General features: G+C 36.5%; 19 protein-coding genes, 1 long non-coding RNA gene, 1 other non-coding gene and 2 pseudogenes across 41 annotated transcripts; 13 read left to right on the top strand and 10 right to left on the bottom strand.

Moving 5' to 3' along the window:
• Positions 1–297: 297 nt before the first annotated feature.
• LOC111795244 (Golgi transport complex protein-like protein) lies at positions 298–5,231 on the top strand. 2 transcript variants are annotated; one of them, XR_015421204.1, is made up of 4 exons: positions 298–1,499; positions 2,465–2,934; positions 3,465–4,538; positions 4,885–5,231. XR_015421204.1 is itself a non-coding variant. In XM_087124293.1 (3 exons), the coding sequence occupies exons 1-3, from the start codon at positions 371–373 to the stop codon at positions 4,398–4,400; spliced, it is 2,535 nt and encodes an 844-aa protein (XP_086980419.1). In that variant the 5' UTR covers positions 298–370; the 3' UTR covers positions 4,401–4,781. The 2 variants fall into 2 exon arrangements, 1 of the variants encoding a protein (XP_086980419.1); XM_087124293.1 differs by lacking the exon at positions 4,885–5,231 and having other exon boundaries at positions 3,465–4,781.
• Positions 5,232–7,009: 1,778 nt separating this feature from the next.
• Positions 7,010–8,450, top strand: LOC111794364 (putative BOI-related E3 ubiquitin-protein ligase 2). 2 transcript variants are annotated; one of them, XM_023676333.2, is made up of 2 exons: positions 7,010–7,575; positions 7,717–8,450. In XM_023676333.2, exons 1-2 carry the CDS (start codon positions 7,237–7,239, stop codon positions 8,347–8,349), a joined length of 972 nt encoding a protein of 323 aa, XP_023532101.2. In that variant the 5' UTR covers positions 7,010–7,236; the 3' UTR covers positions 8,350–8,450. The 2 variants fall into 2 exon arrangements, with proteins under 2 accessions (XP_023532101.2, XP_023532102.2); XM_023676334.2 differs by having other exon boundaries at positions 7,012–7,575; positions 7,720–8,450.
• Positions 8,451–14,088: 5,638 nt separating this feature from the next.
• REV7 (DNA-binding HORMA family protein) lies at positions 14,089–17,335 on the bottom strand. Of its 6 annotated transcripts, none has more exons than XM_023676330.2 (6): positions 17,220–17,335; positions 16,191–16,329; positions 16,010–16,090; positions 15,299–15,411; positions 14,566–14,755; positions 14,089–14,422 (listed from the first exon to the last, which is right to left on the bottom strand). In XM_023676330.2, the coding sequence occupies exons 2-6, from the start codon at positions 16,222–16,224 to the stop codon at positions 14,217–14,219; spliced, it is 624 nt and encodes a 207-aa protein (XP_023532098.1). In that variant the 5' UTR covers positions 16,225–16,329; positions 17,220–17,335; the 3' UTR covers positions 14,089–14,216. The 6 variants fall into 6 exon arrangements, with proteins under 6 accessions (XP_023532098.1, XP_023532099.1, XP_023532097.1 ...); XM_023676331.2 differs by having other exon boundaries at positions 16,191–16,334; positions 17,220–17,330; XM_023676329.2 differs by having other exon boundaries at positions 17,129–17,324.
• Positions 17,336–17,826: 491 nt separating this feature from the next.
• LOC111796158 (UDP-Glycosyltransferase superfamily protein) lies at positions 17,827–22,871 on the top strand. 2 transcript variants are annotated; one of them, XM_023678878.2, is made up of 17 exons: positions 17,827–17,969; positions 18,060–18,157; positions 18,375–18,408; positions 18,492–18,547; positions 18,647–18,787; positions 19,655–19,803; positions 19,896–19,985; positions 20,109–20,175; positions 20,255–20,318; positions 20,407–20,521; positions 21,111–21,277; positions 21,357–21,467; positions 21,556–21,617; positions 21,746–21,798; positions 21,886–21,961; positions 22,243–22,368; positions 22,594–22,871. In XM_023678878.2, exons 2-17 carry the CDS (start codon positions 18,068–18,070, stop codon positions 22,609–22,611), a joined length of 1,419 nt encoding a protein of 472 aa, XP_023534646.2. In that variant the 5' UTR covers positions 17,827–17,969; positions 18,060–18,067; the 3' UTR covers positions 22,612–22,871. The 2 variants fall into 2 exon arrangements, with proteins under 2 accessions (XP_023534646.2, XP_023534647.2); XM_023678879.2 differs by having other exon boundaries at positions 20,410–20,521.
• A 369-nt stretch (positions 22,872–23,240) lies between these two features.
• Positions 23,241–26,663, bottom strand: LOC111794649 (Per1-like family protein). Its single transcript, XM_023676743.2, has 6 exons — positions 26,504–26,663; positions 25,871–25,965; positions 25,060–25,321; positions 24,766–24,962; positions 24,382–24,569; positions 23,241–23,753 (listed from the first exon to the last, which is right to left on the bottom strand). Exons 2-6 carry the CDS (start codon positions 25,963–25,965, stop codon positions 23,467–23,469), a joined length of 1,029 nt encoding a protein of 342 aa, XP_023532511.2. The 5' UTR covers positions 26,504–26,663; the 3' UTR covers positions 23,241–23,466.
• A 1,775-nt stretch (positions 26,664–28,438) lies between these two features.
• On the bottom strand, positions 28,439–29,160 carry LOC111794650 (auxin-responsive protein SAUR71 pseudogene; annotated as a pseudogene).
• Positions 29,161–34,833: 5,673 nt separating this feature from the next.
• LOC147792753 (small nucleolar RNA Z247) lies at positions 34,834–34,969 on the bottom strand. The gene has a single exon (XR_015421270.1). It is a non-coding gene; the product is annotated as a small nucleolar RNA Z247 (small nucleolar RNA).
• Positions 34,970–39,447: 4,478 nt separating this feature from the next.
• Positions 39,448–41,621, top strand: LOC111794653 (uncharacterized). The gene is made up of 3 exons (XM_023676749.2): positions 39,448–39,787; positions 40,003–40,191; positions 40,583–41,621. The coding sequence occupies exons 1-3, from the start codon at positions 39,602–39,604 to the stop codon at positions 41,078–41,080; spliced, it is 873 nt and encodes a 290-aa protein (XP_023532517.2). The 5' UTR covers positions 39,448–39,601; the 3' UTR covers positions 41,081–41,621.
• A 758-nt stretch (positions 41,622–42,379) lies between these two features.
• Positions 42,380–49,439, top strand: LOC111794651 (cyclin-T1-3). Of its 2 annotated transcripts, XM_087123857.1 has the most exons (8): positions 42,380–42,674; positions 43,422–43,656; positions 44,697–44,778; positions 46,807–46,941; positions 47,398–47,573; positions 47,677–47,828; positions 48,126–48,287; positions 48,360–49,439. In XM_087123857.1, the coding sequence occupies exons 2-8, from the start codon at positions 43,424–43,426 to the stop codon at positions 49,097–49,099; spliced, it is 1,680 nt and encodes a 559-aa protein (XP_086979983.1). In that variant the 5' UTR covers positions 42,380–42,674; positions 43,422–43,423; the 3' UTR covers positions 49,100–49,439. The 2 variants fall into 2 exon arrangements, with proteins under 2 accessions (XP_086979983.1, XP_023532514.2); XM_023676746.2 differs by having other exon boundaries at positions 42,384–42,674; positions 48,126–49,439.
• A 140-nt stretch (positions 49,440–49,579) lies between these two features.
• LOC111794652 (uncharacterized protein At4g15545) lies at positions 49,580–52,881 on the top strand. Its single transcript, XM_023676748.2, has 9 exons — positions 49,580–50,239; positions 50,790–50,858; positions 51,298–51,348; positions 51,450–51,516; positions 51,619–51,690; positions 51,888–52,139; positions 52,256–52,301; positions 52,381–52,459; positions 52,559–52,881. Exons 1-9 carry the CDS (start codon positions 49,967–49,969, stop codon positions 52,649–52,651), a joined length of 1,002 nt encoding a protein of 333 aa, XP_023532516.1. The 5' UTR covers positions 49,580–49,966; the 3' UTR covers positions 52,652–52,881.
• LOC147792754 (uncharacterized) lies at positions 52,595–53,059 on the bottom strand. The gene is made up of 2 exons (XR_015421073.1): positions 52,922–53,059; positions 52,595–52,847 (listed from the first exon to the last, which is right to left on the bottom strand). It is a non-coding gene; the product is annotated as an uncharacterized LOC147792754 (long non-coding RNA).
• Positions 53,060–54,964: 1,905 nt separating this feature from the next.
• Positions 54,965–56,778, top strand: LOC111795062 (uncharacterized). 2 transcript variants are annotated; one of them, XM_023677303.2, is made up of 3 exons: positions 54,965–56,251; positions 56,355–56,486; positions 56,621–56,778. In XM_023677303.2, the coding sequence occupies exons 1-3, from the start codon at positions 55,745–55,747 to the stop codon at positions 56,714–56,716; spliced, it is 735 nt and encodes a 244-aa protein (XP_023533071.1). In that variant the 5' UTR covers positions 54,965–55,744; the 3' UTR covers positions 56,717–56,778. The 2 variants fall into 2 exon arrangements, with proteins under 2 accessions (XP_023533071.1, XP_023533070.1); XM_023677302.2 differs by having other exon boundaries at positions 54,971–56,251; positions 56,618–56,778.
• Positions 56,779–60,127: 3,349 nt separating this feature from the next.
• ASL9 (ASYMMETRIC LEAVES 2-like 9) lies at positions 60,128–61,667 on the bottom strand. The gene is made up of 2 exons (XM_023677304.2): positions 61,329–61,667; positions 60,128–60,729 (listed from the first exon to the last, which is right to left on the bottom strand). The coding sequence occupies exons 1-2, from the start codon at positions 61,503–61,505 to the stop codon at positions 60,406–60,408; spliced, it is 501 nt and encodes a 166-aa protein (XP_023533072.1). The 5' UTR covers positions 61,506–61,667; the 3' UTR covers positions 60,128–60,405.
• A 2,911-nt stretch (positions 61,668–64,578) lies between these two features.
• Positions 64,579–78,871, top strand: ABA3 (molybdenum cofactor sulfurase (LOS5) (ABA3)). 10 transcript variants are annotated; one of them, XM_023677299.2, is made up of 22 exons: positions 64,589–64,971; positions 65,180–65,278; positions 66,802–66,860; positions 67,091–67,251; positions 67,596–67,747; positions 68,230–68,356; positions 68,725–68,827; positions 68,929–68,974; positions 69,511–69,549; positions 69,918–70,074; positions 70,739–70,841; positions 72,759–72,875; positions 73,539–73,616; positions 73,732–73,833; positions 74,059–74,158; positions 74,829–74,939; positions 75,260–75,324; positions 76,656–76,807; positions 76,956–77,188; positions 77,385–77,524; positions 78,115–78,225; positions 78,298–78,435. In XM_023677299.2, exons 1-22 carry the CDS (start codon positions 64,860–64,862, stop codon positions 78,307–78,309), a joined length of 2,379 nt encoding a protein of 792 aa, XP_023533067.2. In that variant the 5' UTR covers positions 64,589–64,859; the 3' UTR covers positions 78,310–78,435. The 10 variants fall into 10 exon arrangements, with proteins under 10 accessions (XP_086979844.1, XP_086979843.1, XP_086979842.1 ...); XM_087123714.1 differs by having other exon boundaries at positions 64,596–64,971; positions 66,798–66,860; positions 78,315–78,871; XM_023677295.2 differs by having other exon boundaries at positions 64,596–64,971; positions 78,315–78,871.
• Positions 78,872–82,527: 3,656 nt separating this feature from the next.
• On the top strand, positions 82,528–84,490 carry LOC111795169 (transcription factor JUNGBRUNNEN 1-like). The gene is made up of 3 exons (XM_023677445.2): positions 82,528–82,744; positions 83,272–83,591; positions 83,670–84,490. Exons 1-3 carry the CDS (start codon positions 82,567–82,569, stop codon positions 84,042–84,044), a joined length of 873 nt encoding a protein of 290 aa, XP_023533213.2. The 5' UTR covers positions 82,528–82,566; the 3' UTR covers positions 84,045–84,490.
• Positions 84,491–85,902: 1,412 nt separating this feature from the next.
• On the top strand, positions 85,903–86,931 carry LOC111795170 (transcription factor JUNGBRUNNEN 1 pseudogene; annotated as a pseudogene).
• A 1,580-nt stretch (positions 86,932–88,511) lies between these two features.
• Positions 88,512–90,004, top strand: LOC111796088 (putative NAC domain-containing protein 94). Its single transcript, XM_023678778.2, has 3 exons — positions 88,512–88,841; positions 88,930–89,282; positions 89,390–90,004. Exons 1-3 carry the CDS (start codon positions 88,655–88,657, stop codon positions 89,843–89,845), a joined length of 996 nt encoding a protein of 331 aa, XP_023534546.2. The 5' UTR covers positions 88,512–88,654; the 3' UTR covers positions 89,846–90,004.
• A 4,919-nt stretch (positions 90,005–94,923) lies between these two features.
• On the top strand, positions 94,924–97,928 carry LOC111794624 (calcium-dependent protein kinase SK5). 2 transcript variants are annotated; one of them, XM_023676706.2, is made up of 7 exons: positions 94,927–95,681; positions 96,187–96,330; positions 96,436–96,588; positions 96,696–96,811; positions 96,998–97,165; positions 97,249–97,473; positions 97,583–97,928. In XM_023676706.2, the coding sequence occupies exons 1-7, from the start codon at positions 95,129–95,131 to the stop codon at positions 97,733–97,735; spliced, it is 1,512 nt and encodes a 503-aa protein (XP_023532474.1). In that variant the 5' UTR covers positions 94,927–95,128; the 3' UTR covers positions 97,736–97,928. The 2 variants fall into 2 exon arrangements, with proteins under 2 accessions (XP_086980021.1, XP_023532474.1); XM_087123895.1 differs by having other exon boundaries at positions 94,924–95,681; positions 96,187–96,588.
• A 94-nt stretch (positions 97,929–98,022) lies between these two features.
• On the bottom strand, positions 98,023–99,120 carry LOC111794628 (uncharacterized). Its single transcript, XM_023676709.2, has 3 exons — positions 98,800–99,120; positions 98,513–98,656; positions 98,023–98,340 (listed from the first exon to the last, which is right to left on the bottom strand). Exons 1-3 carry the CDS (start codon positions 98,974–98,976, stop codon positions 98,197–98,199), a joined length of 465 nt encoding a protein of 154 aa, XP_023532477.1. The 5' UTR covers positions 98,977–99,120; the 3' UTR covers positions 98,023–98,196.
• Positions 99,121–99,345: 225 nt separating this feature from the next.
• Positions 99,346–101,520, bottom strand: LOC111794627 (uncharacterized). Its single transcript, XM_023676708.2, has 3 exons — positions 101,200–101,520; positions 100,863–101,006; positions 99,346–99,611 (listed from the first exon to the last, which is right to left on the bottom strand). Exons 1-3 carry the CDS (start codon positions 101,374–101,376, stop codon positions 99,468–99,470), a joined length of 465 nt encoding a protein of 154 aa, XP_023532476.1. The 5' UTR covers positions 101,377–101,520; the 3' UTR covers positions 99,346–99,467.
• A 295-nt stretch (positions 101,521–101,815) lies between these two features.
• On the bottom strand, positions 101,816–105,601 carry LOC111794623 (protein SUPPRESSOR OF GENE SILENCING 3). The gene is made up of 6 exons (XM_087123894.1): positions 105,425–105,601; positions 103,713–104,755; positions 103,268–103,565; positions 102,880–103,124; positions 102,475–102,635; positions 101,816–102,346 (listed from the first exon to the last, which is right to left on the bottom strand). The coding sequence occupies exons 2-6, from the start codon at positions 104,742–104,744 to the stop codon at positions 102,106–102,108; spliced, it is 1,977 nt and encodes a 658-aa protein (XP_086980020.1). The 5' UTR covers positions 104,745–104,755; positions 105,425–105,601; the 3' UTR covers positions 101,816–102,105.
• A 321-nt stretch (positions 105,602–105,922) lies between these two features.
• LOC111794622 (uncharacterized) lies at positions 105,923–114,179 on the top strand. The gene is made up of 12 exons (XM_087123896.1): positions 105,923–106,247; positions 106,376–107,827; positions 108,030–108,067; positions 108,657–108,832; positions 110,092–110,152; positions 110,239–110,337; positions 111,245–111,339; positions 111,519–111,632; positions 112,154–112,221; positions 113,040–113,150; positions 113,497–113,728; positions 113,918–114,179. The coding sequence occupies exons 2-12, from the start codon at positions 106,479–106,481 to the stop codon at positions 114,026–114,028; spliced, it is 2,454 nt and encodes an 817-aa protein (XP_086980022.1). The 5' UTR covers positions 105,923–106,247; positions 106,376–106,478; the 3' UTR covers positions 114,029–114,179.
• A 243-nt stretch (positions 114,180–114,422) lies between these two features.
• LOC111794626 (transcription factor MYB63) lies at positions 114,423–117,057 on the bottom strand. The gene is made up of 3 exons (XM_023676707.2): positions 116,771–117,057; positions 115,581–115,710; positions 114,423–115,280 (listed from the first exon to the last, which is right to left on the bottom strand). The coding sequence occupies exons 1-3, from the start codon at positions 116,907–116,909 to the stop codon at positions 114,578–114,580; spliced, it is 972 nt and encodes a 323-aa protein (XP_023532475.1). The 5' UTR covers positions 116,910–117,057; the 3' UTR covers positions 114,423–114,577.
• Positions 117,058–119,034: the final 1,977 nt, after the last annotated feature.

The following is a 119,034-nucleotide window of genomic DNA, read 5'->3' on the forward strand; positions in this document are numbered from 1 at the left end:
AATGACCGAGCTTGTTGATTAATTTGATTTGTCTTTTGAAATACGGGATTATTTGTATTTTTAGATTTAGTTCATTTTTATCTCTACGTTATTAAAACGTCAATTTTAACTATTTACTTTTAAAACATTTAATTTAAAAAATCAAAAGATCCAAATAGATGGTTGAGTTGAGTAACTAGATTAATGAAGTATTTTTTAAAAGTTCTAATTTTTTTTTAAATAAATATTAATTATAAATATATACAAATAATAAGAGAGTAAGGTTAAGCAATATTTTTATTTATTTATTTTATTTATTTTATAATGCTCTAAATTGAAGAAAACGAGAAAAGCCACTTCCGTCTGACGACTGAAAATTCGCCCCACCGATATGGCGTCTCCAGCCGCAGCGCCACCGTCACCCTTCCAGTCTCAGAGATCTCCCCTTTCTTCCTCTCAGGCCGGCGCCGCCGCCTCACCTATTCATCGTCTTTCTACCTTCACTTCCCCTCATCCCACCAACACTACCACTGCCACATCTCCCTTGGATTCCTTTGCTTCCGATCCTGTTTTCTCTGCCTTCCTCTCTCCTTCATTCTCCTCCAGTTCCTTCTCCTCTGCCGCTCTCTCATCCGGTTCCCCGGCCTCCACTGCTGAGAAGCTTCAAAAGGCCATCCGTCTCCTCGAATCGCAGCTCCGGAGTGAGGTTCTCTCTCGTCACAATGACCTGCTCTCTCAACTCTCCTCTCTAAAGCACGCTGAGAATGCCCTCTCCACTATTCGATCCGGTGTTTCCTCCCTCCAATCCTCCGTTCGCCGTGTCCGATCCGAGCTATCTGAACCCAGAAATGTCGTTTCTACCAAGACCGTTCAGTTCTCCAATCTTCACGAAACTACCGAGCTTCTCCAGCATACGATCCGTGCCCTTCGTTTGTCGAAGAAGCTTCGCGACCTTGCTTCTGCCTCTGCTGATGAGCCTGAGAAGCTGGATCTTGCTAAGGCCGCTCAGCTGCACTGCGAGATCTTGAGCCTTTGCAATGAGTATGACCTTGCGGGCATTGACGTTGTCGACGAAGAATTGAAATGGGTTAATGAAATTGGGGATAAATTGAGAAGTGAGGCTATGAAGGTTTTGGAGAGAGGAATGGAGGGTCTGAATCAAGCTGAGGTGGGGACTGGCTTGCAGGTATTTTACAATCTTGGTGAATTGAAGGCGACCATTGAGCAATTGATGATCAAGTATAAGGGTATGGGTGTGAAGAGCATAAGTGTGGCATTGGATATGAAGTCGATTTCGGGAACGGCTGGAAGTGGATATGGACCGGGAGGAATTAGGGGAAGTGGGACGCCACAGATTGGTGGAGGTGCCAAGGCAAGGGAGGCGCTCTGGCAGAGATTGGGAACTTGTTTGGATCAGTTGCATTCGATTGTTATAGCTGTTTGGCATTTACAGAGGGTCTTATCGAAGAAACGTGACCCTTTTACTCATGTTTTGCTGCTTGACGATGTTATTCAGGCAAGTGGTATTCAAAATATGTTCTGTTATGTAGTTAATCAAGACTCTTTTCATATCTGACTTGCGAGTGATAAGCCTAAGATACGTTTTGCTGCTTAACGTTTTGGTGGATTGATATCTGTCTCTAATTGACAAATTTCGTGTATAAAATAGAGAAGCTTGAGACATTTGAATCCAATGATCACCCCTGGTGACATTGGTTGAATATAGTCAAGGAGTAAAAGCAGAGAAACTGGACACATTTGAATTTAGTGACCACCCAGTGACATTGGTTGAATATAGTCTAGGAGTGAAAGATATAGTAAAGGGTTTGTTAAATTCTCAGGCTGGTGAACTTTCCTGTTGTTAAATTTGACTATAATATAGCATATACTGTTAAAATTTGATAAAATGGATGAGTCGTTAATTGATCATCTTGAGAATTCTTCTTCTAGCTGAGAGTTGGAAAGAAGACCAGGACAGGTTTCCATCTCAAAATTTTTCCGGGCTTGATTTAAAACGTACCCAAGTTGTCATCATTTCCTTTCCACCCCTCATTTGATACTTCTTTTCTTTGAGAAACATCTTGATTATTACCATTGTAACTAGTTTTTTTTGGGAGGGGGATCTGTCTTCCCCTAAACCCGTAGGCTATTCTCGTTTTCTGAGCTACCATGAGAATGTTTCTTATTAAAAAAAAAAAAAAAAAAAAAGAGAGATCAAAATATGCCTCATGTTGAAAATTGTGAGATTTCAGTGCAAAATGTTGTTTGTAGGTCATCGTTTGTGCAATGCAAATTACAGTGCAGATTCTTTCGTTGAAATTTTGTTCTAATATTAACTTCTTTCACACTTAATGCGAAACAAAATCTTTCTACACTCACACAAGTCCTTGTTCTGCTTAATTTTCCCCAATTTGTCTATAGTTGTCTTAAAACTTTCTCCATTTGGGTTTCAGTTTCTTATATTACTAATGCATTGTTTAGGAAGGTGATTCCATGCTAACAGATCGAGTTTGGGAGGCTCTTGTGAAGGCTTTTGCTACCCAAATGAAGTCTGCTTTTACTGCATCAAGCTTTGTGAAAGAAATATTTACTATGGGGTATCCAAAACTGTTCTCAATGATAGAGAATCTTCTTGAAAGAATTTCACGTGATACTGACGTCAAAGGGGTTGTGCCTGCAATAAGTTCAGGTGGAAAAGATCAGATGGTTGCAGCCATTGAAATATTCCAGAACGCATTCCTGGGTTTCTGCTTGAGTCGCTTATCTGATCTTGTTAGCTCTGTATTTCCAGTCTCAAGTCGTGGTAGTGTTCCTTCGAAAGAACAGATCTCAAAAATCATATCACGTATTCAGGAAGAAATTGAATCTGTTCAGATGGATGGACACTTAACTCTACTTGTGCTACGTCAAGTTGGCAAGGCTCTTCTCCTGCTGGCTGAAAGAGCTGAATGTCAGGTAGTTAGTTTCCTTGGTGACATTGGCATACTCTAATTTCTAATATCGAAAGCAAGGGTATATAATCCTAAGTTACATGCCCCTACTGTTTTTTCATGCAAGACTTCACCACTTAGCATTTTGCCAAGTATGCTCCATATATAAAATACTTCAAGTGACCTGGGAAACATGTGTAGCAGCATGATATTTATTTATAGGACTAGACAAATTTTCTTCCTGGTGCTACCTACTGCTTTACTAGACCAATTATTTGCACTTAATGTAGTTAAAGTTCTTAAACTGTCACTGTTCTCTGTGAATCATCGCCTTACATCCTTCAGCAAAAATGAAATGGATGTACTTTGTGTGATATCCGGAGGATGGTGTGATGTCCATGAAAACTAATCAGAGACGGACTTCTAAAAGAGAAGAATTTTTTTCTTTTGTAATGATTTTTGTTTAAACTTGAGTTTAGATAAGGAACATGTATGTTTGGATTTTATCTTTACACTATGAGTTGACTGTATCATATTATGAAAATTTGATGGCAGATATCTACTGGCCCTGAAGCGCGCCAAGTAAGTGGTCCAGCAACTCCAGCCCAACTTAAGAATTTCACATTATGTCAGCATCTGCAAGAAATTCATTCTCGGGTATCATCTATGATCACTGGGCTACCCATCATTGCTTCTGATGTTCTGTCTCCCGCATTAGGTTCAATATATGGGGTTGCCTGTGATTCTGTGACTTCGTTATTCCAAGCTATGCTTGACAGTCTGGAGTCATGTATATTGCAAATTCATGACCAGAACTTCGGTGCACTGGGTATGAATGCTGCAATAGACAATACTGCATCACCTTACATGGAGGAACTGCAGAACTACATTCTTCATTTCCGCAGTGAGTTTTTATCAAGGCTGTTGCCTTCATCAAAAAATGCAACCATCTCTGGATTGGAAAACATTTGCACTCAGCTTGTAAGAAGCATGACTTCCAGAGTGTTAATTTTCTTTATCAGGCATGCTTCTCTGGTCAGACCTCTTTCTGAATCAGGAAAGTTACGAATGGCTAGGGACATGGCTGAACTGGAGTTAGCCGTGGGCCAAAATTTGTACCCCGTAGAACAACTCGGTGCACCATATCGAGCACTTCGAGCATTTCGTCCTCTTATATTCCTGGAAACATCTCAACTGGAGGCATCTCCTCTACTCCACGATCTGCCAGCAAGCGTCATACTTCACCATCTATATTCTCGAGGTCCTGAGGAATTGCAGTCACCAATGCAAAGGAACAAACTTACTCCTCAGCAGTATTCATTGTGGTTGGATTCTCAAGGTGAGGATCAAGTTTGGAAAGGTATCAAAGCAACTCTAGATGACTATGCTGCCAAGGTAAGGGCCAGAGGAGACAAGGAATTCACCGCAGTATACCCTCTCATGCTTCAAGTAGGATCATCATTGACAGAGAATTCTCGGGCTACTACATAACGTGCTTCATGCCCACAACTGTATTCTTTTTTTCTTAAAAGTGAGCCTGGACCGTGTTCCAATGTTGAATCCTTGACAATGATGCTGTGGGATAATAGCAGAGATACCGTGCTCAATCAATCACGACACAAAATTTAGGTACCGAGTCATTTGCTCAATTATTTCATTTGCCTTATACTACATGGAAGTAGCAAAGATGCCATCTTTGAGTTTCATTTACCAGGTGATAAATGCAGGACCAAATTTATTTTCTATGATAATATCGTTACTCCACTTTGTATGTGCTCAAATACATAATTTCTGTAATAGTCATATCAGCATGGTGTAAACATTTTTGTGGATGATGAGTATGAATTATTGATTTTGATAGGATTTACAGTACGATGGTTGACCCATGTTTGATAGTATCAGGCGTCTGCTAAATGCAAATAATAATAATGCCAATGGGCCACTGCCTTTAATTATTTCCTTTCCCTTATTGTAGTGAGTACTGATGGCATTGCATCTGCGAGAATCTGTGCAATGAAAACAACTGCTCTTCTCTCTCTTCCAGAACTCATCAAAGCCTTTCCTTTCCTAATCAGATTATATCAAAGTATGTTGGAAGTTAGTGATATTTGCTTTCAGATTCAATTATTTAAACTTGTTATTCGTTGCGTAGTTTAGGCACCCAATTATGTTGATGTCTAAGGTCTAGGATGCGATTGAAGAACTACTTCTACTTTTCTCTTTTTGAATACAAAGCATATCCATCCTAAGATGATTATTGTAATGTTATGCATATTGCAACATCTGGTAATCAAAGTGAAGCATGAGTCACGTTCATAGTCACATGACAGAGACGGTTTCTGTTTCTAACTAAACATCTCTATAATCCTCAAGAATCTACTAAAATTCTCAATATAACAAAACTTTTACTTCATACCGATCTAAGGGTGTTTATGTACTCTACTCGTACCACTAAACGACAAAACCTTAAGCGAAAGGAGGGATTTGAACCTTCAACCCTCCACCTTCAACTTTAGCCTTGGCAAGGCTATGTTCTATCATTAAGCTATTTCCACCAGATACTACTTAGCTATTTACGTATCACGTCGAGACGGTCAATTTATGTTTTTCCACTAGACTACACTCGTCGACCTTCGATCGTGGTCGTAGCATGAGTAGTTACCGGAGAGCATGAGAAAGAAAGAAAGGTGTATAGGGTGGTAGTAAATGTGTGGGGAGGGCAGAAGCAGGAGGACATTGATGGTGGGGAGGGCAGGCTGAGCACCAAACAAACAACAGAAATGTACAAAACAGTCCTTGGCCATTAAAAAACTGACACACAAACATAAAATCAAACCCATCTTATGAAGAAATGAATACCCATTACCCAATATTACCCAATATTACCCAATATTACCCAATACCCATTTGATTGAATGTGAAAAGACTCGTCCCCACCCCACCCCACCACACCACACCACACCACTTACCCTCATTTGCACAATGCAACCCCGAAGCTTAAGGTTTCAAAAACACTACACACATTCAAACCAACCCTTGACGCAAAAACTTTCCACTCTTTTCTTTGTCCAAAAACAACACAAAGGCCAAAGCATTGATTGCAAGGGCGAAAATTAGGCACCCCTTGTCTGCCCTCTTCAGCTTTCTGTGTTAGGGTACCCTACATCGCATTACTCAAAGCCCCAACCCAAAAAATCAGCGTACGGTCCCTCCCTCTTTTTTCACTTCCTTTTCACTCTTTCCAACACACATAAAAAAATCTCTCATAGCTTTAGAGCCAAAGCAATGTATTATTACTTGTCCTTACACACAATCATGATTTCTAAGAAGAAAAACAAAGAATGGGTTGCTTCACATTTGGGAACCTTATTCATTGAATATGATTGAGAGCTAGCTCAACACATATCCAAACCTTCATCAATGGGATTCAAATTATATAATCAAGATTACATGCTAATCAAATTTTTAAATTTATTTCTCTACAATTATTTACACCACTTTCAAATTTCAAAAGAGAAAAATAAGTATTTAACGCAAAGTATTAAACTTGGTAATTTATCCTAAATTCAAGAAAATGGACGGCTAGGATTTGGGGATCGCTTCTGAGGCGCGTTTTAATTATGGGGTTAATTAAACCGAGTCAAGATAATTAATTAAGAGTTAAAATGGAGTTAATTCATAATTATTGGTGAAAATAAAATAATGGAGAAAGGTTCACACGCAAACTCGGGCGAATTTATTTTTCTTTTTAATTTTTTTTTATATTAAAATAGGGAAAGGTGACAAGTCGGTTACGCCGTACCCGCAAACCCCCCACTTTCCTTACGTGCGTCCACTGGACCGATACGACACGTGGCAGATACGCACAATGTCAGTCATTTGAATCTAATAACTCCTCGGTTATTATTATTATTATTATTTTTTTTTTTTATTTTTGGGCCTCGGGAAATTAATATATAAATATCTAAAACCAATCCAATATTCTGCTGGAAAGGGTGCTGAATCTCGGAAATGCCCTTGTATGTTTCTTGAAATTACGGGATTGACCAGATCTCTGTTTGTTTTGCTTTTACCTATAAATACAACGCTCAGATTAGTCGGTTAAGTTTCTTTATCTCTTTTTAAGGGAATTGTTTTTTTATTGTTTGTTTTGAAGCCTCTGCAGATAGAACCTAAGATTTCAAGTTCCCAGAAGAGCAAGTCATTTCGTTTCGATTCGCAGAGATTGAAGGAAAGAACGCACGAAGAAGAGAGATCGGCTTCTTTTTTTTTTTTTGTGTGATTGACTGTTCTGATTATGTGAAATAGGCTTCTTCTGAGAGAGATTATGGGATACGGTGCTCCATTAACAGGTTTCAGTGCTAATGCTGCAGCGGCGGAGACGACTCTGCTTCCGCCGTACAATTATATTGCGATTGATTCGTTTCCTAAGGCTGCGGCGGCGTCGACGGCTGCTGGTTTGAAGTCCGATAGCGGTATTACCTATAACCTTCCGATTCCGAGGAAGCGCGCTAGAGATCATTCCACCATTAATCGATTTGTTTCGCATCCTTCGCCTGCTCATTTTCAGAAGAATTGTGGATGCAATCACGATTTTCTTGGCGAAGATATCTCCAACCAATTTCAACAGCAGCAATTCGATCTCGATCGGTTGATATCGCAACATGTACGGTACTAAACGCTCTTTAATTTCTCTCTGTCGACGGAGATTTAATTTATTAATGTGTGAAGAAGTGCTGGTTGATTAATTGGTTTAGAAAAACTTGCGGTTGTTAATTTTATATGTTTCTGTCGTAATTTTGGGAAGCAGATGGAGAAGGTGAGGATGGAAATGGAGGAAAAACGGAAGAGGCAAGCGAGGAGGATTTTGGAGGCGATAGAGTTAGGAATGATGAGGATATTGAGGAGCAAAGAGGAGGAAATCGAGAAGATCGGGAAATTAAATTGGGAACTAGAAGAGCGAGTGAATTCTCTTTGCATGGAGACTCAAATATGGCGCGATGTGGCTCAGACGAACGAAGCCACCGCGAATGCCCTCCGTAGCAACCTGGAACAAGTCCTTTCACAGGTAAAAAACAACGATCACCAAGGCGCAGGATTCGAAGATCCTACCACAACTGCTGCCGTCGCCGCCGACGACGCAGAGTCCTGCTGCGGAAGCAACTACAACGACGACGACGACAGAAAACAAGCCAATCACGGGCGGTGGCGAAACCTGAATGAAGAAGTTGAAGAATCAGAAGAGAGGAACAGAAGAGGTAGGAAGGCGAGAAAAGGAAATGAGGACAGATGGTGCAAAAACTGTTGGAAAGAAGAGTCGTGCGTGTTGCTATTACCATGCAGGCATCTGTGTTTGTGTACTGTTTGTGGGTCATCTCTTCACACTTGTCCCATCTGCAACTCTACGAATAATGCCAGTGTTCGTGTAATCATGCCTTAGAAATTATATTCAGAGGAATCACCAAATCATATTACAACCCAAATTCTTCTCTTCAATTCTTCGCCCCTTTCATTTTCAATTTAGATCAAGATTGTTTTCCACTTCGAGTTTCTCTTCCATAACTTTCATTTTTCTTCAAAAACATCAAACTCTGAACTAAATTATAAAAACAGAATTAGGAGATTAGGGAAGTTCACGCAAGTAATTTTGGATATTTGGGTTTTTGTGCACGTACGGAGGCGATGTGACGTGGCTAGTGGGCGTAATTTAGTTACATGTGGGCGTAAGTTAGTGGAGTAGCGTTGGAAGGGGGTATGTGGGGCCTACTGACTGTTCCGACAGGTCATGGGTGTAATAAATAAAGGAAGAGAGTAATATTTAAAAAAGGAAAAAGAGGTGGAGGTTTAAAAGCTGACACGTTTGGACTCCCGCAAATATCGGTGTGATAGAGCAGTGCTATCCTAATTCTTTTGTTTTCTTTTTTACAATTTTATGATTTATTTAGTAATTAATTATGGGAATCTAATTCTTTAATAATTTAAAACCAAAATAAAAAGACATAAAAATTGGCATCCCTCGTTCTTGTTTGGCGTTATCTTTAGAGATAACGCATCCTTGAATTCAAGGTTGGCGTTACTTTGGTAAAATAAATTATTAATAAAAAGGGGTTTTCAAGATAATCCATATATAGAGTGTGTGTTGTTAGCATAGGAATCTTCATTATAACACCACCAAAAATTAGCGGGGATAGATTTGTTAGGTAAAACCAAACCTCATGATTTCATGGGTCGTCCTTAATGTCTGTAATGTGAAAGTTTGATTTTTGAAGTTAAGTTGGAAAAGGAATAAAGATAAAGCGAGAATAAAACGTGAAGGGTTTTTATGATATGTGACAAAAACGCGAAAATAAAGAATATATTTATATACCTTTATCTTAAGAAACTCCAAAATAGGTGTGGAAAAAAAGAAAGGGAGTTGAGGAAAAAGGGGAAAAGGATAAGAAAAAGTTATGGGTTGGTTGAGGTGTGGTGCTTGGGAGATGTGATGGGGTGAATTTGATATTTTTATAAGTTTAAAATGGGGGATTTGTGTAAAAAGGAAAGAATTGTGGGGCACAAATGAAAATATATAAGCACCATCTTAGGTTTTATAATTGTAATGGAGGGAAAAAGATGAAATGATAAGGAGATGATGTGGAGAATTGGAGATTTTTGGTCTGTTGTTTTTTTTTTGTTAGGGGTAGGGATGTTAGGTCTTCATAAGGTGGGCCACCACCACCATTTGTCTCTTTTTATATAACTCCCTCCCATTCTTTTCATTGCATTTTCCCCACTCTTACTCCTTTTTTATTAAGGGTCCCACCCTTATTTATAAGGTTCCAACCGAGGGACTAGATAAGAGTTGACTTGGATTTAGCTCAAATGGGTTTTAGCTATAGCTCCTCCTTACTAATCCATTAGTTGACCTTAGCTATAGCTCAAATGAGTATTTTGTTTGGTATGTCTGTAATAGCAGCACGACTTAAGTATTAAAGTTGCTAGGAACCTACCCTACGCTAACCTCTTTATAAATAGGGGGGGAAAAAAAGCCATGTACTAGGTATTCTATATCATTTCTACATTTCTACTTTTGCTAAGTTCAACTCAAACCTTTGTTTCATCAATTATGCATCGTCATAAGTTGAGGCCCACTGTATTTTGTGCAACCAATACTTTACCTCTTCATTAACTCCCAAATTGCTCTGTTTTGTTGGATACATACCTAAGGCTAAGCAATTCCAATAAAATTTTGACACGTGGCTTCACTTAAATATTTTGTTTTTAATATCAAAAAAAAAAAAAAAATAAAAAAAAAATAAAAATTCTTTTAGAAAATCATTAATTTATAAAATCATTGACTTTGTTCATCTATGTAATTAAATATCTATAAATCTATGGCCCATTTGGTAAATATTTTTCTTATTGAATTATTAATTTATTTTTAGAAAATATGATTGGATTTCTAAAAATATAATTCTCATTAATTCTTTTACTATTTTTTCTTTTGTCTTTTTGAAATTATGTCAACCACAAACATGCTGAATGATGACGAATGTAGACATATTTTTTAATAAAGAAATTATTATATATATAAAAAATTCTTTTAGGATATTTTAATTAATATAAGATTTATCCACTTTTGTTTCTAGAAAATGTATGGCCACTCTTTATAAATAAATCATATCTTGATGGCCAAACGAAATCTCTTCTTTTTAATTTTTTTTTTATTACCATTTTCTCTATATTATAATAATTATTTTATATCAAGAGATAAATTCAGAACCTTATCCTATACTTAATTTATTAATACAATTTTATCTATTTGAGGAAACTATATCTTAAAAATTTGATGTATTTTAAAATTTTCGATCGTTGAAATAGAGAAATTTCAAAGTCAAGGGCGCCTAAGTTAAAAACAATTTCTGGATAACGGTTAGAAAATTTTAAATATATCTAAAAAATTCATATTTTTCTAGAGGAATGGTATTATTATTAATAAGAACTTTATAGGTAAAAGAGGGCGATATTATGTTATAAAGTATTGGAAAAACAGTGCAAAAAGGAGAAGAGGAAGCGTAGAAGTAAAGTTGGGGCTCTCCACTATGTTGATGTCAACCAAATGATGCATTTCCCAATAACCAACACTATGTGTATGCCCATCGCCTATCATATCTGTCTATCTATCATCATTTTTATGATTTAGTCATGCCTCGTAGACATTTATTCACTCGAAACCTCATCTTTAAGTATTCTCGTTAAACTGAAAAAAAAAAAAAAATGAACTTATCTTGGTTTAAATTTGATTTAACGTTATATGATCGGGGTAATCCTTGCAATCGAATAAAACTTTTCTCTTGATTTTTCATCAATAATCCTCTCATTTACGTTCTTTGTAAAGTTTCGCCGTTAGCCTCAATGTTTTAAAACCGTCTATTAGGGAGAAGTTTTCACACTCTTATAAAAAAATGTTTCGTTCCCTTTTCAACTAATGTGGGATCTCACAATCCACCCTTGTAGACCTAGACCCAACGACTTCACTGGCACATTGCCCAATGTCAATAAGATATTGTCCTCTTTGAATTTTCCCTTTTGGACTCTCCTTCAAAGTTTTAAAACATATCTACAAGGGAGAAGACCCTTATCTAGAATGTTTCATTCCTCTCTCCAACTGAGGTGAGATCTCACACTTTTATTTGTGATAGTCAACACGTTGTCTCTAAATCACCTTTTATAAAAGTTAAGCGCGTTTAAAATTATAGGACGGGTCAGATTGAAACTATCCACAAACGATAGGATCAAATTCGAAATGGAAAAAGAAGAAAGAAGAAAAAAAAAAAAAGATGTAGTTATGTGGTGGGGGCAGTAGTGGTGAAGCATAGCCAGTTCCAGTTCTAGTTGAATTGATTGTGTTGGCTCTTTTTTCCTTTGTTTGATTTCTTTCTTTACAGAGGCCCCACTCCCCACCCATACACACACACACACATCACTCAACAACTCAACCCTCTTTTTGGAGCAAAATGTGAGCCTTTTCCCCCTCTCACATCACTATCACTCACTACTCATGAATTCAATATCAGTATCAATTTGAAGATCATGACCAACTGTATCAGCTTAATGCTCATTACACACCCTTCAACCCCACTACCCCACATGACTTCAACCATTTCTTCCATAAAATCAAAATGAGCTTGACCCTGCTACACGCGGTTGATTTGATTGAGCGAGTTTGATCGCATCTCGGATATGCCAGATTTCTTCCTTTCATCCAAATTCAAAACAAAAAGACAAACAAACAAGTCATTGTACCTCATATAGGAAGTTGGGTGTCGTGTGGGGATCGATTTATTAATGTCATTTAACGCGTGATCTTAATGATTATCTCGTATGTATTTCTTGTTCAACGTTATTTAGTAAAGAGTATGGTCCTCAATACATTATATCTTATCTCATAAACCCTGTCATATAAGCTTATGACTTCTTGACTTTGTTCTATGGATAGATTCGTTTGTGATTGTTCTTGAATTATAAGACTCGTTATTCGGGAATGATCAGAGGCTAATAATTATTTAACATGGTAGATGTTAAGTGTGGGAGATGGTGGGTTTGAGCTTTTTAGAAAGACAATAATAATGGTGGGTGAGGATAAGAATCCCACCATCTGTGCTCCAAAAGCATAACCCCCGCACGAACCACCACTCGCCTAGGAATCATATCTTAAACCATTTTGATTTTCTTTTCTTTGGCCTTCTTTTCTTTTTTGTATAATGTGGGAATTTCAATGCTCTTCCAATCACTCTCTACTTTTACATGAAATCTCAGCAGCACCAACGTCTCCTCTCATGTCTGATATTGGGTGGAGTAAGTCTAAAGTTTTAAAGAACACATAATTCTTTATACCCCCGAGATCCAAATCAAACTCTTCAATCATGTCATTGAAACATATCCCCTTCACACACAAAAGGAAAAGTAAACGATTACTGCTTGGAAATTGTTTCGAAAAAGCAACTAGCTAGCTAGCTATCTACTTTTGCTAACGAGCGAAAGCTTGTTTAGCCTTAAGAAACGTTTCACGTTCATCTTCATCATAGCTCTAGATTTGCTGAAAATGTGTTTTGATGTAGAGAAATGGGAATCTTAAACTACATGTCTCCTACCAATACATAAACCAAAAGAAGAAGAAGAAGAAAAAAGAGCCATTTTGAGGCATTTGAAACTTTGCTTTAGATACAATGGTCCACTCAAAAGGAAATGTGAAGAAGAATACAAAGCATAATGGAGATGGGTGAAAGTTGAAAGTGACAGAACAAGAAAATCACAAAAAAAAAAAAAAAAAAAAAACAGAGAAAATTAATGGAGGAACAAATTTTGGTACAATCAATCAATGTACAAATGCATTGTATTGGTTGTGGACAATTGGGTCATCATTTGGGTGAAGAGATTGGTCCCATTGCTCAAGAACCCTAATTATTTGTCATTTGAATCCACAACCCACTTGTAATTCTATTCTATAATACTCAACAAAGAGACAACTCCTCCTAAAAACATGCTTGGACAGCCAGTAAAGTTAGGTTAATAGGAATGAACACAGAAGAATTACTACAATTAAGCATCAGTCAAAGTAAAAAGGACTCCGGATCTGATAGAAATCTACCATTCCAGTTTGGCAGTGGTAAGGGTTGGATAGGTAGGTGGCATCTAGTTTTGTGGTGGGGTTTCAGAGAATTCATATTCATCTCTGATTTTCACTCATTACGTCTCAGTTAAAGAAAAAAGGGGAGTGGGAAGCTATGGCATTGCCATCATGAATGAGGACAGCCACAGTAGCAGGCCTGACAACCTGGGATCCACCCCTCAAACCTTCAACTATGATGTCTCTCATTACTATACAAAACCAAACCCCATCCCTTTTCCTGTTCCTTTTTCTGCTTCAGATCTATCCCAAACTTCTGCCTAATAATGGACCCAACCTTGTCAACCATTCATACATGATACCTTATTTCTGTGTTCTTTCTGACATATGTTTTTAAATCTTCAAATCGATATCTCTGACTTGGAATACAAGTTCATATCATGTTACAAAAGATGAATACAGAATCACTCAACAGTAGCAGACTAGCAGTATTTGCTACCATACCCTTTATCCAAACCTAAAAAGAAAAGAGTATTTTAGCTGCAAAATCGAAACTTGACAATGAGCTAGTATCAGAACGCTTTGAGGCTTCTAAACATTTTTGGTAGAGGAATAATTGTTGTATGAGTTCATACATATTATGTAGTGTACAGAAGAGCTAGAATACAAGCTCAAAAACTTTTCACAATAATGCACATTTATTCACATGGTTTTGGCTCAGATAAGCTAGGATGTTCTAGATATAACTGCAAACTCAGAGGTTGGCTGTTCATGGACTTGATGGGGGTGATTATTGGTGGTTGTTGCCATTGTTTGGTATCCGTTGGGATCCATAACTCTGCATCTTTACTTGTACCAGAACTTGGGAGGGTTTGGAAGTAGGCAGTTATTTCCCATTTGCAGTCTGTTTATACAAAGATTAAGCTATAGAAATCCTTCAATCTTTTATGACAGGAAAAACCAAAATGCAGAAGAAGATGGACATTTCTAATGATTGAAGTACGAACAGCTAAGATTGGTGAACCAAAAGAAAAAAAAATGTCTCACCAGGCGGAAGAGTCTTGGTTAGAGGCTCCGTGACAGATAGCTTGATCAAGAATGACCTTAAGGCGAACTCCAGGTCGGAATTTTCGACCTTTGATTCATAAGACTGGTTCACTATGAGCTTGAAAACAAATCTTTCGACTTGGATATTTTCCCCGTTGAAAAATATAACTGCCACTCTCTCCACCAGTCCCTAGTTGAGGAGGAAACCCATGTTCAGACTACTAGTAAATTGCACTAAGGAAGAAGTGGTTAATTAATCGAAGTTCTATAACTATTAAAAACGCTACTATTTCTCTGATCAATCAGGTTGGACATGACATATTGCAACTGCTTCACCCAGACACCTACTTTACGTTTTCGATGAACTTTTCTCGGTTCAAGATTCATTGAATAGATTTACAATTGCAAACACAGATTGTCTTATATTGTGAGAATACCAGTAAATAATCAACCCGTTCATAGCTTGTAGCCTTAACAACAAGCATGCCAAATCTAATCTTCACATCTAATACTTACAACCACAGAACCCATTAGTTTCCTTCACCGATTCCAACCATAAACAACTCCCACTCTTCCAAAAACCAAGCAAGTAGTCATGTGAAAGAAATTATCCACTATTCAAGATTGTCCTTGAAAAAGGACCTGGTTTCAATTCTACAAGGCACATGGGTAGACAAGAAATTTAGGACCATTTTTAGCACATAGAGGACAAGAATACAAGTGAATGGTCAACCTTTTGGATGAAAGGAAGTAGCCCTGAAACAGTTGAGTGGATGTAATCCTGCAGCTCAGGATGACGAGCCCTCTGCACAACCGCATTCATGTACCTTCTTCTTTCAAAAGCACCTTCACAAAAACCCCACCAATAATTAGTCATAATTCCCATCGTTTTCTTTTTCTGTTCTTCAATCCATTAATATTGACTAATATCATTTTTCCCCTGTGATTAAGGGGTGGGGGTGTAAAGGACCAATCTAACAGGTGACCAAATAAATTTCAAGTTATTTAGGTTTCCTTCGTAAAAGTAACACACCCATTGTGAGATCCCACATCGATTGGAGAGAGAAACGAATGTCAATGAGGACGCTGGGTCCTGAAGGGGGTGGATTGTGAGATCCCACATCCATTGGAGAGGGGAACGAGTGCCAACAAGAACGCCGGGCCATGAAGGAGGTGGATTGTGAGATCCCACATCGGTTGGAGAGGAACTGAGCATCCTTTATAAGGGTGTGGAAATCTCAAATTAGCAGAGGCGTTTTAAAAACCTTGAGGAGAAACTCGAAACGGAAAGTCCAATGAGTAAAGTATTTATTAGCAGTGGGTTTGGGTTGAAACTACTTGGTAGAAATACAATAAAGAAAACTTTTCATGCAATCACCATCCTCTGTAACAAATAAAGCAGATAATAGGATCTTAAACAAACAAATTAAAGAAAGAATTGCACCCGATGGATAAATGCCTTTGAGGAAGACAATTGATGTAATGGCCACCTCCAAGAACTCAACTAGAATCTTAACCGTCTCACCTGCATAAATAATTAGTTCAATAACAGTGTTACATTTACTCTTATCATCAGGAAACTGAAGTAACTGGGGGCTGGAACAAATAAATATAAAATGGAGAACCTTGGGGTGCTACTTTATTGTCTCTCGAGTCCATCGGCTAAATAAAGTGAATCGATATGGTCCTTGTACTAGACGTTCGAATTGTCAACATAAACATCTAAGCCAATTACATTAACGGTCTTGAGCACGCTCCATTTGACTGCACTAAATAACAAAGGGAACCATTATCTTCAAGCAAGTTACATGAATATCAAATATGGTATAACATTTCAGATGCTTAGATAACAAGTAAACTGGTTTCATTATCTAATTGGTTTGTCTTGTAAAAGTTTAGCTCTGAACAGTGCGTGAGGGTACCCATCAGTGTTCGATATTATCGATCCACGTCGGCCTACTAATGGGATGCCCTAACACGTTACAAAATTTCGCTAATGTGAGATACACAATGTCTTTCCAGTGTCAACAGGTTAACTCAAACTCAAATCACTTTGACAAATGTTGTCATTGCATTTTCTATTTCAGAAAAATCCAATCGTTAACACAATTATCGTAAGAGCAACTGTTTGCTGCAGCACCAGAGAGCTCATTAGGATGCTTTTGATGACTATGAAGCGTACCAAAATGAACGTTCCCAAAGGAAACAACAACTCATATACTGATTCCATTGTTCATCATAATTCCAGCGATTCTTAATTCTTTCATTGCATCTTCCATTTAACAGCTTGTAAATTCACAGAGAGTAAACCACATAAACGTCCTGAAAGCTAAATCCTCTTCCAATTTTGGAAAACAGACAGACGAGCCCCAGCGAATTAAACTCCAAAAACAAAAATGACCTAACAAAATCGAACAAATAATTTTCGGGAAGAACCAACTAACACAAAATAAAAAATGAAACAATGGCGCCAAAGACGATAATCGACGATTTCTTTCCCATTTTTCACATTTTCTTTGTCCTTTTGGGGTGTATAAGGAAACAGGCAAGTGTTGAAACTTACAAAACATGGATCGTGCTCCATTAAGCTCCTGCTCTGATATCTTAAGATGGAAACTTGGGGGAGTAAAGCGATTGGTAGAAGCGATTCATACCCGTAAATGTTGCCGCCTTTTCTGTGTTGCAGTCGTCGAGTTCCAATTGCAGCGCCGTAGAATAATTTCGTGTTTAAGCCCAGCCCAATTTATTTATTGAAACAACAAAACCCATCAAATTACAATTATTTCGTGTTTAATGGACTTATAAATACACACACCAAAAAAAAAAAAAAAAATATATATATATATATATATATATATATATATATATATATATATATTTTTTTTCAATTATTTAATCATTTTTTACTCAAAATTTTACCCACTATTAAATTTTTTGATAATTCACAAAGCTATTTTTATTTATTACAAAAAATTTGCTAATTTAAAAAATATAAAGATTAACCCAAAATAAAATTTGATTAATGTTCAAATTAACACAAACAAAGCTATTTATTTATAATATTATTAAATATATAATATTTATATGTTTTAGAATTTATTAAATGAATATGCAAAAAAAAAAAAAAACAATTTTTTATGTGGAAACTTATAAAAAGGTTTAAATTGTAATAATTTAATAATCTAAAATTAAAATATAATAGGATGAAATTGGAATTTTAAGATTTTCAATTTTAATTTTAAAGGAGAAAATCGAACCTTTTTTTTTTTTTTTTTTTTTTTAATTTTATTGGTGATTTTGAATATAATGAATCTTAAAAATTGCAGTACATCAAATTGGCAACGCGCGACGACCAGCAATCGGAGAGACTCAGAGCGGGAAGAGCAGAGAGTGAGTGTTCCAAGGTAAGATTTTTTTCCTCGAACGAATTTGCATTAGAATTTCAGCATCATTTGGATTTGGTATAGTAACTAACTGATCCTGGAAATTTGAAGAGGAAATTATGGAGAGACGCCGGGCTTGTGTGGTCGTTCTCGGTGATCTTGGTCGAAGTCCTCGTATGCAGTACCAAGCTCTTTCTCTTGCCCGCCAGGTATCATCGAATCGTTTTCTCAATTCAGCCTTGATCGTTGTTACTAAATTCGTTGTCCTTTAGGTGTATGAGAATGTTCGATTTAGCTGCTTATTGTTGGTTTCAATGATTTCAGTGTAGAACTTGAAGATTTTCTTGATTTGGTTTGTTTCTGTGTTTTTGCTGTTTTATATTCAACTCTTTAATTGATATTTGGGCTTTTCGATTGATATTACAGGCAAATCTGGAGGTGGACATTGTTGCTTATGGAGGTTGAACCACACTGTATCTTGAGAGTCTTATTATTCAATCATGTTTATAGCAAGCTAACATTGAAACTTTGGGTGCTAAATAGGCTCTCAGCCCCACTCGGCACTTCTAGAGCACAAATCTATCCATGTTCATACCATGGTACTTATGTAGAAGCTTTTTTTTCCTTCTTTCCCCTTTTTCAAATAAAATAGTGTCGTCTACTAGTTTTTCTCAAATCTCTTTTGTTGTTTATCACAGACACAGTGGCCAAAATTCCTTCAAAATTTGCCATGGATATTCCGGCCTGTAACACTACTGCTCAAGCCGCTTATTCAGTTTCTTATGCTTCTTTGGTTCCTTATTGTTAGAATTCATTCACCTGCCTTCTTCATTGTGCAGGTAAATAAATGGTTTCAAAATTATGATATATCCAACTTCTTGATTAAATCATATTTAAACAAACATATATGTAGTTTCTGGACATTGAGTTATCCTTTGTTCTCTTTTGAACGATCTGTACTCCTCTCTCAAGGAAAGAGAGAGAGTTTCTTGATGGTAAAAGTATATGATTGTGCTTCATTTCAATATTTACCAAAAATTGAAAATTTAGTGAGCATATATTAAGCCATTCATGAAATGTTATATGATTGATTTCCTCTTTTTTCCCTAGCAGAACTTGCTTCGAGTTGTATCAAAGTAATGATTGTTGCTAAAATTCCAAAATAATTTGGCTGGGTTCATTTGCCTGCAAATAAACAGATGATTATTTGCCTGGTTTCCTCTTTTATTGTCTTTTGGCGTATTTTTATGGGACATTGACTAACTGTGTTTGCTGGGATGCACGTGCATATTTTGCTAGTATTACTGCACGTTACAGAAGTTGTACCTTCAGGTTCAGTGATGGGATGTTTGATGTATGTACTTAAGAATAAGAATTGGGTATCTCACTCCTCCTGCAATAAATTATTCTTGTATATTACTAGCATTTATCGCTCATTTCCCTTTTTGATTATTTGGGTCTGGATGGAGTATGGAAAGTGGTGGTCAAATTTTCAGTCTGCTGTTTGGCCCCTTTTCCTGTAACTGGCTGATGTTTTGCACAAACTCATTATCTTGATGTAGTTTTCATTCATATGAGACTTGGTTAAAGAAATTTATGTTAACTTCTGTTTTTATATTGTACTTTTTAAGATTTCCGGTTTATTTTGATTTTTATATGAACCATACACTTTTTACAATAATCCCTTATGAGTATTTCTTCTGCAGAATCCTCCTTCTGTTCCAACGTTAATTGCTGTAAAATGGGCTAGCATACTAAAGCGATCTGCATTTATCATTGATTGGCATAATTTTGGTCATACTTTGCTTGCCCTGTCCCTGGGAAGAAATAGCAGTTTTGTTGCTGTTTACCGCTGGTACTGAATATGTATTTCCCGCCCTCTTGTCCATTCAGTATGTGCTTGGCTGGTCTATTGTTGGCTATATCATAATTGGGATGTGTGCCTAGGATTGAAAAGCATTTTGGGAAGATGGCAGATGGCTCCTTTTGTGTCACGAAAGCAATGCAGCATGAATTGGCTGAAAACTGGGATATTAAGTAAGAGGATGTGACTTATGGGTTCATGGAAACGTAGTCATACTTCCTCTAATAGACCATTTGAACACTTTAGTATTATTAATAATTATTTTCGTTTTTTTTTTTCTTTTTATTTTAAAATAGAGCCACAGTTTTCTATGATCAACCTCCTGAGTTTTTCCACGTTGCTTCACTCCAGGAAAAACATGAGGTGAGTTATGGTCACCTTTATTGTTTCATTCTCTGTACATGCTGTATGATAAATAGACTAAATGTGTTGTTCGATTTAGTTGTTTTGTAGGCTACATAGTAATCTACTTCAACCTCTTGGTCTTCAAGATTGTGTTAGCTATGGTGAGATCTACATTTCAATGAATGTATTGCACATATTCTCAGTCCGACAAAATTTTCCCTTTTTCATTCAAGATGACACTGTAATTAGCAGGTGCAGTAACGGTAGGCCATGAGCAGCAGGAGACATTGTTGACGAGTTTGGTTGGCAACCGTATTCTCTTGAAGCAAAACAGACCTGCAGTTGTTGTGAGCAGCACAAGCTGGTTAGTTGAACGTTTGACTAATGATTCTTGAAGAATTGATAGTTTCACTTCTTTTTCTTGGAGGATGTTCTGTGTCTGTGCTTTCAATTTTTTATTTTTTATTTTTGGTGTTTTTTGGTCGTTTGATTGTTAAAGTGAATATGATAGTTTGTACTGTAATTTGTCAGGATGGGATGGGATATAAAATCTGCATCTAGATAGCTTATATTTGGTATGCACATAGGTTGCACCCCCAAGAATGACATCCATGGATGTCTGGCTTTGCTGGAATTTATATGCCCACCCAAATTAGTAAGTTTGAGGATTCTCCTCCTATAGGATCCTGGAATGATACACTACGATTCTTGTAATCATGTTTGTGTTAGATATATTTTGTTCATAAGCAATGACATTTCAGAATTTAAAACGAAGCACCTTAAGATAGTTTTGAACCATGGTAAGGAAGAGAGTTCAAACAGACCTCCAAGAGGCAAAAGTTGAATATTTCTAGTTGTAACATTGTACAATCGAAAGGTTGGGACTTACAAATTTCTCTCTGGAAGCACCTATTGAAGATCAGTGCCTTAACTTCCTGTAATGTCATTGTCAGGACTCCAGATGAAGATTTTAGTATCCTTTTAGAAGCTGCAGTCATGTATGACAGGCGTGTTGCTGCCATCCTAAATGAGGATGATTCAGTTTCTGATGAATTTATCTGGAAAGATATCTATGATGGAAAGCAATACTTATATCCTAGGTTATTATTCATCATTACTGGTAATTACTTTTCACCTTTTGAAAATTTTACTTCCAAGTGGGCGGTATCTAAATTAGAGATTTTCCACTGTTGATAAAGGTAAAGGGCCTGACAAAGAAAAGTATGAAGATAAGATCAGTAAATTGCATCTTAAGCGTGTGGCCTTTCGTACAATGTGGCTGTCTCCAGAGGATTACCCATTACTTCTCGGTAGTTTGTAATAGCCTAAGGTTACCCCCCGCCCCCCCATCTTTCTGAAAGGTTTAATAACATACATGCGTATATGCTATTTTCACAGGATCAGCAGATCTAGGAGTTTGTTTGCATACTTCTTCATCAGGCTTAGACCTTCCCATGAAGGTATGCAGAGTTTTTTACTTGAAGCTTTAAACGTCATAGTCTCAGGGAAGAAAAAACTGTTCTGCCTGTCCTTGATTTCTGTAGGCTCCTGAAAAGAAAAAAAATCAATTTGTCATCTTGATTAACAGGTTGTCGATATGTTTGGGTGTGGACTTCCTGTTTGCGCTGTTTCCTACTCTTGGTAATTTCTTTTCCACATCTTTTGGCATGTGTGCCATGAAACACAACATTCCAAGGCATGTAAACGTTTCTGTTTTCTTTCCTCTAGCATCAACGAACTTGTGAAAGCAGAGAAAAATGGTCTACTCTTTTCATCATCATCAGAGTTAGCAGATGAACTATTGGTAACTTTATTCCTTGGACTGGGATGTTAAATAGGATTCTGTCCAATGTTTTTTAAAGTGCATTTAGAGACACTAGTCATCTTATACAAGGAAGATATAGTGTTATAATGAGTTAAATAATGAAAAACTAAAGATAGGGCTTTTTCAAGAGCTTAGATTTGAAAATCAAAGGATGCTATTAAATAATCGTCATTATTTGTAGGAGATGGAATAGATGTAATAACAATACGCTTTATTCTATTTGATCAAAATTCTCAGTTCTTTTATTGTGATCTGTGCAGATGCTTTTCAGGGGATTCCCCAATGAATGCAGTGCTTTGGATTCGCTAAAGAACAGCACAGTAGAAATGGGTTCTCGTAGGTGGTCTACCGAGTGGGATGAGCATGCCAAACCCTTAATATCTCAGGCAAGTCCGCTAATGTTTCATTGTCTATGATATTAGAGCCTATCATCGTGTGAAATGTGCATCATGAGTATGGTTTTTACATGTTTTCAATCCACGGTTTCAGTCTTTCAATTGTATACAAACTCATCCTTGTTGATTATGCAGTTTTGAAGAAATATATAGCGTAGTTCCTTATATTGGTTTTACTTTGAATGTGTTGCCTAAACGAGAAAACGGGGCTTGCAGGTTATCACTCGATGCTAGAGCTAAGTTGTTGGTACCTTCCTACGCATGAAGGTTTCTTCTTCATAGGCTGTTTACTTATTCAAAGGTTTGATGATACCATAGTTTTACTGTAAATTGATGATACCATAGTTTTACTGTTATTCAATGCTAGAGTTTTGTATTTTTGGTTATTTTATTTCATTAACACAAAAGGATATTTATGTTGTACGATGACCACACCAGGTCAAAATTTTCATCTTTATTCTCATTGAAGACGAGAACTAATTTCAATGTTATAACTCTGACATAGTGAAAACATCGACCCACAAAAGCATATTCAACAGGAAGGTCTTCCATATGATATGAAAATCATACTTTTCATTTCATTGCATACAATAACTCAAGTCCTAATCCTAAATCTTCGGGAGAAACGTCTCTCAATTATTATCAAATCATCGTGTGCTCACTAGAATTCGATATATCATTCAAATAAGAGCATTACTAACAACATGTGATGTTGGTATGTATTTAAAAACAAAATGAATTGAAACCAAATACAATAATAAATCTGGATAAATTGATAGCGCAAACATGAGCATGATTTCACAATAAATGAATCTATATTTCTTTGAAGAACTCGTAGGTCTAAATTCTTCTGAAAAAAGATATAGGCACACCAAAATCTATTTTAAAAAAATCCGAATCAAAATCTGGTACAATTAGTCAATTTGGGCTCCTTGCTATGAAGACTTGGAGGGAGGAAATAAAATAAAAGGTCCCAGAAACTGGAATGTTATACAACAATGCCTAATTTTGTTTGAATGGGGAGGGGAAATTGTGATCTCCAGAAACACCCCAAATGAAACAAGCCAGTCAGTTCAACGAGTGAGCAAGCTATTTAGACTTCTTAAGAAGATTGGAGGTCTGGAACTCCGCATCATCTCGGATAAAACTCCACCAAACATAGGTCAGGGGGATGGTAGTGGCGTGCCAGAGAGCATGAGCATCCACAAAGCCTTCATATGGAGGAAAATCATAGATTTCCAGGAGTAGTGCTAAGCCACCGCCCACAACCACTGTCCACAGTTTCCAGCGAGAAGGATGATGAGTGACACCAGCCCAGATTGCCCAAAGGAGAAGTTGAGAGACGCCCATAGTAACACAAACAATCATATTCCACCCTGCAAAATTTCAAAGTTTTTGGTCGATTGTCATGAACCAAACATCGGTATATCAATGGAATTGAAAATTGAAAGTCAAATAAATCAGGTTGCTGTTCAACGTCCTTGACTTGATATGATCATCAAGGATAATAGAAACTCAAAAGATTGTGATATTGACTTGTAGCAGTAATTTAATAAGTACAGGGTATTGGGATCTTATAAAACAAACATTCGAGCATTTAGATATATGTCCACCCAGTGAGATAGACGCCCATCCTTGCACTGCCTTACCCAGTCAAGGAATTAGATCCACAGTGATTTTGACAATCATATCAGTGGAAAATAAAAGGTCAATACTAAAGAAAAAGGCAGTATGAGAACTTCCCATCACCAAGATTAGGCCCTTTGGTTTGTATATGAGGGGACAAAGTTAGAAGAATAGCTTGAATGAACAAAAAATGAAAGTAGTAAATTTGATAAACTAACAAAATACGTTAACAAAAATGAATGCCTAGCTCCAGTCCAAATTGTTATCATTTTACTTAAATATGGCTTACGAGAAATTGTATCAAGACATTGCTAAACTTGTTCAATGTCTTGGAGACCTGGGAGTGCAGAAGGGGACCAAAAGAAGAGTAATAATTACCATAATCAAGTTCATAGAAGTTGATGTATAAGATATGCGTAAGTGCAAAAGCAAGCAAAGGAGCTGCAACCATGACTCTGGTAGCCTCATGCCTCACATTGAAACTTCTTAGAATTGCCAGAATGAGGGAAAACCCAAGTACTGCCACAGCAGAGGAATAATCTAATTTCTCTGTGAGATCCACATCACTGCACTTCAATGGCACGTAGTTACAACCAGGGCATGCTACAAAGATGATACATTTTAAATTTGAAATATGGCATAATACGAGCTTATTTGCAATCTTCTCAATACTATCAGAAGACAACAAAATCTGAAGCCAAGAATATAAACAGGTGAATTTTTTGCAATAATAATTCGTGTACACAAAATTAAAAGGCATACCGACTGTGGAAAACAGTGCTCCAAAACCAAGAGTTCATTGAAAAGAGTGCGTAAATATGCCACAAACTGGAAAATTCATAATATGTCTTCTTGTCTTGTCTCAAAGGTAACTTGTAATATAGAAGGATAAAAAAGGACAGCCAGCCATGAAAATGCATTGAAAGGTTGAGGGCAGAGAATGCTACAGAAAGAGGTTCCTGGGCATATAATGCACAAGAATAATCATAAGCATGAATAGGTATCATTTCAACTCCAAGTTCATGTGAGTTGCTTAAGTAACTTGATAAGACAAACCTGGATCCCATATATACGCTTGAAGGGCCATTTGCCATGATATTTAACAGGATGATAACCAAGTGCTTCTCTTTCACCCTCTCGTTTGACCATACAATGGTAACGACAATCGCTTTGGCAGTCCCATTGCTTCCACTTTAAGTAAAGTGGTTCTTGCATATACCATGGCAGATCAATAGAAACACCATCCAAAGAGAAATTGCACTGAGGAAAGCATTGCTGATCAATGCATCCTATTTTTTCACATTGTTTAACGCAAGTTCTGCAGCAAATACGAATAACAACATTGTTTCCCCCTTCAATGATATTTATTATGTGAAGTTATGATATTGGTTTCAAACATGATCAAATAAACAAAGAATTACCGTAAGTCAAGAAAGACAAAGATGAGTAAGATTTTAACGATAAACAATCACAAAAATTGATACATCTCACTTCTATGCAAAAAAAAAAAAAAAAAAGAAAGAAAGATGGAACCAAAAAAATCTTGGATGCACAACAATAAGATTACCTTTCATGAGCTAGTCCCTTAACAAAGTAGTCAATAGAAAAGCTATTACAAAAACCATATTGCATTAGCTTAGCATCACTTTCAATTGCCTAACACAGCCCGAGTAAAAATAGGACCAAGCAACGTAAATGTAGACCACTGAATGCAAAAGGAATATCAAGATTACAATTGGGGCTTGAAATGGATAACTAGGTAGTCATAAATCTGATCTATAAGACTGATCATTGAGGTTTCCAGGCTTCACTAGTATGAATAAAGCTGAAGAATATACAAAGAAAATTTAGACAAAAGAACTAGTACCTGTATTGTGGGTCAATATCGCCTGCACTAGCATTTAAGCCTTTCACGGAGAGAGCAAACGCCACCAGCAAGACAAACCAATGGCACTCCCTCATCTGTTAGGAAATTTCTCAGAGATTAGAGACGTCCAAGTGACTCAAATATTAAGCTCTGACAATTATGAAGAACAATTAATATCATGGGCATCGATTCTTGTAAGCTCCAGCCACTTCCGCATCAGTGCGTTAGAAAGCCAGAGCCGTGTAAGACCCGAAGCTTATTCGTGCGTCAATGAAACGGAAAAGGAAGATGAGAAATAACGAAACGAACAGAGAAAAAGGGATTAAAGAATAAAGATAATTAAGAACACAAAGAAATGGGCCGAGTCTTAAAGATTGTTGATTCATAAGATAGGGAAATTGAACATCCTACACCTAAGTCTTCGATTCGAAATCAAAACGACCCATGATAATGGAATCCAACACATCCATTAGCCAATCACTAAACGAGTTCAACATGGATCAGTGTAAGAATCAGCTCGTAAAATGGCAGATTGGATCATTATATAGTTGAATCGGATTTGAAAGAATCAGAAATTACAGAGGATGAGGGGAAAAAAAAAAGCAAGAGGAGGAGAGAATTGAGTTGTTTTACCTTTTGGGCAGTGGATAGGGAAAATGAGTGAAGCTCCGACAATGGCGAAAAGAGCCGGGAAACAATTATTTAGGAAGAAAGGCGAAGACCTAGACCGAACATGGGGGGAATACGAATACGGTCTCTTCCGATCCATTTCTCTACCGATTTTGTTTATTACTATTTTTTATTAAAAATAAAATAATTGTTTGAATTTTATGAACAAATATGAAAAAAAAAAAAAAAAAAACATTCATGATACGATTGAATAGATTCCTAAACATAAAATTTTAAAATTTATGTGAAATAAATTCTGATTGGTGGAAGATGATGGTGAGAGGGAAGATACACCATCCGGAACGATGGACCAAAGAAGCAACGCCCAACTGCCGGCGCCGCAGACTAAGCCCAGAAACAAAGAGGACCAGGAGGGCTCATTTGTGCAAATATCCCAAGTTTCGGCCCTTAACTGAAATAATAATAATAATAATAACCAATTAATGAATTGGTTACACTTGTTATTGGTCTCATTTTTTTACCCAACCAAACTAATTTAATTATTATCTTAAAAAAATAATTTTATATAAATAAGATTAAATTTTAAAAGATTTATAACACGAGCGTGAATAGAAATTTCAATTAATCATATTAGGTTTGGTTAAAGATTTAAACCTACGTTTTTAAACGAACTTAACTAACCTATGTTTGAGCTTGGTAGGTTATCCCATTCATATAGCTCGGGTTGACCACGTGCACCTATAAATTACATCTTGTCCCAATAAAAACATGCATTATTATTAGCATGTTCATTTCTTTCCTCTGTTATTTTTTCACACTTTTACCAAACCCTTTGGACCGTTCCTACTTCTCACCTAATATAAAGTTGAAGCTTTCTTGTGTCTAGGGGCTTCATTGCAATACTTCTAACTTTTTTCTTTTCTCTCATGGTCCTTCAATTTATTATTACTTTCAATTTTTCATCCCAATTTTTTAATAATTTAACATTTCATGACACTTGTATATGAATTTTGAGATTCGAGCGTCAGATTTGAAGACCCTTTTTTTCTTTTTAATTAAAAATAGAAAAACGGGGTCTTAGCCTACAAAGTCATTCTATTCTTGTAGATTTGAGCATTGCAGTATGACAATAAGCAGTGAGTAGACTTAGTCTTTATCCAATTACTCGAGTACAATCTAAAGTATTTCCACATTATAGAAAGACCTGAGTAAATGAGGTGTATAAACGTCAATCGATCAAATTAATAAATCAAACAAGCAAAAAAAGAACACTTTGTTTACCGAATATCTTAATCTATATACTTTCAATTTGATAATGTTTTTAACAAACAAATTGATCTAACATTTCATTGGCTAAATTAAGTAAAAATAATTAAATTCTTCATTTGTTTTAACAATATTATTATTATTTAAAAAATTATAATAAACTTTCTATATTTCATAAATGATTACATCGTAATGATTTGGGACAAACGGATGATATAATTAGTTATGTCCATAGCTCACGTGAACAATGAATTACCACCACTAAAATGGTTAAACATTCATACGTCACAACATATTATTAATATCCATTACAAATATATAATATTTTTAAATTTTATAATAATCTTACCAGATAGAATAGAGTTGGATTGTGATGGAATAGAGTTGGATTGTAACTCTATTATCCAGTTGTTGTTGTTGTTGAGTCAGCGAGGTTGACCTAACCGTCTAGAAAAAAAATATATATATATATATAAAGTTTTGGAAGAAGGAAAAAAGAAAAAAGAAAATCCCGGGATGAGCGGCGAGGAGTGGTACATTGGTACGGAGGATGTTTCGGAAGTTTGTTTGTTCACCGAGAAAGTGTGTGGTCAATTCATTTTTCTGGTGAGGCGCCGACGGCATGCCTCTTTCCCAAACACATTTTTCATTCCACCAACGATCGTTTTCAGATCCATTCAACAAAGTAATCCGATTTCAGTATCAATTTCAAAATGAATCCACAAAAATCACAAACAAAAAACTTCAAATCTCTGTTCATCTTCCCGGATCCCAAAAGATCACGGAAGCCTGTTTCCTATTTACATCACAAACATCCATCATCCATCATCCATCCATGTCTACAAAACAGATTCAAGAAAAAGAAAGAAAATCCGGATTTCCGACGGCCTTCCCTACAGGAATCCGCCGGAGAGAGACGAGAGAATACTCTGGAGGTCACGTGACTCCTGGTCGCCGATTCGGATGGCCTCCAGGACCCGCTCGAACACCAGCACGTGGCAGGGTATTCGAAGGACGCCTTTCTGTTCGTAACCGTATTCCTGGGCGGATTTCTCTAGTAGAGTAACGAAAACCGGGTGGTTCAGTAGTTCCGCGCTCACCGCGAACCGCTCCATCTCGTCGCCTACGTACACCGGGACATGGCCCTGGGGGACCGGGACGGCGCCTTCGGATCTGGAGCGGCGGAATTTGTTAGCGGCGGCGGCACGGAAGGAGTGGGCGCGGCCGGGGCGGCGGGCGGCGGCGGCGGAGGAATGGGAGTGGAGAAGGCAGTAGTGGGACTGGGAGGAGTCGGCGACGCGGGAGAGACGGCGGATGAGGTGCTTCATAACGGAGTGGGAAACAAGAATGTTGCAGAGGAGAGAGAGAGAGAGAGAGAGAGAGAGAAGGGACCGGAGATTTGGGGTTTGGGAAAGAGATGGAATGAGTGTTTGTATATAAAGTGGAAGAGGAGAAATTAATTAATTAATTAATTTTAAAAAATGAAAAGGAATTGATTGTGAAATTGAAATGAAAGGGAAGGTTGAGAGGTACAGGTAGCAACGTACTTTCCACCTTACTTTCTCAAAATATAATTAAAAAAAAAAATAGAAAAACTCAAATATTTTTTTAATTTGTTAATTTCTATCAAAATTAACATTTTTTTAAATTAAAAAAAAAAAAAAAGCGAAAATCACGAAAATCAAAGTGGACAAAAACTTAGTTAAAATAAAAAAAAATAAAAAAATTAAAAAAGACAAGAAGTGGAAGCACGCAGACCAACAAGGAAATTATTTAATTAATTATTTTAATGTGGGGAATTATAGTTATTTCCGTAGCGCATTTCAGTACAGTTCCGTGATTTGGATTCCCTCTTTATCTCATTTTCTCCACCACCTTCCTTCACCCACGCGTGACATCGACGCTCCAAAGTCGACTTGTAGTCGTGAGTTTCAGCCCAATTTTCCGGATGGGCCAGGGATAAAAATACAAAATAATTTATATTTTTAAGTAAGTAATTTAATAATATAATTGTTTGTTTTATTTATTTTTTTAATTTATTAGTATGTTGTAGAAAGAAATTGAAAAAAAAGGAAAGAAAATAGAGGACAGGTGGCAGGATGAGAGTGGTGGTGGGGTGGTTGATTAATAATATCCGCCACACTATGTGGAGAGTTGATTAGAAGATAAGCATGGGAAATAAATTAATCTGATTTAACCGTGGTACGATAGGACCAATAATTTCAAACCACTTACCACGTCTATTTAATTTTTTAAATGTACCTCATTTTTTTATATCTATTAATTATATTTATGTATTAACCATAAGAAATTTTTTTAAAAATTATTTTTGGAATATAAAAGATATTTTAAAGAAAATTTATTTAAAAAAAAAAAAAAAAAAAAAAAAAAAAAAAAAGATTGGTGAAAGTGGGAGGCAAGAAAGAAAATGAAGAAAGGGATTGGGAGGTCCTATCCGTGATGCCGTACGGTCAAAAGGTACAAGGAGAAAAGTACAAGGAAACGGTGAGGCCCCCACTCAAAGCTCCTTTCTTTTTATTTTTCTACGCAATCTCCCCTTTTCTTCTGTTTGGTAACACTCTTTCCATATTCCATTTAAGGACATACCTATGCTTTCAATTTATTTTCATTTCAACTTTTAGTCCACCCTTTCAATTTCCATTTAATTTAATCTAATTCTTTCTTTATATTGACGTTTTAAATATCGATTTACTGAATGAGGTCTACCTTATTGAGTTGGAGAGACAAAGACACCCCAAATGCAATCAAGTTTAGTCTCAATTGTGTCTATTAGACGAACACGACTCTCCACAATGGTATGATATTGTCCACTTTGAGCATAAGCTCTCATGGCTTTGCTTTGGGCTTCCCCAAAAGGCCTCATCCCAATGGAGTTAGTATTCCTCACTTATAAACCCATGATCATTCCCTAAATTAGTCGATGTGGGACTTCCATCATCCAACACCTCCCCTCGAACAAAGTGCGCCTCCCCTTAATCAAGGCTCGACTCCTTTGGAGTCTTAGTCATTTTTGACTGCCTTCGAGGAGGGGCTTGGCTCCTTCTCTTTAGGAGTTCTTTGTTCGATATTTGAGGATTTACCAATCTATTGGCACGACTAAGTTTAGGGCATGGCTCTGATACCATATTAGACGAACACGACTCTCCACAATGGTATGATATTGTCCACTTTGAGCATAAGCTCTCATGGCTTTGCTTTGGGCTTCCCCAAAAGGCCTCATCCCAATGGAGTTAGTATTCCTCACTTATAAACCCATGATCATTCCCTAAATTAGTCGATGTGGGACTTCCATCATCCAACATATCAAGTTTATGCAAAACTGTGCCTCACACTATTGAGGACATATTCTATTTATATTGGCAAAAGATTAACTAATAGATCCGATTTCATAGGAAACTAACGAAGTAAGCCTATTCTTATGGCATGACTAACTTCAAGCTATTCTAATGGATTGACCAATTCTAACAGTCCCCTTCAATCCCAACAAGTCTTGTACATGTTGAGATTGTTACAATGTGTAGTAAAAGGAGTTTTAGACAGTGGTTTTGTCAGGATATCAGCTACTTGATCACTTGATGAAATGAACCGAACTTCCATTGCTTTACGTGCTACTTGTTCTCGAACAAAATGAAAATCAACTTCAATATGTTTCGTTCTAGCATGAAATACTGGATTTGAAGTTAAATATGTAGCTCCGAGGTTGTCACACCAGAGGCGAGGAGCCTTTGATTGATACACGCCCAGTTCCTTCAGTAATGACTTGATCCAAATCATTTCTGCAGTAAGATTCGCAATGGCCTTGTATTCTGCTTCGGTGCTTGATCTTGACACTGTAGCCTGTTTTCTGGAACTCCATGAGATTAGATTTGCTCCAAGAAATACAGCAAAGCCGCTAGTTGAACGTCGATCATCGGGACAACCAGCCCAATCAGCATCAGAAAACCCCGACAACATCATGGTTGATTTCTGAATTTTCACTCCTAATGCTAGTGTGCCTTTAACATAACGAAGAATTCTCTTCACAGCACCCCAATGAGCATCAGTAGGTGTATGAAGATATTGACACACTTTATTGACAGCAAATGCCAAATCAGGCCTAGTCATTGTCAAATATTGTAGTGCTCCCACTGTACTTCTGTATTTGAATTGTTCTTCAGCTGATAAGGGTATTCCTTGTTCTCTGAATAATTTTTCAGCAGAACCCATTGGTGTAGACATAGGTTTGCATTTTTCCATGTTTACTCTTTTCAACAAATCTAAGGCATATCGTCTCTGTGACAGTATGATACCATCTCGTGTTTTCTTGACTTCAATACCCAGAAAATACTCAAGACCACCCAAATCTTTTACTGCAAAATCTATTTTCAATTTCTGAATCAACCTTTCGGTTGCTTGATCAGAGGAGCTCACAATAATTATATCATCAACATAGATGAGCATATAGATAGTTATCTCTCTGTTTTTGAGAATAAAAAGAGATGAATCAGCTACTGAAGCCTTGAAGCCTAACTCAATAAGTTTTCCAGTCAACCTTGAATGCCAAGCTTTTGGGGCTTGTTTCAGGCCATAAAGGGCTTTCTTGAGCTTGCATATGTAATTCTTTGGTTTGGCTGAGTCTTGAAATCCTGGTGGTTGTCGCATGTACACTTCCTCTTTCAGAATTCCATGCAAAAATGCATTTTGGATATCAACTTGTCTCATATTCCAGCCCTTGGTTACTGCTAGCGAAAGAATGACCCTGATTGTTGACGGTTTGATCACAGGGCTAAAAGTATCAGTGTAATCAACACCAAATCTTTGCTTGAATCCTTTGGCAACTAATCTTGCTTTTAATCTTTCAACTGACCCATCTGCTTTTCTTTTCACTTTATACACCCATTTACTATCAATGAGATTTATTCCAGGTTTGGGTGGAACTAGATCCCAAGTGGCATTTCGTTTTAGCGCTGAGAGCTCATCATTCATTGCTCCTCTCCATCTTGGATGTTGCATGGCTTCCTGCAGGTTTCGAGGTTCAGTAGCAGTCTCTATGATCGGAGTTGTGATAGTTACAGCGCTTGCGAATTTTCTTGAGGTTTCTGAATATCTGATAGTTCCATCAGTGAATTGTTTAGCTTGTACAATGTTATTTCTCAACCTTGTTCGCATTGGATGTTGACTAGCTGCTTCAGTTGGTTGATCAGACACATGTTCATGAGTTTGGTTTTGAGCATTGATCGAACTGCTCTCAGCTTCATATTCTGCAATTTCCTCTGAACTTCTTGTATTATCTGCAGAAGATAAGCTGACACCAGACAAGTTGTCACTAGCAATATTATCAGTTTGACCATCATTCATATGGGAATTACTAACAACTGGTTCAATATCTGTAAGAGCATTTTCAGTGTAAAAACTAGCAAGTTTGGCTAAGGCTGGAAGTAGAACAGGATGATGTGGATTTGTGGTTTTGTTTGGTGGCTTAGATTCTTCAAAAGGAAAAATATTTTCATCGAAAACCACGTCTCTAGAGATGTAAATACGTCCTGTACTTCTATTTAAGCATTTATATCCCTTATGAGAAGAACTATAACCCAAGAATATACATCTAGTAGTTCTGAAACTCAGTTTCTTGTTGTTGTAAGGCCTTAAATTAGGCCAGCAAGCACAGCCAAACACCCTAAGCATGGAGTAGTCTGGACTTTTACCAAACAATTTATGAAGTGGTGTGTCTTGTTGTATGGTTCGGCTGGGCATTCTATTTATAAGAAAGCAAGCTGTGTTGAAAGCTTCATCCCAGTAGGATAGAGGCATGTTGGCTTGAGCGAGTAAAGCAAGGCCAGTTTCTACAATGTGTCTGTGTTTTCTTTCGACTAACCCATTCTGCTGGTGTGTGTGAGGACAGGAGATATGATGTTCAATGCCTGTGGATTTGAAATAATTGTGTAACCGATGGTATTCACCCCCCCAATCTGATTGGACGGAGCGAATTTTGGTATTTAGCATAGTTTCAACATGTTTTTGAAATTGAAGGAACACAGACTCAACATCAGATTTGCATCTCAGAAAGTAAATCCAAACATAACGACTAAAATCATCAACAAAGGAAACATAATATTTGGAATTATTTACTGACGCAATGGATGGACCCCATACATCAGTGTGAATTAATTGAAGGGGTGCTGTAGATACATGCTGAGAAGAACCAAATGGCAATTGATGTGCTTTCCCTAATTGACAAGCATTACAAATTGAGGAAGAGGGAATATTAGTATCTATAGCTAAATTATTATCTTGTAGAATTCTAATGGTAATTGGAGATGCAGGGTGCCCTAGCCTTCTGTGCCATTGTTCTTTCGAAAGTTTGGCTGTCAGCAAGGCTTGACTGAAATTATGCGGTAGAACGTATAGGCCATTCTTACATCTACCGTGGAGCAGGAGTTTCTTCGTGACTCGGTCCTTAACCAAAAAATAGTTTGGGTGAAATTCTACAACAGCATTATTATCGGATGCTAGTCTTTGTACTGAAATTAGGTGCTTATTGATTTTAGGAACATATAGGATATGTTTCAGAACAAGAGATGAACCAGAAATTAATGAATTCCCAATATGAGAGATAGACAAACCTGCGCCATTTGCAACCTGAATTTGGTCGGTGCCAGTGTAGCGTTCTCTGGTGGTAAGCCTCTCTAGGTCATTGGTGATATGATCTGTGGCTCCAGTGTCAACATACCAGTTTGTGTCACTAGTGTATCCACTGGTTGCCAAAGCTGCTTGTTTGAGATTATTTTCGGCTTGATATGCCTGATCAAATCTGTGCCAGCATTGCAAAGCATCGTGATTGGGCTTACCACAAATCTGACAGACAATGCCTGAGCTGCTTTGTGTCTTTGATGGTTGACGTCCAGGATTGTTCACAGTACGCCTTGATTGTCCATGACCACTATTTAACTGACGACTACGACCGCGACTACCTCGACCTCCATTGGCACCTCCACGAATGGATATCCTATTGACATTGTTAGCAGATGAAAGTTGCTCAAATGTACCCTTACGCAAGTGCCGCATCTCATAGCTCAGCATGTGAGCATACACGTCGCTGACAGTGTATACATCTGTTCTGGTTGTAATGCTTGTGACTAGAGGATCATAATCTGGACCAAGTCCTTGCAGCATGTAGGCGATGAGTTCTTCATCCTCTATTCGCTTGCCAATGGCAGCAAGTGTATCACCAAGATGTTTTACTTTACGAAAGTAGTCAGCAATTGTCATGTCCTTTTTCTGGATAGTAGAGAGTTCCATACGGATCTGCATTGCTCTTGCTCGAGATGTGGAAGCAAATTGTCGCTCCAGCGTAATCCAGGCTTCTCGTGCAGTGGTGATTCCAACCATCGTGCTGAGAACCTCCTCAGTGACTGATGAGTTGATGAGGCTGAGTACCAGCTGGTCCTGGGGGTACCAGACTGTGAACTCAGGGTTGATGATAATTTTGCGATTCCCTGTTTCTTCACTTGGTTCAACGGCGATCGTCTGGCTTGGTGCAGGCATGGATCCATCCACAAAACCAACAAGGTTTTGGCTACGCAAGTAGGGAAGGATTTGGGTGGACCACAGTAGATAATTTTCTTGTGTAAGCTTAACACTAATCACCTGACTGATCGACGGAGAAGACATTGTGTTGTTTGGGATTGACATGTCTAACAGCAGAGGCTATGGATCTCGTGGATCTTATTTCGGCTCTGATACCATATCAAGTTTATGCAAAACTGTGCCTCACACTATTGAGGACATATTCTATTTATATTGGCAAAAGATTAACTAATAGATCCGATTTCATAGGAAACTAACGAAGTAAGCCTATTCTTATGGCATGACTAACTTCAAGCTATTCTAATGGATTGACCAATTCTAACAGTGTCCAAACATTTAACACTATATTAGGTATGGATATGTCACAAGATGTGAGATCCCACATCAGCGCGATATGAAAATGAAAATTTATTTATAAGGATGTGAAAACTCTTTAAGAGAAGCCTACTCTAGCTCAACTCGACACATACTTCAATCTAAGAATCAAAGCGCGTTAGACACTATCGAGTAACCACATGAGTATCTACGAGAATGCAACGTCTCGAGAAAAAAGGTAGAGGGGTGAGTAGAAGAAGAAAAAAAAGGTAGAGTTAAACGGCCTTATGAGAAATCAAAAGCCACAATAGATAGATGAGGCATAATAGAAATATAACGAAAATCATGATCTTGAATTGTTTAATGGATTGCCCAAATTTCAAACCCTAATTGTCCCACCACCAACCTCCGCCCAACTATTATGCTCTCCATCTATCCCTCCACTTCCCTCCTTCATTTTTCCCCCAATCACATCATTCCTTTCCACTCAATTTCAAATCAAAAATAAATAAATAAATAAATCAAAGTATTCTTTTTTTTTTTTTTTTTTTTTTTTTTTTTTTTTTTTAATGAGGATTAAGATTTTAGATTAACATTAATATTCTAATCATTAACACTAATCATTATGTGCTGCTTGCTTAAAAAGTTTCAACTTTTAACTAAATCTCACAAGATTTCCCTTATCTATCCATAAAGCTTTCGTTTAGTAAATAAAAAAATTAAAACCATGTGCGAAGTGGAATGACATTAATATTCCAATTCAATTCTCTAATCAGAATAATCCTATTAAGATTTAGAATCTGAATTTGATACGTAATAATTTTAAATTCACTATATTTATTTCAAAATTTAGAATTTTTATGGTTGAAGGGTCGAAAAAAATAGTTTTATTTGTATTAAATTAATGTTGGGTTATATAAAAAAGAATATAAAAATGTGAGTTGAGGGGGGATTTTGATGCGCATAGCTTATCGTAAAAGTGCATTAAAGGCGGTGTCTTTATTGAATCGGATTGTGGGGATTTTGGGGATTATTATTATTATTATATATAAAGTTATTTGGATTTAATTGTTTATTTATTTAAATAACGTATCCCGTTGTATTTTGAAGGGTACGGTGAATGAGTTAAAAACGAAGGAAAATACAAGGAAGCTTCAGGGTTCGGACAAAGTAGTAGAATATGAGGACATAAAGCATTGTTTTTGGATCTTTCCTCAAAATAAAATATTTATCTTAATTTATGAAAATTTTAAAATATTATTTTCACCCAAATTAAAAAAAAAAAAAAACACGGACTAAATTGGTCATGATTTATGGGACCAATGTAGACATTTTGAAGTGATAAAAGTCCAAATTTAATCAATTTTGTTTATACTAATTAATTTTTGGTCGGTTAAATGGTCCAATAATTAATATTAAAATATTAATTTCACATTCGTGCATAAAAGTAAACGGCTGTGATTAATTTTGGTTGGGGATATATATATATATATATATATTTTAATTAACTCGAAAATTCCAAAGAGTTCTCAAAATTTCAAAATCTTTTATTATTTTAATTCTATTTTAAGGACTCAAATTTCGAAACTGACTATTTTTGTGCTAATTCTTTGAAAATGAAATGCTCCCACCGTTTTTAATTCTTTTATTAAAATTATTTAAGGTTGATAAAAAAAAAAAAAAAAAATGAATGAGAAAATAAAAGGGTAGTGGAATTATTGGTGGATCCGTTGAAACCCTCCCTTGTACGGATGATGTTTGAATTTATCATTAAATTAGTTTGTTTTAAGAGTAAAGACTATGATCACTAATCAACCTGTATTCATATGTTTCTTTAGAGCTCAATCAATATATAAAGAAAATGTATCTACGAACAATAATTAATTGTGAATTCTTTTTAGTATTTTTGTAATTATATATTATCAAGATTAGTCAGGTTCGAATATAATTTTAATTTATTTATGTATTAATATTTTTATAAAAAATATTAAAAAAAATTCTTACCGCGGACGAAAAAAAATATTTTAAAGTTATTTTTTAAAAGTAAAAGTTTAAAAGATTTTTTTTTTTTAATTTTGTTTTTTGAAAATTTAAAGTTATTTATTAAAATTTTAAAGTAGATATTTTTTGTAGAAGGAAATATTTATAAATGTGAGAGTGGTCAAGTCTAACCGAGCCGTCTGGGAAGCTGAGCCATTAATTTCACCCTTAGCTACGTGGCATTGCTCACTGGCTATCCCCACCCCTAATTTCTATCTATTATTTTTATTTTTATTTTTTATGGCTCTTCTTTTCTGCTGACTTCCATTACATTTATTGTTTTTTTTTTCCACAACCCATATTTTAAAATAAATAAATAAATAATTTAATATTGTCTACTCGACCATAGTCTGAATAAATCACAACTAAATCATAGCCAATTAAAGAGTTTATGTGTTGGGCTTTCAATGTGCCTCGTCCTATCAAATAGAGTTCAGTACTAGTCTCGAGAAAATAAGATGAAAAAACTAAATCGAAACGTCAAATATTTACTTCATCTGTGCACATTTGCAAAGATTTGGAGTCAAATCGAGCGTGATGTTCAAATTTTTATTCTGTGTATGTACGTTCGGGAGATTTAGAATCGAATAAAATGTGACGTTGCGAAAGCTTTTGGAAAAGAAGGAAGAAAAAAAAAGGTAACAAGTATGGTCTGTGTGGGGGAAAATTGTGACAACAAAGCTGAAATATCAAATTTTATTGACCAATAAAGTTGTTGGGCATTGATTGTGTATTTAATGTAGGCGAAGAAATTTGTGCTCCAATTATGTTGGCCTTTAAAATAGCCCACTTGGTCACTTAAATGTTGTATTTAGAGTGTGAAATGGGAGAAAATTTAATAACATCAAATGAAGAAACTATAGAAATTGTGTTTTATTTTCAATAAAAGGGGCTGTGCTTTGCATTATTTCAACCCTTTTGTATGTGCAACCGTGACCATTCAAATGAGTTTTAAAATTATGAGTATGATGACTATACGTAACAAGTTAAAATGAACAATATCTGTAGGTTGTTTGTTATAAATGGTAATACCAAGTGGTGTGTCAACGATGATGCTTGGGCCACTTAAGGAGGGTGGATTGTGAAATCCCACGTTGGTTGAAAAGAGAAATGAAACATTGTGAGACTGATGACAATACGTAACGGGCCAAAGTGGATGGTATCAGAACTAGTCACTGAGCGATTTGAGGCACTAGTCGAAGTAGGACTAGACCCGACAATATATAAGATGAGTTTGGTCATGGCTTGAATATGACTCCTTGTTCTCTTATTTTTCTAACTACACGTTGAAATGCTTTGTTTTTGACTCAAACCATCACCGCATATGATATAATTTGGAAGTTAGTTTTGGAAGAACGTTTGAATTATTTAAAAATGTTAAAAATGTGTTTTTAATTAATTAAAGGAAAGTATTTTATTATTACCCATTGTTGTTGTTGGGCCAAAAGCAAACAAGGGTTGGGCCCATCATGTTTGGTTTGAGACAGAAAGTGGGCGGGCTTTTTAAATCAACACACACCGTACGATTTTAGAGATTAAATTTAAAATTTTGTAATGAAATAATAATAATAATAATAATATTATTTCCTTCAATCTTGTTTATATAATATTTTAAAATCTCTAACATTTTAGAGTTCATATATTATGGCAAAATAAAAAATAAAATCTAAGCATAAACAATAATAATAAAAGGTTTAAACTGAATTTGAAAATTTGAAATAAAAGAATAATCGGTCGGGGGCTGTGCTTCTGCTGTCTGCCATTGGGACTTGGGAGCGTCTCCTTTCTTCTTCTTCTTCTTCAATTTCCATTTCTCTCAACACGAACTCGGACCGAATTTGATTAGTTCGAGTTCATTTGATTTGGGGATTTGTACAGTTGGGTTGGATTTCAATGCCTATGGCGACCGCACCCTTGAGCAAGATCGAGAGAGCCCACCAGATGTATCGCGAGGGGGTCTATCTCGAAGCCCTTAGGTTTTACACTGAAGCGCTTGCCATGGCCACGACCTTGCCCCAGAGGATTTCGCTTCATAGTAATAGAGCTGCTTGTCACTTGAAACTTCATGATTTTAAGAAGGTAAATCTATCTCGAACCAATAACAGCCCACTCTTTAATTTGGGGATTTGTGTCCATGTCTTGATTCCCGATGAACAATTTCTGTTGCTGTTATTACGATATTGAATTCTTATTTCGAAACTGTAGTGTTTAGACATGATTAAATTGAATGTTGAGCTTTAAATCATGGCAATCAAACCCCTCGATGCCTGATAACTCTGTTGATTCCATTTTAGGCAGCAGAAGAATGCACGTGGGTTCTTGAACTCGATCACAATCACACTGGAGCGTTAATGCTCCGTGCCCAGACTCTTGTCACACTCGAGGAATATCATTCTGCTCTTTTTGATGTCAACAGACTTATAGAATTGAACCCATCATCAGAAGTTTATCAGAATCTTCAAACTCGTCTCAAGACGCAATTGGTATGCCCTTACTACTTTTTCTTATCATGCTGTTTGTTATATCATAGTTTTCATTTTGATCACGTTAATTTGTAATGTCTATGGTGAACGAGTTGTATTAGAATTCATTTTGTTTGTATTACTGCAAGTCTGCAAGATGCTGTTGTGATTGATTGCTGGGCTTTTGTTTTGTTTTTTTGAAAGTGAAAGAAATGGTTGAATCTTGTTCTATCTTCAACTTATGGTTCTTGCGTGATTTTGTTTAATGTATACTATTATGCTTCTTTTTCTGCTTAAGCCACTTGCTCCAATACCCGAATCAGAAGTAGAGATAGAGCTAGAGCTAGATTTTATTTAATACATACTATCATGCTTGCGGCCATTGGTAAGTGATCTTTTTTTTCTGCTCAAGTCACTTGCTCCAATACTCGAATCAGAAGCTGAGCTAGAGGACGAGGACGAGGAGGAAGACGAATATGATGTTCAGTTCAATGCATATGCAGCCAATGAGAAGTGCAATGAGGGAAAAGAGAATGTTGTCGCTCCATGCATTGAGCAAGTACAGAAACCTAAGCTCAATAGCAATTTGACAAACAATACCGTTATCCAGGCAGTTCAGGGCAACGGTGGAATATCTAAAGAAGGTGGCAATCAGAAAGCTGAGGTCAAAATGATTAGTAAAAGTGAAGTTGTTGCCCCTCAAATACAGGGCAAGAAGGGCACAACTGACCTAGATCCTAAGGGCTGGCAAACAATCCCAAAACCAAAAGGACATTCAACCTTAGATTATGGACGTTGGGATAGAGTTGAGGATGATTCTAGTGAAGATGATGACGATGATGAGGAAGAAGAGTCTGGGCCTCAATTTCGTTTTCGTCTTAGAACAGTTGGCGTTAAACCCGTGAAATGAGCTGAAGATGCATTATACAATCAAATGTCTTGCTGTCTTGATAGAAAAATGACACAATCAGCAACTCTGACCATTGTGGATTTGGAAATGCACATGTATAAGATCAGGATTGTTGAGACCTTCAGACCTGTGTCACATGTGTTTGGTTACTAGCAAAATTAGCACGGCAGATCTGATCAACGAATAAGCTCTGCACATAAGATTTAAACAGATCGGTTCAAATAACGTGTGCTGCAAAACATCAATGTCTAAGTGGTTATCAGAAATGGACAATCCTGTAGGATTGATGTCTTGGACATGGATGATATTTCTGGTATCTGCTGTTCAATACATGTTTCTGTTTCCTGAGAAAATATGGTACATGTGTTATCATTCGCAGTTCGCCACCAATTGATGGCAGACTCAGCAGCACATAAGCTTCAAATTTCATGATATTTGGAAAAACAAATACTTGTTATGGTGATGATAACTGAATGAATCATTCATTCATTGCTCCTTGGTGTACCTCTACCTCTGTTGTTTACTTGCGTTCCTTTGTTTCTTTGTCTGTGTCTTGTTTTCTTTGTGTTTTTGGCTAGGTACGCAGCTCAAGCTCACTGCTAACAGATATGATTCGTTTTGGTCTGTTACGTATCATCGTCAACCTCACAGTTGTAAAACGCGCCTATTGGAGAGAGGTTTCCACACCTTTATAAAGAATGTTTCGTTCTCATTTCCACTCTTATATCGGTTAATGGTGGGCTTGAGTTGTTATAATTTAAGAGTGGAAGTGGCCAAATGCTAATACTATTGTACCAGTCTTAGTATTGGTCCGATCGAGATGAGTAGCTCCATTTACTCAATTCTCGATCAGTAGCTCCATTTACTCAATTCTTGGACACCGAAACTAAGAAAATCAAGATGGTGCTATGAATTGCTCGAAGAGATGGATGGTTTTGGGAATAGGCTAAGGTTGCTTCTAAGCAATCAAAAGAATTCTATAATTTATTAGGCTTTTAAGTTATTTTATTTATATTTACATGTATTAATTACGGTGGCTTATATTATTAATTTTCATTCAAATTTATATAAATATAAATATATATATACACACACACACACACGGATATTTTATATAATTTAATTAATATAAATTATAAGAATTTTAATAATTAATTTTTAAAAGATGTAATTACAAATTTAACCCATTACAAAATAAAAATTTAAATTATAAGAGTATATTCTTAAGTTTATTAAATTATATAAATTGATAAGAGTGAAAAACTTTTAAAATAGAGAAACCAAATATTATTAGTTAATTTATTATTGTTATTATTATTTTGGGAGGTTCGTCCCACCGTACGAAAGCAGCGTGAGAATGGAGAAGGCCGAAGTTTCCATAAAAATTCTGAGCTTAGTTCACTGTCGAGTGCTTTCTGTTCTATCTTCCTCATAAACCCTAATCAACCATTGCCAAATTCTTATTATTTTTCTGGGCATTTTCACCTGCCCTCATTATTTTTGCCCTTAATTTATCTCCTTCTACTGCAGCAATTGCCCGAGTCCTTCCAATTCCTGGACAATTTCTTTCCTTCTCTTCGTCCAGTTTTTAAAGGTAATTTCAATCGCATCATTACCCTATACTTGTTTAAGTTTGATTACTTGATTGTCAATCTCCCATGTGTACGAGCTGTTCTCTTGTTTGCGCAATTTTTGTTCCTTTGAATCTGAATTTTAGTTTGGGAAATACTCGCTACCTTCTGTTATGATTGTTGCATTAAAAAGGTTTTATTATTATTGGTTGTCTTGCTTGGGATATTGGGTCTTTTCTGGAATGCACTTGCCCTTGCTTTAGCTTTTGATACAGAATTGAATGGAAAGTTTTGATCGAACTGAGGGGAGGGGGGAAATGAAATGTTTTGGGGTTTTCCTTTTATTTTTCTCGTTATGTAATGTTCAGAGGAGCCTGATGACGGATTTAATTTTCTCGTGGAGTTTGGGGTGTTGGGCATTTGATGAGCACTGTAGTTCTCGTTTAGTAACTTTTCATGGAGATGCACTATCCTTTGAAACTTTTCTTAGAGAGAAATTTTGTATCTTTTCAGTGTCAAAGCTCCCAGTTTCTCCCCCTGAAACTAGTAGTTAAAAATGATCGGAGTTGTGGCTGCTTACTCTATACTATTTGGTATTGCTAATTCACAAGAAAGTTTATCATCATCATTTGTTTGAATTTTAAATATTTTATTTTGGTTTCAAATATGTCTTGTGGTTTTAGGTTGTAATTTGTAAGTTACCGGATTTGGTGTATCTAACTTTTGGTTTCCTAAATCAACTATTATTGTCTATGAACCTTCTGTAACAGATATGCACATGGAGAATTTATCGTCTACTGAGCCATCGCATCAGGCAATTTATGAAAATAGTGATTCAAAGCAATCACAGGATGGGTTGGAGGATGGCTCTCGATGGTATTTTTCTAGGAAGGAATTAGAAGAGTATTCACCTTCTAGACAAGATGGGATTGACTTGAAAAAGGAGACATATTTACGGAAATCATATTGTACATTTCTCCAAGATTTGGGAATGAGACTTAAAGTGTGAGTATTCTAAAGATCTGTAAATGTGTTATTGCCTGTAGACTTATGCCTTCTATTCTGTTTCTCCAGTGAAAGGCATTCAATTTTTTCCCTTTTTAACTGTCATTTCACTTTCTTTAGAGCCTTCAAGAAACTCGGTCCATTCACTTCCTGTTTTGATTTATTTCTAAGTGTTAAAGATAGAGAGAGAGGGAGAGAGTAAACTCTAGAGCTTTTTCTATACTCCAGATCATTTTTCTATTGTCTTATTTAGATCTAGCCAATTATGTAAATGCATTTATTATATCAACAAATAAATTTTACTGAATTGCTTCAAGCAGCTTCCTCTATTCCTCCATTCTTTTGTGTGTGTGTGTGTGTCTCTCTCTCTCCACCTTCTCCTTGATAAGCTTGGCTCTTTTCAACATATTTCTTCCATTTATTTTTGTCTTTTATTTTTGGGGCCACAAAGGGTGTGTTTTGCAATGCAAAATTTTTCTCATTGATGAATATTCGGTTATCTTTGGCTACCGCAAGTTTTTGCACCTACGGAAATTTGAATGGATGATACTTGCTATATATATATGGACAAGAAACAAACTTTTCATTGATTAGTAAATATAAAAAAATTGAGTACAAACTCTCATGGAAAGTGGAAAAAAAGCATCAAATGAATCAAAAGAAAAATGCCAAGAGGTGAAACTAAATGCCCCCCCAATTCATTCAAATATCATCATGAAAATAATTTGCAAATAAAGAAGAAAGGATCCAACAATAAAAAGCTTTAATGTTCATGTGATCGAACCCTTTTTGCCATACTAAATGCTTTTCTGGTCCATTGGTTTCTTTGAAACCAAATTTCAGGATTGACGGTATTGACAATGTTAACCCAAATTTAAGGGAGATATTACTACCAGTTTGCTTTTCTTTGTCTCTAGCTACGATCTACTATTCTATTATCTCAAATTATTATTCAATCCATTGTGATCTTTGTATCTATTATGCAGTTAATTATTTAAGCTATTATGCAGTCTATTGTGATTTTTGTATTTATTATGCAGCCCCCAGGTCACCATTGCTACAGCAATAATTTTTTGCCATAGGTTCTTCCTTCGACAGTCTCATGCAAAGAATGACCGAAGGGTAAGTTCATTCTTCCAGTTTTTGGTGAGAAATATTTATTTTGTGTGCACAAGACAAAGAGAATTGTTCTCTCAAGGTGGAGAAATGATATATTTTTGTTTTACTAGCATATTTCCATCAACTCTTTTTGGGAAACTTCAGATGCTGAAGGGGAAAAAAAAAAAAAAGAACCTTTTAAAGCTGCATTGTGAATTCGATCATGATATGTAGTCTTTGAGCATTATGGAGCTTTATGGATTGCAAGTTCAATTTTGATCATAGAAGCTTTTTCCTGATAAGTTAAAGACTTTCTTATGAGAGCCATTGGATGACGGATGTGGAAATTTGATGTCCATGGACCATGGGCATCTATTGTTCTGTTGCTCACGTAGGAATCCCAAACCTCTTCTATGATGGAATTTCTCATCGATATATAAATTGTGCAATCTCAAATTTTTTCTGACTTGTAGGGAATGACGATACTTAGTTAGACTTTTGGCTTGTCTAGGGTCCAGAGTTTGAGCATTTGCAGGATGATGTAGCTAGTCAATTTGGATCTTCTGTTTCAATAGAGGTCATTGACTTTGACAATTTTTTTAAATTCTTTTGAGCCTTGATATAGAAATAGGAAGAGGTTTAGGGATTGGTGCATGTTAACATTCTACTCAACTCATTTGAGAAGTTGCTCTTTTTTTATTTTTATTACTGAGTTGTTCCCGGGTATCCTAAAAGAAAAGGTTTTTATACATCCCTTTCTTACACTGGTGAGAGGCAGTTGCACAACAATTTGCTCATTTGTTGAACAGTGCAACGTAGAGATGCCTGCTTCTCGCTCAAGTATTTCCCCCTATTTCCCCCTGGTTCTTACTCATGATCACTGTAACTAAAAATCTTGTTATTGTAGCTTGATGCCAAGTTCTGCCAAATAGGGAATCTTTTTGTAATCCTGTAGATGTAGTGGAGCTATCTCATCTCGCCTTCTTCTGTACTCTCCGTTTGAAGATGAAATATTAGTTTCTTTTCAAAATACACACACGCATATACATCACTGCTTAGGTCCACCGAGGCACAACAACATCCTGTTTCTCAATTTTTCCTGCACTCTCATGGTTTGAGACCTTGTATCTAGTAGCTCACAAGCCACTTTGATTATCATGGCTTCTTTTGCTTCATCAATTTCTTTGTTTCTTACGTCCCGAGTGGTAAGACTTGCATGGCCTTCTTCTTACACTTAAGATGGGTAGGCATTTCATCACAGTGATCATGAGTCCTCCCTCTTTGATTTAAATTCTGCGTTTTATAAACTCTGGACCATTTCAGTCTTTGATGTGCTTGAGCTACACATAATGTGTTGTTGCCACTTATTAGTTCCTGATCCATAGTATACATGTAGGGCCTTGTTCATACACTTATGCTTGGTATGTTTTAGAGCTAAGGGTTTTGTTGTTCATATTCTTCCATCCATTTGGGCCAATTTCATAGAATACATTAGCTCATTAGGCTACCTCCACGTATTATGGAGGCAACCAAATTTTGTTTGCATTTCCATTCGACCATCTCATTTCCCCCATCCATTGCAGCTGTAGAACACCCTCAACTCACAATCAGCCTTGTTGGCATTCAATTCCTTTCCTGTCCTACATTAATGGAACTTATAATTCTTCTCTGGTAACTTCAGCTTTCAGTGAATCAGCAAAGTAGCATGTCCTCAACCTCACAATTGTTATTTAATCATGTCTTAACTACCTCGTACATTCATTCCAAACGGTTTTCACATTTTTCTGGCACTGCTTTGACTTTGATCTCTTGTCACCCCTTTTCTCACATTTAACATGTAAAATGCGGGATGTTGGGGTCCTAGTACATTGGAATGCATTATGGTCATTTTCATTTTTATTTGTTGCATTTACAAGCCTTTTGTTGTGCTACATAAAAGGCGTTGAAATGAAATCTGAAGCAGAGCAACCTGTCGCATAAGGTTTAGTTCATATTATGTATTGAGTAGATGATGTTATTTTAGTGCCTCAGTTTAGTTTAATTTTCTTGCAGACAATTGCGACAGTGTGTATGTTTCTCGCAGGAAAGGTTGAAGAAACCCCTCGCCCATTGAAGGATGTTATTATGGTTTCGTACGAAATCATCAACAAGAAAGATCCTACTGCAGCCCAGAAAATCAGGCAAAAGGTATCAATTGGTTAGAGTGGGTCTATTTTCTGTTCATATTTCATGGCGGCTTGAAACCTGTACCCATGTGTTTTCATTTCTGACGTTGTTATTGCTTATGCTAAACTTCAGTACCGGGTTCTTTATTCTTTGTTTATTTTAATTTTCATCTTCCCGTTTGTCTTAATTACAATTGGGCTAGTAGATCTTTTACTTTTGGCTTCAGCAACGTTGTAAAATTTTAATGAGCATTGTAATAGACTATTTAAAAGAATTAGCATTGTGGTTTGAACACTTGGCAGCTAAAAATTTGGTCTATGGTAGGATTTAGTGGAAATAAGATTATGTTTGACACAGCCATCACGGATTAATCTGGAGGTTGTTCAGTTCTCTGGACTAAATGATTAATTTGTCTCCCTTGTTAGATGAAAATGAAAGCATGTATTTATTTAAACATATTCACATAATCTCCTGCAGGAGGTGTATGAACGGCAAAAAGAGTTAATTTTACTTGGGGAGAGGGTTGTTCTGGCAACTCTTGGTTTTGATCTTAATGTGCACCACCCCTACAAACCCCTTGTTGAGGCAATTAAAAAATTCAAAGTTGCTCAAAATGCCTTGGCTCAAGTAGCTTGGAATTTCGTCAATGATGGGTATGGGCTGTATGGCAGATTGCATGCCTTGGTTTTTGTTATTGCCTATAGATAGATGGCTTTTCTCCATTCTCTTTTCTTGAAATGGGGATGTGGTATGCAGATTGCGGACATCTCTTTGCTTGCAATTTAAGCCTCACCATATTGCGGCCGGTGCCGTTTTCCTTGCTGCCAAATTTCTCAAAGTTAAACTCCCATCAGATGGGGAAAAGGTGTGGTGGCAAGAGTTTGATGTCACCCCACGGCAACTGGAGGGTCAGTGTCAATGCATTTTCTTTGAATGTACAAGAAGAGCACCGAAAACTGATGTTGCTCCTTGGACTTCATTTTATTGAAGTGCATGCTCAACAATTTTTCACCTTCTGTTTCCCACATCTTATGTTGTGAAAACCTACAGCTTAAGCCAGGAAAAAAGTTTACCTGTCTATTGATAAAAAATTTCACGCAGCAGTTATGCGCTTGGAAAATTATCTGTTTAACATGTTTAACTGTTCTCATTTTCCCTTTTGATAACTGGATGCGATTCTAACAGTGAACAGTTTTTTTCTGCAGAAGTCAGCAATCAAATGTTAGAACTTTATGAGCAAAATCGACTGCCACCTTCTGGTGAAGCTGATGGAAACATTGGAAGTGGTCCCACTAATCAACCCACAACAAAAGCTCCTACTAACAGTGAGGAACGGGCTGTAACGGACAGTCGTGCACTTGGTGCAGGTATTGCTACTTCAAGACTCGGAACCTCAAAAGCTGGTTCATCTAGGCCAGCATCTGAACACTCATTTGCAGGTGATCAGCCGTCGAGAGCAATGCAGAATCATAGTGTTGAAAGTTCAAATGTAAATTTTAGAAGTCCTTCCAATCACAAAACGGGTAGTGAATCTAAGGTTCGACAGGAGATGGAGCCATCGGCTTTCCACGACAAGGGAAAGGCTCAAAACTCGACAAGGCTGATGTCAGAGGGATTGGATGAGCAAGACCGTAGTATCGGAAGTTCAAATGTAGATTTTAGAAACGAAATGAAGATAAATGAAACGAGGGATGCAATGGAACTGAAAGACAAACATGTAATACGAAATACAGATTTTAGAGAAGGTACATTTGGCAAACCTCAGGAAGCTATCAAGATTGATAAGGATAAAGTAAAGGCTGCGCTTGAGAAACGAAGGAAATCTCTTGGCAGTATGACCCAGAAAAAAGAATTGGTGGATGAGGATGACCTCATTGAAAGGGAGTTGGAAGCTGGGGTTGAAATGGCTGCTGGCAGTGAGAAAAACAAGCGAGAACAGAGGCAAAGTTGGAATAAGTCATCGAATAAACAGGAACCCGAGGATTCGTATCAAGATAAACATCGAGAGGATGATAGAGATGAGCATCCAAAACGAATGCGGCAACAACCATTGTACAATCTAGATTCTAGCAACATGGAAGAAGGTGAGTTTGCAGATGCTAATGAAGTTGGTTATGGGTATCAGGAGTCCCCAAAATCGAACAACGGTCGCAAGAGAGGCAAGGAGCTCACAGGCTAGACTTTTGAAGAGAAAGCGAAGGCAAGGTGTGTCGTGTTAGTGCAGCTGCTCAAACAGGAGTGACCACGAGAATCATATACCGGAGAATAAATGCTTGACAAGCTCACCAGAGTTTTATTCAGAATGTTTTAGGTATTAGTCTTTCCTAGAATCACTCTCACTCATTGTCCAAGATTCGATGTAGCTGTTCACTTGAGAAATTCAGATTTAAAGGCTACGCTCTCCACGGATCCTCTTAGAGCCTGATGTTTGTATGGCAGCTTCTGCTATGCTTTCATGTAATTCACAACTTTAACAAAGCAACGATTTTGAATTACTCTATGGAGGGTCTCTTTGACAACATCATAAGAATTGTGATGATTAAATTGTTACATTTATAAATGGAGCTACTAATATTTCTTCAAAAGCCAAATTTGGGCTTGGTCCTCGCACGATCCAAGAAAAATATGTTATTGAGTTTTATGGAGAAGTTTTCTTGAAATTAGCCCTAATTGAGGGAGTTGAGAACTAAAATGAAGCCGTTTTGCTTTCTTTAGGATGGGCGTGTTTGGGTGCAAGCCAATTTGAAGTTTGGAGGGAAAAGCTTACAAATTTGAAACTGGGAGCAAACAAAAATCCCCTTTTGAGATTTCCTATACAACTTCAATCCTATCCTTTACCTACCCTTATTTCAAACAATGAATTTCAAAATCGGACCAAACCAAAAAGAAAAGGGAGCGCAAGATACTCTTTGAAGATTTTTCGCGTTTGTTGAGCCCTAATTTTCCTCTTCGATCTGGATTTCTGTCTGTCTCCCTTTTGCTGCTTAATCCTCTACCTACCGCTACTCCGTCTGTGATTCTTAGAGTTCGAACGGAGAGATCGAGAATGTCGCAGAGTGATGGGCTAGATTTCCATCTGTCGGATGAGCTTCTGGCGGTGATTCCAACGGATCCATACGATCAGCTCGATCTTGCTCGTAAAATCACCTCCATGGCGATAGCATCTCGTGTTTCGAATCTTGAAGCTGAAGTGGTTAGGATGAAGCAGGAGCTTCAAGAGAAGGAAAGGGCCATCTTCGACCTGCAGGGGAAGTTGTCTCACCTCGAGCACGCGAACCAGGAAGCTGAGTCTAGGTTGCAGATTGCGCTTGATGATAATGTAAGTGGGCACAGTGTTTGTTACTGGAACTGCTTGGAAGATTTGTTTTTTGTATTGGCCAATCATGGAGAAATGGCGATGATTGTCGCTGTATCCTTGTCGTGTTAAGATATTTTTCGATTGTTGCCGCGAAGATGTATGGGTGATAGCTCAGTACTTCGCTTTTGGTTCGAAATTCGGGAAAGGCCAAGATATTCGGTATTTTCTTCTTAGCATCGGCACTTCAGAACATAGATTATCATCTAGCTCTGATTATTATATGATGATCCGAATTTAAGATTTGGTGACATACCTGAATTTAGAATTTCTGATTTGCTGCTATTCCGAGTTGAGCGATAAAAGTTAATTAAGGACTAACATCGTTCGAATAGAGCGGTATGGAAATGTGGTTTGGGGTTTCAGATTCTTTAGTCTAATAGAATATTGGCATTGCTTTTGGTAAACTCTTGAGCTTAATTCTCTAGTTCCTCAATGAAGCATATTTTAAGTAATGTTGGTTTCACTACTTGTTATTTATTTTGTTTTTTTTTTTGTTTTTGTGTTATTGAAGACGAGGCTTTCCAAGGAACGGGATTCACTATCAATGACTTCCAAGAAACTTGGACGTGATTTGGCAAAGGTGAGATTGAGATCACTCTTATACAGATAAAAGCTACTTTTATATCTCTGTTGCATTTAGCTTTGGTTGGCTACTAGTCTAACTTATAGTGAAAACTTCTTTATGGTGCAAACTGAAAGGAGATCTGTCTTGTTTTGCTCATAGACCTCATAAGAGCTAGCATATGACCCCATTACGCCATTGATACCTCTACACTTGAGCATCTGCCTGGCTTATAAATTCATCAACAAGCCTCCTTTCTCGTCTTTAAATCTTAAAATATTTCGTGCTTATCATTCTGAGTTGGCTTCATGGGGGTTCGGTCAGGATTTCGGGAAGTCGGGTTAGGGTAATTAAAAAGTAAGATAGGCACTGTCTATTTCCTTAGATAACCTGATAAGTTACACTTGGTTAGAATTCATATTTCTTGTCATAACGCTGGTGTGTTTTCTATTGACAGCTGGAGACATTTAAGAGACAACTTATGCTATCATTGAGTGATGAATCCTCTGTAAGTTTCCTGGTCCATAAATGTTTCCAGTTATGTTCGGCTGATGTGATAATGCATAATTCTTCATGTATAATTTCTTCTCCGTTGTCTTCTTTTAACAGCAAACTGAAACTGTTGATATTGGGACATGTGATCAAGCAGTTCCTAAAGCATCATATACTGTCAAGGGTAATATAGAATTCCTTGTCCTTGTTTTCCTTCAATTTTGACATCTCAACAAACCATTATGTTCTTGGTGTTCAATTGGACTTAACTCTCACCTGACTACAGATGAAGTAACAGATGGGCCCGCCTCACATTCTTTCAGTGGTTCTAATGATGCGAAAAACACAATAGATGGAGGTATTGTGGATTCTACCCTGCTCAATGCAAACTATAGATGATAAAGAATTGATAACAATTAGATTATAATCATCTATACTTAAAACAATGCGTTAATTGAAATCCTGGAGAATGTTGGCTGCCAGTTGATCTTCGAGGAATTGTCTTCAATTTATGGTGGATAAATTATACACATGGCGATATTTCATCTTAAACAGGAAAACATATTGGACAAAGATATTCATCGCCATATATCACCCCAAGGCTCACTCCCGCTGCAACTCCAAAGATTATTTCAACAAGTGTATCCCCCAGAAGGTATTCCACCGTTGCTACCCCACAGATGACGTCTGGTTCAACTTCTCCAACGAAACCCTCATATGACGGACGGATTGCACTATCTCCATGGTATCCATCAAGCCAGCAGTCTTCAGCTGCAAGTTCTCCTCCTCGTTCTCGTCAACTGGCGGGTAAAGAAAGCTTTATTTTTTGTCTTGAAGTTTTCATCTCTTTCTGTGCCTTTTTTATTATTTTTTTATTTTTTATATTACGATTCTTTTAAACCCTTTGCACTTAAATGCCGTAGGTCGCCCTGCTCGAGTTGATGGCAAAGAATTTTTCCGCCAAGCCAGGTCTTTTTCTTTTTTAATTTAAATTTAAAAATTTAGAAGTAGAAAAGAACATGTCTGATGAATCAGTAATTTATTCCAGGAGTCGTCTGTCGTACGAGCAGTTTAGTGCCTTTCTTTCTAACATAAAGGAACTCAATGCTCAAAAGCAGACCAGAGAGGTAAATCTATCGGTTTCTAACAGTTTGCTATGAACTTTTACTCGTTGGGACCTTTTTTGTTTACTAGTAGTAAATGGTTTCAACTGCCTTTGCTTCCAGGAAACTTTAAGAAAAGCAGAAGATATATTTGGGACGGATAACAAAGATCTTTTTGTGTCATTTCAAGGATTGCTTAACCGCAATGTTCACTAGGAGGCCCTCTCTGTTCTTGAGATTATTTACACCAAATAGGATCTTTCCTTTTAGAGTATTAGAGAGAAAATCCATGAAGTTTGTTCTGAACGGCTGCCTTGCTCCCTCTGAAGGCCTATGTATGCTGCATGCAGATTCACTATGTTTTTGTGTAATATAAAACATCGAACCCTCTTGTAGTTGAAACTTCATTTTTCTGTAGAAATAATAGAGTTTGGTTTTTTAGCGAAGTGAAAGAAGCAATAGATTTCAAAGGGATTTCTTTCTTACCTCCATCAAGTGGTTTTTTTGTAGCATCTGAAGCTGCAGCAGTCTCTATGACAACTCTATTTGGAAAAAGTACTTAAGTTTCAGGCTATGTTTCTCACTTTAGCTACACATTCGAAGAATTGAAAGGGGGCAGTGCCGTGCTGTGCTGTGAAGTTTGCATTTAAAGGAGGGAAGTCAGTGTGATGTGATTGAAAGAAACTAACTTGTTTATGATGAAGGCCAGTGTTTCACTAATATTAATATGTGTGAAATATCAGCAGGGGCTTGCAGAGAGAAGCAACCCAGAAGCCTGATCATCATGTGCTCCAAAAATCAGCGTACGTTCACTTACAAGCTATCTCTCTTCATCACAGCGCCAACTTGTCTAGCGACGTACCAACTTGGGTGAGATTGATGTGAAATTCTGAATTATTAGATGGTGACTCATGGGGTAAACCCTCAGGTAAAAGTGATGCTTCTTTCTGCCAAGAAAAGAAATGGGAATCATTCTGTTTTTCGCTTTTCTTTTTGGGTTAAATTATTACTACTTTAGTCCATTGATCTAACCCCCTTGCAGTATGGCAACGTTTTGCTGCTTTCACATGCTAATAGTAGTCTTCTTAGTCTTCTTCTGTGACACTTTTTGTTGTTTTCAATTGGATGAAGAGAAACGATGAGCTGCTAACATTTAGGTAAATTCATAACACCATTCTTCCTTGCAAACCACCCTCCAATTTCTCCCTGTGATATGCCTTCCAAGAACTACATTCCTCAAAACCCATGGCCATTCGTACCAAAAACTCGAGAACCTAAATCCCGAGAAATAGTGAAGAACCCTCTTGATTAAGGATATATGTCTCGAACATTAGGCCGTTAGCAGATAGGAAGTATTTGAAAGTAGGGTTTAGGCATTGGCATTGAATGAAGGAATGAAGGAAGGAAGAATGGAAAAAGGTGATGAGAAGCACCCGATACTCATAGGCTTTACAAAATATTAAAAATTCCTTCAAACGCACACAGCCAGATAGATGGAAACGATAAGAATTTGGTCAAAGGAATCTTCAGAAATTGGCCGTCACTAATTTTGATAAGATTGAGGTTCTCAATTTGTTCCTTCTCTTTCAGCATATATATAATATAATATATATGTATGTATATATAGATTTGTTTGGTATTACTTTTTTTTTTTTTTTTTTTTTTTTTTGAATCTCCAGCTTTCTTAATTTAATGAGAGGTGTAATTCCATTTAAAAACACAACCATAAAGGTTAGTGTTCAAATGAGAAAAATATTAGAGTAAATATACCTTTCCATGCATTTGAACATTATTAACGTGTATGGTTGTGAAGAATGAGTGAGAGATTCAATGTATTGACTTTTTACTGATTTAGAGCTTTCAAAAATACTCTGAATGTTACTCATCTTTTTTTTTTTTAAATGTTCTTACTTTGAAGAATTGTTGATTTTATAAGTTAAGACGTATAAAAAGTTTGCAATTGTTAGAAACTTTTATTTTTCATTATTTTTTTTAAAGACTAAGCATGCAGAGTATACCTATCCTCAGCCGAATTGGAATATGTATATCATCTTACTATGCTCATTTTCATGTTTTAAAGGTTTTGGAAATGGGTACTACTTAGTGATGATGTTTACAGTAGGAGTAGCACTAACACCCAAAAGCCACTCGTTCAACCCAATTCTGTTGTGATTGGACGTAAATAAATGCAAAAGTTGTAGGGGGAAGAAGGGGTTTTAGATAATGAAAGAACATAATACTAAATGAATCCAATTCTGTTGTTGATTGGAAAGAGTGAGAGTTAGAAATGAATCTTGTTTGTGCCAAAATGTTGAAGAAAACAAGGAAGAGACATGAATGGAAATTGTAATTAAGAAGAAGCCTTCAGATTTGGGTATATATTGTTGTACTTTCCACTTCTTCTTCATGCTCTCTCTGTTGTATCACTTTGCTAACCCAAACCCAAACCCAAACCCAAACCCAACCCATGTGTTCGATTCCTTTCTTGCCCTCTCTCTAACTCTCTCTCTCTCTCTCTCTTCTCTCTCTCTCTCTATATCTATATGTTATATATATATATTTAAAGGAAAAAAGAAAAGAAAAGAAAAAAGGGTTCAGTTGTTTTGGAAGTAGTTAGTCTGAGATAGCACTTTAATCAGTACCACAAGAATACCATTCGCACGAGGCCTGCCGTTACTCCCTCTTTTCAGGGTTCTTCCTCTTTTTCCCTTTTAACTTCACCTTCCCCATAAACTCCTTTTAACTCTTCCTCACTTTTCTCCTTCTCCTTAATTATTCCTAGTACTTAAATTCATAGTTACACTCAAATTCAAACCTGCATTAGAAAGAAGTTTGAATCTCACGTCTATTTAACCCGTAGGACCTTTGACCCATGAGGACCCACCTCGAAATTGGTAGAAGACCGCATTGAAACGGCTAATTAGAAAGGGAAAATAAAACCACTGTTCTTGTTCTTGTTCTTGTTCTTGTTCATGCCTGCCTAACTATGTGAGTGAAAAATCGATGATTCGAGTCCAACCAAAATAAATGAAAATTTCGTCCCGAGAAAGAGAAATTAGCATGATGTATTGGAGTTTTGTTGTAAAATTGAGAAAAACAGAGTAAAATGGAGAAATATACGGTCAGGTGACCGAGCTGCCCTGCCCCATGCAAGGCAAGTTGTTGCATCAGTCAACTTTGAAGCTTCTTCATGTTGTGTTTATCTATAAAAGTTGGATGCCAAATCCAAAGCGTTGCAGTTAACAGAAAAAAGAGCATATTTTGTGAGACCCCAAAGAATCCTCTCTTCCTTCCTTTCACATCCTTTCCATGGCTTCATTCCCTCATCTCTACTCTGATCATCTTCTTCCTCCCAACACCAACAACACTTTCTCTGATGTCCACACCCTATTAATGCCTGCTGGAGACTCTGGAATGTGTACCATTACACCCAATCATCATCTCCATTTGGCTGCCGCGGGACAACCCTTCATCCCCTCCCCGTCCCACGCCCTCTCGCCGCTTCTAACAATGCCATGTCCCGTCTCCGACATGACTGTCCCCTCCTGGCCTGAGTCTAACATGGGATTGTATGGCATTCACAGCTTCGTCGGCAGCCAGGCAGCGTTGCCCGGGGCATGCGAATACGGCGATGAGGTCTTCGGGTACGTGCCTGAGTTGAAGCCTGCGTATAGCAGCAGCAGCAACTATGAAATGGGCGGCGTGGAAGAGAGTAACATTAAGGTGGCAATTCGGTACTCAGAGGAAGAGAGGAAAGAAAGGATTGTGAGATATTTGAAGAAGAGAAACCAGAGGAATTTCAACAAAACCATCAAGGTTCTTACAATTCTTCTTCTTCTTCTTCTTCAATATATATATAAACTAAGTGCCCTCATCATTGATTTTGGTTTGTTAATGATTTTGGTTTGTTGTTTCACAGTATGCATGTCGGAAGACGCTAGCAGACAGGAGAACACGAGTACGAGGAAGATTTGCTCGCAACAACAACGAGCTCTGTCACACTCAGATCCCTCTCCAAACCAACCAACTAAACAAACAAAGAGATCAAACGGTAACAACATTCAATTTTTTTGTTCATAAAGGCGAGAGCTTTCCATTTTTTGTATGTTATTGATGATAAAGTGGAGAGCTTTCTGAGATGGGTGGGTCAATTTCCTTACTTTTTGTTGTTTTTTTGGACAGAAGAAGGAAGAGGAAGAGAGTTGGCTGCAAGAATTGGCAGCAAGTTTAATGTATTTACCTTATGTCACAGATTTCAGTGGCCTTGATGATCATCTGTAATTATTTCACAATTATTACAAAACTATCAAATTTTATTAAAAATTACTTCTTTTTCTATTAAACATTTTAGTTTTACAACATAAATTTGAATTAGAGATCCAAATAACCCCAATTTAAGCAAACCATTAGGTTGGATCTAAAAAATGTTCGTTCCTGACCCAAATTAATCTATAAATGCACCTACTATCAGATACAAAGTTTAGCCGAGAAATATTAGAAAATTTTGAAAATTTAGAAACGGAATAATTTATTTTCCCTTTTTGATCTAAAAAAGTGTGAAAGGATTTGAGGAAAAGGTGATGGAGGTGTCACATTAGGGTTTTGGGATGCTAGGACAGCACTAATTAACTAGGTAGAAGCTTGAAGGGGTGGCCTATTCTGTGGGTGACTTATTGCTTCTTCATGTTATAATTAAAGAGGCTTTCATGGATTCTCTCTTACCTTTTGCCCACTTTTTTAATTTGGTGGGTTGAGATTGAAGCCATTTGTTTTAGATTCTTTTTGTTTCGTACACCGACCCATAAACGTATCATTTGAAAAGAGATCTTAACGTTCAATGCGAATATTGTCTTTTATTAAAAGAATTCTCGTACGTGTAAGTAATAAGGACAATATTTCTATTGACACTGAGTCGATCGTAGATATAAGTTTAAAGTGGACAATAACAAGGTAATTCATGAATTTGTCAAGTCCGTTGAAAACCTAGATCTATACACGAGCATACAATATAGCTCTTTATTTTATGTTTCTCACATATTTGCTTTAAGGGTTGGAGTTTGAGTTCGGCTTCTTAAGCTTAGCTCGTGTGTAAGGACCTTCCTATACCGTTCTCTTTCGATCAATTTTTCTAAACATGCACTTTAACACAATTTTCTTAATTCAAAGCCTTTCAAGCCCCTCCCTCGAACCCTAAGTTTACTAACCCGAACCTAACATAGATGTCTAACATGCACCTAAGTTTGGTATAATCTCACCCATGTTTACCAAGAAAAAGTACGGTTAGTTATAATCATACACGATGAAATATTTATAAATTTGGGCATGGACGATTGATTGACAGAAACCCAACTTGCCAAAAAGAAATCACACAACAAGTGGTGGTTGTTCATAATCAAATCACAAACCCATAAACATGTAACAAATGATCATGAAGCACCCAAAGTTTTACATATACAAATGATATCAGTTCTTTATTGGAAGAGATAAGAAGAAGAAGTTGAGCAGAATCACCCACAAAGAAACATTGTGGTTCTTAATGGGATTCTTATTTTGGCACCATTTGTGACCCATGGAATTAGGGAAAAAGGAGATTCTACTTGGTTATCATTACAAATTCAACATTTTTTTCTTTCACACACTAAAAAAATGTATCATGTTTGAACCTTATTTATATCAAAAACCCATTAAGGGAAAGACCAGCAATCCAACATAATAGAATAGAAGGAGTAAATCAAATGGGTGATGATTGATAGAATAATGTTGCAATCATATAATAGCAAGAAAGAAAGGTAAAGATGACCACATTGTGTTGATATAGGGTAAGTAGGATGGGTATACGTAGGTGTATAGGGCATGCCAGTAGGGCTGCATTTTCAAGCCTTCCCATCATCAATCTCTTCTCAAATTCAAACCTTACACGCCGTAGGAGTTGAGCCTAACCCTACTCCAAATAAGGGTTTTTTTGCCACCTTACTTTCACTTTAGATCTTCATTCAACATTCCTTTTGGTTGAAGTGATTCAGAATACAACTTAGGGTTATGATTTTTTTTAGAAAAAAAGTATATAATATGGTCAAGATGAATAATATTTTTGTCGCTCTTTCTTTAAAAAATTTGGATATTCTCCAAGTAAAGAACAATTCCCATCTCTCCTGTGGTACAAATAAATTGTCGCACCCCAAAATTTGAGACAAAATTTGCAAAAGAAGAAAATTTTCAATCAAAGAACAATGTTCATGTAGTATATGAATTTCATGAGAGAAAACGTATGATGTAACTATGTGTGACTATATAGACTCCTAGACGCTCCGGGTCACTCATCTATGGTTTCAAGACTCCCAAACACCCTCCCGTCTCGATCAATGACATCATTCACCTGAGAAGAAGAAAAAAAAAAAAAAAAAGTAGAAAGGGATGAGTCTCAGTAAGCAACTTACTTTTTAGCTCTTCTAACATCCTTAATCCAGTAAATATCCATGGGTTTTGTTCTGGGTTCTCGGAATTGTGATCTAAGTTTCAATGCTATCTAAGCAGTTAGGTACGCGACAACTTAGTGGCTTACCTTACTTATGCAATGAATGATCAATGTCCTAAGCTAAATCTGTAAAGCGCTTTGAACATCATTTGTGGGGCTTAGTTGACAACCCTCTTAGGGGACCATACTGCCATGAAAGTTAGGGGGTTGTGATCCCTTGTGTGTCAGTCAGCTACTAGGTTAACCTATGTGGTCCTTGCTGCCCATCTCATGAAATTATTCACATTGCTTAAGTCCGACGAGCTACCTCGGTTGTCCTTGGTTATCGTGGTTTTCTACTAGGTTTTTTAGGCCAGGTATTAATGGATTAAACACTATCTCTAAGGTTCTCTCGTGCAAAACCTCCAAACCTATTGTGGTCTGCAATACTGGAGCTTGAGCCTGTTGGCCGCTTTTCGTACCCTAAATGCACGGTCTCCTAGAGACATCTTGATCTAGGTCTTTGTCTAGTCCGATTAATCTCTAGCACACTAGTCTAGGCTCGACCTTCGCTTCATTATCAATTTGCCCCGAACAGAAAAGAAAATGTAGGCAATCATACACTAAAGAAGTCAACTCCAAAAAGAAATAAAGAAAAGGGTCTACAAATGAACAAATGAATATATATGGATATGATTCGATGATGTCGCTTAGTTGTAAATCTTACGTAAAATATAATGTTGTTTTTGGGCCACAATCATTTTTATTACCAAAAGTGCACAAACATTATAAAAAAAAAAAAGAACATAATCCGATGATTATTGTACATAATTTATGTTGGCGACAAAACTTAGAGAACTAATGATTCCAAAAACAATTGACTTTTTTTTGTTAATGTCGATGATTCATGTTACAATAATGCAGCGAATCCACAGCTTGTCATGCTCCAAGATTTCAATTTCCTAACCTTCTTATAAATCATATCTTTATAAAGTCAAAATTAAGGTCTAAATTTCATTACAATTACATCTCTCGCCATATTATAACATAAATATAAATTCTTTTAGACAAAAAAAAAAAAAAAAAAAAAAAAAAAAAAAAAAAAGGGGTTTAACTAACCAGATATAGGATCTCAACCACTAATGAAACTTTAAAAAATTTAATTCATATATTTTAAAATTTGCAATAATCAAGAATAATATATTAAATTAGAATAAAAAAAAAAGGCCCAATATAAATACTATAATTAAAAGTATATATTATAAATATGACACCGCATAATTAATTACATTGTTTAAGCATTTACAATATGGTTATGAATGATAATGATCTCGGCGTAGCGCTATTTTCTTTTCTACAAAGTTACATAATTTATATAAAAAAAGTATAAATAAAAGCAGAAGTACAATAAAGCAAGCCCGCCCCATTATAATGATAAAGAAAGCACATTATAATGATAATTAGGAAAAATAAGATTTAAAAAAAAAAGCGCACGCCTAAAGCTTAAATTAATTAGCTAGCAGGATGACCACAACGACTCCCCCATGTTGTCCATGGAAAAATAGGACTTGTTTTGCGGCGGAATGTTGATCTTGCCAGACGGCGACACAGTTTCCGGCGAGTGTCCGGCTGTCGGGTTCGACGATGACGATGTGAATTGACGCATTCGCATGTGTACTACTTCCGCTTGCGCAATCGCTAGCTCGGTTTGTAACAGATCGATTTGTTGTTGCAGCGACGATATGGCTCCGACGCAGCCGTACACTGGATCTCGAACCCTTGCGTTTGCTTCGTACACCATCGAGCTCACGGCGTCGCTCCGCTGGTGCTCCGGCAACTCCTATTCACATATAAACAATTTTAGCTTCTATTATGACGTCATAATAGTATAAATGATGCTAAAAATAAACAAAGAAAAGCTTCGGGTCTGTATTGTAATTTCCCGAAAGCTATGAGCCTAATGGAGCTTAAAGTTGAAGGGAATTAAATAATTAATTAAGACACAAATTATACACTTTATATTAAGCAAAGAAATTTCCCCAAAGCTAAGCTTAGCTTTAATAATGTGAGTGGAAAGTTCAGTGCTAACCAAAGGGTATGGTTAAAGGTGGGTTTGAATTGACCACTAATTACTACAAATTAAACCACCTCTTTACTCTTTCCGACACCAACCGATCTCCTCGAACTGTTTTTGGGCTTGCTTTTTTGAGAAGTCACACATTTTAAAACACTTAGCTAGTTGCTTCCGTCTCTTAGCTCAGCTCATATGATTAAAATATAATATTTGAACGCGTTAAAAAATATATAATTAGGGAAAAAACATATTTGAAATGTCAATGTCATAGGGTAATAGGATTGTCGGTAAATAATTTAGAGTTTAGGGACAAAATTTAAGAAAAAGGAAGAATTAATAAAGAATGTAATTTGATAGAGTGAAACCTGTAACATCTTGTTGACATTACTAGCGCCGAAGACTTTATGGACGCTGGCGAACTTATGAGGCTCGTCGGCGGGGAAATAAGGGGCGAAAACGCAGTCTTGAGCACATCTCCGACGAAGAAGCTTACAGGCGGCGCATGGTGCAACAGCGCCTTGTTTCCGTCCACTCTCCTTCATTTCTCCGGCGGATATGTGACCAATTCCGGTAGCTTCCGAACAAAATTCAGGTCAAAATCGAGTTTTGAGAACGCAGAAACAAAAAGAGGGGGCGAAGAAGAAGGAAATGGAGGATGTTATATAGAGAAGTCACGCCAAATCTTTAAAACGGACCCACCAAAGAACAACCCTTTAGATTTTGCCTCTAAAGAAAACAAATTATTTTTTTTTTATATTTTTTTTTTTGGTGAGAATATCTTTCTTTTGCCCCCACATATTATATTATCATATTTTGTCTCCCTCTCTAATTTATTTTCCACATCCTTTTCTTGCTCTCTTTTTTTATTTTATTTTATAAAAATTATATTTCTTAAAGTAATTCAACAATTCCCACTTAATATTATTTTATTTATATAATTTGTGACATCTTAACTATACCACATGCTATGAATTACAATGTAACGCTCTAATTCTATAAAAATATATTAATTTAAACTCGTTGATTTGATACCATTAAGCACCAAATCCGCCCTCTCAATTCTTGGGTTTTTTTTTTTTTTTTTTTTTTTAAAAAATTATTAAAATGTTCATCCCACTTTAATTACATTCTCCACGTAGGACCTCCCTGTTTTTTTTTCCTTTTTTTTTTCTTAATTTCTATTTAATTTAATATATAGTACCGAGTGGAAGTATGTTTGCTTGAATCTTAAGCTAATTTGGGTGTTTATTAAATGTATGGAAATGTTTATAAAATGAAATTGGCCGGGACTTTTTCGTACATTTCATTGACAAAAACCAAAATTAAATAAATATAAAAATAATAACAACAAAAGAAAAAGATACGAATGACAAGATTGGAATCCAAAATGACGAAAGAAACACACGTGCTTATGCTTTAATTTATGGACTTTTCTGCTATAATAAGATCGTATACCATATAATATGTGATCTTATTGATATTAATACAAATTAATATTATTATTTTTTTATATATAATTTATTTTCAAGCAAGTTACATCATTTAGATGCGATTTTCCTTATGTTTTTTTCTTCCTTAAATTTAATATTTTATGATAAATGCTACCCTCTATCTTCCAATCAACTCTTTCAAATTAAATCATATTTATTAATCTTATCTTTTCATCGGTCAAATGGAGGCTATAGTCTTAAAAAAATCTCCAAAATTAATTATTTTGATTTCATAATTTGGAAAATTAATAATAATAAATTTAATGTTTTTATTTTTTTTATTTTTTTGTTTTAATTTTAACAGTTATGGTTACATACATAAAGAAATCAGTTATAAAACAATGGCTACACAGGAAGTTGATCTTAACCACCCACTAGGATTTGTTCTGTTTGAACAGATGTGTGTGGAGGGGTCATATCATTTGGCCAATCCTCGCCGAAAGTATTGATAAAAACATATGAAGAAGCTTCAAATGTAATTCATATATGAAATGGACAAAACATTATATATTAATGTTTTGATGTCTTGTCTTCTAATTGAAGACGATGGATAAGATGAAATTCTCTAATTGGTTTGTTTTTTTTTTCTTTAACGTAAGATTGTCATCACCCATGTTCGTTCTATTTGATTGATATTGAAAATTGTGATTTGTTTTTTATGAACGTGCGTTCATTTAGACGCTTAGCTTCCCTTATCACATAAATGTTCAAATCAAAGAATTAGATTTGTTTTTTATTTATTTATTATATTGTGAGATCCCTCCTCGGTTAGAGAGAGGAACGAAACATTCCTTACACGGATGTGGAAACCTCTCTCTACTAAACACGTTTCAAAACCATGAGGCTGACGACGATACATAACAAGCCAAAACGAGCAATATCTGTTAACAGAGGGTTTGAGATATTACAAATGGTACAAAGCCAAACACCGAGCAGTATGCCAACGAGGATGTTGGACCCTAAGGGGAGTGGATTATGATATCCCACATCAGTTGGAGAGGGGAACAGAATATTCCTTATAAGGGTGTAGACACGTTTTAGAACCGTTAGGCTGACGACAATACATAACCGGCAAAAACAGGCAATATCTGCTAGCGGTGGGTTTGGATTGTTACAAATGGTATCAAAGCCAGACATTGAGCGGTGTGTCACGAGGACGTTGGATCCCCAAAGGTGGTGAATTGTGAGATCTTACTCCAATTGGAGAGAGAAATAAAACATTACTTAAAAATGTGTGGAAATCTCTTTCTAATAAACACGTTTTAAAACCGTGAAGTTGATGACAATACATAACAAGATAAAGTAAATCATATCTGCTAGACTAAAGGTGGGCTTAACTTGTTACACGAATTTTAAATGTATTGATCATTCAACTATAAAAAAAACATATGTCCTCTACAGAATATACCATTGATGTCGGAAAAATATGAACGTTTATTTATTCAAACTAAATCAAGAGCAGCTAAATGAAATTAAAAGAAATGACGATTATCAAAAAAAAATTAATCAGATAATTAGCTAAAATTTCACATAATCCCAAACACATTCATTAAGAATAAATTAAAAGGTGGAGTTTTGAGTAGACACGTTAGGTTCATAATTGTGTTTTAAAGGATGCAAAAACGCGTTACCATGAAAACCTCAACTGCTAATCCATCTAATCTCAATAATTATGGAAACTTTAATTAATTCTTTTAATCACATATTAGTACCACTAATTAATCAGCATCATCAATTTGGAGCTGACGTGGAAAGCTCATCCATTTTCTACTAAATTCCATTTTTTTTTTTCCCATTATCGAACCGATTTTATTTTACAATTTCCATTGGGTAGTGAAAAAGATATACAATCCTATTTTCCTATGTATGCTATACTTTTTCTTTATAATATTTTATTGTAAAAAAAGTATTTAAATCTGACTAATGAACCTATTTTCAAGTCCACACTTTTTCTTTTTTCCTTTTATTATTAATCAAGTTGAATATTTTGTTTTTTTTATATAAAGAAATATGAAATTACAATTTTTTTTTTAATGAAAATAATCTTCATTATATAGTTCATCAATATAAATAAAATTTAAAAATTGTTAATATATTTTATTATTTTGTATAAGAAGAAAAAAGAAAAAAGAAAAAAAGAAAAAAAGAAATCGACATGTCGTCCAGCGTTATCATGTCCAGCACGATTTAATGCGGTATGTAGTTCATCAGCAATCGAGTGGCGGTAAGAAAGACGTCGACGTGTACGGTAAAGAATTTGCAGTCGAATCGTAACTATCGAAACCAACCATCGCTATTCGAGCTCCGACGCCTTCGCTTCGGAACATTTTCGTCATTTCCGATTCCATCTCGTTCGGTGTCTGTGATTCTCACACCTCCAGTATTGTATGAACTAAGAAGGTGATCATGGACGCCGCCAAGGAAGAGTTTCTCAAGGAGTTCGGTCGAGATTACGGCTATTCTGGCGCTCCTAAGACAATTGATGAAATTCGAGCCACTGAGTTTAAGCGCCTAGAAGGTAAGATTTCGATCTAGTTTTGAAAAAGTGATCATAGTGGACCATGGAGCTGTTCAATTTGTCGAAATCTTTTATTCTTTACCATTCGTTTTTCTATATTTTAATAATTAAGAGTATGTATTTAATTGGCTTGGAGCGAAACATTCGTATTATTATACTTTTTGTTTACTTCTGCTTTCATCATAACCAAGCATCCAAATTTCGGTAGGTGTTGCATATTTGGACCATGCAGCAGCAACTCTGTATTCCGAGCTACAGATGGAAGCGATCCTTAAAGATCTAACTGCTAATATCTATGGAAATCCTCGTATCCTGCAGTTGAAAGACTCGAGTCCTTTAAGTAATTTCTTCAAATTTAATTCTGAATTGCTCTGGAATGACTTCCCTGATAACATCTGATATAGCTTCAATAAATTACGTTCACTCTAAACCTCGAAAAGCTGTTTGAGATGAATTTTGAAGGTGAATACTTACTTTACTGTGTAAAATTGCACTGCTACTTCAATGCTATAGCCTCTAGGATACTTTCGTTCAAATTCTAGATGTCATGTGGAAAAATGCTTTTCAAAGATGCTTAGCTCTACCTTTTGTCTAGGAATGCATCAAGTACTCTAACTGTAGACATTCAAGATTTGAGCCAGAGAATCTGATTCAGACAGAGGATGCTTAGAGCAGCAGATATTCTATTCATAAACTAAGAAGCATGTTTAAATTCAGTGAAGAAATATTAGGATGGTCAATGTCTTCATACACCTGCTTTCTACTAGTTAATTTTATTCTGTCTGATGAGTGTGTGATTAGTTCATGGTTTTATACTACTTCCTTATCTCACACTGTACTTGAGTTCTTTCTTTTTGGACGGTGCTATGTAAGAGAAATTTGAAGCACTGCGAATCTTAAATCTTCCAAACAGTTATGCGTTGTCTTCTATCGACTCTGCATGTTTCATTATGAAGATCAAGTCTTTGCCGAAGTAGAACCATAGAGATTTTGACACAACCTCTTACAATTCTATCTATCTTTTGAAAAAAATTCCCAAATAGTATTTTTCTCTTTTAATAGAAGTGCTCCAAGTATCTTTTTGTAGAAGGAACTAAAAAATAAAAAAAGCACTCTGACAACCTAAAGCAACAATCTATCAGTTTTGCGCCATGATGGCCATGTAGCACACAATTCAAATAAAACACTTGGTATTGCAGTGTGCTGCACTTGTATCACAACATAGTTGTGGTGCCCATCCTCAGATTTGCGGGCTTGGGATTCTTCATATCTTAAATATCACATCACCTGCCAACCTCGCACTCTCTTCTTTTTTTTTTTTTTTTTTTTTTCTTTCTTTTTAAGAGAAACAACTACATAGGATTTCATCGATGAGATGTAGTTACAAGAACAGAGGAGAGTTCCTAGCCAAAGGAAGTACAAAAAATTCTTCCAATGGGCCATAAGTGTAGCTAAGTCATAGTTTCTAAAGAAACTGGAGTTTTTACACCAAGTTATGACTAAAAAGACTAACGATTAAAATGTGATTGTTCCTCTTTGAGTCCTTGAATATGTGATTGTTCCTCTTGTTCCAAATGAACCAAAGGAATGCCGTCATGAAATTAGCCATAGGAATGCTGTCATGGAATGGAAAAGCTTTGCTTAAGGGAAGCTTCACCCAATAGGCTCTTCTTTTCGGGTTAGAGTTATTTTTACTTTGGACATTTGATGATTAGACTCTAGAAACCTACAATGTTGCATGTATTGGTGACATCAATTTCAATGTTTTTTTGGCTCCCTTTGTTGCATGAATTTATTGCATTAATTTGAAGTTTCTTAAGCTACAGTTAGATAGCCAAAGTGACTCTAGCTTTGCCACTTCTGACATTGTAAGGAATGCTCGCCAACAGGTGTGTGTATTTTAATCCATACACTCTTTAGTTCCTGACCCAAGCACTCTGAATTTTTCTTAATGCAATTATTTCATCTTATTAGATCATATAAGAATTGAATTTCACAGTCGTACACACCTATGAAAAAAATACGTAGGTGGAAATGTTTGGTGGTTCTCATCGTACTAATGAACATCCACATTTTTGGCATTTCATATTTCTTGTTAAGAAAGGTGTTGTGAATGCAGGTCCTTGACTATTTCAAAGCATCTCCTAAAGACTACAAATGCATATTTACTTCTGGTGCAACAGCAGCACTAAAATTAGTTGGCGAAGCTTTCCCATGGAGTCACCAAAGCAGCTTTGTGTACACAATGGAGAATCATAACAGTGTTATTGGAATCAGGGAGTATCCTTATGAGCGATTCTGTCTGATGTTACTTTCATGTGAACAGCTTTAGCCACCTTTGTTTTTATGTTTTGTACACTTCAGGGAATTTTTTGGACGCCATGTTTTGAACATTGTGATTATACTGTTACTAATGGCCATTTCATTGATTTTTCAATATACTCTAGGTAATTGGTTTCATGTTGGCATTTTGAGTGTATCTATCTAATTGGGATGCTTATAGGCCAACTCTCTGTAAGACATGGATATTTTAGAAGCTTTATTTTTCTTTTCTAGTTTTTACTCGAGAGTATTCTTATTATTTGTAGTTTAAAATCCATGAAAATTTTCTTAATTGTTATAAGATATGCTCTTGAACAAGGAGCTCAAGCTTATGCCATAGATATTGAAGATACAGAACGAGATGCATTCACAGGAAATATTGCGTCTGTGCAAGTAACGAAGCACCAATTGCTAAGGAGAAATGAAGCCAAGTTTCTGGCTAAAGATCATACAGGTTTGTCTTTGGTTGTAGCTGGTAACTCATGTTCTACATGTGCAAGCTAAGAGTGATGGGGTTGGGGAGCTGTATGCCTCCTTGTTCAAACTTTGGTGCAATGATCATCACATGACTTTGGTTCCTTTGAGCTGTTAGCCTCCTTCAAACTGGTCTACTTAACTTCCCGAGTTTCTATCAATAAAAGAAAAAAAAAAAAAAACTTCCTAAGTTGAACTCGAGCCACATGATTGCATCAATTTTAAATTCTAGCTCCTATTTGGGCATAATTTGAACTACTTGTTTTCTGTTAACAAATCATTGTATTATGTGAGTTTAATCTTGATCCATCTTGGCTTCGGTTTATTTGAGGTATGGACACTTCTATGCTCATTATACATTTTTGTAGGAGAATTTGATTCATGTTATGACTGATGATGGTAGCATCTATTTTGACTGTGTTTTTGTAACTTATAACTTATCTTATTGTTCACCTCGTGCAGGTAGCGCGTATAATTTGTTTGCCTTCCCTTCAGAGTGCAATTTCTCTGGTTTAAAATTTAGCCTTGAATTGGTGAAGACTGTGAAGGAAGATTCGATTAGATACTCTGATGGCTCTCCATCTTCTAAGTAATTAATGCCCCTACTTCTGTCTTAAGTTTCTAACAGCTTTGATCCACTTCTCATCACGCTATGAAAGCCTACACTTCTAATGTATTTGGCAAACCATGAAATTTGGACTGAATTTATTCAATCTTGTATTTAATTGAGCCAATATAATCAAACACATTCATATGGGATAAAGATGGTTTTGTGCTGTCAATCCTCTATTGATAAATGCTTATTGTTGATCGGATGCAAATACAGAATTGAATCCTTTTGTTCTTTCTGGTTAAGATTATATATTTTTCTTAACAGCTTTCATTTAATATATATGTAACTTTTGTTATTACCGTCTATTCATTGAATTTACATATGTTTGAGGTCTCAACTTGTAGTGGCCACTGGAAGGTTTTAATAGATGCAGCAAAAGGATGTGCGACAGAACCACCAGATTTATCGAAGTATCCTGCTGATTTTGTTGTCATCTCTTTCTATAAGGTGTGTTTGCAATATTTTAGACTTTCATGAAGCCATTACCTTAAGCGTTGTGCTTTGTTAAATATTCTTATTAACTATTTCTTTATATTTTTCTGTACTAGCTGTTTGGGTATCCAACTGGACTTGGAGCTCTCATCGTTCATACTGGTAAGGCTCTCTCTAAGAGCTTTGTAATCTATTTAGTTACTTCATCAGCATGATTGAAGTTTATACACCTGGTTAGTGTTCTAGTATTACTAATGTTTTAAAAAATTAAAGGTGGCCTCAAATCTTGAGGTTTTTTTTTCTCTTAAAAAGGTTAGGCATAAATTTCAAAGTAGTATGAGGATTAAGCCCTCAAATTTAATAAAACAATTATATGAATCATACAAACATACGATCAAGTATATTACATATGTGATCCACTAACGTCTTTTCCATGTTATCTTTTGTGCTACAATGTAGTACTCTTGTTTTTCCTCATTTCTCCTAAGACTCAAATAAAAAGAAATGAGTTGACCTTAGACATTTCCTAAAATTAGTTTATTCTTCTCTCCCTTTTAGAGCTATGTATCATATATTAAAGTTCAACTGTATTAATGTTTGACGGGTTTTAATTGTATCGACTTATACCCTATATTATTGTTGGAAAGGTTTAAGTTATTAACTTCTAATTCTAACTCTTTACTATTTTAATATTGCAGATGCTGCCAAGTTGTTGAAGAAAACTTACTTTAGTGGAGGTTTGTATTCAGCTATGTTAAGTGAAGATCGCTTTCTTTCTTTTCTTTTTTCCTTTGCTACTGGGGTGGTGGGAACAAGAACCTAGAAATTTCATTCCATAGAAAAAAGTTACGAAGAGGGAAACCATCTCTATAAAAGCCCTTAAGTTACAAAAAAAAAAAATGAAAAAACCTTCAGCTGCAGCTCTCTATCATTCAACTGTCCTCTAAACTCAAAATCCCAGCTTGCTTTTCCTCACTTGAGAATCTATCAATAAACTGTCTTCTGCTTAAAGTCGGGTTGCACAACCTGAGAAAAATATTAGACTATCTGCAGGTAGCTAATTGAAGTTGTAACTAAGAATGTTTCAATTTCTTTTACTACATAGGCACGGTTGCAGCTTCAATTGCTGACATTGACTTTGTCAAGCAAAGAGAGGGCATCGAGGAACTCTTTGAAGATGGTACAATCCCATTTCTGAGCATAGCGTCTCTATGCCATGGGTTCAAAATTTTAAATTCTCTAACTATACCTGCAATATCTCGGTATGCAAAATGCATCTTTTAAGATGAATATTTTCTCTATAGATTAATTATTGGTAGAATTCTGTTCATATAACCACGCTCTTTGGCTAAAAATATACAAGATCATATTTTTTCATTCTTGGAACTTTTGTAGTTTGCTGCTTCAAAATTTTTTTTGAGGATTTTATCATGGTTTGACTTGTGCTTCTGAATTTAGGATATAACTGAGTTTTCTACTTTAGCTATCTGAAAAGAAGTATAATAGTATGTTATAATCACTATATTATTCTCAAATTCTTTGCATTTTATCTGTCTGATGTGCCAGTTCCTCCGGTTGACATGTCTGTTGTACTGTAATGTTCTTATTTTGCGCTGTTTTAGATTCTTTTCTTGCTTGCTACTGCTATTATCCTTGTATTTAGTTTCCATTCTATATATCTGTATCTTTCTCAGTAGGGGTATGTATGCATGTTTTGTGTTTCTTTCCATCAAAGCAAAAAATTGATTTGTGTAGGCTATTGTATTACGTCCTTGTGATTAAGAAATTTAACGGGTGACAATAGTACTCATCAGTCGTTAATCTCTCTTCCTTTTTTTTGCTTATTTTTACTTACCTTTAATTGTTTATTTCTACCTTTTATCACCCGATTATTTTATTAAGCATACTTGACATCATTAACTGAAGGCATACCTCATCCCTTGCCACATACTTGAGGAACGTACTTGCGGCTTTGAGACATGAAAACGGAACAAGGGTATGCACTCTCTATGGAAGTTGCTCTTCCAAGGTTAGTCTTACTGCAAAGATTTGGTTGGTTCAAATCTTTCTAAAAATTCCTATATCGTTAGTTTAGAGGTTTTGTATTCGAATAATGTTCGCAACATTATTGTTGCACAAGAACAAAGTTGTGTTAAATCAGTGCTAAACCAACAAGCTTAAGAGCATAGCGTATAATATATTTAATTTTTTATTCATATTCTTAACACTTTTCACTTGTGAGCTTGAAAATTAGAAATTAGTACAAGATTTAACAGTATGAGACAAGAAAAAAGGATACTCAAAAGGCTCAAACTTTGGGCCTCATGCTTTGATTCCATGTTAAATTCTGACTAAACCCAAAAGTTGTTATTTTCATGTAGCAATATGGAAGGATCCAAGATAAACATATACCAAGTCAGCAGATAGGCGTTCAGTTGTGATAAATATTTCCATTTAAATATAATTATTGATTCCTATACAGTCAATATGCGGTAGTCAATAACTTTTGTCTTTGTTATAACTAGTCAAGACAAAACAATCGCCAGGATGGCAGATGGCTACTTTTGTCTTTGTTATAACTAGTCAAGACAAAACAATCGCCAGGATGGCAGATGGCTCAAGTAGGCTAAGTACTGGCATTATATTAGTTCCCATATCTATCCCACCTTCCCAGATGGTTAAGTTTATGATACTATACCCTAGATCAACAGGTAAGGAATGGGTGGCATGCTTTTGATGCCTCAAGCTCGGGCTCAAGCCTAGATAGACCCCGATGATTGAAACATCATAAGATTGAGTTTGATATCAATAATCAGGTTTTCTTAAAACTTTGATCACGCTTGTTGCTTTTCTTGGCAAAGAAGGTGAATCATAAGCTCTCTTCATGTTTGTTGTCCAGAAGGAATAGTACGGTTGCACTAATGGCCATCATTAGCTGTTCCATGCACATTCCAAACGTGGAAGGCTTTGGGACCAGGTGCTTTACCAAAACTGCAACCATGATTAGACTGAAGTTTGGAGTGGTTTATGAAACTACAATAGCTTCTGGGTGTGCATAGTCATTGATGAAACTGCATGGGAGGGACTATCAAATGCACGAGCCTGCAGTAGTTTGAAGCCTCGCAAGAATTTTTAGATACCTTCTAGAAGCAGTTCCCTTCTTTCCACTTGAGGGGGAGGTGTTGGTGACCTTGAGGGTAATGTTAGGCACCCAAATTGTCCGAGGGTTCTAAGAAATGAAAGTCAAATACTCAGGTTAGGTAGAGAGAATATGTCAATGAAAGAAGGAAAGTAGGAAATCAGAGAGGTGTTTGAGGATTGATAAGAGGAGGCGATTACAATTGGGAGTCCTAAGTTGTAGGCTTTCAACTTGATACCTATTAGCATGCTATGAATCGGTTGGAAAGAGAAGGGTACACATAAATTTTCTCAACACTTCTTGGCGTGCATCATCAGAGAGAATGGCATACATGGATTTGATTTCTAAGACTTATTGATAAGATGAGTACTTTAAGGGGGGGAATACTTGGTACTGGTTCTCACCTCAACCTCATTTCTAATTTGGAAACAATTGGAAAAGTCTCTTTAGGTGTCAAATAACTAGTGTGGAATTATAAATCTGAGGTCCAGTATCTGAAGCCGTGATATGATATGAAAATCAAGTCTATATTTGAACAAATCAACCCGTCCATTTTTATGGGTACCTGGAGCGTAATCATTTTCCTTTTGTTCGAATTACATTTAAGCTATTCATATGATTATTTTGCTTCATTACAACAACAAGCTATTTATAAAACATCACGGTTATGCACCATGCCTATGAAGTGATAAGGCGTGGTGCATTATATGATGTGTTAATGATTATGTTGTCCTCACTTTCAATTTTTCTTTTCAACTCTTGGTATCTGCGAGAATTAAAGCTTATAATGTAATTTTTCCTTTCTAGACACTATGTAACAAAATGGGTCCTTTAGTCTCATTCAACTTGAGACGACCGGATGGATCTTGGGTTGGTCATCGCGAAGTGGAAAAACTGGCCTCTTTGTATTCGATTCAGTTAAGGGTAAATTTTTTGTGTTATACTGTTTAAGTTTATGATTTCAATTTTCATTTTAAATGATCGTTAGTTGATTCTTTTTCCTGTTGATTATTCTCAATTGATTTTTCGTCTTTTTTATTTCCTCCTGTGATAAATATGAAGGTCGGTACTTTATTGCAGGCATTCAGCAGATTATGTTGAATTGTATCCAAGCTTATGGCAATCATGTTCACTTTGTATTTGGATTATTTTTTTTTTAAGAAACTTGAATGTATTGTAGAAAAAAGATTGAAAAATAGAGCCTAGGGACAGGGATAGATAGAACCCCCACAAGAAAAGACTAATGGAGAGCTTTCCAACTTCTTTGTATCGTGGACAAGCTGAAGAATTTATTTGTGTCACACACCACCAATAAACAATAAACTGTACATTGCTACAAAAAGAGGCAAAATGTCTTAAAAAATTATACGGTTTCTTTTCAACCAAAGACTCCACATGGTAGCTCAAACAGTCATATACCAAAGCACCATTCCCCTGTTTTTCATTCTCCACGCGGACTGCGCTTCAATCAACCAATCTTTTTCTCAGTTTTGCGAAAATTGATTATTCCATAATTTTTGTGACGAGAAAATTTTCTCATTTGCTTTGGTAGCTACTGACCGTCTCTTCATTTGATTTTCTGTGTAGACAGGATGTTTTTGTAATCCGGGTGCCTGTGCAAAGTATCTTGATCTATCTCATTTGGATCTTGTTACAAATATTGAGGTAAAGCTTTTTGTTTACTTCTATATGTGGGTCATACATGAAAATTTTCACATTTCATTTGCCTATTTGACTTCTACAATTTCTAATGTCCTTCTTAATTGGCTACTTGGTCCAGGCAGGCCATATCTGCTGGGATGATAATGATATAATTAACGGAAAACCATCTGGTGCAGTGAGGGTATCCTTGGGGTACATGTCAACGTATGAAGATGTCAAGGTAAATAATTTATTTTCAGTTCTATTAATTCCTTTGGCCATGTGACATACTTAAAGCATCGTTCCTGGACTAATCTTTTTGGCTTAGGTAACCTTTAATGTTTGTTACCTTGAAAGGACATAATCTGATTTTACATGCTTAGATACATGATAATGATTTCATTTTTGTGTGTTCTCACTTCTTGAACTACTTTGACAACATTTTTGGATGTTCTCTGTCTTATAGCAGAAATTCATTGATTTTGTGACAAGTTCCTTTGTCTCGATGCCAACTCATTCTAGAGATTTACAATTTTGCGGAAGGTCCATCCCTTTCACTGACACAGGTTACTTTTCTATCACTCTCTCAGTTTTAAGCTCGTTAAATTTCATTTAAGTGATTGTTTTTGGTTGGTCTCATGTGTGTATATATATATATATATATATTACCATTTTCATTAATTAACTTATGATATAAATATTTTTAAAAAGTTAGTCCTTTTAAAATGATAAAGCTATTAAATTTCTATTGGCTGACATAAAAATAACATACTACTAATTTTACTTACTAATGTTTTTATTTATATAATAATAAAAACTGGAGAATTCTTTCTATGGAAATTTGATCTCTATCAGGCGATTCCTTGAACTTTTCCCAATTTCTTGATATTGAAAATGGGGTGCTAAAAGTCCCTAAAAAGTTGGAGATAGAGATTATATCCCTCACCTTGCCTCGTACCCTCGTATGGTGCAATCCCTCCTACCATTGATATCTTTTAATGAATGTCTATGCTATGTTTTATGCTTAACACTGTCGAGTGTTCTTTTTCTCTCTTTTTTCACTGTCAAGATGCGGCTTGAACAAGTATTCTTCTGTTTAATCAAATCTATCTATGCTGCTGCATGGTTCGCGGTAAAGTCTCATGATACTGAAATATAGAGCTGGAGGACACGTTGATTATATGTCTATATGTGTTACTGTTGGTGATTACCTCTTCATTTGTTAATTTATCCCAGGTTTTGAGAGCAGATATTCAGCTTTTGGAGTTGACCTCAAGTCTATTACTGTCTATCCAATTAAATCGTGTGCAGGATTCAGCACAGATAGATGGCCGTTAAGCAGTCGAGGTATCCATTTGAAAGAACATTTTTTTTAATCCACAGAGGGAGTACTAGAGCGAGACAGGAAACTAAATTAATGCTCATTATACTGGTTTCCTGAAATAGTGGAACATAAGTTTGTTTAGGGATCTGTGAATTTCACACATCAGGTTCCGAGGTTAGATATGCAACCAATCAACCTGCCCAGTCGTACTTTGGGGGGGGGGGGGGGGGGGGTGGTGTTATTGTTTTGACCTGTTACCGATGGTCTTAATTTTCATGATGGTTCTGTCGATCTTTTTCCTAATTTAGCAATATTTTTTAAATTCTCTCTTTGATTTGAGTAGGGCTTCTTTATGATCGGGAGTGGCTACTTCAAAGCCTGACTGGTGAAACTCTTACACAGAAGAAGGTGAGCTATTCTTCTTCATAAACTTCTTACATGTATTTTTTTAACACGTATGAACACCTCACCATCTCGAGAATGTTGATGGAGAGCAAAAAACAGCATTTGTTTGCTCAAATATTTGCAAATCTCAGTCAAACCCCCAGCTCCGTAGGTCGTACTCTTAGTTCTGTTTAAGTTTTCACGTTCTGCTTAAAATTTTACTGTTACAAGGCTTTTGGATGGTTTTTGATTTAACTGTTCTCCAACATCATATGTTTAATGACCTTTTTTTCTGTGCTGTCTTCTTACTATTTGCACTAAGGACTAAATATAGCGTTCACTGCACCACCCCACTGGATTAGTCAGTTTATCCCTCAAGCATTTTAGAATATATCATATTAGTTATAGTCAAGCTCTACCGTTTCTTGAGGTAGTTACAATTAATATACAGAAAATATGCTCGTAAGGAAAATCTTATTATGGGGTAGGGAGGGGCAGGCATGCTAATATGGAGGGAAAAAGACTTTAATTTTTTCTTTTTTGATGGCTAATCAAATGGCGATTGCATGAAATGGGTATTTATTGAAGTGAATTCAGCTCCAAACACTTGCGGCTCCTTCCAAATTGCCAAAAAGAGTTGAGGCATTTTTAAACTTATCCAAATAGTCCCTGCTTCACCCTTGAACTTGGGGATTTGCATAATTTGAATTAACTAGTAGTAGCACCTCCCGGAATGACCCCAAGCAAAATGAGAAAAACTAACTAATTTCTTACTAATGGCATGGAAAAGTACGCCATAGGTCTGATCTTCCTACATTGACACACATTTTGAGCTACAAGTACTTGAAGTGTAATTGAGAAGGTCACTTTTGGAGTTGGCCCCGAGTATTAAATTGATTTTTCAGTGGTCTCAAAGTATTCTGGGACATACGAAGACATCATTTAATGATTTATTAAAAAAAAAAAAAAAAGTCGATTTGACCAATAGTACAAGTTCTATAATTTAAACAGTTCAAGGATAAAGCAACGTTCCCTAAAATGGAGAAGAGGAAGATCATCGTTCGCCCTGTAACTCGATCTATGATTTGATACAGTCATGGGGATTACTTCTAACTTCAATCAATTATGACTGAAAAGTATGTCACGGGACACTGGAAGTGATTTTATTTGACATGCTAGATCTAGAGAACCTGTGTCCTCGTTACTTCTACTTGAATCTCAAGCACATTGTTAAGGGTTTCACGCCCCCTCTTTTAACTTTGTTTTGAGAAATTCTGACACTGCATAGATAATAGATCTTCATTCTCGTTCAAATATTTATAATTGACTTTTAATTCATCTGATATTGTTCTTAGGTTCCGGAAATGTGTCTTATACATACTTATATCGACCTCAGTCAGGGAATATTGTTTATCAACTCGCCACGTTGCAAAGAGGGACTGCAGATCATCTTGAATTCAAATCCTAGCAATGGAAAGAGAGAAGAAATAAGTTTGCGTGGTCAGATGTGAGTAATACCATGTTGTAGGATTATAAATTGTGTGGCCCTACATTAGTGGAGACAGTTGGAAAATTTTAGAAGTTGCTGCATATACAAGTCCATGTTTATTTTCTGAACTTCTGAGGTTGGAATTAATTGTCATTCTAATGTTTAGATATCAAGTCCAGGGTTATGACAAGGAAGTTGATACTTGGTTTAGTGCTGCTATTGGTCGACCATGTACTTTGTTGCGCCATTTAAGTTCCAGTCATTGTGTCAGCTTGGATGAAAGAGACAGTGTTGGTACCTGTCGAGAATCACGAACTTGCTTGAATTTCTCCAATGAAGCACAGTTCTTGTTGATATCCGAGGAGAGTGTATCAGACCTCAATAACAGATTGAATTCAAGTATGTTATTGATAATTTTATACTTGCAACTACCATGAATCTTTTCTAGTTATTGATAATTATCTGTTCTGTCCTTGTTAAAGTGGTATGCCAGTTTAATACTGTTGAAGATTTTGAATCAGTTGAATGTTATTTAGATGTAGACCTAGCTTCACTAGATTCCAATTTGGGTGATCTTAAGTTGCATTATCTGTAGCAGATGTTGGAAAGGACGTTCGTAGAACATCAGTTCAAGTTAATCCTATGAGGTTCCGGCCAAATCTTGTCATATCTGGTGGCAGACCTTACGCTGAAGATGAGTGGATAAATATTAAAATTGGCAACAAGTTCTTCAGAGTAAGTTCCTTCTCTTCGAAATGTTTGTATGGAAACTAGTAGAATGCTACTGACATTAACCCCGAACCTTGGCAGTCAATCTGTTACTTGCTGCAAATCTTTTTATAAGTGGCATTTTTAGATTCAAACCAAACCACTTTTTATCTGTTAAGCCTACTATGCTACTATTAAATACCCCCATTGAACCCAAAAGCTTAAGCTGGTGGGTTATAGTAAATATAATCTTATATCAATATTTTAACCCTCTTCACTTGTGGTATTAGAGCAGGAGATCTTGATGAGTTCAATAAATTAAATCTTTATTCGATATTTTAACAATTATATAATTAAATTTATCATAACCCGTTATCTTATGCTTTTAGGTTGATTGTAGATTTAACATGATACAAGATCTGGAGATCTAGAGTTTGAAGCCCCATAGTGTCATTTTCTCACCCGTTGATATTGATTTTCACTTGTCTAGACTCACAAAATTTCAAGCCCACAAAAATCTATCAGCTTAAGTTTTTAGCGTTAATTGGTGATTTACCACCATATATGATCATTGTATTTCACCCTGTTTATAAAGTGTATGTTGTTTACATTTCCAGTCTTTAGGTGGATGCAACCGTTGCCAGATGATCAATTTTTCAACCGACGCTGAACAGGTCCTGAAGACAAATGAACCTTTAGCTACTTTAGCATCTTACCGGAGGGTGAAGGTTAGGATTTATTTTTTATTTTTTTTCCTTCCTGGTTCATTGTACAAGTTAAAATCGTAACACGAGGTTAAGGTATTCCATTGAAGCAGGGGAAGATTTTATTTGGGATACTGCTGAGATATGAATGTGAGGCCGAAGAAGGAAACAGCAATAACTCGTGGCTTCAGGTGGGAGAAAGTATAACCCCAGATTCTAAGCAGCTTCGAGACACACATCGTATACATACCGACATGGCAGCGTGTCAAGTAGGGAAGTCTTCTCGCTAAGCATGGCTGAAGATTAGTTGAAGTATTCAGGTGTAGAGAAATCCTAAAAAATAATGCAGTTATCTTGGAGACGGAACAACTCCCTTGGTATTAAAAAAGACACCAATTTGATGGTCATAAAAGATGGACATTTCTCTACAAATATTGGTATTCAACATTCCTCCCTTAATTTCTATTAGAGGAAGATGGCCTGCTCGCCTTCCATCACAAATTCTGACTCTGAACTTCAAGAATAAGGATGACGATGTAAGGCTTTCTTAAACAATGTATTTATTACTATTTTATGTATTATTAAAGGTTTGAATTCACAATAGTATACGAAAATGTTGGCGAATTGTTTAATTTTGATAATGTAAATAATTAGAAAACTTTACAATCAATCCTCAGCCATTGGTTATCATTTATTTGCCTTCAAAATCACTTCTCTTACAAAAGCCAATAAAAAAAGTAGAAACATAAACCAAGTGGGTCGCTATCAAAAATATCTCCTGAGATAACATTGATGTCATTCTGGGAGCATCAAATTCCATTATTCTAATACGAAGTCATTATTTCTTAGTACACAGATTTGAAAAGTCTAGAATCTCAAACCATTATTCAACTCTCTTTCAATTAAATTAGGAATTAAAAAGCTTGGATTCATTGAATGTTAATAAGGGGCTGCTGCTCAATTTTTGGATCATCTCGTCACATGGGGTCGTTGAAATCTATATTAGTTAGCCGCCCCTGTGTCATCCTCCATCATTAAAATAGTGATATGAGTATTTAAAGGTTAATCTTTACAGGGAAACAACAAGTGGGAATCTTAATGTGGTATGAAATTACACGTACGCCAAACAAGATATTGTTTTTTGAAATCTAAGAGAGAGCGATGAGTATAATAAGATTGATTTTGGCATTCGAATCCTATGAAGTTTCATTGCTGTTTCTTCTTTCTAGAAAATCTATGCATCAAACATAGAATTTTAGAATATGTTTTTGATTGATCCTCAGTTCGTACATCAATTATCTTTTAACCTCTAAAGTTTTGTTTTTGGAGTGTTGTGTCGGAGGCAGGTTTTAGTTTAACTAGTGGCTTGACTTCAACATTTACTCATACAACATAGGAGATATTCAACGTCGTTATAACTTAATAACACTCATTTTAAAATTTTTTCTCGATATTTTTGCTATCCTCAACTGATTTCTCAATCCAGTGGTAATAGGGAATGACGATCAGAATTGAGAAGAAGAGAGATAATGGTGATAATGGTGATGGTGATTGTTGAAAGAGGAGAAAGGAAGAGAAGACAGAGAAAAGATGATGGAAAGTCTAATGAATTAGATGCATCATTATATTATATTTCTCAACTAATATAATATTTGTTTTAGTGATCAAACTTTATTAAATATATTACTATCATAATATTTTAACTATCTAAAGTTTTTAAAAGCATTTATTATTTAGATGGGTGGGTCAATGATGAATTTGCGTTATAAAACATGGAAGGGATTGCAAAACAATATTAGTAACATTTTGAGGTAAAGAATTTTTTAGTCATTTTTACGTTCTTTTACAGTGAAGACATGGAATAAATAGTACCATGTTAGAAGCACTTTCTAAGAACTTCGAAACTCCTCGATTGTGTAATAATTCAGCGGCTTATGCTATTATATTGATGAACATTACTTTGTATCTGAAGTTGACCACATTCATATTTGGACCGAACCTTCAAGGTTGACCTTTGGCCATATCCCCGACTCAACTAAACTTTCGAGAGTTTGACCAAGCCTCTATCTGACCCTTGAACGTTTGGCAACCATAGCATCTGACTAAACGTTTGAGGGTTGAACTAAATTTTAACCAAAAATTATTTTTGAGTTGCCAAAGAGGAAAAACATGATTAAGAGACAAAAAGAGTTGTCATGTTTTTGTTAGAGGTAGCTGTCCTGAAGTGATGACCTGGCACCTTTCCCCTAGATTCTTGATTTCCAATTTGAATTGAAGACATTCTAGAAGCTTTGAGTTGGCAATCCAGTTTGAGTAATTTTAACACATCACCTGATCACCGTCTCTTATTCTATGTCCCCCTAAACCCTAAAATATCAAACGCCTAATTTCAAAGTTTTGAATTCTCTTCTAATCTTCCAACCGCCCACACGTTCTCCTCTTCCTTCTTTAAAATTCTTCTAGGATGAATGTGAGTGAGGACAAAGCATGTTGGAAGAATTCATATTGGCCTGTGATGATAGTCTTTACTCTTAGAAGTGAGGAATGAATAACATAACCATGTCGTAGGGGAATGTCGGAGCCATCGGTGACTGAATTTAAATTTTGAATCTTCATCTAAATCTTGGGCATGTGGCATTACATTTTCCTTCTCACGTAGTTTCTCTCTCCTTCATCCCCGTACCTCTCTCTCACAAAAGCATTCTATCGTTAATTGTCGAGTCAGACTATAGCAACTAATTGAGTTCGTCTTTTCCAAGCTGTCGTTTTTTAGGTGGATGATAATGGTTGTAGATGAACTAGAAAGGGTAAGGATAAGATAGTATTTTTAAACAAAAGATTGTTACAGAAAGTACTAAAGGCTACAAGGCACTACATTTCCTCATCTTGTCCTTCAATTGAAAATAATAATTTTGACTTTATTGAAAAATAAAAATTGTTTATAAAATAAAAGAATTGCTTAAAAAGAGATGCATTATTGTTAATCCTAAATATAAAACATTGGTTAGCTAAGAGAGCACCCTAAATAGTGCTGCTTTGTCTGTTCCCTTTTTATGCTTTCTTACATGTGAATTTCAAGTTAATGACAGCGCTATTATGCCATTAAAAAAACATATTTGGTTCTGTTTTTTTTTAATGTAACATACAATCTAGTCGACGTTGAAACATGTGAGATATCATAAGTATTACCACATGTAAATGAGAGAAATATCAAAGATACAAAGTGTGGTTAAAAAGGTTAAAGGATTATAGTTTCCTTCTATCTCTAAAACAAATATATATAAACCCTAAACCCTAAAAATATATATATATATAAACCCTAAACCCTAAAACCCTAAAAAAAGAGTTTTTGTCTTCTTCACTTAGAACAAATTCGGTTAATATCGACAATCCAGTGTCAACCACTAACCTTCCTCTCTTACTGAATACGGTTGCTCGAGACAAATTCTTCTTTGAAGACTCGAATATGAGGGCCAGCGGATAGAACAAGGAGACGATCCGACAATCATACCACTCAAAATACTGGACTTTGCTTTTTTTTTTTTTTTTTTTTTAGGAAGGTTGATTTCTGCGCTTAGAAGCTGTAGTGACCTGGGGGAGCCCAGGGTAGACAATCCTAGGGTAGACAATGAGTGAACTAATGTCAAGTACTTCCTAATCAGTCTCACTAACACAACAAATTGTTCATTCCTTTAATTCCTTCTAGCTCTCGAGAGTCTCTTTGTAGGATACTTGGCCAGTGGTCATCTTCTTTATTTCATACCGATTTTCCTTCTCCCTTGCTTCTAGAGCTAGGGTAATTAGTCCATTCATTCCCGCCCTTCATTTAATGGATCGCTTAGCTCTATTTCTAGATTTTTGAATCTTCATTATTATTTTGTTACTTGAGGTATAAACTAAAAGTGCAAATGTTAAAATATATGGATAAGAAAATGAAATTTTGACCAAAAAGAAGAAGAAGAAGAAGAAGAAGAACTCATTGATTAAGGGTTATTAAAGGAAGAAATTAAACGGAAACATGTTGCCACTTTCCTTAAAGAAACAAAATTTAAAGTAAACAATGCATCAAATCCATAGATGACTTAATAGATTTCCACTCCTAAACTCCAAATCATTCAACATTTTGTTTTTGGGTAAAGAATTGAGTCTTTCAAGAACATGGGGGGCAGAGGGTTTTTGGTATTAGTTTATAAGTTTTGCACTCAAATAAAAAAGACCCCAACTTTTTAAAACCCCACCTCACCTTCCATCGTCACCCTATAAATTTCAATCTCTTCTACTTCCAGCTTCCCAACTACTCTCTCTCTCTCTCTCTCTCTCTCACTTCTTCCTTTTTTTCCCTCTTCTTCACAATTGTTGACAAACATGTTTGGTGAGCCTGAAATCGATGACTATCAGTTCCCCCTTCCAGGGTTTCGATTCCACCCTACCGACGACGAGCTCGTTGGGTTCTATCTCCGACGAAAGGTTGATAAGAAGGCGATGGGGATGGAGCTCATCAAGTCCGTTGATATCTACAAGCATGACCCTTGGGATCTTCCTAGTATGATTCTATTACTCTCTCATCATCAACTTTCACTTTCCTATTATTTACTTATTTCAAAAAAAGATGTAATCTTGCATTTCTTCTTGACATGGGTTTGGTGTAAACATCTGAAAACATGGTGTTTACGTTTACGTGAGATCTCACGTCCGTTGGAAAGAGAAATGAATGGGGTAAAAATCCATTTCTACAAACATGTTTTAAAAACTTACTTTTTTGATAGATTTAATGATGTCTTGGTTAGCCATTAAGGTTATAAGATCTGTTCCAAGGTTTCATAGATTGCTTACTTTTTTCCCCATAATTTTTTATGTTTTCGGATAAATTAAGAAACATTTGAGTTGTCCCACTCGCATTTTTTTAACACAAAACTCTTAATTTAATAGGGTTCTTTCTTTTTTTGTCATCTTCTCTTCATTCATTGAACTTGAGCTCTATGAGCACAATTATAATAATAATAATAATAATAATAATAATAACAACAATAATAAACTCATGAACTGGAAATTGTGTGGAAATTTGTGCAGATGTGAGCAATAATTTGGGAGACAAAGAATGGTATTTGTTTTGCAAAAGAGGAAGAAAATACAAGAACAGTATAAGACCAAATAGGGTTACAGGGTCAGGATTCTGGAAGGCCACTGGCATTGACAAAGCAATCTACTCCCATGGAGGACAAGGAAATGAGTGCATTGGCCTCAAGAAAACCCTCGTTTACTACAAGGGAAATGCTGGAAGAGGCACCAAAACTGAGTGGATGATGCATGAATTTCGCCTGCCTTCTCGCTCTCTTAATACTCCCACACCTTCCATCTTCCCAACAATCAGAAACAATGTCCAAGAAGCTGTAACAAAACTCCTCCTAATTTAATTTGTTCTTTTTTGTTTAGATTTATGTTGTGAAATTTGGTCCGTTTAATTCCAGGAAATCTGGACGTTGTGTCGAATCTTTAAACGAAGCGTTTCATGTGCAAAATATGCACCAAATTGGAGGGAGATTGCAGCAGGCAATGGTGGTTCCATATTTGGAGAAATTAATAATAGCGATGATATGGATGATGAATGTTGTGATAGAGATAGCAATTACATTAGTTTCAGCCCTTCTAATTATGCTGAAAACAAGGCGGTGGCTACTCATCATTGGAACCCATTGATGATGAACTTCAGCGCCATCTCCCAACAGCCTCCTTCTTCTACAACTCTCTCATATTTTGATGGGGATGCCACTGATCTGTTTGGATACAAAGATAGGAAGAAGCTTCAATTCATTAATGATCCTTCATCATCTTTTATGTTGTAAATAAAAAACTCATCTCCCCTCACTTGGATTGTTCTTGGTTTTACAAACTAAGGTCTATCCCTTTTTGACAATAAAATTAGAATGGTGGTTGTAATTAAGTGGAGTTGCAACTCCATCCTTCTCTGCCACAGATTGCCATCAAGAACTGATGACACCATGTTAGGAATACAGGCCGCGCGAGAAGGAACGGGTTCGATCTATGGTTCGTTCGTTGGACCGTTTCAATATTCTGATTCAATGAGTTTTTTCAACATTACCTACCAATTCGTTTCAAAGTCCCAAAACAGGTTACGAGCAAGTGACTCACTTTAGAAAAGAAAACGGGTCACTTGATATGTAATATCTTACCGTCTTTAGGGTTTAGAACCAAAACAGAGACGACTTCAACTTTAATTTCATTTGAAAGTTCAAACGTGTCCGGGACATCACAGTTTTTATATGTTTACTTTGCCATAAACAAAACCCTAATGAAAAAGACATAGTCTTAATTCTCTTTAGTTACATATTACTTACTCCCTCTAATTAAAACTCCTTGTTCTTCCTTAAATTGATGGTCTCAAATAAGACATTGTCTCAAGACTTGTTGACCAAATGACTTTGACTTTCTTTTCATGTTTTTGTCCACCAGCTATTGGATTCTATACCTTTCCCTCCCTTCCCTTCAACAATGTTTTGACCATGAACCAATCAAACTTTAATTTCATTGTTGGACCAGTTGCTAAATCGATAGCATCGTGTAACCACTCCGGCCTACCGCTAATAGATATTATCCATTTTTGCCCATTATGTATCGCCGTCAGTCTCACGACTTTAAAACGCGTCTTCTATGAAGAGGTTTCCACACCCTCATAAAGAATATTTTGTTACTCTCTTCAACCGTTGTGGGATCTCAACGGATAGGTAAATTCTAAAATATGTTATTTTAAAGATTATTAGCATGGCATGAAATTCAACAAATTCAACAATAAAAGTAAAGTAGTAATGATACCCAAAGAGTCAAATATTCAAAACATGGTTTAGTTTAAAATATAAAGTAATGTTTGTAGGATTGAGCCGTTAATGTCTGTAGGATTATAATAAGTATTATCTTTGTTTATTTATTTATTTTATATTGGAGCCGAAGAATAGTACTCGCTATTATTCCACTTTTGAATTGGTTTAGTGTCTATCTTACAAGTCTACGTTGAGAACGAATAATGTTTCCAACCATAAATACGAGTTCTTACCTCGATCTGAGATAAAATTTATTTGAGATTCAAATCATTCTCTAAATAAGATGGATCATATCAAACTTGAATCATTCTAAATATGAACTTGCAAAGGAACTTACTTAAAATAAACTAATGATTTCAATCATTCATCGAGAATTTGTAATAACTTAAGAATAAATGAGGTCCCACTAGAAGCTCTTGATGCATAAATGAAAGTTGATTCCTTCTAACATGACACGAATCGCAGTCTCTTTGACTTGAGTTTAGCTTAGATGATTTGAACAATGTTCTTCACAACCGTTTTAAAATTCATATTATATGATTGAAATGTTGGGAAGAAGGGAGGAATTGCTCCTAGTTTTGAATTGGTTTAATATGTATGTTAGAAGTGTAGATGGAGAAGACATAAGGTGACACTGAAAAGAGGTTAGATGATTCAAGTTTGTGCCCCAACATTGTTGGTTTTAAAAAGTCAAGTCTTTTGTTTCGTCACAGACCATCCTAAGTCAAACCCAAAGACTTGACCTTTCCAAATTTGTGAATCTTTTCACTCTATAAATCAAACGCCCAGCCTCTTGTTCTTCTTCCATAACTCACAACTAACCCACTCTTAATTTTCTTTCTATATCTTCTTCTTCAATTTGATCATGGCTGCTGCTACTACTACTACGGATCTCGACATGGATGATTACCAATTCCCCCTTCCTGGATTCCGCTTCCATCCCACCGATGAAGAGCTCGTCGATTACTACCTCCGTCGGAAGGTCCACAACAAATCCGTTACCCTCGAACTCATCAAACAGATTGATATTTACCGATACAACCCTTGGGATCTTCCTTGTAAGTTGATAGATTACGGTAAATTTAGTTCAAATAAAAGATATTCTGACGTATTGCGAATTTGCAGATATCGGTGGGACGAGCGGAGAGAAAGAGTGGTACGTGTTCGTCAAGAGAGGGAGGAAGTACAAGAACAGCGTGAGACCGAATAGGGTAACGGGGGCGGGGTTTTGGAAGGCGACGGGCATTGACAAGCCAATTTATCCACAAGGAGAACAAGGAAAGGGGTGCATTGGTCTGAAGAAAACCCTAGTTTTTTACAAGGGAAGTGCTGGAAGAGGCGTCAAAACTGAATGGATGATGCATGAGTTTCGTCTTCCTCCAAGCAATGGCTCCAATTCCCACAATTCCCACAATTCCCACAATTCCCACAATTCCCACCTCCCCAAAACCATAATCAATGGTGATCAAGAAGCGGTAAGGGAAAAGAAATTACGTACCATTCAATTCAAAAGCTTAAGCCGATAGATTACGGTATATTGAATAGTTTATTTTGAAGGGTACAGGAGATTTGGACGCTATGTCGTATATTCAAACGGAGTGTTACGTGTCGAAGATATGCACCGAATTGGAAAGAAATGATGAAGACCAAAAGATGTAGTAATAGTGTGGGTGATGAATGTTACGATGAAGATGGAAGAGAAACTTATATAAGTTTTGGGTGTAATTCGTTTAATGGGTTTGAAGAGAAGAAGGCAACAAAAGAAGGAGCAGCTGAAGTGGTAAACCAATCTCCAGCTTCATCGGAGTTCTCCAACTTTGAGGAAGATTGGGATGAACTCAGATCCATTGTGGACTTTGCTTTTGATCCATTTTTCAATAACCCTTCAATTTAGTTATATGTAAATAACACACATACACTACTACTATGGGAATTTGCTTGGTTTATTTGACATGGAACAATCTAGTACATCCCCATTTCATTCCACCAATCCAAACAAAAACATTCACGTATTAACTAAATTAATTAAAACCTTAGTTTAATCGAATATGTTTCATAAATCTCCACATTTTCCCGACATTTAAGTTCGATTCAAGAACAATCTAACAGAATATATATAAAACCCTGCCGCCCAATTGCGTTACAATCTACTTATAAAGAATGCTTCATTCCACTCTCCAACCAACGTGGGGATCTCACGATCCACCCTCCTTGGGGGCCAGCGAGCTCTCCAACCAACGAGGGATCTCACGACCCACCCGCCTTGGGGGCCAGCTTCCTCACTGGCACACCTCTCGATATCTGGCTCTGATACCATTTCTAATAGCCCAAGCTCACCGCTAGCAGATATTGAATATAATATAAAGTATGTAAATGAATTGAAGTTCCACATATATAAAAGGGTTTGGTCAATGGTTGATGAAATTAAAAAAAATGATAACATTTGGAGGCCCTATGAGTTGGATAGGGTGTGGTGGTAGAGTCAAGGCATACATTATAGGTGATCATAATAAATATATTATCTTGGATGGGGTATGGTCAACACATTTGAATAATGTTTGACTTGGCAACATGAATATTTCTGAATATCATTTATGCCAATTTATTGCTTCTTTTTTAATTAATTGATTTAACTATATTTTTATCAATAGTTTGAAAATTCTGGAACATGCTTGTTTCCATCCTAGATTATCTACACTACTAATTAATCAATATTTTTATTTTTAATTTCATTCAAAATTCAAATGCTTTTATTTCAAACTTATTGGCTGGTCAGAAAAATATCTCCAAAAAGATTTTTCCAAATATTTTTATCATCTTCTTCAATTTTTTATTGTTTAGTTTTTTTTTTTTTTTTTTTTTTTTTTTTTTTTTTATAGAAAATAAATAATTATAAAAAAAAACCATCAAATTTAGAAAAAAAAGTACGAGAGATATTGTTCGTTTTCACCGATTATATATTAGAGTCAGCCACCAAGGACGTTGGCCCTCAATGGACCGGATTATGAGATCTCCCATCAATTGGAGAGGGGGCCAAACCATTTCTTACAAAGGTGTGGAAACTGCTCCCTAGTAGACGTGTTTGAAAACGTGAGGTTGACAGGGATACGTAACAAGCAAAAGTAGAGAATATGTGCTAGCGGTAGACTTTGACTATTATACCCTTGTTCGATAACTGATTGAGTTAGAATCTAGGAGTTATGATCGGTTGAATTAGAAGGTAGAAGTTGGGAAAGAGTTAATTTTGAAGTTTTGAAAGTCAAAAAATTGAGCTCCTTCTACACAGCACAATAAGTGAGATTTTCAAAGTCAAGGAAGACGAAGCTCCTGATGGATGGGACCAGACACATTGAATTTTGTACCCAAATAAATGAAATTTTAACTTAACATCACACAATATGAAAAGGGTTTACAAAGAATAAGAAGAATTTTAGATATATATTGAGTTCTAAGCCTCTCTTTCTTGGTTTTAACAAGTCCAAATTGGTGTACTTGAGAGCCCTATGACTTGATCTTCAACGTTCCCCATCTCCCCTTTTAAGCTCTACCTTATAAATTAAACCATGCTCTTCCCCCAACTCCCATAACTTCATTCCCATAAACTTCTAACTCTTCCAATGGCCACTCCCTCACAATTCGACATGCCCGACGATGACCAGCTCCCCCTTCCGGGCTTCCGCTTCCACCCGACAGACGAAGAGCTCGTTGACTTCTACCTCCGTCGCAAAGTCCACAACAAGCCTCTCGCCATCGAACTCATCAAACAAATCGACATTTACAAATACAGCCCATGGGATCTTCCTCGTACGATTCTTAACCAATTCATCTATCTCTATCTTTCGTGTATCTCATAGCTTCCTAAACTTATAGACCGAGTTGGTTTGTTATGCAGATGCGAGTAACGCGGTGGGGGAGAAAGAGTGGTACTTTTTCTGCAAACGAGGGAGGAAGTATAAGAACAGTGGGAGGCCAAATAGGGTGACCGAGTCAGGGTTTTGGAAGGCCACTGGAATTGATAAGCCTATTTATGGGCACACCCACCATGGGTGCATTGGGTTGAAGAAGACGCTTGTTTATTACCGTGGAAGCGCCGGTAAAGGCACTAAAACCGAGTGGATGATGAATGAATTTCGTCTTCCTTCTTCTTCTTCTTCTTCTTCTTCTTCTTCTTCTTCTTCTTCTTCTTCTACTTCTACCTCCCGCCATCCCTTCGGTACAATGATTAAAAACAGCCTCCAAGAAGCTGTAAGTAGTAACAAAATTTTAAAAGTTTGACCACCAAGTTTGTAACTTTGACCTAATTAAAGAAGAGGGTATGTGTCAAAAACTTATTTTTTTTCTGTCCTTCGCAGGAAATTTGGACTTTGTGTCGCATATTCAAAAGAAACATCTCCACCAGAAAACCCATCAGTACGCACAATTGGAGGGAGATTCCAGCGCCCAAAAGTCAATCTATGGAGGTCATCAACTTCAGAGTAACCACCAATGATATCAATATCGACAGATGTTTGAGTGACAACCAAGAAAGTAGATACATCGGATTCGCCTCTCATAATTCCTTCATTAGCTTTGATCATGTGAAGGAGGTTCAAAGTTCTCCTCAGATTCAGATGGTGCACGGTGGCCGATTCATGACTCGTTTTTGTGGCCCAACTGATCAGCCATCATCCGCCGATCATAATTCGCCGACGAACGTATCACCGTCGTCGTCGAGCTTCTCGGATTTTGATGAGGATGCCACTGATTTGTTTGGGTACGAAAAATGGGAAGAGCTGAAATCGATTTTGGAGAGTGATCTTGATTCATGAAGAGTTTCAAGTTCAGTTAGATGCAAATTTATGGTGGTTGTTTTACTGAACATATGACTCGAAAGTGACTGTCCATAGTTCACTTAATGATTTAAATGTCTTGATTAAGGTCTTTTCGAGGTCTTTTCGAGAGGGTTCGGATGATGAGATTGTATACACATGACTAATGTTTTTTTTTTTCTTCCCTATTTTACTCTGAGTACAATCTCTAATGAGCATAGTAAGAGACAATAACGAGAAAATAACTTTTCTGAAAGTCCAAATGACCATCGGTTAAAAAAGTGGAAAAAGTAGTCAATGGTAGCCCTACGGAAAATGTCTAGAAAATGGCCCGTAAATGAAACTATTCAAGGGTGAATTATCAAATTTAAACATTTTAAAAACTATTAACAGTAACTTAGTTTTTTTTACGTATGATTTAAATGTCTCAATTAAGATTTTTTCGAGAGGGTTTCGATCGTAAGGTCTTATACACATGAGTACTTGTTTTTAATGGCCCGAGAACGAACCTACTAAAAGATTGTGTTTTTAATGAATATATGTGTCAACTTCATCAAATTTGAACATTCCTTACAATATCGTTGACAAATATTGACAGTAACTTAGTTTTTTCACATAATGATTTAAACATCTTGATTAGGGTGTTCACGAGAAGGTTTGGATTGTGAAGTCTTATACACATGACTACATATCTTTTTTCATCCATATTTTACTCGGGTTCTTCCCGACATGGAAGACTTCCTCAAGTAGGTGTACAAAAATAAAAGGCCCTTGTCCTTCCTCTGGTGGGATATATCTCTTTATCCGCTAGATCCAGTTTGGCTCTTGTTTTTCAATACCCATCATTCTCTGGAAATTCTTGTTTTATATCATCAAATTCTTGTTTCCTGCAGGTTTTGAGTGGAGAGAAACAATTGTCACAGCTCGCACAAATTTCAGGATTTCAAGTTAAAACATCCAATGCTGGCAGCATCTTGTGTTCATATTTGTTTGGTTACAACTTTTGAGGGACCAACATTTTGGTTCTGCTTCTCTTATCTTTAAAATTATCCAATAATCTCCATGACTATGACTCTAGTCTTCCAAAGTATTGTTAAGTATCGTCATCAGCCTCACGGTTCTAAAATGCGTCTATTAGAGAGAGGTTTTCACACTCTTATAAAAAATATTTCGTTACCTTCCCTAACTGATGTGGGATCTCACAATCCACTCCCTTATGGGTCAGCTTCCTCGTTGGCACACCACTCGTGTCTAGCTCTGTAGATATCATATAAACGTGTCTATTAGGGATTGGTTTCCACACCTGAATGTTTCGTTCCTCAACCCAATTCAAAAAATGAACATGTGAAAACCCTAATAAGATCTTTACTAAACCCTTACTGCACTTAAACTATCCATTCTAAGTATTAGAGCTAGTTTCGTAAGCACCATACTAATTAGTGTGCACTTTTCCTTTGAATAAATTTTAGCGTTGTTGTCACGTGAAAGTCATATTCTCCATTACCTGTTTGAATTTTGGCAACAATTATGTAGTGTTTCAAAATAGTATTTGGATTATCCAACAAATCTCTGTTTAGATTATCGATCACATCTCAATGGAACGACTCTAGTCCTTTAAAGGCATAAAAGTCTCTCCTAAAATATGCTCGTTTAAGGGGAGGCGATAAAGGATGATGAGTTAGTATGAAGCTTACATACGGAGATTCCATATGCAAGTGGGGTTGGAGGGCAAGTACAACCCTTGTGTAACTAAATAGAGTTGATAGGTAAAAGCCTAAAGAAACCGAACACAGTTAAAGACATGTGAAAGGTTAGTTAGCAAACAACATAGAACACCTGGAAACACAGAGTTCTCCAGGTTTTCAAGACATTCTCACCCCATCACAGCTCCAAATCAGATTAGTATTTAAGGTAAGCCTCAGAAAACGTGAAATCAGGCATGGTGGTGTCTTAAAGCTGTTGGAATAGTATTTAAGGTAAGCCTCAGAAAACGTGAAATCAGGCATGGTGGTGTCTTAAAGCTGTTGGACAAAAGGGAAGAGTAGGGCGCCATGAAGCATATTGTTTCATTCCTCCCTTCACGTCATCACCAACAAAAACCTTTTTATCACAAAAATTCTCTTCTTCTTAAGGATACTCAGCTTTCATCAGATGAAGGATAAGTTAGTGTGAAAAATTGACATCATGACAAACAAAAAAGCTGCCCTCGGAGATTCCGAACGCAAGTAGGCTTGGATTTGAGGATGTTTAAAGCACAAACAAACCAAACACAGATGAACACATGTCAAAGCTTTCACTTATTTAGCTCCAAATCATATTAGTATTTTGGGTAAGCCTCACAAAACGTCAAATCAGCCATAATCGTGTTTTAAAGCTGTTGGACAACCTCAAATCTACTGCAACTTCACATTCCCTCCCACAACTCTCAACCTCAACCTATTTATCTTATTCCCAACTCTCAACCTCACCATCCCATCATTACAAACCCCAACACTTTAGTCCTTTCTTCCCTTCTTACTAAATAAAATTACAATATAAAGTTTACCATCAGTCTTAAAGAATTCGAATTAGGATTCAAAATCTAGATTTGACATTTGATAGCCTCAGCATTCTCCGTAAATCCTCAAAGATATGGTCACGTTACTTAATTCTCGTTTCTATGAGTAAATACTATTATCCCCACAAACCAATCCATATATCTTTTTAGTATGTTCTTAGCATGGTTGAATGGAAACTTTCTTGTCTCATTATCATCCAAAAAGCAAACTACTCGTTGCTTGATCAAGCACGAAGCCTGAATGCAGGATGTTAGCTTGTGCTGCCACTAAATGTTGAGGATTGCTGGGAGAGGAGTCCTACATTGGTATAAGTAAGGAATACTATCTCCATTGATATGAGACATTTTAGGGAAACAAAAAGCAAAGTCACGAGAGTTTATGCTCAAAGTGGACAATATCATACTATCGAGGAGATTTGTGATTCCTAACATGGTATCAGAGTCATGTCCTTAACTTAGTCATGTCAATAGAATCCTCAAGTGTCAAACAAAGAAGTTGTTAGCCTCGAAAATGTAGTCAAAAGTGACTCGAGGGATGAACAAAGGGTGTACTTTGTTCAAGGGTTCCATAGGTCTCTTGTGTACTTTGTTCGAAGAATGTTAGGTTGGCTAATTAAAGGGAAGATCATGAGTTTATAAATAAGGAATAATTTCTCTATTAGTAGAGGCCTTTTGGGGAAACAAAAAGTCAAAAGTAGTTGAGATACTCGAACTCCCCTCACGTTTGAGGGGGACGTGATGATGAATATCAAAGGTTTTGAAGAAATGGGAGAGGGAAGTTGCTTAATATTCTTTCTTTCCCCCATTTACGTGATGTTCAGCCTTATTTTGGGGTTGCGTACACAAAGTACGCCAACAAAAATAGATTTACACATGAAATGAAAGGAGTGTGAAATGGAACTCAAGCTTTTTATCAGAAAATATTCCCTGAGGAGGAAAATCCACAAGAATGGATAAAAAAACAACCGGATTTACTTATGTTAGCTCCCATTTTTTTGTTTTAAACCAAATATAGAAAGCCTGCCAACCCTATTGCTCATAGCTCAAAATGCCTTGTTTCTTTCAATTGTTAATAAGAGGTGAAAAGAGGTAGTTGTTTGTGTTATAAATTGAGGAGGTGACCAAGTAGAAGTGATCATAAAGCATTTGGGTTGCTTCCTCCCCGTACATATCATTAGCTGTGCATGGGTTAGTTAGTATGTGCATATATACAAAGTACAAGTAGTAGAGGAGGCAATGGTGAGTTGTGTTGACAGAAGATAGAGTGCACAGATAACGAAATGCATATAGTATTTGGGGCATCTGCTGCATCTCGGTTCTTTGTGCCCTCTACTCTTCCGTCATCACCCCCAAACCTCTGCGCTTGGAATTAAGATAGATATACCATATTCTTTTCTTTTGGCGCATGCATATCATATACAGCCTATGCATATTCTATCATGCATTCATCGAGTACATAGCATAACCAACTTTTTCGGTTTCATTACTTTTTACTTTCGAGTTTCTCTAACTTTTATGCTTTGCTAACGATGTATGTTCTTGAAACTATGTAGGTTCAGCTTGAACTATCTCTTTTTCTTTCTTCATATTTCTTCCTTCCTACTTGAGTGAGATCAGGTATGAGAACAAATTTTCCATACTGAAATCTACCTACTAAATGCGTTACGAAGGCAATGCCATTAGCTTTTGAGGACGTGAGGATGAAGAAGCTTACAGGGATATCTTGATGCAAAAACAACATCTTTCTCTGGAGCCCTAATTTGAGCTCATTTGGAGTTGGGTCCGGTGGAGCTCGAATGGAAACTTCTTCAGTCATCTTCATCCTTCCAGTCATTCATGAGAATTGTTCAGAATCTTTCTCTAAAGCTAATAGGAAAAAAATTATAGGAAAAAAAATTGAATGCTATCTTCCAAAACCAACTCAATTCTACTCATAACAATGACAAACAAAAATTGTTGTATACTTGTAATTACATTTTTAACAAAAAAGCAAATTTACAACGAGGATTAAATCATTGTCTATTACAAATATTAAATTGTTGTATACTAAAATTGAGGGATAATATGCTTTCAAACCACCTGATATTCGGGTCCAAATGTACGTTGTTACACAATTTTTTTTTTTTTTTTTCTGAAAAAAATAATAATAGTAAGATGTGGGCATCTTCAGCTCTGACACATTCCTTTCGGTAAAAACTTATTGAAAGGTTTGATATTTATATTGTGGGCTGGAGAAGGAGGGCGGCTGGTTTTGACATTTGACTATGCAGAACAGTGTCCAATTTCTTTGACAAAATAGTGTTGATCATTTATGAACCGTAACGGCTAAAAAGCCCACGCGTAAATCCAAAAGTTCTTATTAGAAAACATGGATGAAAGCTGAGGTGAACACCAAAGTAAAGAGATGGGGCCAGAGGAAGCCCACCAACCTACTGCTTTTGTAAACCAATAGGAAGCACTGGTTTTCTTTAGCAACTTTACTTTTCAGCACTGCAATACCCACATGAATGAAAGAATTTGTAGTATTTACAGAGAGAAAATGAAGTAACTTGCACAGAATCTTAGGCCAAAAGGCTGCCTGTTTTAAGCCTTATTTAACTTCAACAAGGGAGAGAGGAAGAAGAGAGGGAGGGAGGTCTGGGTTGTTCTGCTCTGGTCCTGGAATCTGCTTCTCGTTGTTTTGGGTCCCACCGTTTTGCCCATTTTCTCAAAGGCGACCGCCATTCATGAGTAAATCAAGCTCTGCAACTCCACCCCCATCGTCAAAACCATCATGGGTCCTCCCTTATCGGACCGAACCCCTCACCGATTTCTACACCCTCGGCAAAAAGCTCGGCCAAGGTCAATTTGGCACCACTTTTCTTTGCACTGACAAGAAAACTGGGTACAATTACGCCTGTAAGACCATCCCTAAGCGGAAGCTTCTGTGCAAAGAGGACTATGACGATGTTTGGAGGGAAATTCAGATAATGCACCATTTGTCTGAACATCCCAACATCGTCAGAATCAAGGGCACTTATGAGGATCCGGTCTCTGTTCATTTGGTTATGGAGCTTTGTGCGGGTGGGGAGCTCTTTGATAGGATCGTTCGGAAGGGGCATTACAGTGAGAGAGAGGCCGCCAAGCTTATTGGGGTCATTGTCAGTGTTTTAGAGTCTTGTCATTCGCTTGGAGTCATGCATAGAGACCTTAAACCTGAAAACTTTCTGTTTCAAAGTGTGGATGAAGATGCTGCTCTTATGGCCACTGATTTTGGGCTCTCTGTCTTCTACAAGCCAGGTTGCCTTTTGGGTTCCTTTCCTTCTTCCAAATCTCTGTCTCTTCCTCCATTTTCATTAATCTATTTCTTTAGCTATTGGTTGCCTTCTTGGGGTTTGGGAACTCACTCTTTTGGTGCCTCAACTGAATCTCATATTTGAAATTAGTGTTCTAGGTTTCATGACATCTGGAGTTTGGATGTCGCCATTGATCTGTTCTACATTGACCATTTTCCTTCGTTTTCTCTACAAAAATCAATAGCTATTGCCAAGATAAAGGTCTCTTATTTCTGCTATGATTTTAAATTATGGTCTTAATTATCATGCACAGGTTTCCCTTCTTGTTTCTGACATCTTCTACTTAGAACTTGGTTTATGCCTGAAGAATACTAATCCTTTTATGACAGAAAGATTTGTATCAGTACCCAATGAATAACTTCTTGGTTGATTAATTAGTGTTGTGTTGGTTATTATCTCCGTTTCACTTTGAGAGTTTTCGGTGATCTTAAATTTTCAAATGCTTACAGGGGAGACTTTTTCTGATGTTGTCGGTAGTCCATACTATGTTGCACCAGATGTGCTACGCAAGCATTATGGACCCAAAGCTGATGTTTGGAGTGCAGGAGTTATTTTATATATTCTATTAAGTGGGGTACCTCCATTTTGCGCAGGTAGCTACTACAAATCCATAAATCACATTTCCTGCAAAGTTCTGGGAAGTAACACTTACAATAGAGTTCCATTACCCATAATTTCCTTAATTCTTTGTACTACAGAAACTGAAATAGGGATCTTCCGACAGATACTACAAGGACGATTGGATTTTGAGTCAGAGCCATGGCCTGGTATCTCAGGAAGTGCAAAGGATCTTATACGAAAAATGCTCGACAGAAATCCGAAGAGAAGGCTAACTGCTCATGAAGTCCTCTGTAAGTTTCAGTTCCTAGCATTGAGCAATATGACTAGCCAGTAGGGGTGATATGTTGTATGGTATTTTTATTCTAAGAGAACTGATTCCAAATCCTTTCTGTATCAGGTCATCCATGGATTGTAGATGACAAAGTTGCCCCAGATAAACCTCTTGACTCGGCAGTATTATCACGTCTGACGCTGTTCTCTGCTATGAATAAGCTTAAAAAAATGGCTCTAAGAGTACGTTTTAGAATTATTATTAGTCCAAATTGTTAGGAAAGAAAACTACTTAAGGAAGTATTTGAAAGCATATGATACGACGTACATTGTGTCACTTGTCGAATATGCTCGATTTAACTCAATTGGTTACTGCACCATCCAAAAGTTGATGGTGTGTGAACTCTGAAATCTTATGATTGATTGCAGGTAATTGCTGAAAGGCTTTCTGAAGAAGAAATTGGGGGTCTGAAGGAATTGTTCAAGATGATAGACACAGACAACAGCGGGACGATAACGTTTGACGAACTGAAGGAAGGCTTAAAACGTGTAGGCTCCGAACTTATGGAGTCTGAGATTAAGGATCTAATGGATGCAGTAAGGAGTAAAGCTTTCTTCTATTTATGCATGCTTACTTTTGTGGTTGCGTGTTGTCATAGAAGCTGATGATGTTTTGACAGGCAGACATAGACAACAATGGAACAATCGACTATGGTGAATTCCTTGCAGCTACAATTCACTTGAATAAGCTAGAGCGGGAAGAGAATTTACTATTGGCCTTCTCATATTTTGACAAGGATGGTAGTGGTTTCATAACCATTGATGAGCTTCAGCAAGCCTGCAAAGAGTTTGGCTTGAGTGATGTTCATCTCGACGACATGATCAGTGAGATCGATGAAGACAATGTTCGTTACTCTTTCCTTTCTCCCATACTATCTGTTGAAATGTCCATTAACTGTCTCTGTTTATATGTATTTGACAAAACTTATTTGGTTCTGTTTGGGTTTTATGTAGGATGGACGTATAGACTACGGGGAATTCACAGCGATGATGAGAAAAGGCAACGGTGGAATTGGAAGGCGGACGATGAGAGGGCCGATGAATTTAGGAGATGCTCTCGGCTTGTCAACAAGTGCCAACAACCAATCTATTGATAATCCTACCTGAGATGCCTATATAATACTTGTGTGTATCTGGGAATCCTACCTGAGATGCCTATTGATAATCTATTGATAATCCTACCTGAGATGCCTATATAATACTTGTGTGTATCTGGGAATCCTTTGAACAAAAGCTTTGATCCTACCTATGGTTCCATAAACTTTTCAACAAAAGAAAAACTAAGACGCCCTTTCTTCTATGCTGTTCTTATTTGAGAAACAGAATATTTAAAACGGAACACATCAGAGTAAGTTATTTCAGCAATTACAGATTAGAATGAACACAACAACAAAGACTAGAAATGATTATTATCATTGAACTTGTTTTAGTTGAAGCTACAAAATGTAATATGCAAGAACAATGCATTGAAGCAGTGGAAAACAAACATGATATTGGTTCTTAGGTCAATTTTCTTTAAGCTCTGTAGTATTTACATGACTATTATATTAAGCCAATAAATTTTGTAACTACAACTTGCTTGAGATGGCAAGGTATGTGGTGAGGCGAGCTTGAGCAATAATTTTACCAGTGTTTTTCTTCCTCAATTCAACATTGGCTACTGCAATGGTCTCTCCCATTCGCAAAACCTTGCCGTCAATCTCGATTTCCTCCTAGAACAGCAGACAAAAAGTAGCATACATACTCTATGAGAATGGGAAGGATACAAAGAAATTACTAAATGCAATAACAATAGATGAAGCAATAATTCGAATTTCCTTATCGGTAACCAGATCGACAGAAATGGAAAATTGAGGAGTAGAAAAAGGGGAAAGTGGAACTGACGCCAAGATGAGCAGTATCGAAGTAGGAGAGGTTCATATCGAGGGAGACTCCAGTGGTGGTAGAGCCCAAAGTCTTGATCGCTGCGGCACCAATACAATCCACGAGTGACGCCGAGGCTCCGCCGTGCAAGGAATTATTCTGGTTCTTAATAATGAAACATGAAGCAGAAAACAGAGAAATCCTAAATAAATAAGGGAATAGACAGAATAGCGTGTAGAAATCTCATCAGCAAGTGGAACGAACAGAAGAGCGGTGGATTAAGAAGAAGAAGAATAGAAAAAGCATACTAGCAAACGAGCAGGGAGTTTGAGAGAGCAGACGATGCGACCAGGTTGGATGAGATCGACGCGAAGACCAGCCACCACAAAGTATTGGTAAAATTTGGAAGGAAGGCCATCGATGGCGGACGCAACCTTCGGATCATCATCACTACGCTTCTCTATGGATCTCTTTGACGTATCCATTTCTGTGACAATTTTTCCGAAATGAGCTTATCCTGTCGGATGTTTAGCCATTGTTGGTATAAGTTCATGTTTTATGGTAAAGTAGTGCGGAATCAGAAACTCTGAGATCACGAAAGAGACTTTTCAGATCTGCATTTATCAAGTTGAACAAAAGAACATTATTTTTAAGTTCTAAAAACTCACCACCATTCTATTTCTGGCCCTCTATTTTCTCTAATCTTTTATGGGTTTCTTTTAATCCTACTTTTAGCATCACATTTTAATTCTACTTATTATGTTGTTTTAGCGTCGCAAACCACAAATGAAATTAATACTTAAATGGACACTAAAATGACATTATTCCAGCAAGAACAGAATATAAGAACATGATAAAGCAGCAAAGCCATAGAAGGAATTATTATTGTCATCACATTTCTTTTTGTTGAAGCTACAAAACGTAATACATCGATGCATAACGCAGACTAAAATGTTGATATTGAAGAAGTTCGTAACTACAACTTGCTTGAGATGGCAAGGTACTTGGTGTGGCGGCCTTCAACAATGATTTTACCATTGTCTTTTCTCCTCAATTCAACATTAACCACTGCAATACTCCTTCCCATTCGCAATACCTTGCTCTCGATCTCGATTTCCTCCTAAAACACCACACAGAAATAAACCCAAAGACGAGAAAGTAGTATTTATAAACTTAATTCTCAAAAACAAACTTTTTCGTACTAAGATATTCACATGGAAAAATTATTGTCTTGATTCCGTAACATATCCTTCCAGTCTCAAGAATGTACTGAGGATTAAATTCATTCAAGTTCAATAGCTTGAACTGTTTAACCCAATAATGTATAAATATTCTCCATTCATTTGCGTTTTAGTGTTTTGGAATCAAACTGATATCTAAGTGTGAAGTTAAGTTTTATTTCAACCGAATATACATATACCTTTCATGTAAATTCCTCATGTCATATGTTCTAAACTTTCAAACCTGATCCATTTCTTCAGTTATTTGCCCCAAGAATTGTGTTCTACGAGAAAAAAAAACAACGGAAATCCAGTTTTTTTTTTTTTTTTTTTTGGGGGGGGGGGGGGGGGGGTGGATAAGAAACAAAGGGTAGGCCTTGTGATTCAGAATTGTGTTTTCCAAATGGAACACCAGTAAGGGAAGATACTCATGTATGGCATCCTACCTTGGACTTTATGGCTAAGCTCCTTTTTAGGAGAGGTTTGTAGAGGTTTGGAGGCTCAATGTTCCTTTTACAGGAGAGGTTTTTCACCAATGATCTCATACTAAAACCCATTCGTCAAGGAAGGCTTTGCTCTTTATCTTGATACCATTCACCCCAATACCGCCATCTTCAATTGGAGTACATTTTTTCATTTAACAACAGTGAAGCCCAAATTTTCATTATTGCCTTTTCAAAGAAAGGTTCTACAAGGTCTCTCATAGTTTGGACAACCTTGGAAGGCATAGGGAATAAGGACATATAATAAACAGGAAGGATTGATAAAGTAGCTTAAAGAACTCTTCCAAGCAAGGAGCCTTTTAGCCACTCTCTCCATAATGGGGTCCCAGAATGATAGTCTTTGGCTTCCCATTTAATGGTAAACCAAGAGAAGAGCTTGGCCAAGAGCCAACCTTACAGCCAATTTATCCTTTTAAGTTATTATCTTTTCCTTTTTTCCAGTGACAGTGAGGGGAGAGGGGAGAGGGGAGAGGGGAGAGGGGATCTTTACACTATTTATAATTCTAGAAAAAAAATGAGTGTAGTGCATTATATCGGAGCTGTGCAATAGCTCAATTTCCGCATCTGATAGAAAAGTTATAGAGACCGCGAAATGTGATGAACAGAAATGGGAAATTGAAAGGTGGAGAAGGGGGAAATGGAACTCACGTCGAGATAAGCAGCATCCAAGTAGGAGAGGCTAATTTCGAGGGAGACTCCGGTGGTGGTAGAGCCCATAGTCGCTATCGCTGCTGAACCAATGCAATCCACAAGTGACGCCGAGGCTCCTCCGTGCAAGGAATTATTATTGTTCTTGCAAATGAAACGTCAAATAGTAAGCAGAGAAATCCTAATTAAAAAGAGTAAATAGGCCGCCAGAACCGCGTCCACAGATCTCACAAGCAAGTGGATCGAACAGGAGTGGTGGATGAAGTCGAAATTAGCAAAAAAAACAGGTACTAGTAGAAGAAGAAGAAGAAGAAGAAGAAGAAGAAGAAAAACATACAAGCAAACGAGCAGGGACTTTGAGAGTGCAAACGATGCGACCAGGTTCGATCAGATCAACGCGAAGACCAGCCATAACAAAGTGTTCATAAAATCTGAGAGGAAGACCATCGATGGCGGACGCAACCTTCCGATCATCATCATTATGCTTCTCCAATTGTGTCTTTATCTTCTCCATCTCCGAATCTGTAAGATTATCGCTCCCTTTTCCAAATTGCCCAAAACCAATTCATCTAATCGGAGGACGAATCCATCAACATTTATTTATGAGAAAAACACTCTCCGCAACTTCAGACGAATTTAAAATGTGTTACCCATTTAATCTCTTTGATTAAACAATTTTTAATTCTATCAAAAATCAAGCGTTAATTATTTTATAATTTACAAATGCATCTGGTTCTCAGTTCATCAATTTATTTGCTAATAACAAGACTTCTTAAATCATAACAATAATAGGGATTAAATTTATTAAAAGTTTAATTACTAAATTGTTACAAATTTAAAAGTATAAGACAAGTCAACTTCAGACAATTTTACTTATAAGTGGATAAAAAAGTAATTGTCGAAAATAATTTTCGAATAAAAAACCCATTTTTGCATCTAACATCACATGAGCGTTACCAGAAATATTCAAATCAAATATCCACCAACATACTTCTACGCTATTAGCATATACAAGATACCACGGTAGAAGATGAACCAAAACGCCAGGGGTTCAAGTGTTCTTGGTAATCTATCCATCTCATACTGATATGAGAAAAGCGTTAAGAAAAGTTGTAAGGAGAGGAAAATGGATCTCGCAACTCTCCCCTAGTAGATACTGCTCCCCTAGTAGATACTGTTCTAGTTGCAGACTACTTACTATCTATTATCATCCCTGTAAGCAAACCACTTCCTTACCTTACCTTCACTTCACCATACCCTCCTGCACTTCTGCTGCATCTTTAGAATTTTGAGGGGAATACTTCTCCATCAGCCGAGTTAGTTCCGCATTGAACTCTTTCTCCACCTCCACTTCTTCGTCCCAATGTCTCCGTTTCATTGCTGCCATCTTTTCTTCATGAACTTTGATCAGCTCCTCCCTTTCTGCTACGAAATCTTCCATCTCCTTCTCTTGAAACTTTATAAACTTCGCAACCTCCTTCGCCCTGAGCAGAACAAGTAAAACACTAATCAACTAAACAAACTTGCTACAGTTTTTTCTCTTGGTCATAGCATAGCTTTCCCAATATTCAGGATTGTGTGAATCACTTGCCACAGATAATCTCTCTATTACCTGCTTCTATATTCATCGGTAGTCGATTGGCTTGCATTCGTTTGTTTCTTCACCTTCTCGCGTTCCTCCTGCTGCATTCTTTCAAAATTCTCTTCTGTTTCTTCCCTTGTTTTATGCAATAGCTCCATTTGTTCTTTGAAAAATTGTTCTTGCAATTGCATCTTCATCAGCAGGGAAAGGAAAAAATCAGAAGTCAATGAGAACAAACATGCAAATAGCCGGTAGTCTTTTAAAATATGCACATTACGGGGGTTGCGAATTCTGATAGTGTTTACGTGAATGCTTGTTTTAGTGGGGGGAGGGATGAAGAAGATTTACCACAACATGTTCTGGTTGGCCTATCATTAACATGGGGAACGACCCTGTTCTGAATTCTATTTTAAGAGCTCAGTAGAAAAGGCATACCTCTTCTTTATCCTCTTCGTGTTGCATTAGGGTTCTCTGTCTAACAATTCTGTTTTCTTCAGTGGTCTTCCGAAGCTTTTCACATACTTTATCCAAAGATTCTTCGTAGGCCTTAGACTTACTTCTTTCTTTTACGACCTTGTACTTCAACCAGGTAAGCTGCTGGTTGTCCTCGCTCATTTGCTTAATCTGATCTACGACCATCTCTTGGTACGATTTCATTTCAAACTTCATCTTAGATTTTCCTATTTAATGTTTTTCAAGATCACAAAGAAAACAAAAGTTCACATTGCAATCGTAATAGCACATTCTTGAAATGGAAAACATGCTAGAGGGCACGAAGTTTCCTAGACAGACCAACAAAACAAAGATGAGAGAGGGATGAAACCTTGCATGTGCTGGTTAAAAGTGTCGAGGTCATCTTTTATAGCCATAAAACCATAAAGTTGGCGCTTCCCACCTGGATAAAACAAAGTCCTCCTTCTAGAATCCCAAGCATCTCTATCGGTTCCTTGCTCAATGAAATGCTTGTGCAGGCGCTCAGCATTTAAATAACCCCTTGCTGAGGGCTCAAATATCAGAGCACTCATCCCACGATGCCCCTGGGGACCATATGAGTGCCGTGCCTTCTTAGGATCATATGGACTGAAGTAATCAAGAAGTTCCGGGTTTCCCATGCCAATCCACTGCAATCATCCGAACGGGAAAGTGAAAAATGAATGACCATCAACTCTAACAGATATCAAATATGCGTACAAGACTACAAATACATTACAAAAATACAAACATAATTCATCAATCTGTCCTCTCTAGCAGCTGATTTGAAGACATACCTTCTCATTTACATCCTGCTCAAGCTTTGTGTTCATAATAATAACCATAGGAGGCCACACTATCTCGTGATCTTTCTCCTCATCTTTCAGACCTTTCCATTTACCAAATAGCTCACCTGCAGGAACTATAGATGCTCCTTTACGCCGCAACTCCTCATCCAACAGTTCTGCTAGCTCTCTGTGCAGCTTCACCCTTTTAGATCCTTTCGTTTTGGCATGTGCCATCAAGGGTTGCAGGCCACGATACCAGTCAATGGCACCAGGGCCTCCTTGGCATGCTGGACAGTGCCACTGCCTTGCAGGTTCATTAATCTCATCAACAGTCAAACTATCCAAAATCTCAAAGAATTTCTTAAACCATCTAATCTTCTTTCGTGTTTCATAGCTCTTTTGACTTGCATCAGAATCAAAGTCATCACTTAAGAGATCATCGTCACTATCCTCCAGATCATCAGAATCATTGTCATTATCCTCAGCATTGTCAGATTCTTCGTTCTCGTCACTTGGATATGAGTTTGAGATAAAATCAACTTTATGTTGGGCGTCTACCGAGACCTTAGTTTGACTGGAACCAGCCCTAGATTGCCAATTCCAGCCATGCTCCAGGGGAGGGCGAATTACAGATTGTGGAGCTACATAATTGCTCTCCGAAGCCCTGGATTGTGACCAAGCATTACCCCGTCCTATTTTCCTTGTATCAGGGTATTGAGGTTGCCAATTCTTACTAGACACCTTTCCTCGTCCACCACCATTATGTGTGCCTGACGTTTGAGCCATCTCTGGTAATTTAGGACTAAAATACTGGGCACCCCATTGTTTAGTTGCATTGGTCCCAGCTTTGTTCCTTGACTTTTTGGCATAAACTTCCCAATCACCATCTGCGTGTCCAGAATCCAGGCTAACGTCCGCTACACCCTGACTCAAATGGTCTAGGGGTGTTGTAGAAATTTCAGATACATTGCTCGCCTTAGGTGTCTTCTCATTGTTGGTGCCAGAATTAAAAGACTTACCACGCCCTCTGGTCGAACTCATTTTTATGCAACCTGTTCATTATATATAAAGAACTCAATCAGATAAAAATTGATATAAGTAGTGACAGCAAAATACGCATTAGAAACTACACGATCCTTGGCTGAAGTTCCAGAATAACTCCTCCAGCCATGATAAGACGAATCAGATATCAAATCAGACATTAAAAAAACGAACAAAAAACATCCGAAACCCGAACACGTTCTGGTGCTATAAAACGGTAGAGGGACAAGGGTTTTAGAGTTAACAAATTGGAGTAATGAGTGTCGGATCAAAACGCAATTCAGATTTGCAGGGCTATGATGAACACGAAGAGGTAATCCGTTGACAGAGCCTTAAAACGAGGGTAGAGCAATGAACAAACAAAGCAAAAGGCAAAGATGATCCGATTAAAAGCATGCAGCTCGGAATAGATTTTCAGAACAAAGCACGTACAAACTTCCACTACATAATAGATTTTGCTCTCTATAGCCTCAGGTTCTTAAACACCAAAACAAAGAAATGAACTTCACACGAGGGGAACAAAATTTGATAAAAAAAGACTAGACTCTGAAGAAACCCTTTTCAACGATGAAATGCCCTAGAAACCACACAAGTTTACAGGAACAAAGAAAAAAAAAGACAAGGGAGAAAAACTCAGCCATTTCACGAGAGAGAGAGAGAGAGAGAGAGAGAGAGAGTACTGTATTATCTTGGAAATTGTTGCCGGAAGCAGATTACTTCCAACGCCGGAAAAGTGGAATTGGAAAGAAAGATGGCCGTGGATGGCGCTTGGCGAGTGAGTCCCCAGAAATTGAGCAAAGAAAAGCGAAGCTAGTGACTGCCAGTGACCCGCGAGAGTGAACTGTGCGCAACGCGGACAACAACCCCTTCTAAACTCGTATCATTCGTACGGCTTCGGACTCCAAATAATTGTCGAATGCAGTTTAATCCTTCGTGGCTAAGTGTCTAAGTCTATATGTTTAATATGCCTTTTCTCCTTTTCCTTTTCCTTTTTCTTTTTCTTTTTAAACTTCCCCGAGTTTAATAAAATAATCATTTTTTTTATTTTTTAAATTTTTTTTTCTCGCACTTCCACTCAATTTTGTTTAGTAAAATATTTAAATTTTAATCGAATTTCAAAATTTATCTTAATTTCTTAAAAAAAACGAATTATTGTTAAAAATAGTCATCCCATCGACTGAGAAACACGCGCGCAGTTGATCATTGCGTCTTTGGAAGGCATCGACGGTCGAGAAATTCAGAGTCCCCCATCTTCAGCCGCTGTGAGTGTCGCCGTCTCTCTGAACTTTCATCGACGGTCGACAAATTCAGAGTCCCCCGTTTTCCCTCACTTCTCTCTATACTCCCAACCCTTTTTTTTGTTATGCATATTTCAACACACACCCCACTCTAACACACCCACCACGATGCAAAGCCTAATAGCATCACTCCATGTTCCGCGAGCCAAATCTTCATTAGGGATTTAATTTTCCCTTTCAGTTTGTGCATCAATTGGAATCCGAGGTAACGTCTTTTCTTCTTTTGTCCAATCTATTTCTGTCTCTTATTTGCTTGCTATCTGTTTACGATGATTCTCTCTGTCGAATTTGTTTGGATTTTGTAAAACCTTCGATCTTTATACTCTCAAGCAGGATAATTTGGGCAACTGGGTTGATTTTTAGAAACGTTCTTGTTTCGCTGCTGCTGTTTGTTTGATTAATTCCGCTGACCTTCATTACTCACTGACTCGTCGGTATGAGTGGTGCTCCGAAGAGGTCCCACGACGATGGGGGGCACTCTTCATCTTCCAAATATCCCCACGATGATTCCAGCCCTTATCGCAAGCTCTCTTCTTCAATTCCAATGCAGTATCGCCCTTCCTTTGAGATGGGTCAGGACACCCCAATGTCGAAGCTTCCCCGCAGTGAATCCCGGGATGGAGATAGAAGATCCCCCCTGCACTCGATTTTTCGAATGCCCTCGTCCTCTAATGATCCTCATGTAGATCATTCTGTTGCTTCGGAAAGCAGGCTGGAGCTGCGGGACTCCAAGGACGGTGGGGATAACAGGTTTGAGAACCGAGATTCAAGAGTGGAGGCTCGAGAGCTGTTTGGTGATGAAAGGAGGGATTCTCAAGCTGTGAAGTTGGAGAAGGAAATGAGATATGAAAGCAGATTGGAGGATATTAAGGAAATGAAATATGATAGAGATAGTTATAACGATTACAAGGGTGACTTGAAGTCAGAAAAAGAGATTTATGGATCAGCGGCCGGTCACTTGAACTGGAAAGAATCAAAAGATTATCACAGGGGGAAGAGATATCCTGAAGCTCCAGTTGGAAGCACGGAATCCTGGCATGTTTCACGCACCAGTTCACAGAGTGCAGCCGAGGCTGTAAAAGAAGCCCCGACTACTGATGAGAAAGATTATGTTGAAACAAGGGAGGCTGTTGGCGAGAACAAAATAGATTCAAAAGGTGAGGATAAATTTAAGGAGAAGGACAGAAAAAGGAAAGATACAAAGCAGCGGGATTGGGGAGACAAAGATAAGGAAAGAAATGATCATAGGAGCAGTACTCAAGCAACAAACAACAATGTTGAGCCCAAAGACTTGTCTAAGGAAGAGAGAGATGCAGAAAGGTGGGAGAGGGACCGGAAAGATACCTCAAAAGACAAGGAAAGGCCTCGTGAAAGGGATAAGGACCATCAGAAGAGAGAATCATGGAATGGAATGGATAAGGAGACTTCACACCTTGAAAAGGAGTCAGGTGAAGTGTCTGCGAGAATGTTAGAGCAGGACAATCCGATTCCAGATCAGAAAAAGTTAAAGGATTTTGATAACTGGAAAAATGCTGATAGAGAGGGTAGAGACAGGAAGAAAGAGAGGGATACAGACATTGAAGGGGATCGACCAGAAAAGCGTAGTAGATGTCATGAAAAAGAGTCAGATGAGGGATGTGCAGATGTTGAAGGGACTGTAGACAGAGAGAGAGAAGTTTATAATTATGGCGTTCAGCATCGGAGGAGGATGCAACGTTCAAGGGGAAGCCCTCAAGTAGCAAATAGAGAACCTCGGTTTAGGTCTCGTGCTCAAGATAATGAAGGGTATGTCGTATGATTTTATGTTCAGCTTTAATTTTTCCTTGCTGACTAACCTATGTTCTTCAAAGTACTGCTAATCTTGGTTCAGAAAAATGCTTTTAAACTTTTTTGCTATCCTTAATGTGATGCGAAGAAATATTTCTTTTTTAATTTAAGAATGATTGACTATTGAGCCACGTCCTGATCCTCTTCCTGTATCTTGCAGATTACAAGGTATGCTGTCTTATTATTCTGTCCCACTTGGTGTAACATTCTTCTCAACTGTGACTGCTGCAATCATGCTACTTCGTGGATAGCTTTTGCGAAATATATTATTCTAGTTTGCAGTCTCTCTCCATAAGCTTTGCAGTCTACTTGTTTATCATTCTTTATCATCTGTTTGACGTAGAAATACCTTTTTAACTTGGACTTATTGCTCTTCCATTTTCGATTTAGAGCAGTTCTTAACAACTCTTGAGGAACGATAAGAGATGGAAGTACAGGTCCTATTTGTGAATAAGGATTTTTTTTAAAAAAAAGAAAATTAGAAACACATTTCTTTGATGTTTTTTTGAACAAGAAACAACTTCTCTTCTCATAGATATAATTGCACCTAAGTGCATTTTATGTATTATAAAAAACAGATTTATGGCTTTGTTTCCGAAGAGAAAAACAGAAACATGGCATTATTTATCTTTAAGGGGGAAAAAAGCAGCTTCATGAAACCCATCTTGTCTTGATAGTTCTCTGTGTCTGATGCATGATGCTTGATATTGACTAGTAAAATTTTTGAGATAAGAATGTCATATCTACTAGATCTTATTGCCTGTATAAATGCAAAACCTTTTTTCAGGAAAACCTGAAGTCTCGTCTGTGGTTTATAAAGTTGGCGAGTGCATGCAAGAACTAATAAAGTTGTGGAAGGAACATGAACAATCCCAGATAGATAAGAACGGTGAAAGCCCACAAAATGTCCCCACCCTAGAAATTCGTATACCAGCTGAACATGTTACGGCTACCAATAGGCAGGTAAAAGGCATATTTCTTCTTCTTCTTCTTCTTCTTCTTTCTTTTTTTTTTTTTTTTTTTTTTTTGTCATAAAGGAAGTTAGGAGCACTGCCTGTCTGTCTTAAACCATCTATGGTGAATGAGTGCAGTGTCCCTTTATAACATCCATGCACCCTTTCCCCCTACCCACCCTCACAAAAGAGAAAAAAGAAAAAAGAGCAAAGAAAAAGAACGAAGTAGAAAAACGCCAAACAGCGTTTTTTGGGGGGTGGGGGAATAAAAACCTGACTTTTCAAGTAGACCAACAAAGAAGGGTAGCTTTTCCAAAAAAAAGAGGAAAGGTAGCACATTGGTTGGTTGGTGTTAGTTTTAGAACAAAATCAGCATAAAAAACTGACCATTTGGTTTTGGTTGGTAAACCAGCTATTTTTTAACAATGTAGAAGAAGTGTCCAAACACATATTTGGGGAGACAAACGAAGACTAGGAGGAAATATTGGGCAAAGATCAGTAACCATCCTCTAATGGGAGTCCAGAAGTAGAAGGAGAAGAGGAGTATCCCATTTTTAGAAAATGTTTCCAAACACATCATGGGGATGGGACCTTTGGATTAGACCTACAAAACCGAAAGCTTCTCCTACTCAAGAAGGCTACCAATAAGGAATTAAAGTATCTCATTCATACTTGGGAAGTAAACACAAATCTTATCCTCAATAGTCATCTGCCTGTTCGCTTGTAAATACCCAAATTTTATCCTCAATAGTTTGGATATTGCATGGTGTCTTCCGAAGGGATTATAGAAGATTGCCTTATTGAATTACTCCACGACTGGTGGTTCAAAGGAAGATTCAAAGTGTTTTGGTCCAATCTTTGAGACAACTTCAAGCATACTACGTCAAAATGGAGTGCCCTTCACAATTCCTTTTCTAACTCACCTCTTCTGTTGATCAACTTAGATTGGAGGCCTTTTGTCTAATTCCTCCTTTTTGGCTCCAGTCTCCTCATCCTTAAGGCTGTTTAGTTTATTTTCCCTTTGGCTCTTTCATTGTTTCTCATTAAATTAAAAAAAAAGGAGCAAAATCTTCCTTTTCCTTTTTGCTTATAATTTGTTTCTCTTAACTTGGAACTTGTTTTATTTCTTCTTCGCTGGTACTTTAAATACTATTAGATGCCACTTCTATTTCCAAAACGCAGGAGAAGGGAAAAAAAAAAAAAAAAAAAAAAGAGAGAGAGAGAGAGAGAGAGAAAAAAACTATTAAGGTCTTTAAGTAATGTGTGCAGGTCAGGGGTGGACAGCTGTGGGGAACAGATGTGTACACATACGATTCAGATCTTGTTGCTGGTATGTAGTGTCTCACTATTTTCTAGTTCATTGAATTGATGTGGATCTATGCATATCACACGTTGTTGTTCTATTTTGTGTTCTAGTTCTCATGCATACAGGTTACTGTCGTCCAACAGCTTCTCCTCCTCCACCTGCTATCCAGGAGTTGCGTGCAACCATCAGAGTTTTACCTCCACAAGATTGTAAGTTTGTTTATTTTTATCTTGTTTAGTAGATGGCTATATTTTATGATGGGTTTCATCCATCACGTAGTGTCATAGTAGCTTTATATCTTTTAGAAGCATACACTTCTCAGTGTATTAATGAAAAGCAAATTCCAAAGTAATCCTTTGACACATGCTCCGTTAGAGCTTATAGAAAATCTCTCCCATTAGCTTATATTGGTGGAATAACATGCCCCTCCATGGATGGCCCGAAAATGGATTCATTAATAAACTCAAAGAGCTAAAAGAGGTCTTCCAACAAATGGAACTAAGAGGCTTTTGGTTGTGTTTCTACAAAAAGAAACTAACTCCTTAAAGAAATTACTCTTCTTGATCAAATGTAGGAAACTGACCCTATCATAATAGTCCAACACACACATAAGAAGCTCGTGAAAGCCGAACTTTCATTTCGTTGGCAGTAAAGGAAGAGCAATCTTGGTACATAAGTGTAAAAAAACGATGTCTTGAGGAGGGTAATATAAACTCCATATTTTCTAGCGCATGATGACCTCAAAAGAAATGAAAGAGTACCATCATAGAAATTCTATCAACACCAGACAGAAGTACGGTCAATGAAGATGAAATTGTATAAGAATGAGTGTATTAAAAAAATCTGTCAAGACGAAGACAAAGACAATGACGATGACTCACCCGTGTTATTCTCATTCTCATCCAATGATAGTCTACCGAACTCTTTACATAGATCAAACATTTTAACGTAGTCCTTATTTATATTGTTGAGAACATTAGTTTTTATATGTACTCTTTTCCATATCTTTTTACTCGGATTACTTTTCTTTTTAATGCATAAATTCTTGTTTTTTTTCCCCATCAATTTTGAGGTTAATATTCTTTATTAGTTAATTTTACATCTAATTTGTGATAGGTTACGTTTCTACTCTTCGAAATAATGTTCGATCTCGAGCTTGGGGAGCTGCTATTGGTTGTAGCTATTGTGTTGAGAGATGCTGCATTGTGAAGGTAATGAAGCTTTTAAATTTTTTGATATAGGTTTTCAACCCTGAATGGTTTAGGACAGAATGAGTTATCAATTGCTTCATTTTATTTTATTTTAGACCCAATTGCAACACATTGATCCTTGTATTATAAGGCTTCTATCAACCTTGTTCTTTTTTTTTTTTTTTTTTTTCTTTCTCCAGAGAGGAGGTGGAACCATTGACCTGGAGCCGTGTCTTACACATACATCTGCAGTTGAGCCCACCCTTGCTCCTGTGGCTGTCGAGCGGACAATGACTACAAGGGCCGCAGCTTCTGTAATGACTTGACATAATATTTAACCGCTTGTCCTTTTAAGTTCACTTTTGGGGTTCTAAAAGTTCATCTTTCAGTCTGATGATATGCAATAATAAAATTATTTTCCTGATCACTACAGTAAAGATTGCTTCCTGTTTTTAGAAAATGAATAAAAATTTATATATGTTGAAGACTCTTCAAAGATATGAATATGATGTAACCCTTGATTTGATTATAAAAACAGAAATAAAAAAAAACTGGCTGCTAGTAAACGGTGAAATAGAACTTTGGCTGTCCTGCTCTACATCTGTTTTTTACATTGTAGTTTTATTTTTACGATGTCCTGCTTACTGTCTATTTCATAGTACATTCTACCTATTCTCATATCTCATTTAAAATCTTCAAAATTGAATGTTTTATTAGGGACTTCAAATGAATAACATAAACATTTGTCATTGCTTTGATTTTTCATTTTCATTATTTTCTGGTTTTGTTTTAAATGAAATAACAGTGATTTACCATGTTATGCTATGTTTTTCAGAATGCGTTGCGTCAACAGAGATTTGTAAGAGAAGTTACAATTCAGTACAACCTTTGCAATGAGCCATGGTATTCTTCAAATCTCGCCTTTTAATACTGCCCCTGCAGGGTTTTGCCAAAATACTATCTTAAAAAATAGCTTTAGGTCTGTTTACCTTGGCTTTTATGCATGTCTCCTTGCGTTGAGGCATATATTTTATTTATTTATTTATTATTTTCACTAGATCCAACCCAATAAAATATATTTGTAGTTTGTTGGAATGCATATACACCCCATATTGCTGAGATATGTGATATTTCCTCTCCCAGCCAGTGTGATCAATGAATCTTCAGAACTCCTTAACTGTATCCATTTATTATCAATGTTCTTAAAAAGACTTTTCTTGTTTTTGCCTTACCTTAAGACAAGGCTCAAACTTAGGAAATTGGTGATATTCGTATTAAAGCTCTTTTACAACTTTATTTCGTTGATTTGGTAACTACATCTATCACTTGGAGATTCTAGTGGTCGAAAAGCTAGGGCAAGTAGTAAACAGTTGGATCTTTTTCAAATGCTGTAGATTAAACAAACGTCACAAGAGATTAGTCAAGTAGCATATAACCATAAGATGGTTTGGACCCCATGTTTATCCAAAAACAAGATAGTAAAATACGTTAGTGTCTTGCCTTTGAGATCTTTTTGGCAGTTAATGGCATTGTCATGACGTACTTCTTGCATGGTATGATGTTCTATGTTTCTTGAACATTACATAACATAACCATCTTTGAATCTTGCATCATGTGATATCTTAGGTTACATAACGTAGACAGGATTCACTTTGCCCCTGGATTACCCTATAAACTTTCAAAATATTCGTCTTTAATGTTCCATTGACATTTATCTCCAGGATTAAATACAGCATAAGTATTGTTGCGGATAAAGGTCTAAAGAAGCCACTCTATACATCTGCGCGATTGAAGAAGGGAGAAGTTTTGTATCTAGAAACGCATGCATGCAGGTATATAAAGTCCCGCCCATAATGTTTTCCTTACCTCATAACCCACTCATAAGCAACTATGCACAAGTTATTCATTTTTATGAGGTGTGAAATGCAACAATCGTGGTTGGCATAGGAATCAGCTCAATTTAGGGTGGCCACCTACCTAGATTTCATAATATTTTATATGCTACTTAACAATCAAATGTAGTAGGGTTAGACGGTTGTCTTGTGAGATTAGTCGAGCTTATAACCAAATGTAGTAAGATCAGATAGTTATCTTGGAATATCAGTCAATAGATAAAGAAAATGATTAGTGAAATACTTTATGCAAGTTTTAATTTGTCCGAAAAACTACTGTGTGAAGGTATGAACTCTGCTTTTCTGGAGAGAAAATGGTGAAAACCATTGTAGCATCTCAGGGGCATGAAGCTGATGCCGAGAAATCTCAGAACCACTTTGTGCACTGCTCAAATGGTGAAAGAACCGATAATGATAATACCTTGATTGATGTGTTTCGGTGGTCTCGATGTAAGATGCCACTGCCCCAGAAGGTTATGCGTTCTATCGGGATTCCACTGCCTTCCGAACACGTGGAGGTACTTTTCTCCAGCTTTCTCTCAATCCCATTTTTGCTACACATTCATCATTTATTAAGATCATTACATTGTGGCGTAGTTGAGTTAAGGCATTTGCTCTTTCCTTTTGTTGGCGTAAAAATGTGGTAAGAAAGAAGAGCATGAGATTGAATTATGAGGGGGTTTCAACATTTGGGTTATTGGTTTTAGGTACTTGAGGATAATCTGGACTGGGAAGATGTACAGTGGTCACAGACTGGCGTTTGGATAGCTGGAAAAGAATATCTACTTGCTCGTGTGCATTTCTTGTCTATGAATTAGTTGCATTTTTATGTCTTTGAACTAGATGTATGGGAATATGTACTTCTTAATCATATTATATTTCAGAGTAGGATGAGCTGCCATTACAATATACTGAATTTTTATTAGTTGATATATCATATTGGATGTGGAAAACTGGAGTCTTTGATCATCTTTGTTATTGCCCGGTCTTGTCCCATTGCCATCTCTGGTTGAACGTTTGTCGTCATTTCTTTTCATTCTTCGAGTCATTTTTTATAGGGGTACCATGGACAACTTTTTTCTTTTTTCGAACTAGCGCCATTGGATCGTTTATACAAGTTATTTTCTCATTTTAGTCTCTTACTAGGAGTAAAATAGGGGAATGAATAGGTGTTTGTGGTGAGATTTCAACCAAATGATATCAAGGAAGCAATTAATTAGTTTTTGGTGTATATTTAAACCCAAATCCAATCCCAATCCCTTTGATGTCAATATTGTGTGCATTTCTGTATCACCCACTACCTCCAAATATTCAAAGTAACAAATGCTAAGTCAATTTCTTTTTTTTTTTTTTTTTTTTTTTTTTCTCTAAAGTTGTCGTGTGAACCCTTCTGCAAAATAAGCCATGCAAGGGTCCACGTCCACTGAAAACTTCTCCGTGGCCGTTATATCATCGGCTTCCGGTGGCCGGTTCAATCCCAACTCATTCTCTAGATACTTAAACCACTCGTCGTTTTCGAATTCTCGGTTCTTTTGTACGACGAAGTTTGAACCTTCACAATAACTTGGATTCACCTCGTCCGATTCGAATAAATGTATGTTGTCTAAATCTAACATGTCCCAAAATTCTATGTCCGATTCCAATGGGATTTTGATTCCCATGTTGTTGGACTTCGATCCCATTTCCTCCTCATCATCATCATTCTCTTTCTTCTCTTTCACTTCCCCTCCAGAATCAACGCCGTTTTGGGGCCAACATCCCTCAACTTGGCTACTTGAAATTGAGTTCGATGAAATGGAAGCACTGGTGGTTTGTTGTTTCGAGCAAACCAGGTTGTCGTTAATGGGGTTGCTCTTGTTCAGTGGTTCTGTCTCTAAGTTTTGATTTTCATTGGGGAAGAGTACGCTGGAGGAGGACGAAGATGAAGTTGTTCGAGATTCTTTTGGTTCGTCTTCGGAGCTGTCCGAAACTTTGCTCGTTGGCGGTAATCTCTTCTTTAAATGTGTATTCCAAACGTTCTTTATCTCATTATCTGTTCTCCCAGGCAATCGAGATGCAATTTTAGACCACCTGCAATAACATGCATATTTCCAATTCTATTAAATCCATGAACGAATTTTATTTTATTATTAAAAGAATCTTCACACAAATTTACCAAATGGTAAGGATCTCTCATATTATAAACTTTTTAAAATACATAAAAAGCAAAGATATAATCCTTTTAAAGACAACTTTATATGATTTAATTAACCTAGCAGTGAAGTAGACTAGGAGTGAATCAAAGATATTATCACGATTTTAATTAGTATTAAAAACTCCTAATTCATCATTTACTCTAAGAAGATAAGATGAAGTAAATAAGAGTCGTACTTGTTTCCCCAAGTTTTATGCAGCTTGATTATGGTCTCCTCTTCATCTTGTGTAAAGTTTCCTCGCTTCACATCTGGTCGAAGGTAATTGATCCATCTTAAGCGACAACTTTTTCCGCACCTTAACAATCCTATTAAGGAAAAACATAGCAAAAGAAGGATTAATTGAATATCATTCAACATCCTAAATGAACCATAATAAGAATATGGTTGATTTGGTGGGCACTTTTGTTTGTGAATATTCATATAGCCAACGTCATTACGTGGGAAAAGTGGTCACTGTCATATTCTATACACATATTGTATACAAAGGCTGTTGGTTGGTTGAATTTGATGGACTCAGTCGAAGAGTTTGAATCCCTAACTTCCTCTTTCAATTTTTAGTTTGGTAAGAGATGGTAATCCATTTGAGATTGGTAGGTGAAAAATATCTTTTTTTAATAAGAGATTTGGATGGAGAAAAAGATGGTTGAACTAACTAAACTAGGTTGATAAGGCGAAGCGAAGGGAGATTAATTGATAAGGGTATTATGATGGGATGATTTGAGTATGTTAATTGATAAGGGTATTATGATGGGATGATTTGAGTATGGGGAGTGAGGTTATAGGGTGTGGTTAAGTGCAATGAATGGGAATCCTAAAAAAAGAAAAAGAAGGAAATATAATTTCCATGTATGGAAGGAATGTAAATGAAAATGAAAATGAAAATGGGTATAAATGTGAAGAGATAATGTTGGTAAAGAATTAGAAATGAGATATGTAATTAAGAGGAAAGGAACAATTAAGGAAGAAATTAGCAGAAAATGAGTGTTGGAGGCTTGAAATTTGGGCAACTAATTTATTAAAAAACAAAACGTTTCAAACTTGGTTTGGAAATTAGTGTTGGTTAAAAGATGAGAAACAAAAAAAAGCAAATGAAAGTATAACGTATATTTTTATTTCATTTGATTTGATTTGATTCTTTTGTGGAGGGCATTGGAAACAACAAATGGCAATGCATGCAACTATTAAATTTTTGAATAATACTCATTTTGGACGCTTATTATGGAAAGAAATAGCATGAATTTGGAAAATAAGCGAAACCCAGATCCAGAAACGGTGATGGAAGAGGTGGGGGGGCGGCGGCGGGGACGGCGGAGAGAGAGAGAGAGAGAGAGAGAGAGAGAGAGAGAGAGAGATGTGTGTATGTACCTGCTTGCTTAGGAAGAGCTCTCCAATTATCATGGCCATGGTTTTGAATGAAAGTGATGAGCCTGAAATCTTCAGCAGGGCTCCATGGCCCTCTCTTCACTTCGTTCTTATCACAACATGGAGCTCTTCCTTTCCCCATTTCTTCTTCAACAACACCAACACCAACACCACCGATGATGATGATGATTTTTTCTCTTTACATATACATATACTTCTTATATATATATATATATATATATATATATATATATATACAAATTTCCAGACTGAGAGAGAGAGAGAGAAATCAGAGGGAAAATGGACAGCAAAAGGCTCATCTCATAACTAGGGATAGGGAACCCCAATGCAATAAATAGAAGAAAAATCAAGGACCTGTTTTTCTTTCCTTTTCCTTTTTTTCTTTACTCTAAATTAATTATATTTAATATTACCCAAATATTTTATTTAAATTCAATATTCCATCAAATTCCACCTCAGCTTTACCCTTCCATAACATGTTTTTTTTTTTTAAAACAATAATAACTTTTTGATGTGTTTAATGAATTATATAACATAGATGTAGTCTACGAAGTTGACGAGACTTTAGAAAAAAATGAAGGTACCGCTCGACTTTGTTTGAATTTGTGAGATCATTTACTAAACTATATGTTCCTTGGATAATTTTTTTTATTTGGCGTAACTAGTGTAACATTAGACACCACATTTGAATTAGAGTCATTTCTATAATGTGAAATTAACGCAGGTAGTAAAAATAAAAATAAAATTGGTTGGGATTGGGTGAGGTCAATTTCAGGAAGGTAAGTGTGAAACCTAAGATGATCACCATCAACAGGAGAGGTTGAAGGGATCCATCGGATACCAAACATAAATTGTGATTTGATATCGCACACTTGATTAAATGCATTTAAAAATGATGTTTATATAATTGGCAATTACCACATCCTATGAGTCTCTGGGCTGGAATGGGATTTTTTTTTTCTTTTTTTTTTTCTTTTCTTTGTTTCTATTTGAATGCCAAATAATTATTATGTAAGCAAACCCATTAAATCAGTATTTTTGCTCATTTACCTTTTCCATTCATATTCAATTTTGATTAAATCATTTTTATCAGCTTTCCTTTCCTTTCCTATTCAAATTTATTTTAATAAAAACTGCTATTTATTAATGAATAAATAATAATAATAATAATAATGGGTTTGAAAAGATGTAAAAAGGTTGAGCAAGTTAGCAAGGAAAAGAGAGCATCTTAAATTGAACCCAACAAAAAAACATTCATATTTTTTAGGGATAAAGTAAAATGGTGTATTTGGGAAACTAATTACTACCAATTTAATATTAAACACTACAAACAAAACACTCCTTCGTTATTGGATTTTTCCTACTATTTTATTCTCTATTTTCTAAATTAACTTTTCACCTTTCTTTTCTTTATTTCTTTAAAAATATTATGCAATTAATTCAACACTAATTCAACTATTAATGTGAATACATATCAAAATTAGAATAAAAGAATAAGGTTCATTTGGTTTCTTCGCATGTTTTTAGCAATGTTCATATTAGCTCGAATGCATGCTTAGTTCATACTAACTCAAATGCGTGCTTAGTTCATTCGTATGAAAATATTGGATTTGGTAACCCAACCAAGCGGGTAGGATTGAATGGAAAGTACAAAAAAATTAGATAAGGTTAGAATGAAAAAGAGAAGATGAAATGGAAGTAAAGGGTGAAGCACTTGGTCCACTCAAACACAACCATTCCAACCACTTACTATGTGTGTGTGATGTTTGTTTGTTTAGTATATTCAATGACTCTGTCTTACATATTCAACTATTAATTAATCTCAATAATGCTAATAATAATAATGTAAAGTATAAGTGAGTGTGTGATTTCTAAAATTTTGTTGTGGGTTAGTGAAACTTCACTAACCATTACGACTTTTAAAGGCTACCAAACACCACCACCACCGCCAAGTCCAAACATAGACTTTTAAACTCCTAATCTAAACCAAACAACTTCAAATAAACTGAGTCAAACCATTTGCTAACACTAAAAGTGATGAAACCATTACATCACAATGTTATGTTCTGTTTGTATATCCCAACAAAATCTTGTTTCCTTTTCACTTCCTAATACAAACATTTTCAAACAACAACAACAAGGATGTTCTCTTCTGTTCTGTTTGTGTATCTCAGTAAATGAATACAATACTTCCCCACCCTAAGTTCGAATAAATAATTTTGGTAATTTAGTTGATTTTGTGGGTT

The sequence above is a fragment of the Cucurbita pepo genome, chromosome 5, assembly GCF_057944985.1.
Source record: "Cucurbita pepo subsp. pepo isolate OVF chromosome 5, ASM5794498v1, whole genome shotgun sequence".
Classification (NCBI taxonomy): Eukaryota; Viridiplantae; Streptophyta; class Magnoliopsida; order Cucurbitales; family Cucurbitaceae; genus Cucurbita; species Cucurbita pepo.

Bases quoted from the DNA above. Each gene is read 5' to 3' on its own strand.
- LOC111795244 (XM_087124293.1), top strand. From the start codon at position 371: ATGGCGTCTCCAGCCGCAGCGCCACCGTCACCCTTCCAGTCTCAGAGA. The intron at 1,500-2,464 runs GTGGTATTCAAA...TTGTTTAGGAAG, and splicing joins TGACGATGTTATTCAGGCAA to GTGATTCCATGCTAACAGAT. The intron at 2,935-3,464 runs GTAGTTAGTTTC...ATTTGATGGCAG, and splicing joins CTGAAAGAGCTGAATGTCAG to ATATCTACTGGCCCTGAAGC.
- LOC111794364 (XM_023676333.2), top strand. From the start codon at position 7,237: ATGGGATACGGTGCTCCATTAACAGGTTTCAGTGCTAATGCTGCAGCG. The intron at 7,576-7,716 runs GTACGGTACTAA...AATTTTGGGAAG, and splicing joins ATCGGTTGATATCGCAACAT to CAGATGGAGAAGGTGAGGAT.
- REV7 (XM_087123622.1), bottom strand. From the start codon at position 15,731: ATGGCCCGGCGTTCTTGTTGGCACTCGTTCCCCTCTCCAATGGATGTG. The intron at 15,412-15,598 runs GTGTGTTACTTT...GTTTTTGTGAAG, and splicing joins GATGTGGGATCTCACAATGG to GTGCTTTTGAAAGAAGAAGG. The intron at 14,423-14,565 runs GTGAGACATTTT...TTGTATAAACAG, and splicing joins AACCAAGACTCTTCCGCCTG to ACTGCAAATGGGAAATAACT.
- LOC111796158 (XM_023678878.2), top strand. From the start codon at position 18,068: ATGGAGAGACGCCGGGCTTGTGTGGTCGTTCTCGGTGATCTTGGTCGA. The intron at 18,548-18,646 runs GTACTTATGTAG...TGTTTATCACAG, and splicing joins CTATCCATGTTCATACCATG to ACACAGTGGCCAAAATTCCT. The intron at 21,278-21,356 runs GTAATTACTTTT...CTGTTGATAAAG, and splicing joins GTTATTATTCATCATTACTG to GTAAAGGGCCTGACAAAGAA.
- LOC111794649 (XM_023676743.2), bottom strand. From the start codon at position 25,965: ATGAGGGAGTGCCATTGGTTTGTCTTGCTGGTGGCGTTTGCTCTCTCC. The intron at 24,570-24,765 runs GTATGCCTTTTA...ATTGAAGTGCAG, and splicing joins AGCACTGTTTTCCACAGTCG to TGATGTGGATCTCACAGAGA. The intron at 23,754-24,381 runs GTAATTATTACT...GAAATTTTGCAG, and splicing joins CTTCTATGAACTTGATTATG to GGTGGAATATGATTGTTTGT.
- LOC111794653 (XM_023676749.2), top strand. From the start codon at position 39,602: ATGCCTATGGCGACCGCACCCTTGAGCAAGATCGAGAGAGCCCACCAG. The intron at 39,788-40,002 runs GTAAATCTATCT...ATTCCATTTTAG, and splicing joins AACTTCATGATTTTAAGAAG to GCAGCAGAAGAATGCACGTG. The intron at 40,192-40,582 runs GTATGCCCTTAC...TTTCTGCTCAAG, and splicing joins CTCGTCTCAAGACGCAATTG to TCACTTGCTCCAATACTCGA.
- LOC111794651 (XM_023676746.2), top strand. From the start codon at position 43,424: ATGCACATGGAGAATTTATCGTCTACTGAGCCATCGCATCAGGCAATT. The intron at 46,942-47,397 runs GTATCAATTGGT...AATCTCCTGCAG, and splicing joins CCCAGAAAATCAGGCAAAAG to GAGGTGTATGAACGGCAAAA. The intron at 47,829-48,125 runs GTCAGTGTCAAT...TTTTTTCTGCAG, and splicing joins CACCCCACGGCAACTGGAGG to AAGTCAGCAATCAAATGTTA.
- LOC111794652 (XM_023676748.2), top strand. From the start codon at position 49,967: ATGTCGCAGAGTGATGGGCTAGATTTCCATCTGTCGGATGAGCTTCTG. The intron at 50,859-51,297 runs GTGAGATTGAGA...TTCTATTGACAG, and splicing joins TTGGACGTGATTTGGCAAAG to CTGGAGACATTTAAGAGACA. The intron at 51,349-51,449 runs GTAAGTTTCCTG...TTCTTTTAACAG, and splicing joins CATTGAGTGATGAATCCTCT to CAAACTGAAACTGTTGATAT.
- LOC111795062 (XM_023677302.2), top strand. From the start codon at position 55,745: ATGGCTTCATTCCCTCATCTCTACTCTGATCATCTTCTTCCTCCCAAC. The intron at 56,252-56,354 runs GTTCTTACAATT...GTTGTTTCACAG, and splicing joins ATTTCAACAAAACCATCAAG to TATGCATGTCGGAAGACGCT. The intron at 56,487-56,617 runs GTAACAACATTC...TTTTTTGGACAG, and splicing joins ACAAACAAAGAGATCAAACG to AAGAAGGAAGAGGAAGAGAG.
- ASL9 (XM_023677304.2), bottom strand. From the start codon at position 61,505: ATGAAGGAGAGTGGACGGAAACAAGGCGCTGTTGCACCATGCGCCGCC. The intron at 60,730-61,328 runs GTTTCACTCTAT...ATATGTGAATAG, and splicing joins ATGTCAACAAGATGTTACAG to GAGTTGCCGGAGCACCAGCG.
- ABA3 (XM_023677295.2), top strand. From the start codon at position 64,860: ATGGACGCCGCCAAGGAAGAGTTTCTCAAGGAGTTCGGTCGAGATTAC. The intron at 67,252-67,595 runs GTATCCTTATGA...AATTGTTATAAG, and splicing joins AGTGTTATTGGAATCAGGGA to ATATGCTCTTGAACAAGGAG. The intron at 68,975-69,510 runs GTAAGGCTCTCT...TTAATATTGCAG, and splicing joins AGCTCTCATCGTTCATACTG to ATGCTGCCAAGTTGTTGAAG.
- LOC111795169 (XM_023677445.2), top strand. From the start codon at position 82,567: ATGTTTGGTGAGCCTGAAATCGATGACTATCAGTTCCCCCTTCCAGGG. The intron at 82,745-83,271 runs GTATGATTCTAT...AAATTTGTGCAG, and splicing joins TGACCCTTGGGATCTTCCTA to ATGTGAGCAATAATTTGGGA. The intron at 83,592-83,669 runs GTAACAAAACTC...GTTTAATTCCAG, and splicing joins GAAACAATGTCCAAGAAGCT to GAAATCTGGACGTTGTGTCG.
- LOC111796088 (XM_023678778.2), top strand. From the start codon at position 88,655: ATGGCCACTCCCTCACAATTCGACATGCCCGACGATGACCAGCTCCCC. The intron at 88,842-88,929 runs GTACGATTCTTA...TTTGTTATGCAG, and splicing joins CAGCCCATGGGATCTTCCTC to ATGCGAGTAACGCGGTGGGG. The intron at 89,283-89,389 runs GTAAGTAGTAAC...TGTCCTTCGCAG, and splicing joins AAAACAGCCTCCAAGAAGCT to GAAATTTGGACTTTGTGTCG.
- LOC111794624 (XM_087123895.1), top strand. From the start codon at position 95,129: ATGAGTAAATCAAGCTCTGCAACTCCACCCCCATCGTCAAAACCATCA. The intron at 96,589-96,695 runs GTAAGTTTCAGT...TTTCTGTATCAG, and splicing joins AACTGCTCATGAAGTCCTCT to GTCATCCATGGATTGTAGAT. The intron at 97,166-97,248 runs GTAAGGAGTAAA...ATGTTTTGACAG, and splicing joins TTAAGGATCTAATGGATGCA to GCAGACATAGACAACAATGG.
- LOC111794628 (XM_023676709.2), bottom strand. From the start codon at position 98,976: ATGGATACGTCAAAGAGATCCATAGAGAAGCGTAGTGATGATGATCCG. The intron at 98,657-98,799 runs GTATGCTTTTTC...TTCATTATTAAG, and splicing joins AACTCCCTGCTCGTTTGCTA to AACCAGAATAATTCCTTGCA. The intron at 98,341-98,512 runs GTCAGTTCCACT...CTGCTGTTCTAG, and splicing joins TCGATACTGCTCATCTTGGC to GAGGAAATCGAGATTGACGG.
- LOC111794627 (XM_023676708.2), bottom strand. From the start codon at position 101,376: ATGGAGAAGATAAAGACACAATTGGAGAAGCATAATGATGATGATCGG. The intron at 101,007-101,199 runs GTATGTTTTTCT...TTCATTTGCAAG, and splicing joins AAGTCCCTGCTCGTTTGCTT to AACAATAATAATTCCTTGCA. The intron at 99,612-100,862 runs GTGAGTTCCATT...GTGGTGTTTTAG, and splicing joins TGGATGCTGCTTATCTCGAC to GAGGAAATCGAGATCGAGAG.
- LOC111794623 (XM_087123894.1), bottom strand. From the start codon at position 104,744: ATGAGTTCGACCAGAGGGCGTGGTAAGTCTTTTAATTCTGGCACCAAC. The intron at 103,566-103,712 runs GTATGTCTTCAA...GGATGATTGCAG, and splicing joins AGCAGGATGTAAATGAGAAG to TGGATTGGCATGGGAAACCC. The intron at 102,636-102,879 runs GTATGCCTTTTC...CTGCTGATGAAG, and splicing joins ACGAAGAGGATAAAGAAGAG to ATGCAATTGCAAGAACAATT.
- LOC111794622 (XM_087123896.1), top strand. From the start codon at position 106,479: ATGAGTGGTGCTCCGAAGAGGTCCCACGACGATGGGGGGCACTCTTCA. The intron at 108,068-108,656 runs GTGTAACATTCT...ACCTTTTTTCAG, and splicing joins TTATTATTCTGTCCCACTTG to GAAAACCTGAAGTCTCGTCT. The intron at 111,633-112,153 runs GTAATGACTTGA...TATGTTTTTCAG, and splicing joins CTACAAGGGCCGCAGCTTCT to AATGCGTTGCGTCAACAGAG.
- LOC111794626 (XM_023676707.2), bottom strand. From the start codon at position 116,909: ATGGGGAAAGGAAGAGCTCCATGTTGTGATAAGAACGAAGTGAAGAGA. The intron at 115,711-116,770 runs GTACATACACAC...TTTCCTTAATAG, and splicing joins AGCTCTTCCTAAGCAAGCAG to GATTGTTAAGGTGCGGAAAA. The intron at 115,281-115,580 runs GTACGACTCTTA...ATGTTATTGCAG, and splicing joins CATAAAACTTGGGGAAACAA to GTGGTCTAAAATTGCATCTC.